We start from the raw sequence: 144179 nt of genomic DNA on the forward strand, positions 1-144179 counted from the left end.
GTTAAGCATCTGACTTTGGCTCAGGTCATGATCTCCGGGTTCATAAATTGGAGTCCCTCCTCAGGCTCTGTGCTGACAGCTCAGAGCCTGGAGTCTGCTTTGGATTCTGTGTTTCCCTCTTTCTGCCCCTCCTCCACTTGCACTCTGTCTCTTTCAAAAAATAAATAATTAAACATTTAAAAAATTTTAAATGGTTTTGGATTGTGTAACCCAAGAGCTTATGGGTTCTTGGCAGAGAACCTACACTATCCGGTGATCTGTGATGGCCTTTGTTTTCTTTAGGTCCAGTAAGGTCACTAAAATCCTAATAATAGGTAATAAATTATATTTATATAAACCTAATAAGAGTAACAAAACAGTAGCTGGCAGGATTATTGAAACCCCAAGAAAATATAAAAAATGAAAGCCCAGGAATGTGAGGGATAAGAATAAAAAGTACTGTTTAATCTATGCTATTTATTACCATTTGGTATAATAGTTTTAATTGGCTTTATAAACTTTGCCACAGTCTGTCTTTTGTGTATTTCTTAAGGAATTTAGAGCATTTCTGAGTCTTTACATTTTAAAAGATCTTTGATTAAGTGTTTTTATTAAGTGTTTAAATGTTTGGATAAATCTAATTGGTTATACTCATTTTTTTAATTACTTGTGTAAATAATATGATTAGTTAGGGAAATGCGGCATTTTTTAAAGAATGTCAATTGATTAATAGGTTGAACTTATTTATTTAAAAAAATTTTTTTTTGTTAATGTTTATTTATTTTTGAGAGAGAGAGAGAGAGAGAGAGAGAGAGAGAGAAAGAGAAAGCATGAGCAGGGGAGGGGTAGAGAAAGGAGACACAGAATCCCAAGCATGCTCCAGGCTCTGAGCCGTCAGCACAGAGCCGGACGCGGGGCTGGAACCCACCAACCTTGAGATCATGACCTGAGCTGAAGTTGGACGCTTCACTGATGGAGCCACTCAGGCGCCCCATGGTTAAACTTACTTATAAGTGGAGAACAAATGGGGTGCCTGGGTGGCTCAGTCGGTTAAGCATTCGACTTCAGCTCAGGTCATTATCTCACAGTTCCTGGGTTCGAGCCCAGCGCCAGGCTCCATACTGTCAGTTCAGAACCTGGAGCCTGCCTCGGATTCTGTGTCGCCTTCTCTCTCTGCCCCTCCCCCGCTCGTGCTGTGTCTCTCTCTTTATCTCTCTCAAAAAATGAATAAACGTTAAAAAAATAATAAATGGAGCACAAACGATGTACTAATATTATTAAGAACATATTTCCTTCATATGCTAAAACCCCTCAAACCCCCTCGAACCCCTCGATCTGCCCACTCCTCTCTGCTCTGGGTTCCATGGCCTCAACAGCACTAGGTCCCTTCTGTTAAGGTGACCTAACTAACCATGGGTTCTTTGATTCAATACAAATATACTGAAAAATATTCTGTGCCCCACATCCAGACTAGGCTGACACAGTCCCACTCACAGCCCTAAACATCTGTTATCTTGCCCTATACCGATACTGTTTAGACCACTTACACTTCCTGGAACTTTCTGGAACTAAATAGTGTGTGGAGTGGTAAATTCTGTTCTGAGTATACTTGAGCAGACAGCTTCAGATTGCCCTAGGAGGACCTGGAATGTAGAACTGCTTGGTAAGAGAAAAGACAAATTGAATCGTCAAATCTTCCTTTCATTACGCTAATTAAACCAAGACGTGTTTGCATCCAAAGCATCGTGTTCCAAAAGCATCCATTTTTTCTTGCTTTGTTCCTGCCCCAAAGTATCTTTCCGGAAGTGTTTACAAATCTGGGTAGGCTACACAGCAGTGGCCAGTAGTAGTAGCTAAGACACGTTTTGCAGGACTGAATGCTACTTTTTGCCCCTTAATGTTGTGCCTCGTAGGTGTAGGTGTAATATGAAAGGTAATACCATTGCTTCTCTAGATAACCAGAGGGTGATAGAACACCAGAATTGTGAGTTGTGTTATTGTTATAAAATATATGATATTATTTCATTGAAATTTCAAGAGTTTTCAATTTAATTTAAATGATTTTGACGTTTAAATTTCTTTAATTATAGATATAATTTTATCAATTATAAAGTGGCCACTAATTATCCTTTTACTCTGCCTTTTTTAAAAGAAGAGATCCTGAATATTTTAATGGAAAATAGCTTTATGGAAATAATACAATAATCATTTTTATATTTTATCTTAACATTTATTTTAATATATATGGATAAAAATATATCCAAGTTCACAATTAACCAACTGAGCCACCTGGGCACCCCTTACTATCTTATACCTCATTTTCAAAAGTACAGGCTTGAACTGCCAAAAAATTTTTTATCTTGAAATTTTAGTCATTGATTTAAGAGATTATCCAAAGTAAACCTGTGATAATGGCATTAGCATTGTTAATAAAAATGGCATATACCTAGAATTTTGGCCCAAAATCCAGAAACATTCTTTGTGCCATGCATGGTACATTTAGAATCTGTTACCGAGAGACAAGGCCAATAGTAATGACATTCTTTGGAACAGTTCCGAGATTACATAAAATATGTTCATCTGCCTAAAGAGGAAACAGTTTGATGAAGCACATACAAAATTTGACCTTATAAACACTCTCAAAGAATGAGCATTCTGAGTAAGTGCTGTTAACTGAGTTGGTTTTTAATTCAGATGAGATACAAGATACCGTGAAAGAGTAGTGTGAAAACAGCTGTTCTCCAAAAAGAAGATCATGTACTTTAGTGGACCATCAAAATAATTTTGAATTTTTGTTCTCTGCAGTTATTTGCTGTGAACCCTTACTGACCATTAATAAAATAAGCAAAACCTCCTAAAAATAAAATAAAGACAACAAAATCAGTCTGAGTTTGGCTGTTTCACTTTTCCAAAGCAGTCTGTGGGCCTTGGTCGAGGAAAATTTCTCCAAGAAAACAGTAAAAATTCTATCAGAACTACAGCGCGTGTAGGTAGGTTGCTCACTTGACATTACGGCCAGCAGAATACAAAATAAGTGAAAATCTTGACTAAAACAACATAATTAGTAATTGTAGAATGAAGTGAATAGAAATGAAGGCATGAATAATAAATATTATGAAGTAAGTAATGATAAAAATAGATAATAATGTATGAATCACATACCTCTTTAGTTTGTTACACATCTGAAAGGCACTGGCCCATGAGCAGAACGCTAAACATATGTAACAATGACTAAATTCAGTCATCGTTGATATTTGGCCAGCTCTGAGTCGCATAAAAACCATAGTTTTCCACAGTTTTCATTTTGTGCTTATGAAGGCACATTTATCAAGACAGATTGATAGCATATATTTTATTTACCAGCTTATTTGCTTTTGACACACTCAGGTTTATGAAATGTGAGCCTCATTGATTTTTGCTTTTCCCTTAGTTCCTACAAATGTTGGGAACAGTTCTGTTCTTCACAAAGAATTGGGCCTCCGGTACACAGGGCCTCCCGGAGACACACCCCCACTTCTCCCCCAACACACACCTAACAGGAAGTGAAAGGGCCTTCTGTCTTCATCTCAGAATTGCTGCTAATGCACAGAGCTGAGACCCACATGAGGTGAGTTCCTCCCGAAGTTAAAGAGTAGAGCCAACTTCTGTCAGACATTTTTCTCCCAAAGTGCAAAGTGGAGGCCAAGCTGGTCCTCCAGTCCTCATTCCTGTTCCCTCTGCCAGTTTATATAAGCAATAATAAAAGTGCACTGAAAAGAGAGGAATTCATAGGAGACATGGTGCTTTCCCCACCCTAACATCTGAGGGGAAGTCCAAGAGGGCAGATCCTGCTTCAAGGGGAGACTAGCGTCTCACCCCTGTCTGGTACTTGCTGACCTGCCACCACTTATAAGCTTCCCCAAATGCTCCAGAGAGAAGGCTGGTGGGAGAGCTCTCGTGGGGAGTGAGGTGGCTGAGAGTTCTTGACTCACAGGAGAAATACATGTGTTCCTAAAATTTCTGAATATACATATTGGTGCCTGCCTTCCTCCTGAAAAATTCTGAAAGGGGGAAGCTGGCTAGTGTAGACTCGGGTGGCCGCGCGAGGTGGGAGGGAAGCAATAGTTTCTCCTATTCAGTACCGCAAGGTGGTGATTTTCCCAAAGACGAGTAGGTAACTGGGTTTGAGCTGTCTTGGGACCCAACACCAGAGGGCTGCTGCAGCAGAGGAGTTCCTCAAGGAGTAACTTGCTCTGTATAGGGTGGCCTGCTGAGGGCAGAAAACGGAGGAGGTCACCAAAGATCAGCAGTTGTAGTGGCCAGATTTCAAAATGGCCCCCAGCAATCCCTGCATCCTGGTATTTACAGCCTTGGGTAGTCCTCTCTCATATCATACCTGACCTGACCATGATGGCAGAAGTGAGGGTGCGTCACTTTTGAGACTGTATAAACGACACTGCTGCTTCCATCTCTTTTTCTCTTTCTCTCTCTCCCTCTCTCCCTCTCTCTTTTTCTCACAGATCACTCGCTTTAGGGGAAGCCAGTGTCATGTCATGAGCAACCCTATGGAGAAATACATAGGGTGGTGAACTGAGTGAGGAGGTCTTCTGTCAACAGCCACCTGAGTGAGCTTGGGGTTTCTCTTTGTATTCTTTAGCCCCAGCTTGGCCTTGATATGACTGTATCCCCAGCTGACAGCTAATCTTCAATCCAGGGTTGGGGGAAGGCGGGGTAAGTGGCAGGAAAAGAGAAGCTTTGAAGTGGATGTGGTGTTAAGGTTTTGGCTTAGCCTAGCCTGGAGGTTTTTTGTTTTTTTTTTTTAAATATATGAAATTTATTGTCAAATTGGTTTCCATACAACACCCAGTGCTCATCCCAAAAGGTGCCCTCCTCAATACCCATCACCCACCCTCCCCTCCCTCCCACCCCCCATCAACCCTCAGTTTGTTCTCAGTTTTTAACAGTCTCTTATGCTTTGGTTCTCTCCCACTCTAACCTCTTTTTTTTTTTTTCCTTCCCCTCCCCCATGGGTTTCTGTTAAGTTTCTCAGGATCCACATAAGAGTGAAACCATATGGTATCTGTCTTTCTCTGTATGGCTTATTTCACTTAGCCTCACACTCTCCAGTTCCATCCACGTTAGCCTGGAGTTTTTAATACCTGGAAAGTTAGTTTGCCTGAGATGCCAAAAGTTGGGGAAGGGACAGGCAATGTAGCATGAATAGAAGCTATGATGAGAGACAATTAAAGCCATTTCCTGTTTATATCCTCTATCAGATAAGCTCATTCAGTATAGGAACAGGCTAGGTAGTAGATGTTTGTGTGTGTGTGTGTGTGTGTGTGTGTGTGTGTTTCCTGTGATATAGAAAAGAGGTAGGCAAACTTTTCTGTAAAGTTCTAAACAGTAAGTATTTTTGGCTTTGCGGGCCACATATGGTCTCTGTTGCATATTCTGAAAAAACAAAAACTCTTCGGAAACGTAAATACCACTCAGCTAATGGGCTGTACAAAAATACAAAATTCAGGCCAAGGGCTGGATTTGGTCCTTGGACAGTACTTTACCAACCTTTGATCTGCGTGATATACATGAACAAAGAGACACTAAGAAGAAAAAGTTATCAGTGATAAAATAAAAGTTGTTTAAACCTAAGTATGGCACGGCCAGACAAACTAAATCTATATTGAACAGAATGAGTAACGTGAATCTTAAAAATCTTGAAGATTTAAAAAATGTTAAAAAATACCCATTTTATAAGATCAAAACATCCTAAATGCTCACATTGTTTTTAATGGTGTCTTAATATAAGGTCATCTATGGCTCTGCACATAAGCCCAAGGCCCTTTTGAAGCTTGACATTGAATAGCTAATTCCCACACAATGAACTTAGGCTATTTGGAACAGAGAGGGACCATGACCAGGCCATTAACTTCCACATTTGATGTGTTCAGAGCCCAAAAATCTTATGGAGAGTATAATTTCTTTTTCTGAATAATGACAATAAAACAACTCCTTTCTTGGAAAAATACACTAATTCCATAGTCCAAAGTGCTGTTTCTCACACAACCCTTATTAAATACTATTTAGCCCCTTAAAATTTTGGCACTCAGAGTGCCATCTAAAAACAAATATTGAGGCACCTGTGTGGCTCAGTTAGTTAAAGTGTCTGACTCTTGATTTCGGCTCAGGTCACGATCTCACGGTTTGTGGGTTCGAGCCCCGCATCAGGCTCTCTGCAAATGGTGTGGAGCCTTCTTGGGATTCTCTCTCTCCTTCTCTCTGTCCCTTTCCCGCTTGCACCATCTCCGTCTCTCTCAAAATCAAATAAATACACTTTAAAGTAAAATAAGATAGAATAAAATAAAATAAAGACAAATATCAGTTCTAAACACCAAGCCCAAGGAGCAGATGCAATGGATATACATTTTTGGTATGTTTTAATTCTATTTTTATAAGTTAGGAAGCAGTTTGGAATTCTAATTCACGACAGCTGAATTATAAGAAGGTTCAGTCCATAGGCACAGCGTGTACTGTTTTCTTTCCTCGTTGAGAGGAAATATTTACGTTTAGGGAGGAAACGTTTATTTGCGTTAGCATCTGCCTAAAATTCAGTGTAGTACTGAAACCTATTGCCTCTAATAAATGGGAAAAGAATGAGAAAATAAATGCCGCTTTTAGTGACTTGTGGAAAACGGAGCACCATCACACAAAGTGTTTAATGAAAACAAAAGCAACAGCAGCAAAAAGTGTTTTCTTGTTTAGAAGCAGAACCTTATTGCACTGTTGGGAGGGGAGTGAGGGTAGGATGAAAATTGAAATACCTTCCAAGGAGGCGCTAATAAAGTCATGGATAGCAGAATCAAATAGAATCCTAAGGGAAAGTTAGGATAGATTAGATTATCTTTCAATGTTCAGAATGACAACAAGGTGAAAGCTTCACGCGTTTGAGGGGTTACTTCATTGTTTAAAAACGGTTTTAGAGTGGCCTTTGGGACATGCATTAGAAACAAAGTACTGGGTTGGCTGAATCATGGGTTGATCCAAAGTGGCACTTGTGATGTATATGTCCATACACTTAACATAATTCCAACCCATAATCTAATCCCTATGCAAATACATGCATATCTATGCATATACATACATGTAACTTTGCATATCAGAATCGCTTCCTAAAGAGAAGAATCGTGCTTTCTTCTTTGACATTCAAGAAATCTTCATTTTTTGCTTCTCTTCCAAATTTAACTACTTAAAATAAAGTTTTACTGCTTTGAAAGAATTCTACAGTGCTCGAATAGCCAGACGTAGACTACTACTGTACTCATTTGGAAATCCCAGTATGTTTCTCTTAAGACTTTGGTTTGTGGATAGTTGGATGTGGAGGGAAAAGGAAATGAAATGCAGAAGAGGTTAAAAGGAGTTTGCTCAGAAACTATACTTTTCTGTATTCTACTAACTTATGTTTCTCAAATTTTGGTGAACTTAAAATTCCATGAGAAGCTTTTCCAAAATACATGGGTATAGCCCCCAACACTGGAGATTCTTTCACTGAGTCTAGGGCAGGGGCTGGCCAATTTTTTCTGTAAAGGGTTGGAAAGTAATTATTTTAGGCTCTAGGCCACATAATATTTGTTGTAAAGGAAACCTGAATATGTCACTCCAAAATATGCCTCGTTGACACAAAAAATTGTGAGCTGAAGGCAATTAAGAAGCAGCAAACACAGGAAAACTCTCTCCCTTGTCTGCCTAAAGGCAAGACACAAATTCTCTTTTTACTGGAGACGGACTTATCAGCCCAGTACGGCACCACGGGAGTCTGCAAACAAACCTTCTTCCATTAGTTTCCTCCCATATATTTCCGTTACCACAGTCCGTCACCCTGGGAAGCCTACAGCTGCTTTCCTGTGTCCTGTCACGTCCCTGCAAAGGTATTGTTCTTCGTCGAAGATGCTAGATAAGCTGGAAAGCTGTTGAGTTACTCTTTGCTTATGTTCCTCCCTCATGATGGGCGCTGCACGCGTTAATGAACAATTTGTTTTTCTCTCGTTAATCTGCTTTTTTGTGGCGTCCCAGCTGAAAACTTCGGACAGGCAGAGGTGAAGATCTTCTCACCAACAGTCGCAACCACTTAGCGGGAAGGACCACACCAGCCCAAGACCAGCCAGAGACAGTCTGTTAGAAAGGGGGCATGCCTGCGTTCCAATAAAATTTCATTTACACGGTGGATTTGGTCCACATGCCTATTATCTGCCCATCCCTGACGTGGAGTATGGCCCAAGTATACTGTATTTAGAAAACCACTATGGTTTGATAAGGTGCTAAAAAAATTTGTAAAAAAAAATAATAATAATAACAAAACCCAACAGAAAACTGACAACAACGTAGAATAGGTAGTTACAAAAAAGAAAAAATAAAATTATTTTATAAAGAAAGGAAAAAAATTCAATATAATTAAAGAAATGAAAAGTGAAACAGAACACCACCTTTTGTCCAATAAATTAGCAAAGACTACAAGATCTGACAAAGTGTACTTCCGTCAGGCTGTGGGAGAGCAGGTACACTCGATGTCCTCAGTAGGAGGATGAATTAGTACATCTTCAGAGGCAGTTGAGACACAGCTATCAAAATTATGTATAAAGAGGGTTTACAATCGCAATAAACTAAGAACCATTTTAAAAATTCACCAACTGGCAGGGGGTGGGGTCGGTGCGCCTGGGTGTCTCAGTCAGTTGAGCGTCCAACTTAGGCTCAGGTCATGATCTCACGGTTCATGGGTTTGAGCCCCGCGCAGGCTCTGTGCTGCCAGCTCAGGGCCTGGATCCCGCTTCAGATTCTGTGTCTCCCTCTCTCTCTGCTCCTCCCCTGCTCACACTCTATCAAAAATAAATAAAGATTTAAAAAAATTTAAAAATCCACCAAGTGGGGCACCTGGGTGGCTTAGTCGGTTGAGTGTCCGAATTTGGTTCAGGTCATGATCTCATGGTTCATGAGTTCGAGCCCCACCTCTGGCTTGCTGTGCTGTCAGCACAAGAGCCCGCTTCAGATCCTCTGTCCTTCTCTCTCTGCCTCTTCCCTGCTGGCGCTGTCACAAAAAACAAACATTAAAAAAAATAATAAAGATAAAAAATCCACCAAGAAGGACACGGTTGAAAAATTCCAGAATGTGTGTTCTGCCTGATAACTATATAAATATTATGAACAATAAGGTAGAGCATACTATGCTGACTATGGCAGACGGCTGATTATCTCCCCAAATCACTCTCCCTTTTTGTTGAACGGGGCTGCCCTGTTGGAGACGTTTGTCCAACTCCTGGCAGCTAGGTGTAGCCAAGTGCCTAAGTCCTCGCCGATGGGAAACGACTACGATGGATGTAACTGTCAGTTCATCTTCTTAAAGATGTTTCCTTTGAATCATTCATCTTTTTTCTATTTCTGTGGCAGCTTAGAAAGCTATGTGTCCGAGATTACCACTCCCCTTCATTCCAATGGGTCCCTGAATGGTTTCCTGGGGCAAAACCCACTTTTCAGCCCTGCACTGTAATGTGAGAAAGAAAGAGATACCTACCAAACTTGCACCAGGATGTTTTGGATTCTCTTTACAGCAGCTTAGTACGTTGCCCAAAAAGAAATGGGAAATGGTGCTGTCATAATTAAAACATAAAATGTGGCATTTGTATAATGACAGAGCGGCAAATGATGGAGGTACAGGTGTCTTGGGCTCAAAGGCTTGTTCTGGTTGACACACACATTTAGAAAAATGATCATCTGCAGTAATGGGGAAAACAGACCACCTCCTCTGCTTCTGCAGAAGAAGCGCTTGGAAAGAGTCAGAATGTTGACCTGTGTTCACTGCTCTTTGTCGTTTGTTACAAGACTTTTTAGAAAGTGGTGAACCTAGGTAAGAATTGGCAAGTTCGTGAACACAGATGGAAGAAAATAGCCTCCAGAAAAAGGGAGTCTCATAAGGTTTGAAAAGCCAACTCATTCTACATCCCAAACCGGAGGAGATAAACCAATGATCAGAGACTTTCTCAAAGGCCTGTCAAGACTCCTCAAACAAAGAGAAGTCTTTGACAAACAGCACAGAGTGCTGCCTTCCTACCCAAGCTGATTTTTTTTTTTTTTCAGGTGACTTCAAGGTACCTGCCCTTCAAAGGAGGAACAGTGTGTCCGCCTCCAAGGCAGGAACTATGTCAGTCTAAAACCCTGTGTCCAGACAAGAACTTTGTTCTGAAGTCTGAAATCAAGGCCCTGGGAGGGCATACTCTCTCTGAAGGTACTTGGGGAGGATCCTTCCTTGTCCATTCCAGCTTCTGGTGATTTCTGGCAACCCTAGGCAATCCCTGTTTCATGCCTTCGTAACTCCAGACTCTGCTTCCATCTTTACACAGCTGCCTTTCCACTGTGTCCTCGTTTTGTTTTTTTTTTTAATTTTTTTTTTAACGTTTATTTTTATTTTTGAGACAGAGAGAGACAGAGCATGAACAGGGGAGGGTCAGAGAGAGGGAGACACAGAATCTGAAACAGGCTCCAGGCTCTGAGCTGTCAGCACAGAGCCCGACGCGGGGCCCGAACTCACGGACCGCGAGATCATGACCTGAGCTGAAGTCAGCCGCTTAACCGACTGAGCCACCCAGGTGCCCCTGTGTCCTCGTTTTTTAAGGCCATCAGTCCTAAAGTTACTTCTGGATGAGTTAGAATGTCTCACAATTATGTCACCTTTTGCGAAGCTGATTTTTAAATGCTGTCTGATCACTCTTACCAATAGGTGGCTGGACTACCTACTATGGTCGTTCTCTGGTCACTGATCACACGCATCTGTGTTACTGAGCTAAATGACCATGCTTCTATGTCAATTCTATTGGATTTGTCTTCCAAAGGTCAGATCTTGGATGCATGCAAAGAATGTTTCAAGATGTTTTACAAATAACCTATGACAAACTGTCGTTCCCTGGAGGTCCTCCAGGCAAAAGATGTATGTATGTATGTATGTATGTTTGTATGTATGTATGAATTTAACTTTATAAAAAGAAGAGGCTAAAAATAATTAGGTTTGGTATGGTCCATATTTTTTTAGTTAGTTCAACACTATTGTAAGAGCTGCATGGGAAAAGCTGTCAAAGGAGAGGCTGAGCCTTTTGTAGATTAATTCTGTCTTGGTACAATATTACTGATAAATGTGTTTCAGAGCATGGATAACTTTACAGGATAGATTAGAAGGTTCTGGAAATTTGTGAATGCCCTGACTGTCCATAGGCCATTTTTACCTTTACCTTCAGGGGAAATACTGATCAAAGGTAGTTATATATTAGTATATATAGTATACTATATATATGTATATATATACATATATATGTATATGTATGTATATGTATGTATATGAATGTATATGTATGTATATATGTATGTATGTATATGTATGTATATGTATGTATATGTATGTATATGTATGTATATATGTATATATATGTATATATGTATATGTATGTATATGTATATATATACACATATACACATATACGTATATATATACACATATACATATATATGTATATATGTATATATATGTATATATGTATGTATATATATGTATATATGTATATATATGTATATATATGTATGTATATATGTACATGTATATATGTATATATATACACGTATATATGTATATACATATATATATATGTTAGTGTATATATAAGGTAGTTATGTATTATACCCTGATAGAAAATTTTAGTTTCCTCCATTCTGTATTGGCAGCAATTATAGCAAATTAACTGCAGCCAGTCTGTCTTCTCATAGCCAAATGGTTTCGATCTTCCTCCCATATTTGCCTGAAGGCTCTACCATAAGCTATAATTCTAGAAACGGACCTTTAATAATAATATAATAATAAAGACAGTTTCAGAGACTTAGTGGAAAGGACTCTACCAGATACTTCTGCATCTATTGTTACTTCAAAGACTAGACTCAGAATAGCGTAGCTTCTGAGTGGATAGTGCTTAGATGGCCGTCAGATTATACTATGGGTCTGAGTTGGGATTTCTAGAACTCTCTTCAGTCCAGAAACAGATGCACTCAGGAACACAAACTACTCACCCCCAATATCTGATGATGCAAGAATTCACCAAATAAACACAATGAACTTGTGAAAAATATATAAGTGATTTTTTTTGGATTAATGTTAGTATCAGTTGCAGTGTTATATTTTGATAGATCTATGATAGAAATTGCTACTGTTTAAAAAAAAAAAAAGGGGGCGCCTGGGTGGCTTGGTCGGTTAAGCGTCCGACTTCGGCTCAGGTCATGATCTCGCGGCCCTTGAGTTCGAGCCCCGCGTCGGGCTCTGTGCTGACCGCTCAGAGCCCGGAGCCTGTTTCAGATTCTGTGTCTCCCTCTGTCTCTGCCCCTCCCCTGTTCATGCTCTGTCTCTCTCTGTCTCAAAAATAAATAAACGTTAAAAAAAAAATTTAATAAAAAAAAATGTTTAAAAAAAAAAAAAAGAAATTGCTACTTAATCTATCTTGAACCTTTCTATGTCTAATACTACCTAAGTGGAACATTCTTGAAAAGTTCTCATTCTCATTGAGTTCTTGGAATTCAGACATAATTAATGCTAGAGAAACTTTCCCCCTTTAGTGCATAGAGTCAACAATAGCCTTTTTTAACCAGAAATAATTTGATGAATTGATCACACAACCTAACTGATTTTATTGAGAGTTTCAATAAGTTTTTAAAAATAGATATGGCAAACTCACCACTTTGGGACAAAAGTTGTACTTCACTCATAGAACCAATGACTACAAATCTCCCTGGTAAAACGGTCTGGTACCTGCTTTGATTTACAGAGATACAGTCTTATGTAGTAAGGAAGGTCAATCCCTGACAGGCTTGGTGTTTGCTTCTTTGTTTGTTTTTAAGTAGAGTCTACACCCAATGTCCAACGTGTAACTTTAACTCATGATCCTGAGATCAAAAGTCGCGTGTTCTACTGACTGAGCAGCCAGGAGCCCCAGGCTTCATGTTTTAGAAGACTTTGGGGACCTTGAAGAGAGAGGAGATCATCCATATTTATCCATGCATTTATAAATATGCATTTACCTGCATATTTAATTGCAGGTAAAAGTTGGTGGAGATGAATTTCTGGGTTTAGTTTTTTGATCTTGGAATAGAAGAACAATTAAAAAACATTTTTGGGGGCACCTGGGTGGCTCAGTCGGTTAAGCGTCCAACTTCGGCTCAGGTCATGATCTCGCAGTTCGTGGGTTTGGGCCCCGCGTCGGGCTCTGTGCTGACAGCTCAGAACCTGGAGCCTGTTTCAGATTCTGTGTCTCCCTCTCTCTCTCTGACCCTCCCCCATTCATGCTCTGTCTCTCTCTGTCTCAAAAATAAATAAACGTTAAAAAAAAAATAAAAAAAAGTTTAAAAAAATTAAAAAAAAAAAACATTTTTGGAGGGACACCTGGGTAACTCAGTTGGTTAAGTATCTGATTCTTGGTTTCAGCTCAGGTCATGATCTCACAACTCGAGTTTAAGTCCTGCATCAGGACTGTGCTGGTAGTGTGGAGCCTGCTTGGGATTCTCTCTCTCCCTCTCTCTCTGCCCCTCCCCAACTCATGTTCTCTCTCTGTCACCCTCTCTCTCAAAAATAAATAAATTAATTAAAATTTATAAATAAATAAATAAATAAATAAATAAATAAAAACATTTCTAGAAAGATGGAGACTATTGAAAATACAATTTCTACAAAATTTTGAGAAAAGTTAATCGTCTGGTCTTAGTAAATGCTTAAATGGGTCCAGCTGGAGATTTGCTGATTATACCACAAGTTGGCTTCTATATATTAAATAATGGTTCTTGTTGCATCTATGTAAGTGCATCAGGCTGAAATACCTGATTATTGATGATAACAACGAAGGAACCACTAATAAAATATATCTATAACTTATAAAGGGAAAGGGATGACAGCAATCCTTTCGTTGTAAAACAGGCTTATCTTTGACCCACTAATTACTATTTATTAGGACATTTTACAACTTCAGATGGATGTTAACTTTTAGAAAATCAAATGGCATGTAAATTATTGTCTCTATAGCAATGCAAATGCTTTTTCTTCCTATAGAGACGTATATGATTTTCAGAAGATAACCCTAAAGGTTATAGTTTCACTGACCTGTAGGACATCAACTAGGTTTGTCTCTAAATTAACATTCTTTCTTCAATGACTGTAAATACTTCTCTCTCTCCTGTAGTCCTTTGAATAAGCCTTACCATTCTTCTGGTACTCTCATTCATGAGTTAAATCTTTATTATACACTCACTTAAAGACACACACACACACATACACACCACTGAAATATAACTAAATACCCACCAATATAGCTAAAATTTAAAATATTAACAATACCAAATATTTACAAGGATATAGAACAACTCAAATTCTCTTGTATTGCTGGTGTGAATATAAATTAAAATAACTACTTTGAAAAAATGGGTTTGTTAGTACTAAAGCTAAACATACTTAAACCTAATGACCTACTCCTGGGTAGATATCCAATAGAAATCCATGAGTATGGATACCAAAAATATATGTAAGAAAATTTGTAAAAACCTGATTTGTGACTGCCCCAAACTGGAAGCAACCCAATGTCCATGAATGGAATAGATAAATTGTGTTTTAAATATACAATGGAGCCTACGCATTGATTTCAAAAGATGCACAGTTGATATAAGCTACAACATAGATGGACTTAACAGACCTAACATTAAATGAAAGCAGACAGATGCAGAATACTACACACTGTATGATTCTATTTACATGAATTTCAAAAACAGTAAAAGCTTGTCTCTGAGATAGAAATCAGGATGTGGTTACCCCTTGGGAATAGTAAATAGGAGGGCTATGCAAAGAAGCCTTCAGCACGTTGGAAATATTCTATATCTTGACCTGAAATACATACAGAATACATATGTAAAAAAGCATCGACCTATATTCTTAATTCTTGCATCCGTTTTGGGATATAAGTTATAGCTTAATTTTAACAGAAAGAAATAAATGCATTTTGGATAACTCACAGGCTCTCTGGGGGGTGGGAGTGGGGCAGGGGAGAGAATCTGATTTGGAACCTGCAGGGCGGGAACAATGTGCCAGTGTGTTGTAGACTGGCCCATTAAAGACTCCTGTGCTGTGGCGGGTGTAGCCAGTGCAACTTACACCTTAAAGTTCAAACACTAGCCATCGGAGGCTGCCACCGAAATCAAAGCCGCAGCTGTCTCTGTGCCATTCTCTCACCACTCTGGCTAGAATGGATTCTGCACAAGACTGCTCATGTGCAACCTGTCTTGGGACAGCCCGGGGCAGGGCTATCAGATTGGCCGAGCCTCCGTACTTGCCCCTTAGTTGAAGGGAAGGATGGAGAGAAAGTACCTGTTACTATTTCATAAATTGGAGGGATTCCTCAAACATAAGATGGTGGTTCCAATATGAAGCATCCTGAAAGAATAACAAATGTCGGCACAGGGGGGGTAATTCAATTAGTCAACAAGTACTTAAAGTGTGTTTATGTTGTACTAGCCATTATGCTAGTGAAGGAAATCCTTAGGCTGCTTTCCTATGAGACTATTTCTCCTCGCTTATTTGCAGGAAAGGAAAGGAATTTGGGTCCATTTAGTGTTAAGGTGATGAGAGATAAGGCTCAGATCTTGGCAGTAGGCCTTTTCCTTCCAGAGCAGTGTGAGTTCACTTTTCTTTTTATAGGTTTTTGAAAAGCAAGAGTAATGATCTCGACTACCTTTTCCTTGAAAGAATGGAACACTACTTTTAATAGTGAACTTGAACCAATGAAACACTATATACATTAATGGCAATGGGTCCCAACCTGTAGACATCTTGGCAAACTGCCAGCATCTTGCCTCCACAGCTCCATTCTTGCCACTGTGGCAAAGACTATTGATGGCCTAGGATCTGTGCCCTGGAGTGAAGTACAACATCCAAATATAAGAACAGAAATACACTTATAGGCTGGTGTTCTGTTAAGGAGTTGACAAACAATGTTTCTGGAAACATTCCTCTTTGCTAAAGTTATTTTAAGAAAACAAGAAATAACAGATTAACTTAAAAATTTTTTTTTGATGTTTATTTATTTTTGAAGAAGAGAGAGACAGAGCGCAAGGGGGGAGGGGCAGAGAGAGAGGGAGACACAGAATCCGAAGCAGGCACCAGGCTCTGAGCTGTCAGCACAGAGCCCGATGTGGGGCTCGAACCCGTAAACCACGAGATCATGACCTGAGCCGAAGTCGGAGGCTTAACCGACTGAGCCACCCAGGCACCCCCCAGATTAACTTTAAGCAATGAAAAATATTGTTCTCTATGCAAATATGGAAGCTAGAGGTGAAGTCAGGTATTGGCTAGAATTTAGACAAAGTTTACAAACTCCTGTTCTCAAATCAGTAGAGATGACACCCTAGGAGCCTATAATGGCAACTTCTGTGTGTGTGTGTGTGTGTGTGTGTGTGTGTGTGTGTGTGTGAGGAAGAGAGAGAACAAGAGAGCTGTAAGCATTTGAAACAAGTACTGAAGACATAGTCGGTGTGGTACATGAAATGGAGTCATTAGCACTGTACTGAGCATATACTAGGACATCAATGAATATTTGTGACCTAAACGTGGAGCATTCTAAAAGGACTTTTTGGCCTGGAAGATTATATTAATAGAGCAAGTGGGAGATACTGGCCCTTTGGTTACAGTATTCACATAGCTATGTGATTTCTAAAGAATATCACATGGGACCTTGATTTGCTGTTATAAAAATGGGTAGAAATGAAATTGCACATGTATTTAGTGCCAAGGTAGCTGAAAAATGAACCAAGTGATATCACTAAGTTGAGAATTTGCTGAACACAAGACAGTGGCTAAAAAAGCCTTGAACAGGACAACACATGCACTTGTAGGGTTTTCCTGAGTTCAAATTGCATTAATTTTATCATCTGTAGAAAGGTACGCTCTCTAGCAATGTTCCTCTCGGTATTTAAAAGTTATAGGGGACATGGACAAAGTTTACTTTTGTTAATATAGCACACAAGTCATGCCATACGCACTTGTTACTTTATTCTATTAGTGCAGGATCTCTGGGTTGAAAGTGACAGAAGTTTAGTGAAAGTTAAAGTAAGGGGGAAAGGCAAATTATTTGCTTGCTCCAAGCCAGAGTTCAGCAGGTTGACTAATACTTAGTGCCGCCAGATTTACTCACATACCATCAGAAATCTCTTTCTCCACCTCTGCTCTGCTTTTTTTACATTCACTGTATTCACGAATGGGCTTTCTCTATCTGGTGGGAAAGTTGGCCTGTGTGGCAGCTCCATATTTAGCTGATCCTTACCGTTCACCATCCCAGAGGAGACAGCAGGCTTCTCTATCCCACTCTCGATATTTGAAAAGAACTCTGATTGACCCATCTAAGATAAATCCCACCAGGGGAAGATACCGTGCACGTGTGCAGGAGACCCCTTTGATAAGGTGACAAACAACGGAAGAAGAACAGAGCTATGGGGGCTGTCTTGCGGCAATCTTGGGGTCAGTGGATGAAATGAGGGGTGACTGCAAAGACGGACCAGCTATGCAGTGTCCACCTTAGCTGCTGTATGCCTCTTCTCACCAACACCCACCTTCCTAGACCTCTCACAGGATCATCAGCCTTGGGTACTGTATGATGTCAAGGGCAGGGAAAATTCTTGATATTAGTCTGCAGAGCAACTTGGAAATGGAATTTACCAACAAGTGAAGTTTGCCAATCGCTGTATAGACCTAAGAGATCTTTCCAGTGATTACATACCTTCCAACTGAAAGTAGAGACAGTATGTTCCAGCTGCACAGTATGTCTGGAATTAGTTTTACTCAAGGCCAAGTATAATGCTCCAGATTAATTTTTTATAGATAAAAAGCCCCAACCCAAGTATCTGGCAGAACTGGCTCGTGGTTGCTTTCTGTCACCAATGGGGGGGGCTCAGAAAGGAGGAAGGCTTAGACAGGGGAATTGGGGCATTCCATGGGAATGCCCGATGGACCAGTCCCTGCCCACATCAGGCCCAGGAGGTAAGAGAGGCTAGCTATCACTGAAGTGGCGAAAGGGACTGAGGTCTTGGCTTTAAAAAATCTGACACTTTGGGGGCATTGGGGTCAAGCTCCCTCCCCCTGGATCACCCTCATTCTGTAGAGATCAATTTTGGTTGTTCAGTCTGGGCAGCACCAAGCACTGAGTTTTGTAGTCAGTTCTGTTACTGTTTAGAGACAGAGGCCCACTTTCCTTTCAGGGGCATGTGGTCCCAACCAGCACGATAAAATAGACAAAAGAAAATCCACTGAAACAATGAAAAAATATTCTCTTCTCTTCTCCAAGTTCACTTATGTCCCTGGGTAAATGGCAGATAAGTAAAGGGAATCACAGAGTCTGGTGTGAGAATTTCCGTGGTTGCAATTCTAAAAGACTTGTCTAGACTTCATTCTAAATCAGCTCTTTAAGTCATAAGGTTGTTTTGTTGCTGTCGTTGTTGTTGATTTTGGTTCTGGGTTTTTGATTTATTTGTTTTTTGCCTTGAAAACATTGGGTCTTCTGTTACAAAATAAATTTCTGAATTTTTTCTTGAAAATCAAGATACCATACAAATTATGGAGACTAGCCTTAGAAGCAACTTGGAGATGGAATTTTCCAACTAGTGACAGTTTGCCAATACCCGTATAGACTTAGATCTTTCCAGTGGATACATACCTTCCAACCATGCATGACAAATAGGTGCTATATTGGTGCTGCTCTGAGAGCAGATGGCTACCCACCAGCTGCCCAGCTGTCCCATTAGATCTTCTGGCCCCCACTGCTCTCTTGTCCTAAAGACCAATACTTGCCCTTCCATATACTGACTGACATTACAGAAAAAAAAAAAAGTCCTGAAGTTCAACAGAGCAAAACTGACATTTTAAAAAAGGTATTTTAACTAGAAAACTAAAAGGATATCTGTATGTACCAAATCCCAGAGGAAGTTCTAGAGGGTCTGATAAAAAGCGCTTAAGCTACGGAGTAGATAGATGTGGTCTCTTGACCTTATCAAATCACAACCTCTCAGAGGTTCGCCTATAAGGTGAGTGACCATCTATTTCATGATAATCATGACTGCCTTGTGGGCAAGTGTGAGGGCTAAAGATACAGTGTGGACTGCAAATGTGGACAGACTGAAGCCTGGACCTGCTGAGGGATGTGCCTGGAGAAATGACCATCCCTTCATCCAGTTTTATGGTTAGTTCTTGGTATTGGGCTGAGATTGTCTCTAGATCTGTGCTCAAACTCATTTTTTTCTGACCATATGGGAGAGCAATGAAACTAATTCCCTAGCTCCTATTCTGTCTCTTATTCTCTCCCTCCATGCAATTCTGGCAATTTTTAATCCACCTATTATTGTGTGCAATTGTACATAACCCGAAGCAATTACTGTATTGTTATCACGTTTAGGAGCAGTTTTCATGAGGAACTGTACAAATATTCTATGATATGTATCTCTTCACAAGAAAGACAGCCTTAAACACACATACAAGACGGAACCCAAAGTGGAGAAGGCAGCTTTTTGTTGCCTAACCTGAGCGTTAGGCCAGACCTTTGCTCAGGGGGCGGTGGAGCTTCTGGGAGGTCACTGGTGGGTTTTCTTTGGCCCTATAATCTCCACTCACACCAGTCCCTCTTCCAAATAAACCTACCACCCACTGTATGCTTTCAGCTTCAAGCCAACTTCTCTACCTGGTCCCCAACCACCCTCCATACCCCCCCACTCAAACTGTCATTCATAACATCCTTGCGCAGAGAGAAGGCGATGGTGCCACCAGCAAGGACCCTTTGCCAGGAGGGTTGAGTGGTAACTGTGGTATAAATTGGAGTCAAAATTTCTTTTCACTTTGTTGCTGAAAGGTATTTACTTGATTTTGAGAATAAGGATGAATAATTTTAGGGTAATATTAAGAAACAAAACAAAACAAACACAGAAAAGAAACCTTTAATGTGAGTATGTATTAAATGAGGGAAATTGTATTGCATAGGATTCCTTTGGTATTTAGATGTTGTTGTCAATATTAATCTAGATACTAATCCAGAGATCATGAGAAGTCTTTTTTTCAAATGTTATTTGTATTTACATAGAATAGAAGTTGAAAGAAAATATTGGCTCATTAAGTGGAAATATTTTATAACAGAAAATGAATGCATGAAAAAGTACATTCATATAAAATAGGAAATGCATGGAAAATATTCATTCATGTAAAAGTTCCATTTATGTAAAAATTGGCATATCTATGTCAAGTGAACTGTCTCAATAGCGAGTGAAAAAGGATTGCTTCAAGATTGCTTTTGTCTGTAGCACTCTCTTAAAAAAATTAATCCAACTCTCTTGTGTTAAATGTCTACTATTACCTTGTCTCTTAAATGTTTATTCAGCTGTCTTAGAACAATGCAGGCTGTGGTTGGGATGTTACATTCAGAGACAAAGTTCCGCATTCCGAGAGGACTTTATTCTTTGCCTCCTCTTTAAATTCTAATGTTTTGAGCCATGTTGCTTAAATTCGTTTACCAGTAAAATGGAAAGGAAGAAAGAATGGGTAAACAAAGAGTTCCCCAAGGTGTAATTAATGGTGAACACCGCCTCAAGAAAATATAAGCACAACTTTCAGTGAGATCCTTCAAACATGAGCCATCCCGCTCTCAGAGAGTTTTGATTTCCATATTGTGAAGCACTCCAGAACCCTTCAAGGAAGTTCCACACATTTCTCTTCACTTCTCCGACTTCTTTTGTCCAGCATGGGCTGGTACGTTTCAGCCACTACACAGTAAGCAGTGTGAGGTGCCAGAACTTCAATTTCAACAACTCTGTGAGCTCCTTCATATACCTTTTGTTCCTGTACATAAGGGGAAAAGTGAGATGACAAATGGCTTTCAGTTAGTCACTGATTTGCTCTATTATTAAGAAGTTGTCCACGGTCTCGGTTGTGGTTGGATTATAGGGTTTCTTCCCAGACACATCCTCTTTCTCTAGAGTCCTAGTTCAGAGCCTGATAAAGGGACAGGTCATGGCTGTGTACATGCGACATAAGGGCTGTTGACTGGCTGACTCAATGGCCAGAATCCCTTTTCCAAGAATTTATGCTGTGCAGTGAGGAAAATGGAGGAGACTTGGAGACCACTGTAGACATGCAACATGGCCAGAGACACGGATCGGAGTCCTTTAAGACTCTCTTCTCTATCCGTCCTTCCCTGTCCCTTTGAAGCCCCGCAGCACTTTATTTCCTGTTCCTTCCTGTCCCTAAGATCACTTGTTTATTGGGAGTTTTATTAAGCTCCTCCCTTCCCCCTCCCCTTTTCTATTTGAACCAGTTTGAGTGAGTTTCTGTTCCTTACAACCATAGGAACCTTGTCTTAGATGGACACCAAAAGGGAACATTCAATTAACTATCAAACAAGATAAAGGCACAGATGGTGGATTAAAATACTATAACAAAATTGGCCTAAATATATAATGCTGTGATCCAAAAGCCACTTAAAGAGTGTGTAAAATCCATAAAAATTAGTATTTGTGGTCATCAAAGGGAATTAAATATTGTTAACACCAATCTTTATATATGCACCAATCTTTAGATAGTCACTTTAATTTCTCCAGATTAACTAGGCAGGATGAAGTGGAGACCAGCTGAGCAAAGGCACAAACACACACACACACACACACACACACACACACACACACACATCTGATGGTGATGCCAGTCACAAATTGCTTATCAATGAGGGTGGAAGTGAGAAGGAATTGAAAAAAAAAAAAGGTAAAGAAAAGTAAAAGGAATTGAGTGGCAAAAGAATGGACATACTTTAGAGCTAAAATGTTACTTAAATGAACAAAAGAAAAATACCAAACTTACCTATTCACCTGAACTTACCTTTCCTATTGAATTGTTAATTATAAAGACTCGATATACTAGCTCATAGTAATTTTCTATTGATACATTTTTTCCTTTTTGGTCTCTATATGGTAAACCTGGAGCATGAAGAATCACCAACAAAGATCCATTGACTTGAGTTATATTCATGACTGGAGGATCAATTTTTGCTGGAGAAAGAATGGGAAAATTTGACAAATCATTAAAATAATGTAATATTTCACATGGACACATTATACATAATAACAAGTCACTACTAAGTTCAGAGATCTGGCAAAAATCATTATGAAGAGATACTCTGACACCTAAAATATGAATGTCTGAGAATTCTCTTTAAAGATAATTTTTTATTTGCAAAGACTGGTACCTCCTGATTCAGCTTTAAGAGGACATTTATCAATCATTTCCCCAACTCATAGTGATTGTTTTGTAAAATGAGGTGTAAAAAGTTATTTGGGTGGAGATTTCAAATATTTTGTAGGTTCTTAAAGATGCGTAATTTCAAAGCAGCGTTAAAACCATTTGAAGACTTGTTGTTACAAAATTAATTCAACAGGGTTATGTTATGTACTATGGAAGAGCATGGGAAGGATCCAGAGAGAGAATTTTCGGTCCTTGCATTTTGATATGATTAACCAGATCATTATGGACTAGGAAAGAAAATTGGATAAATTAACACTTTAATTTTCTTCAGATTAACTAATGGCAATTCTAGGAAGAATTAATTCTATGATGGATTTGTTGTTGTCTTCCTTTTTGGTATTCGTTACATATTTTCAGTTTGTAAATTCATATCTTCTATAATTCTTGAAAATCAACCATTCTTGATAGATAAGAATGATGATAGCTAGACAGCTAGACAGCTAGACAGACAAGTGCATAAAGAGCTATATATGCTTTTCTTCTGGAATTTCAGTTCAACACCTGTTAGAATTTCTTACTTGATTCTCTATATATCTTAACTTTGGTTTTTCCATCTGTTTTCCTCAGCAGAGTATTCTGAATGGCTTTTTCAGACCTGTCTTCCAATCCACCAATTTACTATTTGGCCACATCTGAAGTGTATCAATGATTTTTTTTTTCATTTTGATGAGCTCTGGGTCTTTTTCAATCTATCTGGTCCTAAAAAATAATATTTTGCCTTTGATTATGCTTTTATTTTCTCTGTTATATCTTTAAACTTATTTATTTTGCTATATGCTTCCACGATTATAAGTACTTGAAGTGCTAGTAAGGTAGATGACTGTTTCTTCCAAACTTGCTTATATTGATCTACTCCCTTGTGTTTTTGTTGTTGAGCACATGTTTAAAGTTGATACTTTTTTTTTTCGCTGCTTTGGTTTGAATTTTTTAATCTAATTTAACTTAATTTTTTTTTTAAATCGGGGGACAGTGCGAAATTCCCCACGAACAGAAATTGTGCAGCTGAGTTCCCCTGCTTGAGGAAATTGCAGGTGTCAGAAAGACCTGAGTGCTTTGGATGACCTCTGCCTTGAGAGAACCATGTGATCGTGGTATCTCCTCTGCCATGTAAGTATGAATTTTTAAATTAAAAAAAAATTAATGTCTATTTATTTATTTATTTTGAGAGAGAGAGAGAGAGAGAGAGAGAGAGAGCACAGCAGGGGAGGGGCAGAGAGAGACACACACACACACAGAATCCGAAGCAGGCTCCAGGCTCTGAGCTGTCAGCACAAGAGCCTGATGTGGGGCTCGAGCCCACAAACCATGAGATCATGACCTGAGCCAAAGTTGGACACTCAACCAACTAAGCCACCCAGACATCCCTGAATTTTTATATTTTAAATAAACTTTCATTAGCCTATAAGATAGATACTGACAAATAAGTAAATTATATGGCTCAACAAATCTTTACAAATAAACACTCCTGAATAGCCATCATCCAGATTAAGAAACATTACTAGCACCCTAGAAACCTCCTTCATATTTTCTCCAATTACTTAACCCCAGAAGATAACTACAATTGTACTGATTTCTATGACCGCATATATCAGTTTTTGAAATCATGCAATATACACTTTTTTGTGACTGGTTTCTTTCTGTCTCTATATATATATCTAGATCTAGGTCTATAGAGAGATATAGATATAGATAGATACAGGTATATAGATATATAGTTATATAGATATATAGATATATAGATATATAGATATATAGATATAGTAATAGGTATGCATATAGATATAGGTAGATACAGACACAGATACTTAAATTACGGGCTGAATTGTGTCCCCTGCAAATTCATAGGATGAAGTCCTAAGCCCCCTGTACCTCGGAATATGACCCTGTTTGGAGACAGGGACTTGGAAGTGGTTAATTAAAGTACAATGAAGCCATATTGACTTCATGGGTGGTATTTGTGGGCTTTACTCCAATATGACTGGTGTCCTTACAGGAAGACACGGACATGCGTGAGCACAGAGGGATGACCATGTGAGGACACAGAGAGAAAGCCAAGCCAAGGAAGAGAGGCCTTAGAAGAAACCAAACCTGCTGATACTTTGGTCTTGGACTTCTGGCTGAAGAACTGTGGGAAAACAAATTTTTGTTGTCTCAGCCAGGGAATCTACGGTATTCCGTGACAGCCCTACCAAACTAACGTATATATTATGTAGTATATATATATATATATATATATATATATATATATATATATTAATCAATATTGTTGCATGTATCAAGAGTTCATTCTTTTGATTGCTATGTAGTATTTTTTTTTAAATGTTGATTCATTTCTGAGTGAGAGAGCATGAACAGGGGAGAGGCAGAGAGAGAGGAAGACAGAGGATCCGAAGCAGGCTCTGTGCTGACAGCAGCAAGCTACTGTGGGGCTCAAACTCACGAACCGCGAGATCATGACCTGAGCTGAAGTCGGACAGTCAACTGACTGAGCCACACAGGGGCCCCTATGTAGTATTTAATTATATGTATATCACAATTTATCTATTCACAGGCTTAGGTTGTTTTATGTAGGTTTAGCTTTTATAGATATTTCCATGCTTCAGGAGACCCACCAATTTATATTCCCTTTAGTGGCATATGAAAGTTCCCATTGTTTACATTCTAACATTTGGCATTATTATTTTTAAAAAAATTAATTTGGGCTATTCTGGGAAGTGTGTTTCATTGTGTTCCTTGTGTTTTTAAGTTGCATTTCCCTGACGACTAATGGAGTTTCACGTGTTTATTGGCCATTTGGATGTCCTCTTCTGAGAACAGCTGTTCCAGTCTTTTGCCCATTTTTTTAAATTGGTTTCCTCGTCTTCTTCTAATTAATTCGTAAGAGTTCTTTGTACATTCTGAGCACAGTTCTTTGTCAAATATAGCACTGTGAATATCTTCTCTCTGAGATTTGTGTTTTCATTATTTTAATGGTACGTTTTGATAAACAGAAGTTCTTAATTTTCGTGTAGTTCAATTTATCAGTTATTTCCTTCATCAGTAGCACTTTTTGGGGATCTGGCTATGCCAAAGCCATGAAAATATTCTCCCATGTTATCTTACAGAATAGGAGGCAGCAAATATTCTCTGTAAAGGGCCAGATAATAAATACCTCAGGCTTTCGGGCCGCATGTGTCTGTTGTAACTGCTCAACTTCGCCATGGCTTGCAGTGCAAAAACAGTCACAGGCAAAATGTAAATGAATGGGTGTGACTATGTTACAATAAAACTTTATTTACAAAATTAGAAGCAGGCAATTTGGCTCACAAGCTGTAGTTGCTAAGTTTTATTGTTTTCGTCCAGCCAGACTCGGTTTTGTAAATGGGTGACGTAGGGGAACAAGACTTATTATTTTTCCAACTGATCTAATCTCGTTTAGACCATAGTGATGCCACTGAACTAAACTATGAACATAAATCAAATGATCGTATATGTGGGTTGTGTTGCTTCTCAGCACTGTATTTGGTTTTGTGTCTGCAGGGTATCCCTGTGGCACCATCAACCTGGTACAATCTCAAGATGGTGTTTTCTGAAACTCAAAAGTTCGATATATTCGAATCTCAAGACTTTATGAATTTAGGAAACACCTGACTGCTGACAGAGTGGAGACTAAAACACACACCCTCCTTTGTTTCCTCTCTTTCTCAGAAGGGCTCTCCCTAGTCTGTTCTTTTATCTATAGGAGCTCTTCGAGGGTCTAAGATTTTATGAGGGTACTAGTTGTAACTCCCCACCTTGTGTAGACCTACAGCCTTGTCTCCTGCCCCAGGGGTGGGGGCTGTTACCACTTAGGGCCTAGTTCCCAAGTCTGGGAAAATGCCCTCAAGGACAGCAAGCCTTCCCTTTGTTTACCCTCTGGTTTCCCTTCTGGTTCCAGTTACTTTGCTTTGGAGGCCCAAGAGATTTCCTTTATTTTCTTTTATGTTCTTCTGTAGAGTTAAAAAAAAAAAAGGTTATGTTTTATCCAGACTTTCTAAGCATTTTAGAAGAGGACAGTTTCTACCATCACAAACCCCCACCCTATCCCATTTACTCTGAAACCAAAAGTTGTTAATTCACTTTTCAATTGTCGGAAATTTTGCCTAATTGTTTTGAAGGTGAAGGATTTCCCCCTTTTTTACACTTTAATTTTGTGAAGTGGTTGATATTTAATCCTGTTTGTGATTTCCTTGCTCCAAATTTGAGTGATAAGTTACCGTAGACCCCTTGTCTGTCTCTTGCAAGGTGAGAAGAGTTACTGCTTTTTGTAGGCTAGTTTAATGTATGTTTAATGTTCTCCTGGATAAAAAACATATTTCTAACATTCTTGTCACATATCTAACACCAAGAAAAAAAAAACCAAAAAAAAAAAAAAATCCAGTCCTCTTTTTAAAATGTGACTCAGAGTTTAGACTTACTTCAATTGGTAGACATTAGTTAAAGATGAATACTGGCAAGGTTAAATACTACTGTGTATTTTCTTTCTCACTAATGTATTTATACATAAACTGATAATCCTTGCCCCTTCTGGCCCAAGCTGTTATTATGAAGAATTTTCTTTTAATCATATGCATGCAGAACCTGTCCTTTGAATGTATGCGTTCATTATCTTAAATTTTTATTGTTTAATGTGATATTTAACCTTAAATACAGGTGAAGTATATATTTCCAGTGTTGGCCTAGAATTCCAGTGAGCCCGGCTGCAGATGTCACAGGAGCTCCTACTGTGTGGTCCATGATGCTGAGCTTTGTAACTGAGTGACCATTCTTGACCCATGCACTGAATTGTGATTTTGTTGCAATGGACAATTTAAGATTACTTTATCTCCCAAGACCAATTCATTTGACTGCTCTCTCCTTGAAGCATTAGCTTCCCGGAGCATTCACAAATATAATGGACTCACTGGTTTCCTCCTACCTTGTACTCAGGCATCCTTTAGATACCTGGACTTATTCAACACTCCTCAATACTTTCTGCCTAGACAATCCTATCAAGGCCCATTGTACTACATGCAAATGACTCACAAGTTTGTGTCTAATAGAGTCCTGGATCTGTATAGCTATTTCCCTTAGATATCTGAAAAGCATGTTAAACTCAACATATTCAAAACTGACTTATGGTCTCCATTATTCTCCATCCCATCAAACTGGTCTTTTCCCATCGAGTGGCATCCAAAAATATCTCAGTGATTCATCCGGTTATGCAAGCCAGAAGCTTGGAAGTCATCTTTGACATGTACCTTCTTCCTTACTTCTTTATGCAACCCATCTCCAGGCCCTGCCAATTTTTCCTACCGAATGTCCCTTCAATGATAAATTTTCTATAGTCCTTTCCATTATTCTAATTTAAGCCAAATCCTGTCTCTTACAGGCCAGTACAGGAACTCACTAACTCACTTCCCTGTATCCAGTCTCTTCCTTTTCTGATCTGTACTTCCCAAATACAGCCAAATTGATCTTTCCAATACACAAATCTGATCACATCATCCCCTGATTAAAATCACTTTATATCTTTCTGGAGGATGCTATAACTTCGTAATAGAAAATTCTCATTCCTGGTCTATCTCTCCAGTCCCATCTTATTTCACAGCCCCTCTACCTGCCCCTCATCACCATGCAGCTGTCTTTCAGTCTCTTGTACCTGTCATGCTTCCTCCTGCTAGAGGGCCTTTGCCAATGCTATTCCCTTTGCCTGGACTTGTCCACCTTTTCTTATCTAGTTAACTTCTATTCATCTTTAGATACAAGCTCAAGTGCCATTTCCCCAGACATGCTTTTCCTGACATCCCTGATCATGTCCCTCCTTGACTAGGCTCTCATAGCACCGTGGGTCTGTTTTGTGCCACCTGTCATTGGTATCATTTTATGTTTATTTGTATTATTATCTTATTAAAGTCTGTCTTCCCCGTTGAACAGGAATCTCTATGAAGAAAGAAACTTCTTTGTGTCTTCTGTGCTTGCTATTTTCTCCCCAGGACCTAGTACAATGCCCAGAACGTAGGAAGTGCTTTATAAATACTTGCTGAATGCGTGCATAAAGTCATTCAGCCATTACTGAATGATTTTTAAGTCATTCCATTAGAAACTCAGATCTATTCCAAAACTCCACAACTATTTTCAATTCAAGAAAATATGGCTTTAGATAAGACTAAAATCATATTGAGCCTCAAATGCTGCTTTAACTTAAGTTTTTTTTAATGTTGCGTTGTCCCTAGATAGATACCAGGAGTCAGAACCCCTTAACCTAAAGCAACACCCTGTTGTTCAGAAATGGATCTCACATTAAGTCAGTGCATCCAGTTGATTCATTAGGCCTGTATCATAGACTCTAGGAACATGCTGTTCTATTATCCCTAACAACATGCTTTTAAAAACATTTTTTTCAGAAAGCCTCAGGACCTGTGGCAAGAGAGGCAAACAAAGCTGGAGGTAAGGAAACAGGCAAGTGAGCAGGGCTCTTGCTGTCTCTTCAACAAGAGTAGCTCCAGTTTTGACTATGTGATGCACTGCTTTCTTACTCTTCTTCTTAAGTGGTCTTGGAAGAAGGTTTTTGTTGTTTTTTAGAGGTTTGTTCCTTCCTGGGGCAGTCATACAGAAAGAACACAAAACCTCCTTAATGCAACACTATCTCAATTTAGATAGAATTGAGTCAAAACTTCAGCTCATCTCAGCCAACATCTTTGGCTAATCTTACCAACTAGCCTAACGGATCACACTCAAGAAAGCTTTGTTTGAGAAATAAATTTGAAGTTGACCCCATCTGTAGGTTTGAATATAGTAATAAAACTACTCTGAAAATTCCCCTCAGTGCTGTGTATCAGCCTAGTTGTGCAGTCTCCTTTCCTCCACCAGAGAATTGCTGAAGTGAACTGGGCTTCACTCTCAAGTTATTCCAAGAAATACTGTACTGGAGACCATGGGTAGTTTACTCAATTGCCATTCTATTCTCTTACTGGTTGAAGATTTGCAAAACTAAGGATGTTTTTTTCTAAATCCAATTCCATCTAGCATTCTGGACATGATCTAATTAGTTTGGATTTAATTGGACATTACACTAGTTAGGTCATTAGGGTGAGATTTGGAAGCAAAGATTCTACCAGTTTTATGATAAATCTTTCATCCTTTCCCAGAGGGTAATTGTGAATTGAAGAAAGGTAAGTATGTATAGACTCTGGCCAGTAATGGGACCCTGGTTCTCAGTTGATGATAATTTCTGGGGACTCAGAATACCTCTTATAAGTGCATTCTTATAGAGGTCAGGCAATGAAAGTAAATTTAATAAGATATACACCACAACTGACAGAATTCATTTCCATTCTGGTTCCCTGATCTGTGGCATGGAAGTTATGATGGGATGAAAGGCCAAGTGGAAGCCAATGGAATTTCTCTTTTGAACAAAATTTGTCCATCAAAAACACCTTGAAAAATGCCGGGGCAGTGAAATGTGTCACTTCCCCCACTTAAGTCATTTATTTGAATTGTACCCTCCTCTCCCCAAACCATGGATCTTAAATAATTAAAGGGATAATTGTACATGTACTCAGGTGATGACCACGGTGTAATTGCTATTCAGTTACAGTGTCTCTGTTCTGGAGCCAATCAATAGAGCTGTTGTTTGGGGAATTTTTTCCTCCTTTTGTCCAATAATTAGAAAGCATCAGAACAATTTCTTTTCACTTGGCTTTCATTGTCATCTGGATCTTTATCACATACAGTCTACAGAGTCTTTGATATTTTTACCACGGGATATCATGACACTGATTGAACTTGGTATGCCTAGAGTTCTAGGCACTATAGATGCTTGAGTAAGAAACATGTTATAGAAACATGTTGGAGTAAGAAACATGTTGGAGCTATATTTCCTCTGGGGTTTGTTGAGACATTTCCTCTCAAGTGAAAGACAAGCTATTTCACTTTGCATCCCCTACTGCTAAGAAAGGTTCACTGGGTTTGTTGGGCCTCTATGCATTTTGTAGGAAACACATACCGTATTTAGATGTGCTACCCATTTGCAAAGTAACCCATAAGATTTTCAGCTTTGAGAAGGACCCAGACTAAATGACAGACTTCTCAACTAGTTCATGTTGCAAACAAGCTACTCTACCACTTGTCTTTTATGATCCAGAAAATCCAACAATCTTCAAAGTATCTGTGACAGATCAGGATGCTATTTAGAGACTGTGGCAATTCTAAGTCCCTGGATGTTTTGGAACAAAGTCATACCCACTTTAGGAAACAACTATGTTTCTTTTGAAAAAAGCTCCAGATTTCCTTGTTCCTGAACCCTGATAGAAAATGAATGCTTGAATCAAGGGATATCAAGGAGCCATGTGGTCTGAGTTTCCTATCATAAACTGGATGTCCTCTGATACAGAAACTCATAAAATGCACAAAAACATGCCAACACTAAGTGGAAACAGATTATAGGAGTCTAGCCTCTAGCAGGTCTTAACATCAAATTAATTCACAAAAGTAGGTGGTTTATCCTCTCAGCACAACTATACATACTGTCTTATCACTTCTTCCTCCTTTATAGTTATGGCATCTTGAGGAGTCCCCTATGACTGGTTAAGAAGAAAAAAAAGAAGCCTGTTTCCCAGAAGGTTCTGCATGACATGATGGCACTGGCCAGAAGTGGACTGCTACAACATTATATACACTCAGTTGGTGGCAGGAGGTCTGGGTAAGAGGTATATGGAGGGACCCTGAAGCAAGTATTTCTGTGTCCATGTGAATGCAAAGCAAAATACACCTACCAAAAGGAAGCTTTCAAAACTAGGTGGATATGAAATTGCAAGCGACCCAGAATAGCCAAAACAATCTTGAAAAAAGAAGAACAAAGTAGGAGGGCTCACACTTTTCAATTGCAAAGTTTGTTCCCAAGCAACAGTAATTAAGGCAGTGTGGTACTGGCACAAGGATAGATGTATAGATCATTGGGATCAAAGTGAGAACTTAAAAATAAACCCACAGGTCTATGATTAACTTTTTTTCACCAAGAGCACCAAGATCATTTGGAGGGAAAAGAATAGTCTTTTCAACAAATGACACTAGAACAACTGGATAGCCATTTATAAAAGAAGGAAGGTGGACCTTTACCTCACACCATATATAAAAATGAACTCGATGGAAAAAGATCAAAATGTAAGAGCTAAATCTATAAAACTCTTTTAAAAACTTCAGATAAACCTCCACAGCCTTAGATTTGGCAAGAGATTGGTAGATATTGCACCAAGAGCACAAGCAACAGGGAAAAAATAGATTGACCTCATAAAAATTAAAAAAAATTGTGTTTCAAATCACTCCACCAAGAAAGTGGAAAGACAAACCATAGAATGGGAGAAAATATTTGAAAATCATATATCTGACTAAGGACTAGTATCCATAATATATTAAGAGCTCTTACAACTCAATAATAAAAAGACAAATAATCTAATTTAACAATGAGCAAAGGAGCTAAATAGCTAATTCTCCAAGAGACGTTTGCAAACAGCCAATATGCACATGAAGAGATACTCAACACCATTAATCATCAGGGCAATGCAAATCAAAACCACATGAGATACGACTTCATACCCACTAAGACAGCTATAATCAAAAGGTTAGGTAAGTGTTGCTAAGGACGTGAAGAAATCATAACCCTCATACACCGCTGATGGGAATGTAAAATGGTGCAGCTGCTTTGGAAAACAGTCTGGCAGTTCCTCAAAGGATTAAACCAAAGTCACTATGAGATCTAGGGATTCTACTCCTACGTATATACCTACAAGAAATAAAATCATTTGTTTACACACAAACTTGTATACGAGTGTTCATAGAAACACTATCATAGCCAAAATGGAAAAAACAATTCAGATGTCTATCAGCTGAGCAAACTGTGACATATTCATATACTAGAACATTATTCAGCCACAAAAAGAAGTGAAGTGCTGATACACGCTACAACACGAATGAACCTTAAAAACATTATGCTGGGTGAAAGTGGCCTGCCACGAAAGACCACATATTATATGATTCCACTCACGTGAATTGTCCAGAACTGAGAATTCTATAGATATAGAAAGTAGATTAGTCATTGCCTTGGCCTAAGGGACTGGAGAAATGAGAGAATAGGATGGCGATAGCCGAAGAGTGGGGCATTTCTTTCTGAGGTGATGAAAATGTTCTAAAATGGACTATAGGTGATGGTTGTAATGTCTGTGAATATACTAAAAACCGCTGAATTGTACACATGATATAGGGAACGTAAGGGGTGCCAATTATATCTCAATAAAGTTGTTTTAAAAACTCCAGGTGGAGGCAGTGAAAACTTATTTCCCCAGTGTCTCATACTTGCTCCATAGGCTCATGAGCAAAATGGTTGTGTGAAAGGAACGGAGACTTTATATAGATTCAAAAATATGGACTTCCCTTTTCAAAGCTGGATTGACACCACTGAATAGAAGAGGACCAGTGCTGAACCCCTAGTATAGTTCACTTTATATAGTAGATATATATATATATATATATATATATATATATATATATATATATATATATTTCATCCCTTCCAACAGGGAGGGGAAAAGAGACAGGGGAATAGACACTTTTCTGATTATAGATTTGTCTTCTCTGCATCAACGCTTTTATCAGCAGCCCCCCTGACCACCCACCATGAATGTAATGGATGCCTTATTCATGAGCATAGTACCTGACGAGACGTTGTTTATGACGGAAGAACTAAGTCAATGTGGAAGAGGTGAAGTTACTCTCATACCCACAGGAGTATTTGACCTTCTGATATATCCCATCACTTAGAAACCCCTGGTTTTATGGGAAGGTGAAGTGGCTAATTGAAAACTCAGTTTGAGAGCACCTTGTGAAGTTGAACATGAACTGGTATATGCTCTAATCTTGTGACCAATATATGGTGCTATTTCTTCCGTAGACAGCACTCACCAGTCTAGGATATAAGAAGTGGAAATGGGAGGGGCAATTCTTGCTGTTAAACATAATGAGCAACTCATGAAATGGCTTGTTTCCAAGCCATTCTAATCACACTTGATTAGAACAACAATGGTTTCAAAAAATTGGAAATTGAGACCGCCTCCTGACTCTTTGGAGCTCTTTATGCCATTTAAGCACCACGGAGAAAATGAGATCCTGTGTTGTCTAGGGCAATTGGTTCTGACTCTCCAGGGGAGGCAGAGTTGCTATATACACAACAGGGTCAGGTAGAAGTCTGCTTAGTGTCCCCCTGGGATGCCTCTTAGAACTCCTACTTTCAGTGATAAAAATTAATGTAAAATTATGTTCAACTAATATGGTAAAGATTAAAAAGACTTAAACTCCTCAAGAGTGAAGAGCTGAGGTGCTACCTGGAAAGAAAGCAAATGTTGAGTTAATAATGAGAGAAGTTATAAATATTAACTAGAGCTACATGACTAGTCGCAGTTTTAAGGACTGTTGTAGATATCCATATTTTCTTTCTTGTTTTGTTATGCATGTTTTTGTACATGTAAATTAAGTGCTTTCCTTTTACTCTTTCCCTTTTGTTCACTATTTTATATAAGGTCGGTTGGTCATGGTTTCTTATAACTTATATTTTAGATTATATTATTCTAGGACTATGACTGAGAAAAAGAGTATATGTCATTGAGGAATGGATACAAGAACAAGCTTTTGGTCTTCCCTTTGAGGAGATGACTAAAAGTCTTAATTTCGTCAACAGAGAATCCTTCTGAAGAGTATTTTCAAGAACTTATTCCCCATGCTCAGAAAAGGACTAGACTTCTTTCTTAGTGCCTAAAACTTTTTTGTCCTAGCAGGTAACAATTGGGTAGCAGGCTAGACTGTGAGCTCTGCAGTCAGATGCCATAGAATGTGAATCCTGACTTGGGTTGTACAGGCCATGAGACCTGGCCACCTACTGGAGACTCTGTGCCTTGGTTTTGTGGGCTATAAAATAAAGATAGTAAAAGCCATCTTTGGGGGTTGTTCTGAGAATTAGATCAAATGAGATGATGGTGTAGACCTCAGTAAAAGTCATCTTCTAGGGTTGTTCTGAGAATTAGGTCAAATGAGATGATGGTGTAGACCTCAGCAAAGCACAGGGCCTGCTCTATGGGGCTCCTTGGGGTCAGGAAGAGCAAATGTAAAGGAACTCCACGGAACTCACTTTCCCACCAGGGAGTGAAGCGCTGCGTCATGGTCCAGCCTGAGCGGATCCCAGCTGAGATGGACCTCACCCTTCCATAGTAAGGTTCCTGTATATCTGATGTTTCATTGGTAAGGTCACAAAAGGATTCGAGAATACCCCAACAGTCCTCTTTATTTTTCCATTGTCTCTGTCCATACCTATAGAAGGAAAAGACAAAGATCTGAGGTTGTTTTTTTTTTTTCTTCCCATTGAAGGAGTCATCCATTTTTTTCAGTCTATGAATGTTTTAAATGGGTTGAGATTTGTCCTCCAACATCAGCACCCCTGTGAAAGCTTATGGCTACTCTCATCAAGCATCTTTTACAAATATTTTATTCTTATTAATCCAAGTGTTATCTTGCTGAAAGAAAAACTCCACACAGACACCTTCTGTATCCCTAGCAAAGGGGTTTCGGGGTTTTTAATACTTAGTGAAGTTACTCTTCTAGTATATGAACGAACTTCCACTTTTGAGTACTAGCTTCCCACATCCTTAATGCTTCTGAGGTTTCAACTCTGTGGTTTTCTTCACTTCTCATCAGCCTGCTGTTGAGTAACGTGGCCGATTCTGAGAAATCGCTACCACTTTTTATCTCAGGTGTTGCTTACCCAACACATCTGGTCACTATTTTTGTTGAAAATGGGGCAGGGGTTAATAGTGAGGAAATCCTGTAATTAGGAACTAGGTGTGAAGGAGGGGAGCCCATGATAGAAAGGTCTGAGTCAAAGAAACAGGTTGACTCAGCCCAAGACTATGGGACGATGTAACAGCAACAGGGAAGATTAAAGCTTCCCTTCCTTTTCTGTCACAAATCAGAAAAGACACAGGAAGACGATGGTGGAAACAGAGTGGAAATTAGAAGCTGGGTGAAAGTCTTCCCAAAACGTTTGTTTTGAAGACTTGAAATCTAGCTTTCTGGCCATATAATGAGGAATACTTCTGGCCTCTATACTCTGTAAACTATATAATGGCAACAGTGGCATTTTATCAAAGGACACCATTAGAGCAAAACCAGTGACATAAATTGAATACAGTTTGATGTCTTTTAATTGTTATTTATTGTTGAGACATTGTCTTTGCTAGCTACATTTAGTTGTTGTGGTTGGCTTCTCTTCTAACGTGGTAGCTCACTTTTTGTCCTATCCCAAATGGGACGTATATTAACAGTAGACCCACATGGATGGAATAGTACCATGTGCTTTCACCAAGTGAAAGATCTCAAAAATATAAATCTGCATTGTGCTCTTGAAAATACGATATAGAGAGGAATGGATCCAGGCATTCTGAATCTCATACAAGTTTGGGAGTATTCATTAAGAAAAAAAAAATTACAAATATAAAATTCTCCCATGGGATCTTAAAGTTTAATCTTCATTAGTTTCATGGTAAAACAACTTTTAATCCAATTTTAACACTGGACCATAAACAGGCCCTATTTATACCGCCTAAGGGGGAAGTATACAAAAAATCCCTATATTCTATATGCTGGAGTATCTCCTACTATGCACAAATCTGTTTTTAGCATGGAACAGTTTTTATTGGAAAGATGCATACATTTTACAGCTGCTACACAAAATATGTTGAGAAAAGCAGCAGTATTTAGAGACTGAGAAACTTCTGGAAATAGTTCTTACGAGGTTAGCAAGAGGTTAATTAATGGGAAGATCTGACCTCAAGCCTACCCCCATGCTCGAGAGACATGGAATAAAAATTATGGAATAAAAAGTGCGATGTTGGTCCACAGCTACATCTGATGTTCTGAATTTCTAAGAAAAAACTCATGGGAGTGAAAGTGCAATATCTCCTGTCTCAGTATCTCTCATCCAGCATCTTAAACTGTGAAAGAGAAGGAGGAGGCTCGGAAAACCCCAACAAGTGTATGAGTGGGAAAACCCGCCATTTGCAAATCAGGAGCTTGTGTGTCCAAGGCCTGGATCCAGGGAAGGAATTGATTGTATCTGATGTTTTTTTTTTTGTTTTAATTTTTTTTAAACTTTATTTATTTTTGAGAGAGAGAGAGAGAGAGAGAGAGAGAGAGAGAGAGAGAGAGAGAGAGACAGCATGTGAGCAGGGGAGGAGCAGAGAGAGAGAGGGAGACACAGAATCCGAAGCAGGCTCCAGGCTCCGAGCTGTCAGCACAGAGCCCGACATGGGGCTGGAACTCGCGATCTGCGAGATCATGACCTGAGCCAAAGCCAACCGACCTGAGCCACCCAGGCACCCCTATTGTATCTGAGTTTTGATAACGATCCACCAGAAACATCCTGAAGAGCCCAGAGAGGAGCATGCAGCAGCACGCTCTGGTTTGTGTTCGTGCTTACAGGAGCCATTCGTTTCTGAAAAGAATTTTCTAGATTTTCAAAAATGGCTTTTCAATTACAAAATATATTGTGTACACTCATGTCCATGTGTCCCACAGCTTGTTCACCAATTATCAATAGCATCAAGTTAGTTGAGTGCCTACTATGGGCTAAACAATGTGCGTCCAACATTCACTAGATAAATATGTACCGAGAGGCCACTATGTGCCGGGCTCCGTCGTGAAGCCAAAGGCTCGGCCTGTAAGATCTCGGCGCTGGGTCTCCGAGGGATGAAGCGTCTCCCCAACAGACTCACATCATCATGCATTTTGTGTCCCCAAGGAGACGCGGCCCTCCTGTCCCCACCTCTGCTTCTCAACCTCTCTGAAACTGAGAAAAAGATCCTAACGCTCCACTGCATTCTCGAACATGAAATTCTAGTGACCATCTCCATCAGCTGGAGGAAACGCTGATTACTTACATTTTATACTGTACGAAATAGATACTGCTGTTGCTGGTACAAGCCCTCCCAGGCTGCCAGTGCAAAATGTTGTGGAAATTTCGAGACTGAAAATGTACTCGCTGAGGCATCAGGGATTCATGGGCTGACTGGGTTTCTGGAATAAAAAGAGAAGGAAAAACATTGAACACGGATGCAGGCACGATTGTTATTAGCACTACTTTTCAGTGTAATACCGGCCTCAGGATCTCCTAAAATAGTTGCCCTAAGTGCACATGGTGGAGGTGAAACCTAGAAGCCGACATTTTGGATCTTGAATGTGACGATTTTTATGCACACTAAAGTTTCAGAAAAACTGTGTTCCTGACTACACAAACGTAAGGGATATCCTCCCTCCCACCCCATTCCCAAGCTCCAGAGGAAGTAAATGGCAGCGAAGAAAATATTGTCCTCAGTTCCTTCCATGATGGCAAAGGAATATAATGACCAAGATGAAAAGCGCCACTCCAAGGCCACTCCCCCACCTTCCTTATTATTGTATTGTATTGTATTGTATTGTATTGTATTGTATTGTATTTATTTTTTAAATATCATTTATTGCCAAATTGGCTACCATACAATGTGTAAAGTGTGCTCTTGGTTTTTGGGGTAGATTCCCATGGTTCATCACTTACATACAACACCTAGTGCTCATCCCAACAAGTGCCCTCCTCAATGCCCATCACCCATTTTCCCCTCTCCCCCACACTCCCATCCACCCTCAGTTTGTTCTCTGTATTTAAGAGTCTCTTATGGTTTGCCTCCCTCTCTCTCCATTTGTAACTATTTTTTCCCCTTCCCTTCTCCCATGGGAACCAAACCTTCCCCCTTCTGTTAAGTTTCTCAAGATCCACATATGAGTGAAAACATATGGTACCTGTCTTTGTCTGACTGACTTATTTCACTTAGCAGAATACTCTTCAGTTCCATCCATGCTGCTGCAAATGGCATGATTTCATTCTTTCTCATTGCCAAGTAGTATTCCATTGTATACATAAACCACATCTTCTTTATCCATTCATCAGTTGATGGACATTTGGGCTCTTTCCATAATTTGGCTATTGTTGAAAGTGCTGCTAGAAACATTGGGATACATGTGCCCCTATGAATCAGCACTCCTGCATCCTTGGGATAAATTCCCAGTAGTGCTATTGCTGGGTTGTAAGATAGTTCTATTTTCAATTTTTTGAGGAACCTCCACACTGTTTTCCAGAGCAGGTGCACCAGTTTGCATTCCCACCAGCAGTGCAAGGGGTTCCCGTTTCTCCACATCCTTTCCAGCATCTGTTTTTTCCAGAGTTGTTAATTTTAGCCACTCTGACCCGTGTGAGATAGTATCTCAGTGTGGTTTGATTTGTATTTCCCTGATGAGGAGTGATGTTGAGCATCTTTTCATGTGTCTGTTGGTCATCTGGATGTCTTCTTTGGAAAAGTGTCTAATCGTGTCTTCTGCCCATTTCTTCACTGGATTATTCGTTTTTCAGGTGTTGAGTTTGGTAAGTTCTTTATAGATTTTGGATACTAACACTTTATCCGATACGTCATTTGCAGATACCTTTTCTCATTCTGTCGGTTGCCTTTTAGTTTTGCTGATTATTTCCTTCACCGTGCAGAAACTTTTTATCTTGATGAGATCCCAAAATCTCATTTTTGCCTTTAATTCCCTTGACTTCTGAGATATGTCGAGCAAAAAATTACTGTGGCTGAGGTCAAAGAGGTTGTTGCCTGCTTTCTCCTCTAGGGTTTTGATAGTTTCCTGTTTCACATTTAGGCTTTTCATCCATTTTGAGTTTATTTTTGTGTATGGTGTAAGAAAGTGGCCCAGTTTCATTCTTCTGCATGTTGCTGTCCAGTTCTCCCAGCACCATTTGCTAAAAAGACTGTGTTTTTTTTGCCCACTGAATACTCTTTCCTGCTTTGTCAAAGATTAATTGTCCATACATTTGTGGGTACAATTCTGAGTTCTCTATTCTATTCCATTGGTCTACGTGTCTGTTTTTGTGCCAATACCATACTGTCTTGATGATTACAGCTTTGTAGTAGAGGTTAAAGTCTGGGATTCTGATGCCTCCTGTTTTGGTTTTCTTTTTCAATATTACTTTGGCTATTTGGGGTCTTTTGTGGTTCCATACAAATCTTCTAGCTTTGAGAAGAATGCCGGTGCAATTTTGATTGGGATTGCATTGAATATGTAGATTGCTTTGGGTAGTATTGACATTTTAACAATATTTATTCTCCCAATCCACGAGCATGGAATGTGTTTCCATTTCTTTGTGTCTTCTTCAATTTCCTTCACAAATTTTCTATAGTTTTCAGCATACAGATCTTTTACATCTTTGGTTAGGCTTATTCCTAGGTATTTTATGATTCTTGGTGCAATTGTAAATGGGATCGATTTCTTGATTTCTCTTTCTGTTGCTTCATTATTGGTGTATAGAAATGCAATTGATTTCTGTACATGGATTTTGTACCCTGTGACTTTGCTGAATTCATGTATCAGTTCCAACAACCTTTTGGTGGAGTCTTTCGGGTTTTCCATGTAGAGTATCATGTTGTCTGCGAAAAGTGAAAGTTTGACTTCTTCTTTGTCAACTTTGATGCTTTTTATTTCCTTTTGTTGCCTGATTGCTGATGCTAGAACTTCCAACACTATGTTAAACAACAGTGGTGAGACTGGACATCCCTGTCGTGTTCCTGATCTTAAGGGGAAAGCTCTCAGTTTTTCCCCATTGAGGATGATATCAGCTGTGGGCTTTTCATCTATGGCTTTTACGCTGTTTAAGTGTGTTCCTTTTATCCTGACTTTCTTGAGGGTTTTTTTTAAGGAATCACCCACCTTCCTGGGAGCCATTATGTTATGGCTACACTGAGACAAAATCTGGCCTGGGACCATTTTTGACCCTAGGAACTCAGCCCAGAACTCGGTTTCCCCTTCCTCAGGTTCTTTCTCAGTCTCTGGGTCTTGCCTCATTGGCCTCTAACCTCTACCAGGTGACCTGGCTTTATTTCAGATAGATGAGCCTTTGCCGCCCCAGTCCTAAATGGCTGCACTTATCAGTTTGCATCTTGGCTCCAAGAACCCAAGCATAATTGCTGAGATGAACCTGTCCATGCTATCAAGGGAGACTGCCCAAGACCCTGTTGTGTTCTGAAAAGAGTCTTGGCAATAATTGTGGCAGGAGAGGGGATAATTGTGTATTGGCGTGGCTTGTGCTTTCCTCCACAACTGATTGAATGAGTGACCCAATCTCACCTGCATTCAGTCCTATGGAAGCTAGGGATCTTGACAAAATTTTGTTCTAGAGTCTGCAGGAAACTAGAATATGTCACTAAAATATGCCTCTTTGACATAAAAAATATTGTGAGCTGAAGGCAATTAAGAAGCAGCAAACACAGGGGGCGCCTGGGTGGCGCAGTCAGTTAAGCGTCCGGCTTCAGCCAGGTCACGATCTCACGGTCCGTGAGTTCGAGCCCCGCGTCAGGCTCTGGGCTGATGGCTCAGAGCCTGGAGCCTGTTTCCGATTCTGTGTCTCCCTCTCTCTCTGTCCCTCCCCCGTTCATGCTCTGTCTCTCTCTGTCCCAAAAATAAATAAACGTTGAAAAAAAAAAAAATTTAAAAAAAAAGAAGCAGCAAACACAGGAAAACTCTCTCCCTTGTCTGCCTAAAGGCAAGATACAAATTCTCTTTTTACTGGAGATGGACTTATCAGCCCAGAACGGCACCACGGAAGTCTGCAAACAAACCTTCTTCCATTAATTTCCTCCCATATATTTCCCTTACCACAGTCTGCCACCCTTGGAAGCCTACAACTGCTTTCCTGTGTCCTGTCATGTCCCTGCAAAGGTATTGTTCTTCGTCAAAGATGCTAGATAAGTTGAAATGCTATTGAGTTACTCTTTGCTTATGTTCCTCCCTCATGATGGGCGCTGCACGTGTTAATAAACAATTTGTTTTTCTCTTGTTAATCTGTCTTTTCATTAAGGAGTCCCAGCTCAAAGCCTAAGATGGGCAGACTTGAAGTTTTGCCTCCCAACAAGTGCAAATTTCCTGATCAGGGATAGGAAGTCCAGCAGAAGGAGAGGACGTCGGGAAATATATCCTGCTCTTTTCCCTGGGTCCATCTTCCACCCCTCACCCCTCCAGGGCAGCCTCCTGACTCCTGCTTCCCCCTGCTTTGTGTGGTCCCGCCCGAGGGTCCCTGCACTGGCCTTTGCTCTCCCCGCATGCGTCATTTCTTTACCTCCTTCAAGTGTTTGCTTAAAAATCACTGAGATGTCAGAACATACTTCTGAGCCCTGAGCCCTTGATCTCAGCTCTGAACATTTAAGATTTGTTACAGTCTAATAAAGGAGGCTATTTCCTTACGTATTTGTTTTTACCAACCAAATACTGCTATTTGGTTTGTTTGCTTTTATTTTTCTTTTTTGGAACTCCTCCAGTGCATCAAATGCTGGTGTGTTCATGGTAAGAGTCTACGGCCAGCGTTGATTTTTCTCATGGGCATCACTACCGGATCAATCCTGTATAGCACATAAGCATTCCAGAAGTCTCAGGACACGATGCACACAATTTCCTAGAGGCTGCGCCTAGGGCTGATCTGCCACCCCGAGGAGTGTCGGCTCAATGCCCTTTATGTCCTCCGTCTCTGGATTTCTTTTCTCACTTTTATACCACCACCTCCGCCACCACCAACAATAATAGCAAATCTCAGTGCCGGGCACCGAGCGCTTGTACCTGCATTAACTCACGTAACCTGCCCAGCTCTTCTCTGAGAGAGGTACTCTTGCGGTCTGCCTCTTCCAGACAAAATCGGTGAGGCTGATTTTTGTACCCAAGCATCTGGCTGCAGGGCCTGCCTGTCACCCACCACAGACACCAAAAGCAGAGCCTCCCTCAGGAGAGAGAAGTTAATGGTGGGGGAAGAAAAAAACACTGCACTGAGAGACTGAGGATATTCTTTCTCCTCCTCTTTCCCTCCTCCTCCTTCTGACTGGCATTCACTGATCACTGGACATGTATGAACATCAAACGTTTATCAGGAACCGTGCTGGAAGCTTTATGTCTCATTTCGTATTCACAACCACCTAATAAGGTAGGCATTTTTAATACATGTTACAGATGGGGAAGCTGAGGCTTAAAGACTTTGTGGATCTTGCCCAAAGTTACAGGCCTGGTAACATGTAGAGCCAGAATCATTTTGGTAGTGCTTGAATTCCTGCCATATTTGGCTAAACCAGCCCTTGCTATTGCCGCAGACCAAAGGTACACTGTACTCAAATCCACACCTTTCTGAAAGAAGACGGATTGAATTGTTTTTATGTTACCAGCCACTGAGTATAGTCTTAGAACAGTTACTTGAACCATTTACACTGAGAGGTACCTGTTAATTGGGGGGGGGGGGGGGCGGTTTAATGGCCTTGATCAGAGGCGTCTTGGGGTAAGATGTTCTCTGCTCTTGAAAAGTCCTCTCTGAAAACCAACAGCAAATTCTTACACATAGCTTATGGTCTCTATTCTGTGCCAGGCACTGTTCTAAGCACTCAGTATATATTAACTGATTTATTCCTCCCAGTGACTTACAACCCCCTTTCTACAGATGAGGAAGTTGAGGCACAAGGGGGCCAAGTCAATTGCCCCAGGTTTTCTAGATGGTAAACGACAGAGCTGGGATCCAGACTCCGGCAGTCTGGCTTAAGGGGCTGCTCATAATCACCATGCCATAGTGTCCCTTGAAGGCAAAGGAAGCGCTAAGGAGACAGAGAGGTGGGTGTCCCTATGTCCTGGGTGAAGTTTCTTGAATGCCTCCTCTTTGGTAGCTACTTATTAAGGCCGCATGGCGTTAGTCAGGCTGCAGACAGAAGTTGACCCCCTGTCTGTTCTGATCATTTCACGACAGAAAAAAGTTGACATTTTTACAAAGCCCAGAGAAGCACCAGTGCCGTTTCTAACAGTCCCTTGAGCAGACTCGGAAGACAAAGCCGTGAACAATTAAAAAGAAATGAAGCACTTACCCACTACACCAGTCAGGAGGAAACTGATGAGGAAGCCTAGAAAGCAATGTTTAGGCGTCATGGTTGCAATGTGACCGGTCAGACAACCAGTGCTGCCCTCAATGAGAGCACAGCTCTGGACAGAAGAGGAAACTGTAGAATCCTCATGCCGGACATCCCCTCGTGGGTTTAAGCGGTTCCTTGAAGGAACTACAATTTCATTTTTTAAATACATTATATTATGTATTATTTTAGGGTTCTTATAAAAGAATAAAAAACCACCAAAAGATATGTGCGCTAAGTCACTTCAGTGTGGCAGCTTGTTTTCGTTGGGACTGGGACTTAGTTAGCTTTGAAAAGCCAGAACACTGAGGATTGGCGGAATGGAGGGCAGGGTGGGGCAGAAATTGTGCAAGGCACTCAAAGGTGAGGGAATAAAACAAGTCGTGAGCCTTCAGGGAATCTAGCCTCGGGAGGCAGAGAAGCTGCCTGCCAGTCACCAGGACTTGGCTGACAGTGATTCCCGAGAATTGTACATGGCAGGTGTAGCTATCTGGGCTCCTGGCAGTGGTTCGAGCTGGTAGGGTCTCTGGGAGATTGTTCCTTTTTCTCTCTTCTTGGAAGCTCTCTGACTAGCCTCCCTGGTACCTCATACCCTCCATACCCTCTGGCTCTCCACAGGGCTCCCTGCCCTATTGGTCAGTCTTCCCAGTCCATGATGGCCTTGGGCCCCACTCAACTCATGCTCTTTCTTTTCCATGCCCACCCTCCATTTCCAGCAAGCTGATAAAGATTTCGAGCTGTCAGACTAAATGTACCCTTAAAAGGTTGAGTGTGGAGAACAATCGTTCTGAGCTGCAGTCTTTTTCCATATCTTCTTTGAAATCTGATCGAACTAGGTCATCTGTTCTTTGCCTATGATTCATTACACTCATTTTTCTCGCCTTTTTAACCACATGTTTTTAGAGGCACCGGAATTATACTGAAAGCCCATGAAGAAAATCATCTTTTTTTTTTTTTTTTTTTTAATTAGGATTTTTAGGTCAAAAGAGGAAATATCTTCTTAGTCTCTTTTAAGTTCTTGGAAGAACAGCCTCTTGAGTGACTACTAAGGAGGGTTGCTAAGCAGTTCTCATTCATTCAATAAATTGAACAAAGATTTGCTGCCTTATCACGTGCCAGGAATTATTCTCAGCAGCAAGGGTGTAGCAGCAATTCAGATAGGCATTACCCCTGCCTTCCAAATCCTACTCAAAGGGGAGTAGACGTAGCTGCCAGCAGTGTGGAGGGGTTTGTGAAGATATGCCAGATTTCCCAGCACCTCCGTGCTATGTCCCACTTCTGAAGCAGACCCCTTATCTCCTCCATGTGGAATTTCCATTGCTCGTAAGCAAACCGAGGCTTTCAAAGAAGAAACATGCAACCAACCTCAGGCCCCCTTTGCACCGTCTTGCTGTTCCTTGTCACAACTCCAGGGGTCTCAGCAGTACCTACTTACTCACCCACGTTACCCAGCAAGCTCTAGACTTCGCATTAACCTTGGTTTTTAAGTAGGGGGGCGGGGCGAAAACCTGTGTTTGCACTACTGATGTTCAATACCTTCAACACCAATTAGCTCTTGTTTGGAAACAACCCAATCGTTCCAAATTCTAGCTAAGAAAACAAGAAACTATTTTAATTCAAGGTTTAATGAGTGCAGCAGAGAATAAAATTGGGGTTTGTACTGGTTTACTGACTTTGTAGAACAAATAAGGGGCAATTAGAGGGGAAGGGGGGGAAGCACAGAATATACTAAGAACAGAATTCTCTCAAAGATGTGTGAACGTTTGTGCTATGTTAAATTACAGAAACTAAACCAGTCCTGTCACCATTCAATGAGCTCCCTAGTTGTGTGATTTCATAATCTGCATAGATGGGAAGATAAAATTAAATTGTAAATCCCACCTATTTGGAAGCAGAAGAATTTATACAGAATTCTTTCTTCTTTTAAAAAAAAATTTTTTTAACATTTATTTATTTTTGAGAGACAGAGAGGAACAGAGCGCAAGCCGGGAAGGGGGAAAGAGAGAGGGAGACACAGAATCTGAAGCAGTCTCCAGGCTCTGAGCTGTCAGCACAAGAGCCCGATGTGGGGCTTAACTTTTGAACCGTGAGATCATGACCTGAGGCAAAGTCAGATGCTTTACCAAGTGAACCACCCAGGTGCCCCAGTACAGAATTATTTCAAACGAAATGACATTTGCTTTGGGAAGTAAGAAAATTACAGATAATAGGAGATCCCTGCTCTACTTTGCTTCTAGCATGAAATACTGACTTCCAACGCATCCCCCACCTTCCCGCCTCCAGCCTATCAGAAGAATCTACCTTGACAGTGACAGTGGGTGCCTCCATCATGCTGGGTCTGGAGAGAATTTGCCTAAGCCCCTGCCTTGGACAGACCTGATTCTTTTCTTTTCTCCTTGTGGCTTTCAGCAGACCAACAATTCACCTAACTGGGAAATCATTATTAATTATTTTTAATGTGATACTGGATTTTGGTTATTAGAAATACATATTGAAGTATTACAGATAACATGATACAATGCCTGGAATTCACTTCAAAATAATCAGGGGGTCAGGAAGAGGGTCACCAATCAACCCCCAGCTGAAAATTATTGACACTAGATATTGGGTACACGGAGATTCATTATACTTTCTACTTTTATATATATTTGCAGTTTTTCATAGCAAAAGGAAAAAGATTTTAAAAGTTAATCTATAAGATGCCATCTTTATAAAACTTCGTTTGATAATCTGAATGCCATTTTAGTGTTGATAACAAGAATGAATAACTACGGGGACTGTGTTACATTCTTGCCATGCGTTATTCTAGTTAATCCTTACGACAAGCCCAGAAGGTCAGTATTATTATCCTGACATTACAGATGAAGAAAATGAGACATAAGCACAAAGAACCTGACTAGCTCTATAGCATATAGTGACAAAGCAAGGGGTGAAATCGGGTCTGGCTGACCGAAGGGACCTATTATAAAATCACTATGCGTTGTTCTTCACTTATAATATTTATTCCATAAAGGGATAGAATGCTGTCAGTGAAAATTTGGACATGCAGCCCTTTGTTTATTCACTCAAATGAATGTTTACTGAGCCTATGCTGTATCCCAGGCACTGTGTGAGGTATGCAGTAATGACAAATGGGCTGAGCCAGTCCTGATGGGCCAGCATCATTTTCTTCAGCCAGGTCTTGGTAGTGAAGGGCCACATGTTCCTTATTCTCCTTCAGAAAAGTGTTTAGGGGCCCCTGGGTGGGTCAGTTGTTCAAGCATCTGACTTTGGCTCAGGTCATGATCTTGCAGTTCGTGAGTGTGAGCCCTGTGAGTTCGAGCCCTGCGTAGGGCTCTGTGCTGATGGCTCAGAGCCTGGAGCCTGCTTTGTATTCTGTGTCTCCCTCTCTCTCTGCCCCTCCCCCACTTGTGCTCTGTCTCTCTCTCACTCAGAAATAAACATTAAAAAATTAAAAGAAAAAAAAGAAAAAAAAAAGTGTTGAAAAACTGGTGTCCTGGACTGCCTCAGTGGGGTATATCCAAGGGGTCAGATGGACTGGGTTTCTGCCCCAGGTTCTTTCCCTCTTTCTATGATTTGGTAAGCAGAAAGGCCTCTTTTTAAAGTTAATAAAGAATAGTAACTTGAAATCCACTCTTCTCCTCAGACCCACAGAGAACCATATATTTGTAGTACCAATAACTGGGAGCTATTTGTTCTTTCTCATGCTGGGCCCTCAATAACTCTGAATAATGCCCATGACCTTTAAGCAGTTCTGCATTCTGGAAATAATTGGCATGAATTTCAAAATAGCTTATGGACTTAAATTCAGGGAAAAAAAAAAGGAACTCTATTGTTGAAATACATGCAGTAAACACAATGACCAATCTGATCAAGTTCAACTTTGATTAATTTTTTGGACCATGAACACTAATACATTATTTAAAATTTCCATTCGTAAGACTTAGGGCTTCCTTATGGTAACTTTTCCTACTCTTCACTCCTGTTGCTCTGAATAAAAGACGCTACTGATTTTGTTCTTGACCAAGGTCTTTTACTGACCCTGAAAATCCTACTGGATATAACGTGTCATTATACCCATACACTAGCATGTGCTTGGACTTTGTTTCAACTCTGGAAAGATTTTCATGGTGGACCCAGATTCCAGCCAGTTGGCACCCCTCTGCTGCAGCCACTTGGGTCCCTGCCACCACCGCCTCTTGCCTGGGTTGTGGTCACAGCCTCCTGTCCATTCTCCCCACCTCTGCCCCTGTCCTCTGCAACAGGAGTGTTTCTCTAAAACACGAAACTTTGTTCAAAACCTTCTAATGTCTTCTCATCTCTGTCAGAATACAAGTCAAAAATCTTATAGTCACCTACCAGACTCTAGGTAATCTGGCCCTGTTATCTCTAAATACATCTCCCTTGTCTCACCTCCTAACCCACAGTGCTCCAGCCCTGTGACCTTTTTGCTGACCTTTGTTTTTATATCAGTACAAGTATTTACACTAGGAATTTACTCTGAAATGTATGCCGCAGGCTCCCTCTTTTGCTCTGAAGTGGGATATATTCTTTGTGTTCTTTTTCTTAACAATTCTGCAATATAGATTGTTTTAATTTTAATGATTTCCAGAGAAAAAGAAGATGCTGACTTATGCAATCACGTGCAATTTGGAAATCCCCCCTTTTTTAAAAAGTTTATTTATTTATTTTGAGGGAGGGAGAGAGAGAGAGCGAGAGAGAGAAAGCGCCCAAGCTGGGGGAGGGGCAGAAACAGAGCAGGACAGAGATCCAAAGCAGGCTCTGTGCTGACAGCAAACAGCTTGATGCAGTGCTCGAACTCATGGACCATGAGATCATGACCTGAGCTGAGGTTGGATGCTTAACTGACTGAGCCACCCAGGGACCCCCAGAAATCCCCTCTTATTGCTTTGCTTTCTGGAAGTTGAACGGCAGAAAGCTGGATTAGTATTCATTATTATTCATGAGCAAAGATAAAATATGGCCACACAACTGCTTAGGTGTAATATCCATTCAACAAGATGTACACTGAGCATCTAAACAAAATTTAAAAACCCTAATGAACCTCAGACTAACTAAAATACCTTTTGAATTTCAAAATAATGACTTTGTCTTATTTTACTGTAGTGTTGTGAGTAACCACCATAAGCAACTTATTAGAGTGTATTTCCAGCTTCACCTAAGGCTATTTCTGGAGATGGCCTCTGGGTTATCAAAGTTAAAGCATGACTTATATTCAAAGACAGCTGGAAGGCGTAATGTGTCTTTTTTTTTTTTTTTTTACCAGAAGCTAGAGACATCAGACCACAGTGGGAAAAGCTGCACTTTGAAGTTGAGTAAAGCTTGAGTTCGAATCCCTCCAAATAGATCTATCTCAGCTTCATCCACTTGTGATGAGTTTCCCATCCTGGTACGCAAAGCCCCGGAGGATGTCATTTCTTGTCCCTCCCCAAATGCCCAGACAAATCCTGAGCACAGTCTCAATTCACTTAATTTCTGGGGTCTCTGAATTCTTTTCCTGAACCCATTTAAACATCCTACATTCAAAAGGTACAAACCTTGAGTTTTAAGGTAAATAAGTCCTGGGGACTTAATGTACAGCATAGTGACCAGAGTTAATGATGCTGTATTGTATATGTGAAAGTTGCTAAGAGAGTAGATCTTAAAAGTTTTCACAAGAAAAAATTTGTAACTATGTGTGGTGATGGACGTTCCCTAGACTTACTGTGGTGATTATTACACAATATGTACGAACAGCAAATCATTCTGTTGTATACCTGAAACTGATAGGTCAATTACATTTCAGTTTTTAAAAAACCCGTATTCCCCAAAGGAGGGCTCCACCTTAATATTGCGGAGGGTGCCCTAGCTTCTCCCCACCTCGTTTCCTTCCCTCAGCCACACACGACTCCAGCAGAGGTTCCTGGGCAAGGCTGCAGGGTCCAGGCTCCCGGGCCCCAGCCTCAGAGGGGCACTTTGCCTAGGCTCTGTGGCACCCCTGCACCCCACTGCCCTAGCTCCAAAGGGTCCCAGTCTTGCCATCCCCCCGTGTTTTAGGTGCATTCTGATTTCCTACTATATTGTATTCCCAAGATATACCTCTTTGGTTTCTAGTTCATCCAAAACCAACTTTGCTGTGCCCCGGTTTCCTCACTTGGAAAAAAATTGTGTAATACCTGCCCCACCAGCTAGTGGGGAGGGCTAAGAGAAATTGGCCAAACAGCTGCCTGTAGCAGAGGCAGGGTAAACATTAGTCCTCCCTGCAGGCTTGGTGAGTGGGGGACGGCTGCCACAATGTTCCCTGAGCATTCAAGCAGGAGTCAAGCAGGAATCCTGCTGTGGAGAGCAGGGAGAGGAAGTCAGACTGGCTGCATGTGAGCCCTACCCGAGAACAATGGAGTTGACGGGAACAAACAGCTCTATAGGTGGCATAACACAGGCAGAATCATTACACTTAAATGTCACTTCCTCAAGAGGCTGGATCTCAGCTAGGTCCCCTTGTCATGCTGTGGTTGCACCATGTGCTTTTCCTTCATTTTATTTGTCCGTTTGTTTGCGAGGAAGAATTTGAAGATTTAATTATGGTTTCCTTCCCGCACTTTGGCATCTGATCTTTATTGGGTGCTTGCGTACAGCCCTTGCGAGTACCGCGCGAACGGCTCTCTGAGCTGATTTCGTGACTATATTGTGCACCTGCACCTAGTAAAGCAGGGCAAAGAGAAGCCAAGGGACTTGCTCTAAATCACTTGGTGAGTGGCAAAGTTGGGGTTCTAACTCAAGGGTCTGACTTGGGAGCCTTTGCTCTTCATTAACCACTACCCCAACACATATTTGAGCCTGGGGGCTACCGGTGCGTGCTTGGCTCTCGGTGGGTGAAAACACATCGACCGAAAGAAGACGTTTCTTAGACCACATCCTCATTTGAAATTGATCCTTCTCCGAGATTTGAATTTAGAGCACCCTTCTCCAGCCCTCGTTTCTAACTCAGGGTGGGCATCAGGGCCTCCTGTTGCTCAGGTCCCACACTTCAGCCCTGCCCATTGTGTGTAACATGCCGTGCTTGGCCTCTCGCCAGCAGGTAGGGTTCCCTCTCTTTCCTGGAGCTTCTGGTCTGGTAATCCCGTGCTCATTCCCCTTATTTTGAAAAGATGGCTTTGCTTGGGGTAGCTATGTGACAAGATACAGGTTCTTCTTCCTCTCTGAGCCTGTTTCTTCACTCATGAAACATGGGTAATATGGGATCTTAGTAATGACATAGCGCATGTGAAACACTCAGCATCGTGCCTGGCACGCAGTAAGGACTCAGTAAATGTCAGTTGTTGTTTGCTCCTCGGCTCCAAACGTCATGTGACAAGAGGCAGAGGCTGGTATGATACAGCTAAGATTTAAGGCAAGCTGAGGTTTGCCAGTAATCATGAGAGCTAGGAAGAGGCAAAGCAGGATCTTCCCCTAGAGCTTTCTGAAATAATCTCACCCTGCCTCTGAATAGTGAGAGTATAGACTTCATTTATACTTTGTTTGAGAGAGCACGAGCAGGGGGAAGGACAGAGAGGGAGAGAATCCCAAGCAAATTCCATGCTCAACAGAGCCCGACGTGGGGCTCGATCCCACAACCCTGGGATGATGGCCTGAGCTGAAATCAAGAGTCAGACGCTTAACTGACTAAGCCACCCAGGCACCCCTTCATCTGTACTTTTAAGTGAAGAGAAATAGTTCTACATGGTTTGTTAATTTACTCAGAGAGGTGTATTTAAAAATTTTGGGGGGGGGGGTCAATTAATTCATTTGAATCTTAAAATTACTACCCTCTTAGTAATTCCCAGGAACTCCTTGTGTAATATAGAAATCAACTCTTGGTTTGCCTCTTGCTGGGACTCTCTCTTCATACTACATGCTTTTCAGGGCTCCCACCCACCCCAATGGCTTTGACCACCATCGTTATGCTAGAGACCCCTCAATCTTAATACTCTGCAAAAAAAATCTGCCTTTTTGTTTCTTCCCCAAAGAGCTTGGGACAGTGTTCTGTACATTGGATGCTAAATACTGAAATACAGACGTAGGGGGCGTCTGGGTGGTTCACTTGGTTAAGCGTCCGACTTTGGCTCCAGGTCATGATCTCGCAGTTGGTGAGTTCGAGCCCCGTGTCGGGCTCTGTGCTGACAGCTCAGGGCCTGGAGCCCTGCTTCAGATTCTGTGTCTCCCTCTCTCTGTCCCTCCTCCACTTGCACTTTGTGTCTCAAAAATAAACACTAAAGAAAAAAATTAAAAAAAAAAAAAGAAGTACAGACATAAAAGGACCATTCTTAAAGATTAGATTATTTTAGGACTGCTTTGAAGATTAGATATGAATAATTACGAAACAATTCTATAGCCTTACTATGTGGAAACAAGCAAATGGATAAAAAAAAATCAGGTTAACTGCCTGAGTGCTTGAATAAATGAGTACAAAAATGAATTTTAAACATACTTTATTTACAAATATCTAAATACAACGTTCCATACAAAATATATACATGTGTGTATTTACATATTCTTTATGAAGTCTATTGACTGGAATTAGATTTTGAATTCACGTTTGGAAAACTTTCACGATTTCTTCTCAAAGTGAGCATTTAAAAATACTATGGACATAGACTTGCAAAAACAAATAACATGCTAGGGCACAGAAAAGGAAAACAAAACAAAACGAAACTAGTTTACAACTGGAAGCGATTAGAAAGGACCTGAGGCATCTCACCCACTGTCGTGGGAAGCAGGATTCTTAGCGTGTTCGCTGATAATGCAAGCTGGATGGAAAAGTTCCTATGTGACAACGGCTTGTTTCTTTACAGCTTCTGCGGTTTTCGGGCCAAATCTGACAGTGCCACAGAGGCTCTTTGCCCTTTATGTAAACCAAGATACTACTGTATTTGGTGAATGTCGACAAAGAAACGGCTTCTCAAATCATGATCTCTTCATGAAATCGAGGCAGAAAAACCGTCTGGGGAAAAAGGTAGATCCTTCCGGGATGGCGCATCTTCTCTGATCTCAGGAAAACTCTTTGGAATCTGCTGTAAGTCTGTAACCAATCAAGGATTCCTTACCGCCTTCATCCACCAGCAGATCCACTAATACGTGCGGCTTGTCATAACCAAAGGAGGTGGTCGTGTTTCTCAGCATTACGGGCTCCTGTTCCTCGGTCTTTATTTCAGGCTTACTACTTGGGGGAAATTCTGAGTCCGAGAAGCTCTGCGATTCCACAGTGCCACTCTCGGAACCATTTCTGGAGTGATAGGAGTTTAAAGCGACAACACAGGTTTCAGACTGGTTACTATTTGAACGGACAGAATTCTCTCTCATTACCGGGGTCTGAGGGCTATCAGGAGCCATGTCAGAAATAGTCCCTTCAGGGGTCACCACTTGTAGTTCTTCGTGCTGTCCCATTTTTTCCAGACTGTCTTCAGCGGGCAGATCTGAAATCGTCGCTGGAGACAACTGCTCTTCCCAGACCATCTTCTCATTTTCTGAGACAATCGGTTGGTAGGTGATGGGTGATACACATTTCGATTCAGATTTTGTCTCCGAAGAGGCATTTTTCACCACAGAGAGCTAAGGGAAGAAAAATAAATGATGAAACATAATGAATTATTAAACTTAAGTGCACATCCTTAGAAAGAAATGCTCTAAGAATAATGGTCAATGAAATATACCACCAAATGGTATATTTATGGTAATAATATAATGGCATCTGGTGGTTGCCTTTTCTTGCTTTTTAATAAAATATACTATATTAAGATTAAGAAGAAGTTTTTAGAATTTTTAAAAAGTCATCCGCCATCCAACTAGTCCATGTTGCTTTTTCTATGTGACTTCACACGTATGCACATTACATCTATAGCCGGAGAATACCTACTTATAGAATATTCTCACCATTCGCCTTCATAATTACAATTTTTATTATAATCTTCACTGCCTCCTGATTTCTCTATCCTGATTGATTAACGCAATTTCTCTAATCGTAGATATTGAAGTGTTTCCTATTTTTATGATTTATGGAACGTGCTGAAGTGAATATTTTTACACATCTTTTTATTTATGAAGCGGCTCTATAAGAATAAATTCTTGGGGCGCCTGGGTGGCTCAGTCAGTTCAGTGTCCGACTCTTGATTTTTTGGCTCAAGTCATGATCTTGTGGTTCATGCGAATGAGCCCCACGTTAGGCTCTGCACTGACAGCAAGGAGCCTGCTTGGGATTCTCTCCCTCAGTCTCTCTCTCTCTGCCTTTTAAACATTAAAAAAAATAATAATAATTTCTTAAAGGTAGAATTACTAAGTCAAAGGCTGTGGCACGTTTATGACACTCCTACACCTTCTACCCATTATATGTTTACCTTCCCACCAGCGCTGGATTACTTTTCCCACTTTACACCAGTTTACTACTAGTGGAAGTACTGAATATTCAGGTTTATTTTTCCTTCTCTAGTGCGTGTAAAGTTGTGGACTGCAAGGTTGCGTTCTACTTAACTACTTACTTAGTATGGACAAATACTAGAATTCACACGTGAATTCTCTCCTGTTGAGAGAAAGGTGTTTTCAATACAAATTGAAAAGTCTCCTTTGCGTATCATGGATATTGTTCCTGTTATATTTCATCCAAGTAGCTACGATCCTGTTACCTGTAAATGGGCTTTTCATTGCATAAAGGCTTTTATTTATTTTTGGAATGTTTATTTATTTTTGAGAGAAATAAATCATGTTTATTTTTGAATGTTTGTTTATTTATTTCCCACGAGGAGGGGAGGGGCAGAGAGAGAGAGGGAGACAGAGAATCCCAAGCAGGCTCCACACTGTCTGCACAGAGCCCGACACAGGGCTCAGACCCACGAACCGTGAAATCACGACCTGAACCAAAGTCGGGACGTTCAACCAACTGCACCCAGGGCATCCAGGCGTCCACACAAAGGCTTTTAAATACTAGACATTAAAATGTGAAACTTCCAGTCTCATGTGTGACCGCCTTTTCTTCTACAGTCCAACCATAACAATAGTGTTTCTGTATTTTGAGATTTTCAAACGCCATGCTTTCTTGATGCTGGGCTTTGGCACATACTGTCCCTCAGTACCTGCATAAACTCCTGTCTTTCCATCAAGATTGCTCAAGCCTCACCACCTCTAGAAAGGCCACAACTAACCAGCACCCTCCAAAGGTGGATGAAGTCCTTGCTGGCCTGTGTGGAAAGCTCTGTGTTTGAACACTGTTCACTCACTGATACTTATCTTTTTCTCCCACTATTCTTGAAGCTCCTTAACAGACTTATCCAATCGTGTTCTTGTTTTGTGCATATACGAAAGCACACGATGTGTAGTAAAAATTATGGGGTTTTGGATGGGTGTTAGATTGAGTGATTGATGATAGGTGATACGCTGCTGAACATCATTCTACTTAAAAAATTAAACAACTATCAAAAAGGTCCAAGTTAACGTGTTAGTGTATACAATTAAAGAAAAATATTTAAATATTTTACCAGGGACTTTGGTAACATGATGGTTCTTCTCTTAAAGGGATTAATCTTCTTAGTGTAACAACATACAAATACCACGATGAGAACTACAAAAAGGAAGAGAACGGCAACAACTGGAACCCAAACAGAATCTAAAAAAAAAGGGAAAAATCACAAATTAGAATTAAGATGGAATGCTGCTGTATCTGTGAAATAGTTATAAAGCCTTAGTGCTTTGCCCGTCAGGTGACTAATATGGTCCGGACTGCAAAGAGCACTTGCCGTAGAAGTCAGGTGAGGTGACCAAAGACTCAGGAGCCTGTCCTAGAGACCAAGGTGATTCTTTCCAGCTCTGCGATTCTCCACTTTCTGCAACCATACCTTCATGATGCAAAGTGGCTAGAACAGATTTTTCGTAACAGTTTTCTTGCTTTTTTATTTTTTAATCTCTTTTCACATTTACTTTTTTTGGAGAGAGACGGACAGACAGACAGACACAAAGAGTGAGCAGGGGGAGGGGCAGAGAGACAGGGAGACACAGAATTTGAAACAGACTCCAGGCTCTTGAAACAGACTCCAGGCTCTGAGCTGTCAGCACAGAGCCCGACGTGGGGCTTGAACCCACAAACTGAGAGATCATGACCTGAGCCGAAGTCGGACGCTTAACCAACTGAGCCACCCAGGCGCCCCTCATAACAGTTTTCTTCATGCCCTGAATATAGGGTGTTTCCAGAGTTACAGTTTTCTCTCCATTAACAAGGCAAAAGAAACATAAAATGGGAAAGATTTGTTTCAGAGCACATTTATAATCACTGCTGTGTATTCTGCTCTAATGCTGCTTTTTATTTTCAAAGCACAATCTTCTGCGTTCTAGCTGCACAGTCCTCTCTTTCAAATGAACAGTCCTCTACAGATCACAGTGGTGTTTGACCTCTCTACCGGCATCTTATTACCTTTGATTTCGATTTCAAAGTTACCTTTTTGGAACAGCGACTCTGGAAATTGCTACTAAGGGAATGCTTGTATAACACATTTTATAGGATGTGGAAAAAACAAAGTTATTACGGCAGTAAAGATCAGATAATGACATAACTAACATCAGCGCTGTGTTTAGAAGCACAGTCCAGGCAGGCAGGGAAACTGAGCCACAGTGGTGCCACCATGTGGTCACCGTGCCAGCCAGTTTATAAATCACATTTTTGAAAACTAAATCTAAGGCATCTGCATTACTTCGAATTTTGTGTGTTAGTAAGAACTTTATTTTTCAAAACCACACAATCCAAGAGAGTGTAAAATGCACTGCATTGCTTTAAGTCACATATTTGAAACCCTTGTCCTAATGATCTAAAAGTTGTCAATATTAGGGGTGCCTGGGTGGCTCAGTCGGTTGAGCGTCCGACTTCGGCTCAGGTCATGATCTCGCGGTCTGTGAGTTCGAGCCCCGCGTCAGGCTCTGGGCTGATGGCTCAGAGCCTGGAGCCTGTTTCTGATTCTGTGTCTCCCTCTCTCTCTGCCCCTCCCCCATTCATGCTCTGTCTCTCTCTGTCTCAAAAATAAATAAATGTTAAAAAAAAATAAATAAAAAATAAATAAATAAAAGTTATCAATATTAAATTTTAGGCCTTTGGTCTAGTTCTTCAGCCTAGATTCCCTTTCTTCAGAAAGGTACTTGTAACAGAAAATTTTTGTTCCCAGGAGATATGTTCTAAAAACAGGCTGACAATTGGAAAAAAACATATATACACAAAGACAGTTATCAAAGCATGATCTATCATAGAAAAAATCTGTAAGTAATCTAAAAGTCCAAAATTGGGGAACATTAAATAGAATACATGTTCTACATGATGAAACAGTCTGAAGATATTATAAAATAGAATTAATAAAGTATGTGAAATAAAATGGAAAAATACTTATAATAAATACTTAAAGCAGTACACAAAATTATATACACTATACAATATGATCACAGCTATGTAGAAAAAGAGAATAGGATGAGGAAAAAAAAACACCAAACTGTAACTGAATATTTGGATGATAGAACTATCGATAATTTTGTTTTCTTCTCGCTTTTTAGATTTTATAAATTACCCGTAATGAACATTTAAATTTCATAACTGCAAAGAACGGCCCTAATTTCAGCTAAGGTAGGTGCCCCTTGAGAATGTCAGTCCTAAAGTTCTATTATATGTACCCCCTCACACAAAGAAAGTATGATGAAATAAACTTATTTTTAAATAAACTTACCAATATTTTTGGATATTAATTTCTAGTATTTATCCAGTTCACATCACATAAGCCAATGAATATTTTTGCTATTCAGTTTTTAAACTTGCCACCCCCACAAAGAACACTGTAATGGGTACATAACACCTTGCCATGTAGAAATAGTTAAGCTGACTTCTGTCACTACGTGTAATCCTAAAGTGCACGGAGTTTTAGGTGTTGTATTTCTTTCTTTCCTAGGTCAAAAGGTCATCATGTGGCTTTCTTTAATCGGCCGTTTTATATCTTTTAATGCCTGAGAAATGAGCTTATTTGTACTTTTGAACTTCTCTGAGGAATGGAACCATTGCATATTTTTAAACGAACAGAGATTTATTGAAACTGCCTCTTTTCAACACCTAGCTCGCTCATCACTCCCTGTATTTAGGACAAAACCAGCAGAAACTTGCCTTCCATGTGTTTGCCATCCAAAGTGGTAACACAAAGTTCTTTGGACTGTTCAGTTGTAACAAGCCATGTTTCTGAGAATCCTTTTGTCCAAGCACAGTACTCAGAATCCAACGAGGACACTGGGACAGTTAGATAGCACTGAGTCTCATTGCAATTATCTTCCTCTACATCCGTTTTATATGAGGTCTGCATGGGAACAAACGACAGTGAAAATGTGTGGCTTCTTTTATTCTGCAAAAACAAACAAAATCACCTACATTTACCTGATCAAACCCCTGAAGAGAATATATGGGATGAAAGTTGAACCATGTCTGAAAATAGCGTTGTGGATATCAAATAGTAAGTCAATTTTGTTGTTTCAATACAGCATTATGAAATGTCTCCAGTAAAATGTTCTTTTTAGGGATCATAAATTTTAAAACTCAAATAGCAAGAATGTTCACTGGTCATTGTTAAACCAGCAAATGTTCATTAGTCCCATTCCAGTAGTGCTAGAAACAGGTGGGGAGAGCTATAAACCCATCTGTAGGAAGAATAAGAAAGGTATTTCGCAAAGACTGTAGCAGCTCTTGGCCGTGGTACACAGAAGGGACCGAGGCAGTCTCTGGCAGTTTACCATTCATTCCGCCAAAGTGTGCGCATCACCTGTGCCAGGTAGGGCCTGAAGACACGAAGGTAGGACAGCAGTACCTGACCTCAAACAACTTCCGCCAGAGCCGAAAGAAATGTGAGTGATGAGTAGAGCAAGGGGGACCGTTAATGGAACTGGGAATATCCAAACACAGAGGAGCAAACAGTCTTCCGTGTCAGAAAAGACTTCAAAGGGGAGATGAAATGCCAGCTGAACACTGGAAAATGAGTAGAAATTTGCCAAAGGTGAGTGGGCGGAGAAGGGCATTCCGTAAAGAGCACGGCACCTGCAGGGAACTAAGAACACAACAGCAGTTCGCCAAAGCACAAATACAATTTGGGTGAGAAGGGACGGGGAGACAGAAAGCTGGAAAGGACGCAAGAGGCCAAATCACGAGGGTCTCGCAGGCCACGCCACAAGAGGGAATTCAGGCCTTAACTGTGTAGCTGGTGGGGATTTGCTAAAGGGTTTCAGGCGGTGAAGTACTATGGTTAGATGTGCACGTCAAGAGGACAATTCTGCTAAGCATCTAGAGTCAAGTTTTAAAAATCTAAGTCAGATGTCACTCCTCCCGCTGAAATCTTCCCAGAGGCACAACACCTCAGTCAGAATAAAAGTCAAATCCTTCCAGTGCCCCACCGGATGTGGCCCCCCCAGTGACCTCTGACCTCATCCGCTCCCGGGCTCTGCTGAGTCCTGCTGCTCTTCACGTGCCCAGTGTGCTTTTGCCAGATTCTCTGCCTGAAACATTCTTCCCAGACGTGCCCGTGGAACTCACCTCCTAACCTTCCCCAGCACTGGCCGCAGTAACACCTTCCCTGCTCCAACCACCCTACCGAAGACCACAAGCGCCCCCAACGCTGCTGCCCATCTCCCCCCTCCCTGCTTTGTTTCCCTGCTTCGCGCATCACCAGAGGTTTGTCTAGAACACGCAGAGCATGTGCTTGACAAACACTATTAAATAAAGCAGCGGCAGTGCCGTGGAGAGTGGATGGACTAGCACAATTCCAGTCCAGGCGTGGGCTGCACACCGGTGCCAGAATGCAAGTACATCCCCACCGCAGTACTGCCACTTTTTGTTTCCAAAACAATGATTTCCGATCACAGCTTCATGTTACGTTACATCACTACCAATGCGGAGGAAAAGATTAAAATGATCCTCACTTTGCCAGGGCAGAAATAAACAGGTTTAAGATCCTCAAACAGGACCATGCTGTTAAATGAGGCAAAGACACCAGTGCTAGTGATGAACTCCAAGCCAGTTCCCTCCACCAGCACTCGTTTAGGTCGTGTTTCTTTTCTTTTCTTTTTTTTTTTTTTTAACATTTATTTATTTATTTTTGAGAGAGAGAGAGACAGAGCACAAGAGGGGGATGGGCAGAGGGAGAAGGAAACACAGAATCCGAAGCAGGTTCCAGGCTCTGAGCTGTCAGCACAGAGCCTGATGCGGGGCTTGAACTCACAAACTGTGAGATCATGACCTGAGCCGAAGTCAGATGCTCAACCGACTGAGCCACGCAGGCGCCCCTAGGTCGTGTTTCTTAACAAAACCTATGGTAAGGTCTATGATCTGTAAGTCTTGTCTGAATGTTCATAAGCATTCTACTATTGTTACACCACATGTGGAAACAACTTCGCGTGAGCAACAGAAAATCTGCCATTTTGGAAAAGACGAAATAGAAACACATACCTCATTTCCATTTATTCTCAGATGCACCTCGTACTTGAATGAGTAACAATTTTCTTCACCATATATGGCTACTGGCTCCCTTCCACTTATAGTAGCTAAAGGGTGAAATACGTCAATAATGACGTGTTTTTCCATGTTTCTGATGCCCAGTTCAGGTGGTCCAATTTTCCCTGTGGTTGGGGGAGGGGGGGCAGGGACAAAAAAAAAAAATGCAGAATTAGTATTCCCCTGGAACTTTATAGTACATTGCATAAAACTGCCAAAATCAATCAACCTAGTCTTTCTGTTGTTGTTCTAAAGCAGGATCATGTTTAAACCATTCCACAAAGATCTAGATGATATTCTGTATGTTCTTAATAAAGGGGTGCCTGGGTGGCTCAGTCAGTTAAGCATCTGATCTTGGCTCAGGTCATGGTATCTCACAGTCTGTGGGTTCAAGCCCTATGTCAGGCTCTGTGCTGACAGCTCAGAGCCTGGAGCCTGCTTCGAATTCTGTGTCTCCCTCTCTCTCTGCCCCTCCCCTGCTTGTTCTCTCTCTCTAAAATAAATAAACACTTTTAAAAAATAATTTAAAAAAATGAATGTTCTTAATAAATGTTTAATTAATCTCAAGCAGGAAGTATTCTTATCTAACCTAAACTTCTCTTTAGCAGTTTAAATTCTAGTCCTAAAGGAAAACAAACAGTTGGGTCATGAGCTCTGGTCCTGAGTTCTGGTAAAAAAACAAAACAAAACAAAAAAACCTTACCATAATAGAAGCTCTGTTATTTTTCCTTTTCCTTTGGTTCTGGTAGATTAAAAAGGAAACCTGTTCTCTAAAAAATGTTTCAGAAAAGGCATTTTAGTTACCTTTGAACACTCACTGAAACTCTTTGTACCTCCAACACCTATAGATGTCTGGCATGAGGCTCTTATAAAAGTTTGCTAAATAGATTCAATTTTTATAGTGAAAATCAAAACCAGATATTTATTCACTTGACAAATATTTATTATGTGTCCCTGATGCTCGAGACTTTGCTGGTGAGCCATTTACCTATTCTTCACATATTTATTGCACACTTACCATGTACCAGGCAGGTTTATTTTTATCTTCAGGGCCTGGCATATTTTCTAGCACATAGTGTGCCCTTGATAAATCTGTGTGGGAAAAATCTGATATACAGATGGGTACAGTTCACAGATGACAAAGGCATGGACTCGAGGGAATAAAATTATTTCAAGGGCAAGTGGAGGAAGGGCCAATGGAAGAGACTGGGTAGGCACAGCTGAAGCGTAGGAGCAGAATCAAGGCCATAGTGGAAGGAAAGACACGTGGCAACTGAAGAAGGGAGAGAAGTTGAATGGCAAGGCACAAGGGCCTAGAAGACTAGGGAGGAGTCACATGATTAATCACTTCTTTACCCACAAGTGAGGGTAGGAGAGCTACAGGTAGGATTTCAATCAGAAAAGAGGAATTGGTGTTGAAGATTCTGGAGCTTAAAGTCATAACTCAGATCAGGTATGCCATGGGGATGTGATGCTGGCAGGAGAAAGGGCTGACAATCACTGGGGTTGAGGAGACTGCAGAAATCTAAAATTTCTTAATGTATTAAGTTGGTATATAAAATTCCCAAGGGCCTTGGGGACTGGGCACACGGAGGAAGAACGAGAGCAGGTGCCCCTGGCCTCGGTAAGTGTAACCGAGCAAGGAGCGTTGGAGGAGGGGAGCGGGGGAGGCCGGTGCAGAGCCCAGCAGGGTAGCACCGATCCGTGTTTACAGGGAGTAGAAATGCAATGGTTTAGACGGGGCAAAGTGATGGGCACCTCTCAGCCCTATTTTGTGGAGCTCAGGGAAAGAGGAAGATACAAACTCCCTAAATTCTTCCAAAGGTTTCCTGGGCATTGCGATAATTTTTAACAAGTGCTAATAAAAGCAAATACATACAGAAGATGTGTGTCAGTATTTTCAAATTTCAAAATTCTACTCACCTTGTTTACACAAAATAAATTCTTTGGACTCTGCATAGGCTGATTCTTTTTGTCCAAGTCTAGCTTTAATTCTGGCCCAGAGAGAAAGTGATGGATCGGTAATTGCGGAAAAGATATTACAAGAATGATGAGAGGTATTGCAGGCATCAACCCAGATTGCCTCCCTAAAATGAAGACGAGTAAAGAAACAAGGGTAACGTTTGTTAATCTGTACACTTCAATCATCTCTGTCTGTGCTTTGCTTTTCACTCACAGCATGGAGCTGGTAGCTGGTCGAAAGAGCTAAGTAAGAACAGGACAGAGAAGCCAGACAAAGGAGGAAGCCCTTACTCTGGTTAGAAGTCCTATAAACTCCTTTACAATAAAGAGGCTCAATTCAAAATACAACACCTGAACAAAGTACATTCCATATGTAATTGTAAAAAATCTGGTCTTTAAACAATTCTAGATTCTATTAACATCGATAATCATTACTTGATTGCAGAACCTAACACATTACAAAGACTCTTAACAGGAACTCCTAAAATTGTTCTGAAATTCTCATCTTTCTGCTAAACAACACATTCACTATGGCAAGTAAGATGACCTCACTTTTAATATGAATTCTAAGCTTTATTTGTCATGCCTTAAAAAAATTCTGAAAGTTGCTGAGACTCCTCTACTTGAATCTGACAGGAAGAAGAACTAAAAGGCAGGAAATCTTGTGAAAATAACTAATTTGCGTCCTTAGAGCTTCTGGAAGTCTACAAGCAGTTTAGGAAGTTCTGCCACATGGGAAAGGAAGATGATGGGGCAAAACACAGTCATGGAAAGTACAAAGACCTAGGCAAAGTAGAATAAAAAGGATGAAAAGAGTTAACACTTACCCATAGTTCTTTACCTGTACGATAAAAACAGGGGTCTGTGACATGGTCGGGTAGTCCCAAGATAGGACAGTATTAAAGTTATAGGCCTTAATTTCAATATTCGTTGGTTTTGGCACTGTAAGAGATTCAAAAAGTAAAATGGGCAATTGTAAGAAACTAACATTAACATTAGAAAACCTCACAAAGAGCCATGGTAGCCGAATACGTATTTTGAAGAAAGGTAGAATTTGCCAGAACAGACTGTACAATTATTTAATTGAGATGTATAAAAATTAATTTTATTGGAAAATGTACAGAGTTCTGATTCACTTTAAATTACTGAAACAACCCTGGGATACACGGGAAATACAAGTATCGTAAAGGCCATAAATTCCTCTCATGTTTCGGGAGTTTTTATGAACAGATGTACTACCGGTTGTAATAATAATCCTGAATTCGTTTAATCACTAGCATTTCCTATATTTGATACCACAGATTGCCTTCAACGTCTAGAGAGCTGGCTACCCCAAGCGATGGCCAATTTCAGTCTAAAATACCATCCGGGCTCTCAACTCTCTACTCGGTATCGTTACACACGTTCAGCACCTCGTCTCTAGCCCAGGAATAGCAGCCTAATAACGGCCTGAAGGAGCCATCCACCACTTGCGTTTCACTAACATTTTGCTCTCTGGGGTGTGCAGGGCTTTTCACAAAACACGCCCAATATTTCTTCTCCCTTTTGCTCTTTTAAACCATTTTAGAAAGGGTTTGCTAACATGGGAGTCCCATGAGAGAACAGGCAGAAGTCACTTTAACATCTTGTTACTATTTATGAAAAGCAGCCACGTATTCCCCTGCTCAGTGTAGACGGCTGTTGTCTACCACCCCTTGGAAAACAAACATACACATACATCTCCTCCCTTCCTCCTTTTCTTTCTCCTTTCTTCTCTCCCACCCTTCCCTTCTTTATGAGCGAACATGAAGATACAGAGTTGGTGATACGACCTCAATTTTAAGATTATTCAATCCAACCTATCGGAAAACCATTAAACATAATATAATTACAATTAAAATAAATGAATAGCAATGTGGTCAGTGCAGTGGCTTACAAACATAAGTCATCATCAGCCTCAAAAATTCTAAGAGAGGGGAGCCTGGGTGGCCCAGTCAGTTAAGCGTCCAACTCCTGATAACAGCTCAGGTCTTGATCTCAGGGTCATGAGTTCAAGCCCTACACTGGGCTCTGCGTTGAGCATGGAGCCTACTTAAAAAAAAAAAAAAAAAAAAAAAAATCTGAGATCTAAAGTGTTGTTTTTTTTTTTTTTTTTTAAAGGTACTCCAGCTGATAATGATGATTACTTAGGGTTGTATAACGTGGATGGGCTCCAATAAGAAAAATACTTCCTGGGCTGGACATTAGGAAGTGTGGGTTCTTTCTTCGCTATACTGCTAGTCATTTCAGATTTCCTGATCTGTCACGTGAGGTGTTAATTTCACATATATAAGGTATTTCCTTACTATTAAAGGAAACACCTCCTAGATTTTTTCCCAAAGCAAAAATTCCAATATTCAAATCCAAGCTGGTGCATTGCTTTAATTTTCAATTATTTCACACTTGTATTATCTTTTTTTAAAATCTTTATTTATTTTTCAGAGAGAGACAGAGTGTGAGCAGGGGATGAGCAGAGAGAGAGAGGGAGACACAGAATCCAAAGCAGGCTCCAGGCCCTGAGCTGGCAGCACAGAGCCCGACGCGGGGCTTGAACCCACGAACCGCAAGATCATGACCTGAGCCAAAGTCAGATGCCCAACCGACCAAGCCACCCAGGCGCCCCTCACACTTGTATTACCTTTTTAAAGCAGAACACGGATCAAGAATTATTTAGGTAAATAATACAGACTTATGGACAATTAAATTCTAAGGTCTTTCCTCCCCCCCCTTTTCTGGCTATATTCTTCCTTGATATCAGTGGTTTTCAATGAGATGATTTTTTTTTTGTCCCCGAAGGGACATTTGGCACTGTCTGGAGACATTTTTGGTTCTCACTACTGGATGTAGTGGTAGGGTACTCGTAATTTTTTTTTATTATTTAGGAGGAAAAACTGATTTAAAAACAGAATATTTTTGATACTCCAATATATTTTTCATGGCTTCTCCCGCAATGAATAGCTTTGATTACTGCCAAAATGTCTAATTTCCATATTACTTATTAAACAGTGTGACAATCTGTGCCAAAAGGTCGAGATTATGAAGCTGGGAGGTATCTCACAGATTCAGATACTACATACTTATCCTGCGTATGCGCTTTCTGCAGCCTGTGATCAGACACCTGCAAGTTTTCCATTTGCTCTTCCTGAAATACAGCTGACAGCTGTTGGTACCTATCATCTTTGGTTCTCTAAGCAATTTCCTTGCAGATGAGCCAGAAAGCACTGGCCTTGCCAGATTTAGCCCTGGTTCTTCTCTTTTGTTTTTTGGTAGAGCAACCATGACCCTACTTAGCAGGGGGTACCGAAGCTTTCTTTTTCTAGGTTTTTAGAAATGTTTTTATATGCTTGAACCTTAATTCATGAAACGACCTAGTCTCAAACAGTGTATAATCTGTGGTTGAGAAGGAAATACAAGGCACTCCCCGCCCCAGGTTCAGTTCAACATTAATATCAAATAATATCCACACATATACACCTAATTTTCAACCTAAGATAGGTACTGGATGCTAAGAAAACTCATAATGAATCTGAAATTCTCTCAGAAGCCATTGCTTAATTTCCGCCTCTTTTGCCTCTCCAGAGGCTGAGAATTTTCAAACCACCAGGTTCTGGTTCTTATATAACAGTCATTCTCCTGACTACTCTCTCTAGTCCTGCATTTTACTCTAAGAAGCAAGAAGAAACCACGTGGCACCTTCAGCACTGCTCGGAGACCTCCCCGCCAGGTTGTGCCGGGCACCAGGCACATTTCCTATTCTACAGACTCCCTGTTCCTGAAAGCCCACAGCGTGGCTAAGCTTTCTGCCTCTGGTAACTAGGACCTGACTTCCTCCAGTTTCCAGTAAAAGTGAGTTCTTCACTGCCTTTTGAATCTCTTTAAAAAAAAAAAAAAAAAAAAAAAAAAAAAAAAAAAATATATATATATATATATATATATATATATATATGCCCAATAGGAATGACTTTTAAATTGTATAGACTCCAACTGAGATTCCTGTATTTGAGAAACATGCATATAGAAGCCAACCTATATAAGAGTATTAAGTAAAGTGCATTTATATTTAAGAAGTTACTGAATCATAATTATAAAACCACACAGAACAGTGGATGTGTATATCAGATTAGTTTTTAATGTGAATCAAATGGGGTTTCCCATAATTTAAGCAGAAGCTTGCCCTGGTTAGACTAGAATAAGGGCTTAAGTCACAGCTTTCAAAGCAATCAAGACAGGCAGGTAGTGGAAGGAGGAGGGTCCGATGGATTGTAACAGACAGGCATTACCATTATAGTAAAGGAGAAACTCGGAAGTAACCTGTGGTTTTAATGCTACCAGAAGAGAAACTGTGTGGTTATTACACATCTGCCTTTGTCATTATTTGCCAAACTCGTACAGTAAACAGCCATGAGTAGTTTTCTCGTTTCAGAATTTTGTGACCTAAAGTTTAAACTGTTATACATTCAAATTAAAATAATGAAGGCTTACAGCAAATTTCTATTCATAAGAAATTTACCTTCTATCAATAAAAATGTGTGGAGAAACAGCATGAGGATTATCTATAGAGTTTAGGGAAAGATCCTACTAGAGTATCTAATGAAATTGAACAATGTTACGGATTTCTCCCTCTCTGGAAAATGCCCAACTAGCTTTCTGGGACTCCGGTTGTTTTTGGAAATGGATTCAGTTATTTGATACATTGTGTCTACAAACGACCCAGAATGAACTTCAGCTGTTTTAAAATCTGCTTCCCAGGATGCCTCTTAGGGGATTTAACAAAACTAAACAGAGGAAAGAAGAATCAGTTCTTTATCACGCTGGGGGGGGGGGGGGGGGGGGGAAGGGAGAGTTCTGGTTATAATCAACTGTTTCCTCTTGATAAACTGGGAGAGACAGGATATGGAAAAAGAGCAAGAGGAGGACAGAAAAACTGACGGAGATCAGCAGGTGAGGGAGCAGCACCACAAAACAGGGCAATGGGGATGTCACCAAAGACCAAAAGCCAGAACGGCTCTGTTCTGATTGCTGGGGACAGCAGCAGAGGGGAAGCAGGGAACTACAGACATCTCCAGGTCTCTTCTGCGTGGATGCTAACCGGAGTACAGGCTGCACCTGCCCCCCCCCCCCCCCCATTCCATAACCACCAACAGCATCTGCACCGTGACTGAAAAAGCGACAGCCACAGGAGCTCTTCACCAATGTGAACACAGCAGCAAAGACTATAAAAGACGGGCACATCTAAGGCAGAACAGAGCTCTGCAGTCTGAAGACATCCGTTTGACAATCTGCCTGCCAACCTCCCTACGGGAAGGACACGCTGAGAAGCATAAAGAAAGATACAGGGGTCAGGAATTAAATTGTTTTGGGGGATTCTACGCCATCTGACACTACAGGTCAAACACAAATGCTCCAGATGAAAGCATCCAGACCCTTCTGTGAATGAACAACTGTCAGAGAAAAGTTCTAACACTTTCCCCAAATGAAAGATGCAGGGCCACCTGCATGTTTTTACATGCAGGGGTCTTATACGCATGTAAGATGTTTTTACAAAGGGTTCTTCTTTCATTGCAAACTGAAAAATGACATGAGAAATTCAGGGGAAAAAAGTGAAAAATACCAAATCAAGACTTATGCATTTCTTTTCCAGAATATATTATGATGACCTCCTGAAAGCGTGTATAGAGCTGACAAAATAGCTATTTTCTTTTTCTTTTTAAATTTTTTCCTTTTTTTTGAGAGAGAGAGTACACACAAGCAGGGGAAAGGGGCAGAGGGAGAGACAGAATCTTAAGCAGGCTCCATGCCGAGCATGGAACCCGATGCGGGGCTCAATCCCATGACCCCAGGATCAGAACCTGAGTAGAAATCAAGAATCGGACCCTCAACCAATGAAGCCGCCCAGGCACCCCAAAATGGCTATTTTCTTAATGCCTTCCAAATTTTTCTCTTAGCAAATAACAGCATCCTCTAGATTTTTTTTTTAATTTTCTTTTAATGCTTATTTATTTCCGGGAGAGAGAGAGAGAGAGAGAGAGAGAGGGAGCGAGCATGAGTGGGGGAGGGGCAGCGAGAGAGGGAGACACAGAATCCAAAGCAGGCTTCAGGCTGTGAGCTGTCAGCACAGAGCCCGATGCGGGGCTCGAACCCATGAGCCGTGAGATCAGGACCTGGGCCGAAGTCGGACACCTAACGGACTGAGCCACCCAGCTGCCCAGGCAGCATCCTCTAGATTTAAAAATAAAGACATTTTAAGAATTCTTGCACATGTTTCTTGCACATGTTTCAAGTGTTCATAAAAGTTTTGTACATGAAAATAAATACATTTTTTTAATTCAAACATTTGTCTTTTCGGGCTTTGAATCATCCATCACTTTGTGAAACAAATACAAAAACAGTCTGTTTTCTGCTTCTGTTGCTTTCTTATACCTTCGGAAAAAAAGTGTCAGAGCTAAGAGTTCAAATAATAAAATAATTATTGTCCATAATAAAATTATTACTCTCTACAAAATAGTTCCTCAGCTGGATCAATACGATCAATACTCTTAATATCTCTGCAGTCTGCTCGTCTTCCTGTGTGTCTTCCGGATCTGGTTTTATCATTCACTCTTTCTTAAGCTGTGGAACCCAGAATACGACAGACATGAATGAAATACTATTCTTCCTCTTCTTCTTAAACAGATGGACATATCAACTAGTGGCTTGTGCTGAATTTATAATTACCCCAAATCCCCCCAGATCTTTTACTCAAACCACCACCCAGTTAGTGCTTATCCAATAAACATCTGCTCAGCCACTTTCTGACCTGAAATGCAGGATTTTACACAGGCTCCCATTTATTCAGTTTCATCTAGAACAAGTGAGCGGCTGAGCCTATTTTAAATTTCTCATAGTTGAAATGGATAAGTTTGATTTCTTTATTTTTTAAATTTAATTATATATATATATATATTTTTTTTTAGGTAGGCTTTACACCCAGTCCAGAGCCCAACACAGGGCTTGAACCCATGACCCTGAGATCAAAACCTGAGCTGAGATCAAGAGTCGGATGTGCTCCACTTTATTATGCATTGTCTTAGTTAACCCACACAAACCATTGTACGAGGGAGTTGAGATTATTACACGTATTTTTACCAATGAAAGAACAAAGGCTTAGAGAAGCTACTTAAAGGCAAGACAGTCTGTAAAGTTTTGCTGGTTTTAGTTAAGAAAAGCTACTGAAGCATCATTTTTGTCATAGTTGAATAAAATAAGAAAATGACCTCCATATATGAACTGGAATTGGAGATGATTATTTGCTGATGACTTCACAAGCATCTAATTCAAGTAGTTTTACCTGATTTATCATACTACCGCAATTATATGACGGCCACTGTGAAATCTGAACCATGTATGAAAGGAAATGATTTCTTTGGAATGGACACGACTGAATGGGTATTTACCATTCTGATTACTATGTGTTGGGATAACCCAAAATAAAGGGACTCCCATAGTAAGAAAACTGTAAGGAAACGGATTCCTTCCTGTCGAGAATTCATTTAATTCTGGTTCAATTCTCCTTCTGTTTCTCTGTCCACTTAAAATGGAACCATTGAAGCATTGGTCTAGTTCCTATAATAACAAGGTGCTGCTACATTGTATTAGATAGCTTGAGGTTTTCCTAGATATAGAACCAAACTGTGGACCTTTCAAAGTCCATACGGATCATGTTTCAGAATAAGCTGAAAAAGAAAACTATTAGCCTGTTCAATAAATATAATTAGAATGCACTGTCGTAAGTATTCTGAATTTCTGAAATAAGTAAAAATAGGATCCAAAGAAAATCAGGAAAAATTCAAGCACACCCAGAACATTATCCTCAAGTCAGAAAAGAGGCTTTCTCTACTTTATCAGTGGAGAAGGTAAGTTAAGAGCCCCATATCTGTGCGAAAGTACAGTGTGCTCTTTAGGTAATACCCAGAGTGGAAGAGAAAACTCTAAGAAGGGAGACACTGATTCACTTCAAAATATATATACTACTTTTATAGGTAAAACCGTATGAAAAGCAAAACACCGCTGATCATTAGACAGCACACATGGGTTCATTCTCCCTATCCATTCCCTAAGAAATATTAACAAAAGCCCATAACTGTAACACAATACATTCCCAACCACTTAGATTTTGCAGAGACTGGCTATATTCTCTTGCCTGCCTCCCTGTTCCTGCCAGATTCCCTCATCTGAGATGAACTACTAAATATATCAGTGAAACTCAATGCTATAAGATACACACTGAGTGTGTATTAAGTGTCAGGCACTGGTGAGCCAAGGAAGCTAGCCAGGAGCCAGAAGTAGGTTGTCCTAATGGGTTTTCCTCCTAATCTCTGGAGACTTTACATTTTATTTTATTTTTTTTTATTTTTTATTTTTTTTGAGACTTTACATTTAAACTAACTTTAAAAGCCTAGGGAACACAGCACAAACTAGAGAAATACACCGTAAAAATCTAGGCAAATGTATTGAAAATGCACTGAAAAAAGGAGGGTTGGGGGGGGGGGTCACTAGCTCTTGTGTTTACAAAATGCTGGGGTACAGAAGGTCATAGGAGTAGATGTTCCTATGGGAGCAGACACGCGACACTCCCAGGGCTGGCTTCAAGGATATGCAAATTGTGTAATCACAAGGGGGCCCACATTGTTCTAGGTGTTGGAATACAAAAAATGGGGGTTACTCGGTTTCTGCTTTTGAGGATCATGATTATACAGCTAACAGCAAGTGCTAGGCACGGTTAACTTCTCATCCCATCCCGTTTTCACGACAACCATATGATGTGAGTGCGATTGGCATCTCCATTTATGGAAGAGAAATCAAGGCACAAAGAGGCCTGCCCCACTTGTAGAGAGGTCACTGGTGCTCAGTAGGGAGCTTGGCAGCTGGGCTCCAGAGTCCAAATTCTTAATTAACCACTCTGCAAACTGCCATTACCTAGGGCAGCTTCGTTGTCTGCAAGGACAGTTGCCATATATTGTGGTAAGAGCCTGGACTTTCACACAAGCTACTGGAAAGCAAGATAGCCTGGCTCGGGAGGGGCCATACTCAGACAGGCGTGGCACATAGTTTAATGCTCCACCTACATCAGGAACCCTAGATACCCTCTTCCTCTCTTCCCACACCCAAACACCGACTCCTGCTGACTCTGACTTTTAAATGTTTTTCAAACTGGCATCTCTTCTCCATTGAAACTGCCCTTTTCATCAATTCCTCCCGACTTAAGCAGCGGCATAACTGGCCTCCCTCTTTTGGGTCTACCCCCAAACTACTGTGTAAGATGAACGGTCCTTCTAAATGGCTTCACTGATCCTGCATAAAATCATTTGTCTTCTTAAAATCCAGTGACTGCCCACCAACTTGAGCAAGGTATAGTGAGTGAGCATATTATTCTGTTGGCTCAGCACCAGTACTCCCTTCAGGAACATTATTTCTCTTCTGGGAACTCCCCTACCACCAGCCTCTGTAACATGGTCCTTCCCATGCCAGCTGGTGGCTGACCCAACCAAGTTGGGCAAATCAGAGCCTTCCCCTGGGATTCTGTCAGAACGGTGGAGGCTGCAAGATGTCAAAACCCAAAAGCTGTCAACATCCATGGTTCCTGCCAAGTAGGAAAAGGTATCCACATCCAGAGTCAATAATAAGCAAAAGAGTGTCTTGGCACTTTTGACTGACTGGTTCAGCTCTCTGAGGCCCAGATGGCATCTACGCCTTTCTAACTGTTGCTTGGATTCTCTAAGCCAATAAATTCTTTTTTTTGCCTAGGTTAGCCAATGCTATGTTGCTGTCTCTTACACATGACAATGCACTTCATTAACTGGTTCCTACCTCTCTCCCTATCTTAACTTCCCTTGTATCCTCACACACCTATTCTACAGTGATAACCCTTAGTACTCCACTAATTCAACATGCTGTTTCACACTTCTCCCTCTGCACACACAAGTCTCTCTCTACCTCCAGCTCCAGCTTCAACTCTGGGGTGATGTTTCTCTGGGAAGTCCTCCCTGAATCCCCTCGTCAGAGTCAGGTGCCTCTATCTTGCTTTCCAGTAGCTTGTGTGAAAGTCCAGGCTCTTACCACAATATATGGCAACTGTCCTTGTAGACAAGGAAGCTGCCCTAGGTAATGGCAGTTTGCAGAGTGGTTAAAAACTTGGACTCTGGAGCCCAGCTGCCAAGCTCCCTACTGAGTACCAGTGACCTCTCTACAAGTGGGGCAGGCCTCTTTGTGCCTTGATTTCTCTTCCATAAATGGAGATGCCAATAGCACCTACTTCATATGGTTGTTGTGAAAACGGGATGGGATGAGAAGTTAACAGTGTGTACCCAGCACTTACTGTTAGCTATCTAATCATGATCCTCGAAAATAGAAACCGAGTAACTCCCATTTTTGTATTGACAACGTCTGGAACAATACCTGTCCCAAGGAATGGCTAATTGTTTGTTTGTGTGACTCTTATAGAGCAGTCCAAAGGACAGCTGGATACGAATACAGCACACCTAACAGGAGCTCACAGAGGAAGTCATAATACAGAGGTTCGGACCCAAAGTTGGCCAAGGGTGCAGGAGGGTGGGTCTCCTTGACCCCTTCCAGGCAGCTGCTAACTGTGGGCACTGAACAGACACTCAAGACTGATGGGTTTCTGATATTTTAGGTTTAACCCTGTTGCAGGAAAGATTCGCTGATTTCACTGGAGTTCCTAATCACCATTACACCGAACTTTGGAAAGCGTATTCCCAGCACTTATTTCCGGAGAAATCTCAGCGAGCAGGAGGAAAAAAAAAAAATGCTCGGAGGAACTAAGCTAAGTGAAGAGACGCATAGCCTGACAAATCGGCTCCTGAATTCACGCACTACACGACTTGCAGACTTAGATGTAAGATGGCCAGTCACTGCCACTTAATGATTCTCAGTTGGAGAGAGAACAATTCTCTCTTAAGGATTTTGGGTCCACCCTAAGAATATTTAAGTCATGGGCGCTGGCCACCGTCTACAAAATGCTGATCGGGAAACTCACTTATTTGAAAATGACTTAAAAGAACTGGAGGACCGAGAGGCGAGTTTTGTCATTTCGGCAACAACGGAAGAGGAGAGAAAAAGGGAACTTAAGTCCGCGGACGGCGCAGACCTGCGTGGCCTTCCCGGCGGTCGCGAAGACGTTCCGGGGCGACCGGGAACCCGGTGCGAGGTCTGAGGCTAAGTAGGACGCGGCCGCGCGGGGCGTGCTTCCAGATTCCTTAGTCCGGTCCCCTCCGCCCCCCCCCCCCCCCCCCCCCACCGGCCGCCGCCCTGCCGAGAGCTACATACCCGAAGACAGCTCCAGATCCGCGGCGTTAATCTCAGCCCTACTCCCGACCTGGAAGACGAGGACGAGCAGAAGGAGGAGAGCCATGCTGCCCCGGGGTGCCTCGAGGTGCGGCCCTGAGAATAGGGCGTCCAGCCTGCAAGCCGACCCCCGCGTCACTTCCGGACCAGAGGACCAACACTCCAAGGGGAGGCTAGACCCGCAAGCAGTGGAGGAGACAGAGTGGAGAGGCGGGGCCAGAGCACGAAGGAGGGGCCCCGGGGGGCGGGGAGACCAGGAGTGGGCCAGGCAGCGGGATAGGGCGGGAAGGCGGGACTGGGGCGGGGAAACTGGGCCTTGGGAAGGGAGGCGGAGCCAGGGAGGGGATGCCAGGCGTGGACTGGGCAGCGGGATAGAGCGGGGAAGCCGGGCGTGGGCGGGGCAGTGGGGGCTAGGGAGGGGAGTAGGAGGCAGGGTGGGGAAGCGGGAGGCGGGGAAAAGAGAGGGCGGGGGGCGGGGCCAGGATGCGGCCTGGGGGGCTGAGGACCAGGACCTGAGCGGGAAGGCAGGACCCCTAGTGCCGAACCGGGCGTTGGCTGGTAGGCAAGCCTAGGACCGGAAGGCAGGAAGAGGCCGGTTCCAAGGACGCTTGGCCTTAAGGGCATGGAAGTCTGTGGTCCTGACAACGGCCCACAGGTTTGTGAGGAACTTGAGTCCAAAGGTTACGTTCTTTCGATTCGGCACCACCTTCCGCGATTATTCTTCCTGTTTTTGCAGTGTTCTGGGGTTGCAGAGCTTTTCCTGAGGCCACAACCCAGCCACAATCCTAACCTTACCCTGTTAGACTTCACCATCAAGGCGTCTGGAAGCCTGAGAGTTTAGAACGCGAAGAGCCTTAAAGGCCTTCTCTAATCCCTGCATTTCTATTCGAGGAAGCTAAAGCTTCAGTGGTGAAATGGTTTGTGTAGACAGCCGTTATCGAATTGACTTGGCCGAGAACTACTTTATCTTTGGAGGAAAAACAACTTGTGTTATCTTTTCAGCAATTAAATATCACATAGCGATTTCTTAAGCAACCTCTCATCGTGTGATCCGCCCTCTTTCCTCCCTGACCACATCACCTATTACTGGGCATTTCTCCTATATTGATGTTTATTTTCTCCTCTTAGAATGTAAGCTCCGTCTGCCTGAAGTCTGGCACTTGGTTGGTATTTGTTGAGTGAAAGAATGCCTGATTATGCTAGCATTAAGCAATATTTTAGAGAGAAAAAAAAAGATGCTCTACAAACGAGAGAGGAATTATTAACAGGATCATTTTATTTACATTAATAAATGCCTTAGCTCTGAGACTTCTGAAACTTCAATGAACATATGAACCACTTGTGGATCTTGTTAAAATGCAGGTTGATTTAACTGGTCTGATTCAGCTGGGTCTGGAGATTTCTGCATTTGTAACAGAATACACAGAGAATGCCCGGGACCTCTGACTCTGAGACCATACTTTGAATAGGAATGCTTCAGCTCCATCTAGACCAAGTTTGGGGGAATATTTTGCTTGGTATTTATGATGCCCGCTGTCTTAGTCTGTTTGGGCTGCTTTAACAAAAAACCACAGACTGAATAGCTTATAAGCAACAGAATTTTACTTCTCACATTATGGAGGCTTGACGTCAAAGATCAAAGTGCCAGCATTATCAGGCACTCTTCTGGGTTAGAGACTTCTAGTTGTGCCCTCCCATGTTGGGAGAGGGAGAGAACTCTCTGGAGCCTCATTTATAAGGGTGCTAATCCCATTCATGATGTTTCCATCGTGACTTAGGCACCTCCCAAAGGCCACATCTCCTAATACCATCCCCTTTGGGAGTTAGAATTTCCACATCTGAATTTTGGGGGGGGGGGGGCGCAGACATTCAAACATTAGCACTACTATATGAAAGGCACCTAGTCATTGCAAGCATGCAAGGATGAATAAGAACTGATCTTTGCTGTGTAGGGGTTTATGGAGTAGGACAAAACATAATCCAGTTCAGTAACTATTTTTTAGTAGCCATCACTGGTTGGGCTATCCATGAAATGGACCCAGCAGGGGAGATTGGCATGCAAAACACGCTGTTGTGTGCTCTTGGGATCAACCTCTGTTTTCACGGGAGGGGGAGGAAACAGGATTGAGCAGAGGGAGAGATTGATCTGTGATGTCATCCTAACAAAGGCTTCAGGGGACCTCTGGGAGCTGGGATGGCCTTTGAGAGGGAAGGATCATGAGTTGATATGAGTGGCTAGGCCTTCACTCCCAACATTGATTGGTCGTTGGATACACACCACCCCTGGAAGGAGACGTGATTTGAGCTTGTCCATTTCTTTAACTGAGGCATTATCCAAAGAGGGCTGACAGTTAAAGGGTTTTGCCAGCACTACTCCCAGCAGCAAGGAGGGATGGGGCTAAGTCTTCTGTTCCTAAAGGGGGATATGATCAGAGCTTCAAAGTCAGCATCCACCATAGTACCTATCCTTCTGAGGCACCTTGCTAGCCGCTTGGAGACTAAAGACGTTTATTAATTCACTAAATATTATTGAGTGCCATTATGTCTATGCAACCCTGTTATGCACCAGGGTACAGACCTGAATAAGACCGATATGCCCCCCGCCCATGGTGCTTACAGTCTATGAGCGATTAAACAAGCATTGATCAAACTATCACATAACTAAGTACTAAAATTGTGGTCATCCTTATCAAGGAGACCAGTGGATTTACAGGTGAGTAAACAGAAACTTAGTTTAGACTAAGTTTGAAGGAAATTCTCTCTTAAGGAAGTTATAATCATGACCTGCAAGATAAGAGGGAATTCATTTGGACAAAACTGGGGCATGGGGACTCACAGGCTAGTATGAGAGGTAAGAGGATGATCAGTAAAATATATTTTAAAACCCAGTATATAAATCTTACATAGCCACACAGAAAGCAAATGAGCAGTGCCAGTTTCCTTGGTAAAAATCTTGTGCCTATCCAAGTATATCCTTGAACATCCAAGTATATGTTGGTCCCCACTATGTCCTCTGGTGAGTTTTTAAAGCCAAAAAACAAAACAAAAGAAAACAAACCCAATGTAGGGTAAGGGGTGAATAAGTCCAAAGCCAAGTGTGAACTGAAGTGGCACTCAGAAGCTAAGGCTGCATTTTATAGGTCAAAACAGGAAATTAATAGCCCAAATAAAATAATTTAAGATGCTAGAACTATGATGTAATGAGAACAGAGAGTGAGTGTGCAGCACAAGCTATGCACTTTGGGCTCCTGGCAGGCATTGTGTATTTCCTTCCTTTTTCCTCTAGAGCAGAAAGGTCTGCCAGTTTCCCTTTAAAGGCCACAAACTTTCCAATTATTCTATGAACTATTCTATTTCCAATTCTAATTATTCTAGGAACTATGGCTAACACTTCCCCACCCTCTCGTACTTTACCATCGCCTCTATCCTGCCCCTTACCTACGTTTTCACCACGGCACTTATTACCATCCGTATGTGTGTAAATATATATATCTCCAGATATATAAGTACTGAAATGGTGGTAATCATTACCAAATAGAGCAACGAGGTTATTAGAGCATAGATTCTCTCTCTCTTCCACTAGAAAGTAAGCTCCTTATTTTCTTCACTGCTATACCTTGAGAAGCACCTATCACTATACAAATATTTATCGAATAAATATATGAATGACAAAGCAAGCTTGTGAATAGATGTGGGATTAGAACAGATACAGTTAAATGTATGGTTGATTAAGCTATAATTGGGTCACTGATGAGAATTTAGACCATTTGTTCTTGCCCAGAACACAGCCCCCTTCCAAGGAAGGCTGTCATGCTACATCTAATCCTATCATATCAACCCCTGACTCAAAGGCAATTGTCCATAGACTGCAAAGTCTTTTAGTAGATAGCTTGTCCTGAAGCATTGCCTAAGAGACGCCATATGTAAGATGGTGACTGTGGCAGAAATTGTTCACTAGCTGAGTGCTAATAACGTTTCTCAGGATCCTTCTACCTTTCTGTCTTCTCACAGAGGCTATAAAACTCAATACTCACCTTCCCAACCTTCATGGCAGCTACGTGTAGTCACATGACACGGTTCTGGTCAATAAGACGTAAGCAGAAGCCTGTGTGTGTGCATGTGAGCATGTGGTAGATGCGAAAGGAGAACTTGCTAGCCTTGACCCTTCTCCAGTCTTCCTGCCTGAACTGTAGACTCATGATACAGTAGTCCTCCTGCAACCGCGAAGCAACATGATTGAGGATAAAAAAGCCAACAGCTAAAAATGGAAGAATAAAAAGAAAGCCTGAGGAGTCAATGTTAGCATCAAGCGGCTGGACCAATGTCTGCAACTACCAACCTCTGGACTCTTGTTTTAGGAAAAAAAATAACAAAACCCTATTGATTTAAGGTACTGCCAGTTTGGTTTTCTGTTAGTTGACCTGAAATTTTTTTCGCACTCCTTGTTAGGACACCCTAAATAAATTCTCATTCAGAGAGCTGGAATGTAAATCACAAGAATGGATGGGGTTAAGTGGGAAAGAAAAAAAAAAAAAGAGAGAGCGAGAGAGAAGCAACTGGGACACCTGGGTGGCTCAGCGGGTTAAGCGTCTGACTCTTGGTCTCGGCTCAGGTCATGATCTCATGGTTGGTGAGGTCAAGCCCTGAGTCAGGCTCTTTGCCAACAGCGTGGAGACTGCTTAGGATTCTCTCTCTCTCCCAGTCTCCCTGTCCCTCCCTGTTCCCCGCATGCTCCCTCTCTCTCTCTCTCAAAATAAATAAATAAATTTTTTTTAAAAAAAAGGAAAGAAAGAAAGAAAAGGAAAAAAAAAGAAAAAGAAAGCAGCCAACTCAAGGACAGAAAGTAGAACTTTAAACAATTTTTTAAAAATGCTTATTTTTGAGAGACAGAGTGCAAGCAGGGAGGGACAGAGAGAGAGAGCGAGACACGGAATCCGAAGCAGGCTCCAGGCTCTGAACTGTCAGCACAGAGCCCGACGCGGGGCTCAAACTCACGAACTGTGAGATCATGACCTGAGCTGAAGTCAGCCACTTGACTGAGCCACCCAGGCGCCGCAGGAAGTAGAACTTCAGCATACGAAGCAAAGGTGATCTGTCATTGAGGGGGAACAGGAGGCCCCAGTGTTGGGGCTGTAACAGTCTCCAGAAGCTTGCTGGCCCTGCTGTGTACCCTGACCAGTGCTCCTTCCCTGTGGCCCCTGAGGACCGGCGCACTGGTGACTGTTTCCTCTTCTGACTTTCTGGCACATCTTCATCCAAATCCCTGGTCACTAAAGGTAACCTGAGTGTCTCTGTCCGTGGCAACTAAAAAAAGCTCACTTAACCTAATTTCTAGCCATTGTGGTCAGTCTCTTAAAGAACAGCTACCATATTCTTTCAGAAACCGTTTCTCAATGTCAGACAAAACACCGAGCTGCTGGATGACTACTGCTGAAAAAAACCCAAGCGACGTAAAGAAGCTGCAGTTTGTCCCCAGGGCCTCTGACTTCCTCTTTCAGTGCTTCTGCCTCTCTGAGTGCTTCCTCTCACCACACGAATGTCCAGTGCCCTCTTGCTGCTTTTTACTCTTTTATTTTTTTTATTTTTTGAGACAGAGAGGGCTCAAGTGAACGAGGGGCAGAGACAGAGAGAGAGAAAGAGAGAGAAGTGGGGCTCATCCGAAGCGGGGCGCGTGTTTCACCCAAAGCAGGGCTCAAGGTCACCTGCTGTGGGACTTGAACTCCCGAACTATGAGATCATGACCTGAGCCAAAGTCAGATGCTTAACGACTCCCCATCTTGCTGCTTTTTAGATACCAAGAGTTCTCCTACATTGAGAGTACCTAGAACTGCCCTGGCTCACAAGGCTTCAGCTTAAGGCTTCTCTGTACCTTGATCTTTAACCAACATTTAGGTAAACTGTTTTATAATATGCAGTCACATGCTCTTAGCTGGCTTTGAGTAAAGATGGATAAACAGCTTATAGACATCAGCACTTGGAAACTATTCTAGCGTTGGTACCCTTAGGTATTTTAGCATTATAACATTCCCTAACTAGCAAAACAATGGATTTGCAAGACTGTTGTCTTTTTCTTGAGTCAACATATCATCAGATGTTTTTTAAGAGAGACTGCACAGTGCAATGTGCCCAGTGTGAAGTGTCTTGACACGGGGCTACCTGGCTTCAATGCATCCGTCACCGTTAATTAGCCATGTGACCACGGGCAAGTTACTTCACCTCTGTGCCTCAGTGTTGTTACCTGTAAAGTGGAGATAGAATAGAGTGTACCACACAGGATTATTGTGAAGGTTAAACGAGATCATTATGAACAGTGCTTAGCCCCATGCCTGACAGGTAAGTAGATAAACATTAGCTGTGTATTATTATATGCCAGATACCCTCTGCCATAGGGATGTAAAGAAGAATAAGGTATAATTACTTCTCGGAAGGGACTTACTCTATGAGACAGAGGATTGTAAACAAAAATCGTGTTACAGATTTGTCTTGTCATAGAAGTTCCTGTTAGCGGTGTGGGAACACAGCAGGGATGTTCTGTTCAAAGAGCAATCCGGAAATTCCTTCCGAGAGGAGGGGACCTTTGAACTAAACCTTGAATCCAGTTTCTAGTCTCACCTGGGGGTCCTAGCCACCACCGACTAGTGGTGAAGAAAATAAAATAGAAAACTTTATCAACGTGTGGGGGCCAAAATGGGCCGCTTTGGCATGAAAATTATTTTTGAGTTAAAAAGCAATGAAACGCCTCGGGCGCCCGGGTGGCTCAGTTGGTTACGTGTCTCGATATGAGCTCAGGTCACGATCTCACTGTTCGTGAGATGGACCCCCACGTCGGACTCTGTGCTGACAGCGTGGAGCCTGAGCCTGCGGGAGATTCTCTCCTCTCTCTGACCCAACCCCACCCTGCTCTCTCTCAAAAGAAATATTAACCAAAAAAATATGAAAAGCCAGGAGATTCGGGAACCGCTCTTTGCTTCCCCACAAGTGCCTACGCGAAGTGAGATGGACCTGCTCCAGGAAGACAGTTCTCCCCGTAGATAATGATGTCATGACATGAGCTAGATTGGCAGACAGGAAGGAACCTCGCAAGGCCTGTTTGATCAAACTCCTCTGTGGCCCAGTTGCTTCTGAGAAGCTGAGCAAACATCTGTTTCCCAACATTTGCTCTTTATCATCTTCCCGTGAATTGAATTCTTTCCCTTTGAAGACCCCTACCCACTTCTCCTTAGTTCAGAATGACATCCATACCTCATCCTGCCTGACTGTCTTTGGAATGTCTATGTCTGTGTGGATTCCTCATATGCCTTAAATTAAAATTAATTTTCTCCTGTTAATCTTCTCATGTCAGCTTGATTCTTAGTCTGGCTGGAAGGACCTTGAAGGGGACAAGAAATTCTTTCTTCCCAACAGGTATGTACTTTTCCTATCAACTAAAATAAAATGACTGTGTCTTTCATTGATTGCAGTGAACAGTTCAACGTACATTTCAATGGTTGCAAATAATAAATCTGTTAGCATCATCAGCTTGCATTTCCCCTGTTTTTGCCTTTATAGCTCCTGTACCTACAGACCCCCAAATTCTGCACCTCCCCTATGCCCCATTCCTTACTCATTCACATCAGGTGTAAGTACATCAACAGGTTGGTAGAAGATCATAACAAGAATTTGCTTTTTTCTAAATTGAGATAGAGTTGATATATGCTGTCTATCAATTATATCAGTTACAGGTTAATCAACTTTATGTTACAGGTATACAGCATAATGATTCCATATTTGTATATATTGTGAAATAATCACCACAATAAATCTAGCTAGTATCTGTCATCATACCGAGTTACAGGTTTTTTTCCTTGTAAGAACCTTGAAGATTTACCCTCTCAGCAACTTTTGAATACAGTATTATTAACTATAGTCACTGTGCTGTATATTACATCCCCATGACATTTATTTTATAGCTGGAAGTTTGTACTTTGACTCCCTCCACTCATTTCACTCCTTCTGCCCACCCACCCCCTGCGACTACCAATCTGTTGTCTGCATCTACAAAGAAGCTTGTTTATTAAAATTAAAATATAATGAAGCCAACACTAACCCTTAGGCTAAAAGTGGGAGGAACAGTTTAATCATGACCTAACTGGAGACAATAGAATAGTTTTAAAAAATTGCATCAATCTGAGAGGAACAGTAATGATGGAAACAGAAAAAACTGCAGAGTCCTGAGAGGCAAAATGGTTCAGTGTGTCCCCAGCAGAGCCCCAGAGAGAATGTCCATTCCTGGTTATGCTCACATTCAGCCCCTTTGCCAGAGAATACGGGGGTGGGAAAGCAGACTGCCTGGGTTCAAATCCCAGTCCCGTGTAGTAGCCCCGTGATCCTGGGGAAGTTATTATACCTCTGTGTGCCTCACTTTCCTCCTCAGGGAAATGTGGATAATAGTGATACTCACCTCAACAAGGGCAGATGTGAGAGTTGAGCGAATACATGAGAGGGTAGCACAGGGCCTGGTCCTGAGAGGGCACATGAGAAATTACGGTCCACCTTTCTTTTCCCGGCATCAACTAGTTACCGTTTCCTCCTCTTTTCTCTGGCCCGCAGTCCCAGGGCACCCAGGCGTTGGCATGTGATGCAGGCAGAACTAGGCCTTCCTGTGGCCATTTTGGGGGTACTTGGCACTGAGCAGGCTGAGAAAGGAGGTAAGGACTGGCCCAAAACGGAATTCCCAGAAGCAGGCCTGGGAGAGTAAGAGATCTGACGACCTAGCCACGCCTCTGGGAAGCAAAAAGGCAAATTAGGAAAATCCGCTTCAGGAAGAGGACAGTTGGTGTCCAGCACAGTTTTTGTACACGTTCTAGGCACAGCGCCTCAGGAAAACTGGAAATCAGAGGAGACATTCAGGAGGTGAATGGGCCCCATGTCTGACTGAGCGAGGATGAAGACAAAGCCCTTGTTGGCAGGGCTCAACCTCACGGGAAACAAGATTTCGAACTTCTCTCTTATTAGTGCCTCAAAATTTTCGGCAACTCCCTAGTTTCATTACAAAATGGCGACCGTAATGATGACTGTATTAAATTTATTTTTATATTTCTTTTAGGGAAAGGGATGAAAATTCAGAAAGAATAATCTGTTGATGGTAAAAATTGTTCTCATCTTCTCTGTGGAAGAATTGCGGGGGTTTTAAATCAGAGCCCAGAAGTTTAAACAGCTACTAGCAATGAATTTCCTTTTTAGAAAGTGTTACATTGTAATCATTACGTCATTATCACTTCAAAAGGTTTGTTCTTTCAACTTTGTGGTTTAAAATGTGTGTGTTAATTTGTCAGCAGTGAAAAGGAGCTGGGGAGTTCGCTGAACTGTAATTGTGGTTTTTAGCGAGAATCCTCGCATTGCTTGAGTCCGAATGAACGTCAGCAGACTCTTCTCTTTTCAATGTACGAGCCTGAAACACAAAAGAGACTGGGCATATGATCCATTTTTAAGTGATGAAGATTTGGATTTAAAAAATCTGTAAACCCAGTCCCTTTTTCAGGTTAGGGAACAAGAAGGAGAAAAAGGCCAGAAGACGTTTTAAGAGTCTAGACTTGCCAATAGCTACCTGTGGCTACCGAGCACTTTTAATGTGCTCGGATTCAGGCACGAATTCTGGATACGGACGACTCAGTACAAAAGGAAAAAGTAAAACATATCATTAATATTTTAAACGTACGGATCACACGCTGAATGATCATGCCTGGAATATAGCGAGTTAAAAAAGGGTTCTCAAAATTAACTATACCTGTTTCTTGGGGCACCTGGGTGGCTCGGTCGGTTAAATGTCCGACTCTTATTTAGGTTCAGGTCATGATGTCACTAGTGAGTTCCTGAATTCGAGCCCTTTGTTGGACTCCACACTGACAATGCAGAGCCCGCTTGGGATTCTCTCTTTCTCCCTCTCTCTCTGCCCCTCCCCCATTCTCTCTCTCTCTCTCAAAATAAATAAATAAACTTAAAAAAATTTACACCTGTTTACTTACACCTTTTCATACTTATTTAAGTATGAAAATTTAAAATCACACACACACACACACACACACACACACACACACACACACACGGCTCACACTAAAATCTACCTGACTAGCAGCACCTGGGTGATTCAGTTGGTTAAGCGTCTGACTCTTGGTTTGGGCTCAGGTCATGATCTAAGGGTCGGTCCCTGAGATTGAGCCCTGCATCCAGCTCTGTGCTGACATTGCAGATCCTGCTTGGGGTTCTCTCTCTCTCTCCCATTCCCTCTGCCCCTCCTCTCTCTCTCTCTCTCTCTCTCTCTCTCTCTCTCTCTCTCTCTCTCTTTCTCTCTCTCTCAAAATAAATAAAAATAAAACTTAAAAAAAAGAAAAAGAAAAAATCTACCAGACTAAACACGAAAATCCTTTATTTCTGTCATTTTCTTTGCATATGTGTGGACACCACGCTGGTCTCAGGCTCTTCTGCTTGGATCCTGCTATCTGCAACTCTTTCCTCACTTCCTCACTTTCTGCTTGCTGCTGAGATCTTCCTCAGTCAGCATTTCCCTGCTAGAGACTGACAATGACTCCATCCTGCTAAGTGTAAGGTTTCAGGTGTTCTGCCTGGTCGTCCTTTGCATTACCAATAAGCTTTGAAATTAACTCTTGTTTTAGTCCAAACAATAGAATTTGTTGGAAGGGATACCAGGGCATTTCAGGAGGTCCAAAGACTGGGCCTTGGGAAAGGAGGCAGGGATAAGGAGAGCACCATGGGCTAATTCAGGAGAGTTATTTCATTGCTGTCCTGTTCCCACGCTCGTGGTTAAAAAGGCTACCGGTCGGCCTCTGATTTTTACCTATGAGGCTGTTTCAGCTACTGGTAGAATGACACTTGTCACATTCTGATTCTAAAGTGGAGATGTCCAGCTCGGGGGCCCTGGTCTAATACTGTATCTAATATTCCTTTAATTTTTCACATTGCAGTTGGCCTGAGCATACAGGCTGTCTCAATACTCACTGACTGATATCACAGTAGTAACAGGAAATTGTTGTTTGCTTTACCTTTTAGAAAACACTTGTAAATAGCCGTTATATTCCTGAATTCTCACAACTGCAAGCTGTTTATTATCATTCTGTAGACATACCAACAGAAGTGCAGATCAACGAACTGACTTTCCCGAGGTCCCAAGCCAGGTGATTTGGTTGGCTCATCCTGAAGGCTGGGCTCTTGGCCACATGTCTGGGACCCTTTCCACCCTTGCATGCTTCTTGCTACTCTCTTTCCTCAGGAAAACCCCCTTGGCTCTGACCTTGCAGAAAGCGTGTCAGAAGTTGTCAGACATCATCTGCTTTTTATCAAAGGTACTTTGGATGTGGGAGGAGGAAAGTGGTGAGCTGTACTAAATAGATGAGTCATTGTCTCAAGATTGAGGAAGCCAAGATTTGTATCTTGGGGACTTTTCAGGAGGATGGTGAGTTTCTTGACATTAAAAACAAACAAGTGAAGGAAAAGAGGAAAACAGACTTCAGGTTTTTATTTTCCCTTTTTCCTTTTGATGCACATTCTTCTTATTACATTTCTCACCTGCACATTTCTTACTGATCTTAACAATTTCTGTTAAAAATGCCCGGTGTTGTTGTAATTTACTTACTTTCTATAGCATTATAGAAATTGACATTAATTGACAACCTCTGGAGAGGTGTTTGTACATATGCTTTACAAGGCAGTCTTTCTTTCTTTTTCTTTCTTTCTTTCTTTCTTTCTTTCTTTCTTTCTTTCTTTCTTTCTTTTAATTTGAGAGAGAGAGAGAGAGAAAGAGAGGAAGCATGCACCTGCTGGGGAGAGAAGCAGTGGGAGAGAGAGAGAGAGAGAGAGAGAGAGAGAGAGAGAATGTTAAGCAGCCTCCACGTTCAGCCTGATTTCACGACCCTGGGATTATGACCTGAGCCGCAATCAAGAGTCAGACGCTCAACCGACTGAGCCACTCAGGTGCCCCACAAGGCAGTCTTTCAACTCTTTTCCTACTAACATTCAGGTCTGCGCTTAATTGAACAAGCCTCGCTGAGGTTTATCACATTTTTCTTCCTTTTCTGCTTGGCTGTTCTGATTCTTCTCAAATACTCCACCCATTTGCAAGAAAGCATTCTGGTCGGTGTCCTTATCCTGGCCAGGAAGGAAAGAACAATGAATCTTCTCAGCAGGAGACACTTGTGGATGAGTCACAGTCATAGCGTAACTTTTTTCTGCGCATGTATTCTCCTTAAACATTCTCTTGCCAGCCTTTAAAAGTTTTGGGGGATATTTAGTATTATCTGTGAGAATCTGGAGAACTAGTTAGTATTAAGGTCTTGTTGGATAGAAGCTCGATAGGAGCAGTAGATAGAGGCAGCGTCTCAAGTCCTTGAAGGGAACAACAGAGATAAGCTGGAAGCAAGGAGAGTGATAAATAGATTACACATTACAAGCCAGAGGACACAACATCCTGACCCTGTGGCTTCTAAGACCTTCAGCCTGACAGACCTAGAGTCACTCTCTAGAGACCTAGAGAGTGCATATACACTCTCCTCTTCCACCTCTGCCCCAGGGTTACACCTAGACTCATTATATACATTGGCATTGCAGGCACAGTCACCCCTCCCCCCACATTGAGGAAGGCTGCCGTGATGGTTCTGGTACAAACGTTCTAGAGTCAAAAACTCCCCCTCCCAACCTGTGGCAGGAGTCTCCCAAATGGTTGGAAGCAGCCTCTGTTAGAGACCACCCCACTGTCCCATCTCCTTCCAGCCCAGAGAGACCCAATAATATCCAATCCCAAAACACCTGTTCCACCTGGAACCTACTTGTTCTCCCACCATGAGAGTGCACTTTCGTTTTAATAAACTGCTTTGTGCTACTTTCCTTCTGCCTGGGTTTATTCAAGTGCAGATCCCCACGTAAGTCTCGTGGGAAATACAAGGGCCAAGACCTCCATTCACACAGTGCAGACCTCACCCCTGACATTCTGAACCGTTATTTTACTTGGTTGCTTGCTGTAGTGGGATGAATTAAGTTCCGTATTGGGAAACCAGAGTAATTGGACGATGAATGTTATGTTCGAGTATAGTTTTATGAAGGTTTCTAGGCTCTTTAAAATATCCAATTTTGCCTCCTTCTGGAAGAGAACTATAATATTTTTACTTCAAAAAACTTTTAGGGGCATCTGGGTGGTTCAGTGGGTTGAGCATCTGACTCTGGATTTCAGCCCAGGTCATGACCCCATGGTTCATGAGATTGAGCCCCGAATCGGGCTCTGTGCTGACAACAATGGAGCATGCTTGGGATTCTCTCTTGTCCTCTCTCTCTGCCCTCCCCTGCTCACTCTCTATCTCTCTCTCAAAATAAATAAAAATAAACTTAAAATATTTTAATGAATTGTACACAAAGAAAAGCATACATAAGAAAATATTATTCATTTTCAAAACCTGAGTATACTAAGTAACCACCACCCAGAAGAAACAGAACATTATAGCACCCTAGAATTCTTCCTATTGCTCCCTGCCTGAAAGAGAAAGGAAAAAAAAAAAAGGTTTAGAAATGAGCTTAGAAACGGTAGCTTCCAAGATATGCAAGGCTGTATCATTATAGAGTAAGTCTTTGGTTAAAAATGGTGTTCACTTCCCCTGATTCACTTATCTTTCAGATGTTTTAGGTATCTTGGAATTTCTAAATGCTCAATCTTGGAATCACTTGTTATTATCAGCCTTAATCTTAAAATGTCAGCTACAGATTGTCACTGTAAAGTCTAGCCACCTCTGTTCCTTGGCAGTTAGTAAGTCTCCTATGCCAAACCCCTTCATGAAGTCTCTGGGTCTCAATTTTCCCTCTCTTTAGCCAAGACGAACCACTGTCCCGACTTGGGACGCCAGAGATGAGTTGCCTGTGTTTGTACTTCACATGAATGGAATTGGATTGTATGTACTTTTTTGTGTCTAGGTTCTTTCACTAACCATCAATCATTTTATAAGCCCACTTCGGATCCTCTGTCCCTCTCTGTCTCCCTGCCCCTCACCGTGCATGCTCACTCTCTCTCTCAAAAATGAATAAGCATTTAAGAAAAAAAAGTTTTTTGATTTTTTTTCAGTACATTCTCATGTAGAAAGCCTAAAATGTACAAAGATGCATAAAGAACCAAAAAAATAATATGCATAATCTCACCATCTATAGAGAACTACTATTAATTAAGACTTTCGGGTATTTTTTCCAATCCTCTTTGTATGAATTTTTTTTTAAAGATTATTTATTTTGAGACAGAGAAAGTGTGCAAGTGGGGGAGGGGCAGAGAGAAAAGGGGACAGAGGGTCTGAAGTGGGTTCTGCACTGACAGCAGAGAGCCTGATGTGAGGCTCAAATCCCTGAAGTCAGATGCCTAACCTGAGCCACCCAGGCACCTGTATGAAATGTTTTACAAATTTACATAGCGAGGATGAGCTGAGTAGTCAACTTTGAATTTTTCCTTCTTTGGGCTTAATATTGTATTTTAACATTTTCTTTTTCATTAAATATTCTTCATAAATATCATTTTTTTTGGAGCAGCAGGCAAAAGTCTATTGGAGTATAAGATTAGAAAGGAAGAATAGTAGGAAAGCTCTCATTGCAGAGAGGGGACATTCGGAAGTGAATGCCCCATGAATATCATATTTAAAAACTGGATATTCTCATTTCATAAATGAACCATCACGTACTTACTCATTCTTCTGAGGGAATCTTTACATTTTTAATTGCCAAACAGTTAGTTTTTTAATACATAAATCTTTTCCTGCACTTCTGATTACAGGGAGGTATCTAGATGTAATGTTACCTGCCAAACCATCTGAATGCCTTAGGTGTGCTCGATAATTATTTCCCAAAATATTTCAGGAGTATTATACCAGTTTATACTCCTAGTAGCAACATATGAAAGCGTCTCTGCTGTGTATCCTTATTAGCATTGCTTCTTGTGTCACCAAGAAAGGTTTCTGGGGGCACATGGGGGGCTTGCTCAGCTAAGCGTCCAACTCTGGGTTTTGGCTCAGGTCGTGATCTCACGGTTTGTGAGTTTGAGCCCTGCGTTGGGTTCTGTGCTGATAGCGCAGAGTCTGCTTGGGATTCTCTCTCCCTCTCTCTGTGTCCCTCCCCTACTCACGCTCTCTCTCTCTCTCTCTCTCTCTCACACGCTCTTTCTCTCAGAGTAAATATATAAACTTTAAATTAATAAACTTTAAATATATAAACTTTAAAAAAAATAAAAAAGAGGGGCACCTGGGTGTGTCAGTCGATTGAGCAACCAACTCTTGATTTTGGCTCCGGTCATGATCTCAGTTTGTGAGTTCTAGCCCCATGTCAGGCTGTGTGCTGACAGTGTGGCACCTGCTTGGGATTCTCTCTCTCTCTGCTTCTCTCTGTCCCTCCCCTACTCACGCTCTCTCTCCCTCTCTCAAAATAAATAAAGTTAAAAAGTTTAAGAAAAAACATTAAAAAAAGAAAAAAAGGAAAGGTTTCTGGTTTAATGGGAAAAAAAGTTGAATCCGATCAACCTTCAAGTGAGGTTGAATATTGTCTCACATGTGTTCTTGCCATCTGTATTTTTTCCATTGCAAAATCAATTCATTTCCTTTGTCCCGTTGCATGATTTGTTAACCGTGATTTATCTGTTTGTATTATTTCTCACTACTTCATCTCAGAAAGGAGGGGGTTTCTGTCTCCACTTAGAGACTGGGGGGAAGGGTTTGGCCTAGGAGACAATGAGTAACTCCCCAGGGACAGAGGTGGCTAAACTTCAAAGTGACAATCTTTGAAGTGGTTGTCAGTGGTTGACATTGAAAGACTAAGACTGGTAATAACAAGTGATTCTAAGATTGGGCATTGAAAAATTCCAAGATATCCGAGAGAAGTGATATCCTTCCTTCCCTCCTCCCTCTCTCCCTCCCTCCCTCCTTCTTTCCCTCTCTCCCTCTCTCTTCCTTCCTTTTTCCCTTCCTTCCTATATATACTTATTATGTGCAAATTACTGTTCTGGCTGCTAGGGATAAAGCAAATAAAACAAAGTACATGCCCCCATGGAACGTTCTTTCTAAAATGAGGTTGATTGAAGTATCACTTACATGCTGTAAAATCTGCCATTTTCAGGAGTACAGTTCTATGATTTTGACGAACCTATAAAATTATGTAACTGCCACGACAATCCAGGTATAGTATATTTTCCATCACCAAAATCAAAAGCCCCTTTATACTCATACCCTCTATCCACCCCTAGCCCTTCATAAGCACTGATCTGGTTTTTGTCTCTATAATTTAGCCTCTTCCTGAATGCCATATAAATGCAATCATTTACTATGTAGCATTTTGTGTCTGGCTTTTTTTCACGTAGCATAATGCTTTTGAGATTCATCCATGTTGTTGCATCCATCAGGCATTTGTTCTTTTTATTCCTGAGTAGGATTCCATTTCATGGATGCACGAGACATTTATCTGTTCACCGTTTGATGGTCATTTATGTTGTTTCTAGTTTGGGTTTATTATGGCTAAAGCTGCTGGAAACATTCACTGACAGGTTATTTTGTGTGCACGCAGGTTTTAGTTTCTTTTGGGTAAGTACCTAAGAATGGGAGCATGAGGACATACAGCATTTGTTTAACTTTATAAGAAACTGCCAAACTAGTTTTCAAGTTGGCCAAACTCTTTTGCATTCCCACTAGTGGTAAATGAGAGTTCCTTTCTTTGTTTGTTTAATTTTACTGTAACCATTCTAATAGGTGTGTGAGCTTATATTTTATTGGAAAGCACCAATCTTTTGCCCAGTTCATCAGTGTGGTATTTCTCAATCTCCCATATTTCTTCTTAGATTGGAAGAGATGGAATCAGTCCATCGGGTTATGACAAATAGAGGACCCCAATCATTCTGATTGATGGTTCTCATTGTGGATTCTCTTCTGTGAAATTTAGGCAGAACTTTGCTGTTCACAAACACTTAGGGTTGGGTATGCTATGTTTTAGGAGGGCATACTCATGCACTGAGCTGGGGAAGTAGGTGAGAAAAGCCTCTTAGTATGTTTCTGCTGATAACCAAAGGGCCTAGGGAATCCCTGAGAAAAGCTTTGTTCTAGGGTGACTAATCAGGATGCATTGCTGGTGAGGAGACTAGAAACCAGGAGACAGTTTAGGAGGGTGCGTGGGAATCCAGTCCTGAGCGAACAGAGATCAGAACTAGGTTGTAGTATTGGTAAAGGCTGAATATGACTAAAGCCAAACCAAACCACAACAACAAAAAACGCACAAAAAAATGATTAGGGATGGATATGATAAAAGGATAATCTAAATTAGTAGCTGAATATTGGTGTGAGGGCAAATAAATGAGTTGGAGTGCTTGGAGTTTTACATTTAAGTGATAAGGGGAAGGATCCCAATAGCAAAGTGGAATAGCATTTCACAAAGTCTCCGTCTTGCTAAATCCAATGGTCAGGCAGTTCTCCAGATGCATTTTACTGACTTCTCAGCAAAATAGACATGCGCCAATGGACACATCAGATGCTTTTTTTGTTCTTTTCTTAACTTTAGGATACTCCTCCCTCTTAAATCTTCTGTAACATTGCCTGCTCCTTTGCTTCTCCTTTGTTGCTTCCTCCTCATCCCCTCCACCTCTCAAGTTTTGTATCCTTAGCCTGAACCTTTTCCTTGGCCTTGACTTGCATATTTACCTACTGAATACCTCTGCTCTGGTGTTTAGTAGGTACCTCAAACTTAGCATATCCACTGCCAGTCTCCTGGTCTTCATAATCCCATACCCATGTCTCCTACACTTGTCCTCTTTTATTCCAAATGCTCAGGCCCCAAATCATGAGATCAGTCTTGACTTCTCTTCCTCTCAGATCTACGTCATACTCATTAGCATATGTTTTTGGCTTTCCCTTCAAAATATGCTCATACCCTGACCATTTCTATCTGCTTCTATTGCTACCATCATGGGCTGAGTCACCAACTCTAGAAGCTTTATTTTTCTCACCTGTAGAAAGGGTATAATAATTACTAATGATGATGATGATAATAATAATAATAATATCTTTTTCATAGAATTGTATGAAGAATAAATGAGATAACCCCTGTAGTATAGTATAGCATCTTGTACCTAGTAAATTAAAGTTATTTATTATTTCTATCACTGATAGAAAGAGGTATTCCTTATCAAAAAAAGCTATTAAAGTTACATTTCAAAAAGATTTTCCCTATTCCATAGTCCCAAAGTTGGATCTATTATTTTTTAGTTGCTCCTTTTAAGGATGTGACTGTTTATTCTGTAATTGTGGTTTGTTTAAGGGGAAGTTGCACAACGTACTTTATTTGTGCTGACCATTTAAGAAATTTCTAAGTTGTTATGAGGAGTCAAACATTATATCTGAATAACCTAAAGTATGGCTTAAAAACAGGAATTTCTGGGCGTTGAGAAGAGTTAGCATGTTTCTGAATTGTTGAGCTGTTCTTTTTGTTTAGAATAGAATAAGAAATTCTTTGGGTTGGCACCCCATTCCTCTGATTTCAGACACTAGAACACGCAATATTTCTTGTCTCCCTTGCCTCTAAATTGAGGCCTCTAATCCTTGCACTGCATGATCCTTTATTAAAAATTAGAGAATTATTTTGTTATCTTTTATTTGATAGAAAGACCTATATAGGGAGAACTTTTTTTTTTAATTAGATATTGTTATCAAGAAAGAGAGACTATAAATGCTCTTATTCAAACTTCCTTAACCATTTCATTTCAGAAGATATGAGGTGTAGAGTTTGGAAAGATGTCCAACATAAATTTTCTGTTAGCTACTAAAAAAGTCTTTATTGACTTATTCTAGGATATGGAGTATGTTTCTCGTCATGATTTAAAAAAAAAAAAAGATGGGACACCTGGGTGGCTCTGTCGGTTGAGCATCCAACTTCGGCTCAGGTCATGATCTCACCATTCTGAGTTCGAGCCCCACACCAGGCTCTGTGCTGACAGCTCAGGGCCTGGAGCCTGCTTCAGATTCTGTGTCTCCTTCTCTGTCTCTACCCCTCCCCCACTCATGCTCTGTCTCTCACAAAAATAAATAAACATTAGGAAAGAAAAATTTTTTTAAATGTTCACTACCCCAACCTTTTTCTTGGTAATCCTTGTGAAAATTGACTGCCTTTAGAAGAGGCTGATCAGAATGTGGGACACAAACTAGATACTAACAGTGATGCTAAGTGGCAATGAAAAGAGCTCCACATGTCCCTGGAGATGAGAGAGTGGGACTGTCTTAAAGTCTTAAAGTCTTAAAAAAGCCTGGTATGCACGGTCAAATATTTGAGGGAACACATCACAGAACTATGTTGATTTCTTGGAAGTTCTTTTGACATGTGGACTTTCTTGAGTGGCTGTGATAATTGCTATCACTATGTGTTGGCTAAAATTTACCAGCTCGGTGTTGGGAATGTATATTGAGAGGAAGCTATGCCAGAACCCACTGTGGTTTGGTTTAAGGTCCAAACAGTCACCATATTCGAGCTATGATTCAGATAAGAGCTCTGCCTTTTTCTTGTTATACGTGTCTAAGGAAATCATAAAGCTTTAAGCATGAGCACAGCTATTTAATTTCTATGATCGAAAAACATAATTAGAAGAAAAATCAAAGAAATATGAATAATTAAATAAAATTAACATTTTCTTCCCTGTTTCATAAATACTGGTTTTTCATTCATTCTTCATGGAAAAAAAAAAAAAAAACTTTTGAAATTTCTTTCTAAATCCCAAGACTTTATGCCCCCAACTCTCACATGTTATGCAATTTCGGGCTTTGAGAATTCTACCCAATCCTTGAGGCAAAATCCCTAACATTTTTCTTACAACGTTCTGACTGCTGAAGATTAAAATTTTTACCTGTTTTTTCAGCCCTCCCTCAAAGCTGACTTCTAAGGTAATTCTCAGAGGTTCTCATTCCCTATTATGGAAACTTCTGTTTCTCTTTGTTCCATAGGGAAGTAAAAGAGAGATTGTATCTGCCTATGAAAAGCTTTAAAGTTGCCTGGATAAAATCTTATTGATAATGTCTAATCAGGAAATACTTTCTCTTTTCTCTTAACCTCAGCCTCTGCTTTATTATTTTCCTAATGTACATTGAATAGTCTCTCCAGCCACATCTCTCAGAGGTTAAATTTGAAAACATAGTTAAATTTAAGCACGACTTTTTATAAACAGCAATATTTGAAAACATATATAAGGGATATCACCATATTGGCCCATTTTATCACATAAAGGCAGATGCAGTATTCCACATTTTGCTTGAGTATTTATTATCTTACTCCCTTCCAGTTTTGTCTGTTTTTGTTAACTTCCATATTCTCACCACCTAGAGTAGTACCTGATACCTAAAACACAATACAAAATAATTGAGTGAGTGAATTAATATCTTTTCCTTCCTTTGTACCTTCTAAAGATATTAATGGCCATACCATATTGTATTACATTTAAAAGATGGGTTTTAACGAGAGGTAAGACGTTCCAAATAAGAGACCTGTATACTTTAACTATTGCTAACAAAAAGACACAATTATGTGATAGATGCATCTTATGTTCTGAGAATTCCACACAGGAAAACTTAAGAAGGTATATTTATTTTATATGTCATACAAATATAACGTTTAGTCACAAAAAAATAAATTTGTACAAGAGTTAGAAATTCTGGGCTCTAGGACCAGCTCTCTCCTTAATTATGTCTCATACCGTGAGCAAATTTACTTTTACTTTTCTGGACTTAGACCCATTAACAGTGTCCGCCAGACTATTAAATATCTCCATTATCTTCACTTTGTCATGTTCTTATTGAACCCTGGTGAATGCATCTATGTGTCTCCCCATGCACCACATTATATTGAAGAGATCTACTTATGCATGTTCTTCCCATGAGATTTAAGAAACTTGGACTCTACCCTATAAAAATAATAGCTACTACTTTTTAGTACTTTTAAGTGTCCTATCCTACTAATTGAATATTTTTTAAATGTTTATTTTTGAGAGAGAGCGTGAGTGGGGCAGAGGCAGAGAGAGGGGGGACAGAGGATCTGAAGAAGGTTCCTTGCTGACAGCAGTGAGCCCGATGGGGGGTTCAAATCCATGAACCGTTTGATCATGACCTGAGCTGAAGTTGGATGCTCAACCCATTGAGCCACCCCGGCGCCCCTGCCTAATTGAATATTTTTAAGAGAGCCATTAAATAGGTATATCTAACTCCATTTTATAGAAGAAAAATGTTTAAAACTTTGAGAACTTAATCAACATGCCCCAGATCTGTAAACATCTGGGATTCCAACCTCTACTTTGACACCAAGGTCTCTGTTCTTCCTTACCTTACACTAGACCCTACTGCCTCTGTAAAAGACGCTGAATACCTACCAAGTGCCAAATACTAATATATTGACTGTAATCCTGAAAACAACCTTGCACAGTAGATAATGATTATCCTCAGCCTACATCATATAGATCAGATAACTGATGCTTAGAGTTGAGAAGTAGTCTCCTCAACCATGCAACTAGTAAATTCTGAGAAGTCTAATACTTCTTTCTGCAAATTATCATATTTGATATTTATATTTTTCTTCATCCTCTACCCACTCATGTTCCGTTTGCTTTTAGCCAGCACTTTAGCTGGTTGGAATTCTTTGTATGGTTGAATGATTTTATTTGGTTGAGTTTTTTGTTTTTTGTTTTTTTTTTTTTTACCATTGTTCCTAAAGGGTCTGAGCCCTTAGTGGTTCTACCTCTATTGAGCTATTCTGGTCTTTCACAAAATTTGTCACTGAATAGGAAAATTCTGACAGTTGTTCCGTGCCCCCAAATAATTTGCTGGGGTTGAGTTGAGTTGATGTGCTCCAGGAAGGAGACCACATTTGTAAAAATACCTTAACTTAGAGTCATCCCATATGTGATCACATTTATGGTAATTAACTGTCATTCTCTAGGACCCATGTATCTCTGTTACAAGCCAGGCAAGTGAATCAAGTGGGAATATCACAGTAGTCACATTCCAACCCCAACATTTTCCAAGTGTTTCATGGTGGGTGATCTCTGTAATTTCCTTAAGGGCATGTTATTGTTTTCAGTTGCTATTTTGGAAGGAAGAGGCAGAGGGGTTCCCACTTAGTTTAGTCTTTTCTACCATAATATACCTTATTCCATGGTCATTGAGTTGATTACAAAGTTTGGTCAAAAGTTGGTCAAAGAGTTGATTACAACTCTTTCAACTATGTACTCATGAACTGGAGAAGCAGTCACAGTTTCACAGACAAATTCAGGCTAAGACTTCATTTTCATCTCCCTCTTTGACCTCTTCCATAGACAGTCCAGAGAAGGATTCTGGTTCCACGGTGATTGGGATCTGCTCAGATCCAATCTAATAATGGACTCCATTTTTGCACTGAAGGAACTCTGTCCCTATAACTGGCTCAGATCTGGGACCCGGATGTGAGACCATGATTCTTAATTGTAGCAGCTCAAGTTAGGCTCACTAGTCCCAAAGTTTGTTTTTGTTTTTTTTTTTTTAAACACATAAATATAAATGTAGTTACATATATCCTGCAGATGATATCTTGCTGATTGCGTATAGGTCGGTTTCTGAAATTTATTTAAATAGTATTGTGCTAGTGATCTTTATTCCTTACATTTAAAACTCAATATTCCATTTCCCTTCTCACTGTAGCATGACATTCATAACAGAAGCATCCCAGATTTTACCCATCTGTTCCCTCAGTATTGGGCATCTGTGATGCTTTTAATTTTCTGCTCTGCAGAGCTGCTTCTGTGTGCAGGCCCCGTGTCTGTGGATCTGTGTGGGGGCTCCTCTAGGGCTACGGCCAGGAGTAGGATTGCCTGTCCAGGGGTCTGCTGAGTACTGCCGTGTGCTCTCCTGGATGGCTATAACACTGCATTTCCACCTGTGAGGCATAATCATTCCCGTTTTCCTCTGTTTTTACTAAAACTTAACATTTTCTGATTACCTGAAAGCTTGATCTTCTTTAGTTTACATGTCTGCAAGGAATAGTAGGGTTGGGCATCTATATACTTGTTAGCCTCGTTTGTCCCCTTCTGTAAATTACATCATATCCCTTGTTCTTATTTTGTTTCTTGTCTTTTGCTGATCTGCACAGATTTCTTCTCTGTCCTAGACATAACTCCCTTTTAGACTTTAGACATCACAAATGTTTTCTCCTTTTCTATCACCAATGACTTTATCTTGCCTGTGGTACTCTTTGATGGAAAAAAAAATCCTTAATTTTGACATAAGTTTATCAATTTTTTATTTTACCTTATGACTTATAGTATGTGGGTCTCATTTGAAATGTTTCTTCTGAATTTATTGTTATTTTAGGGCGCCTGGGTGGCTCAGTTGGTTAAACATCTGGCTCTTGACTTTGGCTCAGGTCTTGATCTCATGGTATGTGGGTTTGAGTCTCATATTGGGCTTTAGTGCTGGCAGTGCAGATCCTGCTTGGGATTCTCTCCCTCTCCCTCTCTCTCTGCCCTTCCCCTGCTTGTGTGTTCTCTCTCTCTCTCTCAAAATAAATAAATAAATTTTAAAAAATAAAATATTTCTTCTGACTTTGAGTCTGCAAAAATATTCTCATATATATATATATATTTAGGTTTTATTTATTTTGAGAGAGGGAGAAAGAGAGTGAACAGGGTAGGGACAGAGAGGGAAGAAGAGAGAGAATCCCAAGCAGTCTCCGCACCATCAGCAGGGAGCCCAACACGGAGCTCGCTCGATCCCACAAAATGTGAGCTCATGACCTGAGCCGAAATTAAAAGTTGGACACTCAACTGACTGAGCGACCTTGGAGTCCCTTTCCTATATTTTTTCTGTTCCCTTTATAGTTTCCCTTCATATTCAATTCTTTAAAACATCTAGAGCTAACCTTAGGTATGATGTACAATAGGAATCTATTTTTCTTCTTATAAAAAGCCAATTTTACCAAAATTATCTACTAAACAATCCGTGATTTCCCTTATGATTATATTTAAATATATACGAAGGTCTGTTCCTGAACTTTGTTCTGTTGCTGTACTATTTTTAAAATGTTATTATCATGGCTTTGTAATATGCTCATTATCTCTCAGGGAGAAGCCCCTTACTTTGCTCTACTTTTTCAAAACTATTTCAAGATATGCACCATCTTTTATTCTTTTATATATGTCTTGAAACCATTTTGTTTGTGTTCTTCAAAAATATCCAGCTGGACCTTTGCTTGGAGTTGCATTAGATCAATTTGAGGAGAAATGACATCTCGATAATGTTAAATTGTCTTATCTGTGATCTCCTTTATAGAATTCTATTTTTTTTCCAAATAAAACTTCCTTTGCTATTTTTATTGCTCTGTTATTTTCAATTATATTTCTCTTGGGTAATGGCTCATGCTGAGGGATGCAAATTGACCTCATTGCTGGCAAGCTCACTAAACCTTGTTCTTCCCTAGAATCCATTTGCTGATTATCTTTTAAAATTTTTTTGAGAGAGAAAGAGTGTGCACGTATGAGCACAAGTGGGGCAGGGGCAAAGGTAGAGGGAGAGAGAGAATCTTAAGCAGGCTCCTTGCCCAGCTCGATCTCACAAACCATGATCATGACCTGAGCCAAAATCGAGAGTCAGACAGTTAACCACCTGAGCCACCCAGGCGCCCCCATTTATTGACTCTGTAGGTTTTTGAATATTTTTATGATATCACTTGCAAGTAATGACAGTTTCACCATCCTCCTTCTAGTCCTTAAACTTGTGTTCCTTATCTTGGGATGTTTGCCAAGGCCTTTGATACTAGGTCCAATAGAAGCTGTGATAGAGGGTGTTGCTCCTGACCTCAAACATGAAAGCACCCCAAATTTCTCCACTAAGTAGGATATATGTTAAAGGTTTTTGCTAGATAATCTTTTTTTTTCACTTAAGGAAATTCTCTATCTTCTCAGTTTTCTGAGATTTCTTAAAAAATAGTAGGTAGGTACGGAATGTTTAAAATTCATCTGTTTCACCTCTGCCGCGTAACCTTCCCTCACACTCATCCAGCGTATCTTACCCATCCATTCCACCAGTAACGGATACCTGTGCTCCCTCTAGCTCCGTGACTCCAGAAACGGTTCTCCGTGGTTCAGCCTTGTGCAGCCTTAGCTATTCCCTCTGGGGGAAGATAGAGATAAGATATGGCAAGAGCAAACTGGAAGATGTAGATTGTTTACATAATCTACATGTTCTAATTTGTGGATGATGGGTTCATGGGCATTCATTATATTTTTAAAAATGTATATATGAAGACATATACATGTTTTTAAAAATTGAAGGGGGTCGTGTATAAAGTGATGACCAATATATCGTGATTAATCCACTTAAATATAGCTGAGGTCTTAAAAGAAAACAACAAAGACTGCCCCTTCCCTGGACAAATAAATCTCTAACAATCCTTGACTAAAATGTTAGGTAAAACCAATGTGGTGAGACATAGTAGGATGTAAGGAGTAGAACCTGAAGAAGGTTAAGAATGCCTTGTTCAAGGGAAACAAATAGATCTTGACAAAATAGTTGAATGCGGAAAAATAAACAGAAACACAAATATGCACCTTAGAATATAAGGGGTGCTCCCTGGATAGACAAAAAATGTACACATTTCAGAACAAGGAAGTTTGAATTACCAAGGAAAAAGCATAAAAGGGGGAAAAAAGGAAATAAAAAGTATGGCCAATAGGAAGTGTGAAATACAACACAGAAATACAATAATACAATAATTACAATACACTTAAAAGAGTCAAACTGATGGATCAAAACTGACACATTTTCTGGTAAGAAGGATACAGAAAGGTTGAAAGGAGTAAATGGAAAGAAATACACCAGGAAAACATGAACTTAAAGGAAGCTGAGGTAACCATCTTGGGTTAAGGCAGAATTTAAGACAACAAACATCCTGAGGGCCGGAGACATTACTATGGGAAAAAGAAACCTTAGATCAAGAAGATGTGACAGTCATACATGCACCAATCAATTTAATGTCAAGATATATAAGGGAACAATAGATCAATTTGGGAGAAGAGCTTAGAGCTTACCGTCTTATTATTTGCCCAGGAAGCTAACATACTGCCCTTAGCTGGTTGGCATACCTGGGGGAAGGGACAAAGGCTCAGCCCTTAGCTTTTGCCCTTCTAAGTGCATTATTTTTATTTTTATTTTTTTAAATGTTTATTTATTTTTGAGAGAGTGCAAGTGGGGGAGGGGCAGAGAGAGAGGGAGACACAGAATCCAAAGCAGGCTCCAGGTTCTGAGCTGTCTGCACAGAGCCAGACATGGGGCTTGAGCCAATGGTCTGCCAGATCATGACCTGAGCTGAAGTTGAACCTCAAACTGACCGAGCCCCCCAGGAACCCCTCCCCTTCCAAGCACATTTAAAGAGAGAGAGCCCACACACGCACTTTCCTCAGCCTGGGGAGTTCTTGTGTGAGGTCTCATTTATTGTGTCCCCAGCTCCCATTACCCCATATTTCGGGGGACTTCCCTGAGCCTCAGACCAGCACTGCCCTTTTCCCAGAGCTGCCTCCTCTGGGCTGTCATCTCCTTTCCTCCAAGAATGTTGGGGCAGGGCTGAAAGATAAATGATCTGGAGGCAGCTGGTCTGCTGGTGCCTGCTGCCATTTATCTCACACCGGCTGCCCTGATGTGACACCACAGCTCCTGACAATTGCTGTGGACGCTGACTAGTAATGATCCAGCCAAGGGTCGAGGGGCAGAGAACAGGGGCCCCAGGGAAGGTCTCAGCAGCCTGTCCCCTGCTCTGTGGCCCTTGGTCTCTTCTGCTCCAAAGCTAGGATCCTTCCTCTTCTGTATTGCCTGAGATTTTCCCAAGTCTTTTCTGTTCTCATCTCATCTCTCTTTTCACTAGGGCCCTTCCGGGCTCGGTCTGGAGTGGAGTGATGGCATTCAACATTAGTTCATCATCTTCTGAGGAACTAGAATTCCTGAGACATCTTTAATTCCCTACAGATAGTACGCAACTGCTTAAGATATGTTTGCAGCAATATTGACCTGCACTGTTTCACCTAACTCCCAAGTTCATTATGAGGACCAAGTATGTTTCAAAAATATTTAAAAAATGGGGGCGCCTGGGTGGCTCAGTGGGTTAAGTGTCCAACTTTGGCTCAGGTCATGATCTCACGGTTCATGGGTTCCAGCCTCCATCAAGTTCTGTGCTGACCGCTTACTCAGAGCCTAGAGCCTGCTTCAAATTCTGTGTCTCCTTCTCTCTCTGCCCCTCCTCCGCTCATGCTCTGTCTCATTCTGTCTCTCAAAAATAAATGTATGTAAATATATATATATATTTACATACATATAATGTATGTATTATATATTATATATACACATTATACATTATATATATTGTATATAATACACTGTACTTAAATTAGTATGATTTAGCACATAACTACTTTGTAAATAACCCCTAAATATTAATTTAGATGAGTAATATGAGTAAGTTGCATGCCACTATTACAGAACTATTTCCTAACACCATAGCTGTTGTGCTTTGTTTAGAGAAAAGAAACCTCATATCAAATTCAGGTGAATTTTGACCAAATCCTTTAGCACACTTGGTTGTAGTTTGGGATTTGTTATTTTAAAAACATTTTAACTTCTGGGGCTCCTGGGTGGCTCAGTCGGTTGATCATCTGACTTCAGCTCAGGTCATGATCTCACAGTTTGTGGGTTCGAGCCCCGCGTCGGGCTCTGTGCTGACAGCTGGGAGCCTGGAACCTGCTTTGAATTCTCTATCTCCCTCTCTCTCTGCCCCTCCCCCCGCTTGTGCTCTGTCTCTCTCTGTGTCTCAAAAATAAATAAAAATGTTTTAAAAAAAAGACATTTTAACTTCTCAGTTTGGACCAAAATACACGGATTGTTTTTGAGTGAGCTTTGTAATATTGAATGCAGAAGTTTTGATCATGAGGCAAAAACTCGCTCACCCTGTTTTAAAGAAAATTCACATGACCTTCTTGGTTATATTCTAGGAAGAAAAAGGAGAAGTGCTCTCTGGGGGTGAATTTTCTTTACCCTTGTTTTCCACCTCCTTGAGAGAGTGGACCAAGTCTTCATTTATTTGGTACACAAACCATACTCCATAACTTCCAAATAAGGAGTAAGATTTGCCCTGTACACATCTGCTACCTTAAATCTGTGGATCTATTCTCAGTTAACAACAGAGAATGTCTGTATCCTATGATTTCACCAGAAAGCTCAGTTTTGAGTTGAGCTAGTTAACTCATGCAAAAAAATGTCATTCAGGTACCTGATACGTGAAAACATACCAGTTTAAGGAAAATATTGACCATTTATCCTTTGTAAGGTTTCAGTTCTAGCCTTTTATCCAGTTAGATCACTAGAAATTAAATATCCGGTCTGAATTAATGTAATTCTGTGTAAAGTTGCCTTTACTAATATAACTTAATATTGCTGTCTTTGGCATTCTTGACTGTTGATATGAGAAATGGTCCTAGGGAGTTCAGATTTCTGCACCCTTTTAGAAGTCTCTGTTGAAAGAGATTAATAATCTAGCAAGAGCTACCATTCAAAGAGCACGCTGCATGTTCTAGGTGCGTGCTTTACTGGATTTAATTCTCACTATAAACTTGCTGAGTGGATATTATAATTCTCCCTGTGTAGTTGAGGAAACAAGGCCAATTTAAGCAATTTGCCCACAGCTATTAAGTGCTTGACACAAGATTCAAACCCAGGCCTGTTTGATCTTGAAGTCTATGTCCTTAATCTTTGTTTTGCAATGTTATTATGCTTCTTAGTCTCCCTAAGGCAAAGGTTCCAGGAATCAGGTATTCTTGTAAATTGGCTAGAGGTGATCTGCAGAAGGGACGAACAACACTCTAGAGCCAGGAGTTTACATGAGGTGACAAGGTACAACTGGGATGCTCTGTGACACATGTAAGCTTGCCTGGTAATTCCAAGAATCCTTTTGCCAGGAAGCCAGAAAAAGACTGGCTGGGGACTCAACTATTCCTGACTTGGAAGTTCAAGGGAAACTTGATTTCATGTCCCATGTTTGGGACATTTAGGTGACGTGCATGTGCAACAGTTAACCTTTGATTTCAGAGCTCTCAATGAACCACAGGTCAAGAACTCCCAGTGTAAGCCTTGTTATTTCCCAGTTTTTATGACTTTAAGGAAATCTCGAATCAAATGAAACACTCAAAGGGGTGCCTGGGTGGCACAGTCGGTTAAGCGTCCCACTTCGTCTCAGGTCATGATCTCACCGTTCATGGGTTTGAGGCCTGAGTCAGGCTCTGTGCTGACAGCTCAGAGTCTGGAGCCTGCTTCAGATTCTGTGTCTCCCTCTCTCTCTGCCCCTCCCTTGCTTGTCTCTGACTCTCTCTAAAAACTAAATAAGCATTAAAAAAGAAAGGAAGAAAGAAAGAAAGAAAGAAAGAAAGAAAGAAAGAAAGAAAGACTAAATTCTGACATGCCCTCAAATAATCTTATGTGCTTCCCACTCTTTAAGTTGGTAGGTAAGTTTCAGACTGTCTCCTGTAGTACTTGGAGTTCTCCACACCCTTGCAAAGGGTGCCCTGATGCTAGGAGAGAAAATGGAAGGAATGAAACTGTGGCTGCACATCCTCACAACTCAACTGGGGCAGCTCTGGAGACACAGACACAAGGTACGTGAGCTCAACTCCACTGTCCAGTGATTTGATTTTTCTAACAAAATAAAGTTTTTATCAGTATCCTCATCGGTGAAAAAGGTACTAATAATCCTACCTTGTGGGTTGCCAGTAATGATTGAATGACTTAATATGTGCACAGCACTTATAACACTCCCTGACAAAGAATAAGCATTCAGTAATGGTTGGCTATAACTATTGCTTAATCATGCTTTTGTACATAATTTTGTAATAATCAGAGAGCTAAAACAAAAAAAAAAAAAAAAAATCACCATCTCTGTGATGGCTGAAATTTTTCATGTTTAAACTTTTTCTGTGTATTTAATTTTTATTTATATATTATATGTCATTTTCACAGTAAATGGCATCTAATTTTTTCCCTATCTGCTACTTTTGAGCCAATACATTGCCTTCCCTGAAAATGACAAGAGTTATTCCTGACTCTTCCCAGTAAGAAACTTGGAAATTGCCTTTATTTCTTGGGTAGATGATCTGATAACTGAGATAGTGACAACTTAAAATATTTTACTGTCTTCTCTGCAAATGAGGAAAAATAGCAGTCAAGGAGCTAGCTAACAGCAAAGGGAAAATAATGCCTATTACTAGTCATTTCAACGTTTCTTACTTTCCTTGCTCTTCATTTCTACTTTTAAGACATCTTTAAAATAATCCTTGGTTGGGAAACAACAACAACAACATTATTTTTGTTGTATTTTCCCCCTACTTTTAAGTTCTAAAATATATCATGTACACAACTTGGTATAAATATTGATTTAAAAGGAGGATGAAATAAGCTTTATTGAATGGGTATCTTCAATTTGCCCTTCACCTTGACCTTGCTTCACTCTGTCCCACATGCTCTGTGCTTTAGCTGACTTGCATGACCTCCACCTATAGTCTCTATTGCCTTCCAAGTTCCAGTTGGTTTTGGCCAATGGACACTGCATTAACTTATTTTTCTACACACTGCTTCTACCTTCTAAGTAGTCCCATTAGTAACTTCCCCTCAAATTAACTTGAGTGTGTCGTCTATTTCCTTTAAGGCCAACCAGCTCTTGTGTTCACCATTTCCTTGCCTTTTAAAGATGCAGTTTTGCCATGTATATAGGCTAAAATATATTGTTTAGGGGTGCCTAGATGGCTCAGTGGTTAAGCTTCCAACTCTTGGTTTTGGCTCAGGTCATGATCTCATGCTTTGTGGGTTTGTGGGTCTGAGCCCCACATCCACTGATGGTGCAAAGCCTGCTTGGGATTCTCTCTCCCTCTTTCTCTGCCCCTCCTCCACTTGTGCTGTCTCCATCTCTCTCAAAATAAATAAATAAACTTAAATATATATATATATATATATATATATATATATATATATATATAGTTTAGTTTTGCCTTTTTAACTTATGTAAATGTATTGATTTAAGGTCTCCCTCTACCATGTTCCATTTTTGCTCTTTGCTAATTTGGAAATCATAAATTTGTTAAAGAACAAAATTCAACAGAGTAAATTTAAAGGTCTAATTGGCTTTATTCAAAAATTTATGGATCAGGCAGCGTACTTGTCTAGGAACTAGAAAGGAATTCCAAGGAGCGGTGCAAATTGGAAGGACTTTATAGGCAAAAGTGGGGTGAAACAAGAAAGTTATTAGCGAAAAAGAAAAGCAAAGATTATTTCAGGCAAGGTCACTTTCCTGGGGGAAAAGCAGGGGATCTTATCATGCAGGTTATCTTATTAGTGCTCATAGGAAATTCAAGGTTCATTGGTTTAATATTCCACATTTGAAAGAGGCTGAAAGTACAATTAGGTTAGGCGTTATGTCTTGGTGGGACTTAACATAAGTGACTCCAGTTAAGGCCATTTTCTTTTTTATACATCCTATTTTTATGTGTTTGGTAGCTATTCTATAAATTTTAACATTCATATTTAATTTCACAAAGTTAGTTAACTAGTCAATTAGTTGACTAGTCAACTTAGACCTTTACCTTCCTTTTAAACACCAGTATCTTAGAATGCTTGGCCCCTGATTACTGTTTTCCCAATTTCAATGCTATTTTTATCCAGTATTTTGGTTCTGTCTTATTTTTATACTTGGAGAAAGTATACATTGTTGATTTTATTATTTTATGTAATAAATAAGTCTCTAGATTTAGCCATATGTTATTTTCCTCACTCACCATTCCATCATGCATCTGAGATCTTTCCTCTGGAATTGTTAGAGTAAGCAGCTAGTTAGTTTCTAACAGAATACCTGGAGGCCAAGGACAAGGAAGTCATGGCCAGCTATTGGGAAAGTCAGAAACCCGTCCTGGCAGCATTCCACGTGAAGCCACGTTGAATCAGACAAGCCCAAGATGGTAGGTGCCATGACAGGAAATCCCTGATCAAATGAAAAAGAAAAGGCACAAAACCCTGCTTCCAAGAAATCCCTACCCCAAGTACTGAACATTCCACCCCCTAGTTACCTTCTGTCAATAAAACATAGCAACCCATGCCCCAGAATGCACAGCTTTCTCTCTTGAACTCACCAGCTCTTACATCTCAAGAGTATACTTTCACTTTCACTTTAATCTCTCACTTGTTTTTCTTTTTTTAAAGTTTATTTATTATTTATTTTGAGAGAGTGAGAGAACGAGCAGGGGAGGGGCAGAGAGACAGGGAGAGAGAATCCCAGGCAGGTTCCTCACTATCAGTGCAGAGCCCCATGCAGACCTTGAACTCATGAAACATGAGATCATGACCTGAGCTGAAGTTGGACACTTAACTGACTGAGCCACCCAGGCACCCCTGAAATCTCTCACTTGTATACTGTGTCATGTTTTTCTCAAGTAAAGACCAATAACCTTTGGCAATGTGTTTGGAACCAGCTAGGTTGAGGCCTCAGGTCCTAAGGTCTTTCCATTTCACCTAGAAACAGGGTCATTTTCCTTCTGAAAGAACATACTTCAGAAATTCTTTTTTTTTTTTTTAATATTAATTTATTTTTGAGACAGAGAGGGCATGAGCAGTGAGGGGGAGAGAGAGAGGGAGACTCCAAGTAGGCTCCACACTGCCAGCACTGAGCCCATTGTGGGGCTTAAACTCATGAACCGTGAGATCATGACCTGAGCTGAAATCAAGAGTCAGACACTCAACTGACTGAACCATCCAGGTGCCCCCATACTTCAGAAATTCTTTAGTGAAGTTCTATTATTAGTAAAGTCGATCTGTGCTTGTCTATGTAATTTTTTAACCCTTGTTCTTGAAAGATAGTTTAATTGGGTATAAAATTTTTTAGTATTATTAAGATATAGGTAAATACCTTTTTGTTCACTACTTTTGGATATTTTTGGTGTTCTTTTGTTTCAATATTTTTTTTAGTTTTTTTTTTTAAGTTTTTATTTATCTATTTGGGAAAGAGAGATGGAGAGAGAGAGAAAGAGAGTGGAGAAGTTGCAGAGAGAGAGGGAGAGAGAGAGAATCTAAAGCAGGCTCTGCACCGTCAGTGTAGAGCTGGACACTGGACCAGAACCCATGAACTGTGAGATCATGAACTGAGCTGAAGTTGGAAGCTTAACTGACTAAACCACCCAGGCACCCCTCAGTACATTTTCTACAGATATAGATTTCTTTTTATTTATCCTGCTGAAAGTTCCTTAAACTCACTCAATCCAAGAATTGTTCTTCTCTATCAGTTCCAAAGATTTCTTAGCCAATATCTCTTCTTTTTTTTCTCAACTATTGACTCATTCTGCAAAACTGATTCAATATACTTTATATTTTCTCATCTATGACCTGAAACTTTCAACCTCTCTCTCGTAATTTCCATTCCATCATTTTCTGGCTGTGTTCAGGTAATCTTTTTTAGCTGTGTCTAATCCACTGTTCAGTCCATCCATTGAGTTTCTAACTTCAAATATTACCTTTAAAATTTTACATTTTCTATTTGGTTATTTTCAAATTTGCTTGCTCATTTTTCATAACTTTGTATTTCTTCATCTTATTTTTAATTCTTTCTATTATTTCCTTATAACATAGTGAACATACTTATTTGCTCTCCTGTATTCAATAATGCCATTATTAACAGACATTTTGTGTCCTATTCCTGCTGACTCTTGCATACAGTAGCTTGGTTTCTTGATGGCCTGGGGTCATTGATGTGGGAGACAAAGGCAAACAAAAAAATTAAATTTCCTTACTGCCTACAGCACATTGACAAGTTTTTGAAACAGGCAGAGTGACGTTACTGTAGGAACTCAGCTGCCTCAATGTTGACATTGTGCTAAGGGCAAAAGTCAATCTTAGCCCTACATTCCAGGATCCTTTAAGTCTACTGTAATGTGCAAAAATTCCTTTTGAAACTTCCTTTATCTCTATCCCCCAAATAGGTTAGCAATCATCCTCCAAGCATATGGCCCACTGATATACATCTGAAGCTGTCTCATGACTAAGGTTTTATTAGACAATAATAAATGACGTTTTCCTAATAGCAGCGAGCTCCTTCAAAGTCCTGGAAAGCTTGTTTCCAAAATTCCTTAGAGACTTACACTATCCCGTCCCCCTTCCCAACTTTAAGGTATATAATCAGTCACCCACCACAACCCCAGTGCAACTCTTTCTTCTCACTGGTCCTGTCTTTGTGCTTAAATAAAACCACCTTTTTGCACCCAAGGTGGCTCAAGAACCCTTTCTTGGCTGTTGGCTCTGAACCCCAACATTTCCGCATCAGTCAGGACTGTTGAATCATGCCCACTGGAAAGTTTTTTGTGGAAATTCCTTGATGTCTTGATTTAAAGTGCAGTCTCTGAGAGCATATTTATCCTTAGCTCTGCCAAGAACCTTAGTATTCTACCAACCTAGAGATTTTTAACTAAATTTTCTGCTTGGGTTACTGGAAATATTTGAATTTTAATTCTCAAACTCATGTAAGTATCAGGGTAGGAATTTTCCAAAGAGACTTTTCCCTCTTTATTTTCCCTTCCCTTCTCTTCCTCTTTCCTTTCTCATTTCTTCTTTTCTCCTTACATCCTCTTTCTTTTCCTATATCTTTGAGCTTTCTATCCCTCCCTCCCTCCCTTCCTTCCATCTTTCCTTCCTTCCTTCCTTCCTTCCTTCCTTCCTTCCTTCCTTCCTTCTTCCTTCCTCCTTCCTTCCTTCTCCTTCCTGCTCCACAGCTACAAGTGGCAATTAGCCCTAGCATCTAGCTCTGCCGAATGGTTTTTCCCCCCAGTTAGCCTCCCTTTATGCTTTATGCTGGGGGCTTCAATCTGATTAATTTGAACCCAGACTATATGCCCTGGGCCACCAGGATTAGCAATATACTCTCAGCATAAATACCACCTTAACTCCATTGTTTGGGGGCTGTAAGGACTGTGTTACTGTCCCACAAGTCCAACTGATGTGGGAAACAAAGGTGGAAGGAAATGGCAGATAAAATTAAATTTCCTTGTAACCTTCAGCCCATTGATAAATACTGGAGGCAGGTAGAGTATAACATTTCTCCAGGAACCCCTACTATTTTGATGTTAATGTTTTGCTAGAGGGAACAACAACCTTAGTTTGACAATAGCAAGGCCTCTAGGACCCTGTGAGTCTTCTTCAGCATGTGAAAATACCTTTGGAAATTTCCTCTAGCCTTTACCCGCCACCCTCCCCACCCCAAATCCTAAGTATATAATCAGTCTCTCCTCAAGGTCCGAGGTAGCTCTTTCTGCCCAAGTCTCCTGTCCCTGTGTTTTAATAAAATCACCTTTTTGCACCAAAGATGTCTTAAGAATTCTTTCTTGGCCACCAGCTCTGGACCTCCACCACTCCAAAACCCCATCACAACCATTCATTTAAAAAAAATGTTTTTAGGGGCGACTGGGTGGCTCAGTTGTTTAAGCATCTGACTCTTGGTTTTGGCTCAGGTTGTGATCTCATGGTTCATGGGTTCAAGCCCTGAGTCAGGCTCTGAGCTGGCGGTGTGGAGCCTGCTTGGGAATCTCTCTTTCCTTCTCTCTGCCCCTCCCCCACTAGCCCTGTCTCTGTCTCTCTCAAATAAGTAAAATAAAACTTAGAAAAATATACAGTTAAAATAAATGAATAAATGTTTTTAGTGTAATTTTAATATAACTGTTTTGCACTGGGAATTTTTTTCTCTTCTATATAGGGAAGGGGAGCAGAATATACTACCCCCAAATATGCCTCTTTGGCATAAGGATTATCCTAGTATCTTAAGATAATTTCTAAGAAAAAGCAGAGACAGGAAAAAAAAAAAAGAAACAGGAAAAACTCTAAAAACACAAGTTTCCTTTTTGTAAGAGAAATTTGCGTTTATAAGGGAAATCTCCATTTGTAAGTGTGTCTTCCTCTATGCACTAGGAAGAGGATAGATGATTACTGCTCTACAAAATCACCAATGAGAAAACAGGGACTTAAATCTGCATAAAAACCTGTATCTTTGTTTATTGAACTTTTCTTGATAACCTCCCATTACCTGTTTCCAGCTCACCTCCCTCCAATCTTCTTTTGTCTCTATCTGGAGATGGTATTTAAGGTGATGATGGCTTGTGACATTGGGGGAAGTTACTTAGTTTTTTTCCTGTATACATGTTATTAAACTTCTGTTTGTTTTTCTCCTATTAATCTGTCTTTTATTACTGGAGTGTTTTAGTCAAGAACCTAGGAAGGTAGAGGGAAAATTATTTTTCCTCTTTTATAAAAGGTAATATGCTATTTGGCCAAAAATGGAGGTGGAATAAATATTATGATATTTCAAAAACTTCAGTAAAAGCAATGAACTAAAGAAATGAAAAATTTTGGTTTAAATATTTTGATTTAAAAATTTAAAATAACTTTAACCCTTGTTTTGTAATGAACAAAGACTATGTCTTCAAAAACCCAATTTACCTATCTTAGAAGACATAGCCTTGTAATGTCAATTATTCAGAAAAGAGGGAGGGTTTATACTTTCATGGAATTTCAGGGCCAGGTCCTGTGGATAAAACATTGGGGAAAATTATTTCCCTTATGCAATTTTTCTAAAACTGCACTGAATTAATAGCAAAACTCTCCAAAGTGAGCATTCTCACAGCCTGTCATGTTGATGGGTTTACTTCCCACATTTTTGTTTCCTTAATCTTAATGACAATGCCTCTTAGGATGGAAGCTGGAACAAACAAAAAATATTAAATTGCAGATGTAAATTCCCTATTGGTAGTAATTCTTTTCTCTTTTTGCCCCTTATTTGATGAAAAAAAAGGCCTCCCAAGTCTTCAAGTTCAATGGTCTTTTCGGCTAAAGGCCAAATGCGTACTTAATAGAATTTCCTACCTAACTGGGTGTGTCTAAGTTAGTGACACTAATGAATAATACCACCCTACATCTTTGGATGAAACATTATTACTGTCTTTGGAAAAACTCTGAAACAAAGTTTCATTTTTCTTGAGACTCTTGTGTATTATTTTATAATTTCCTTTAAAAAGAGGACATAGGACCTATCACAGTATTAAAATAGTGGATCTTAGTTGTACTAGCAACTTTTGTGAGCCAGTTGCTATATATACATGTGTGTGTATGTGTGTGTGTGTGTGTGTGTGTGTGTGTGTATTTTATAACTCTGCAGGGTAGATATTATTATATTCATAAAATGTGGATTAGAAAGGTTAAGTCATTTGCCCAATGTAACACAGCTATTCAGTAGTACACTTGGGGTGTGAACAATGTCATAATGTGTTCTATTTCTGATTATAATGTGCCAGTGCCCCTTTGAGCCTTAAATACCTAAACCCACATAAATGTATAAGACTTAGAGCAGGAAGCAGCAGTCTATTGTCTAATCTTAGCATACACAGCGTGCAGTCTTAAGAAATCAAGACCCAATGGGGTGCCTGGGTGGCTCAGTCGGTTAAGTGTCTGACTTCAGCTCAGGTCATGATCTCACAGTTGGTGAGTTTGAGCCTAGCATCGGGCTCTGTGCTGACAGCTCAGAGCCTGGACCCTGCTTTGGATTCTGTCTGTCTGTCTGTCTGTCTCTCTCTCTCTGCCCCTCCCCCACTCTGATTCTCTCTGTCTCAAAAATAAATAAACATTAAAAAAAAAAAAGAAAAAAAAAAAAAAAAAAAGAAATCAAGTCCCAGAGAAGTGAAGTGAGTAACCAAGGTCACACAGCAGTTAGAACCTAGATCTTTTGATTTGTTAAAAAAAAAAAAAAAAACCTCACAAAATTCAACTGAGTAAAATTTAAAAATCTAATTGGCTTCATTGAATGATTCATGAATTAGGCAGCAACCTATCCAGCAAGTAAAAAGGAGCTCTAGGGTGCCACAGAAAGAGAAAGGTTTTTAAAGGCAGGACAAAGAACTCCTAAACAAACAAGCAAAAAGGATTATTTTCTGGCAAGTCCCTTTAGGGGACAACAGAGTCTTATTAGGTAGATTACCTCACTGGTGCTGACCAGGAAATTCTAGACTGACCAGTTAAGATTGCATTCCATTCTTGAAATAGCAATTTAAGTTAGGTATTTAGCCCTGGTTTGGTGATGTGGGTTTGGCACAGATGACTCCATTTTGGAACTGTTTCTTTTTAGCAGATTCTTGGGGCATTGATTGTTTCTTGATTTCTATCTGCAATATAAATTCATGAATTGTGGATGAGAAATTTTGAAATAAATGTTTTAAAGAATCCAAAATTTCTATGCTATTTTAACGTAGGGATATTTGCCATCTAATAGGTGATACCAAGGTTGCGAAAGAGTGGGGAAGTGGTGATGGAAAGTACAGAGGAACAAGGCCTGACCTTCTATGGGCCAACCTGCTCTAGGAGAGGAAGTCAGTCATGTTTCCTTCCTGTTCCATCTCGCTCAGGGCTTTGCATGCTGTTCCTTTTGTCTGGTATGCTTCCTTACGGCCCTCACTTCGTTAACCCCCGTTCTTCCTTCAGACCTCAGCTTAAAGAGTAACTCGCTCAGGGACATCTTCCCAAATCTCTCTGGCTGGGAAATGCCCCTTTTAGGCACTCATAGCACCACACCTTGACTTTTCATTACAAATCACACTCTAATTGTATTTGCATCTGTGATGTTTTGATTAATGTCTGTGCTGCCAGTGACCTGGAAGTTCCATGAAGGTGCGGTTCATGCATATTTGGCCTGCAGTTGTATTCCTGCTGTCTATGCAATGCCCCACATAGAGGAGGCACTTTAACATCTATTTGTTGAGTGAATGAATAAATGAACTCAACAAATACTTATTGAGCAACTACTAGGTGCTTTGTGAAAGGCACTATGGAAAGCTAAAAAAATCTATGAGAAAGATCCTCTGCCTTAAATAGTTTATTGTATAGTAAGAAAAAACAGAAATGTGATACCCAGCTGGAAGTTACACATACAGTTTTGGGAGTTCAGACCCTGTTTAGGGGAGAAATCGCTTCCAGGTGGCAGGAGTAGAAAAAATTTAGGGATGAAGCTTTTGAGTTAAGGATGAAAGATGTATTTCAGAAACTACCTTTGGAAACTCAACTGTCAGTTATCTAAGACAGCATTTGCATTAGATGCAAGGTCAGGTTTTTTTCTTTCAATTGAGATATAATTGACATAGAACATTATATTAGTTTCAAGTGTACACTATGGTGATTTGATATTTGTATATATTGCAAGAGGATCACCACAATAAGTCTAGGTAACATTCATCATCACACATAGTTAACTTTTTTTCCTGTGATGAGAACTTTTAAGATCTACTCTCTTGGGGCACCTGCATGGTCAGTCAGTTAAGTGCCCAACTTCGGCTCAGGTCATGATCTCACGGTTTGTGAGTTAGAGCCCCGCATCAGGCTCTGTGCTGACAGCTCAGAGCCCGGAGCCTGCTTCAGATTCGGCGTCTCCTCTCTCTGACCCTCCCCTGTTCACGCTCTGTCTCTCTCTCTCAAAAATAAATAAACATTAAAAAGAATCCAGCAAAATGTGTAAAAAAAATCTACTCTTGTAACAACATTCAAATATACAATAAAATATTAACTATAGTAACCATTTTGTACATTATATCCCCAGGACTTGTTTTCTTTTGTTTTTATCTTGTCATTTTTCCGTATTTGTCTTTTCATTGTGATTTAACTGCACAGTGAATGAGCAATCTCTAGGAAAGAACAATTTCAAGTGAGCAGGTGGAATTCTTACTCTAGATAGTCTAATATAATTTTAATTTTGGATTTTTTAATTGAATAATTTTAGGAGGGTATCAGACTTGGAGGGATGTCTCTGTTCTTCTCTTGCATCTCTAACTGTTCATTCTTAGAATCTTTTGTAAGCTCGTCTTCTTCCTCTTCATTATTTTATTCTTTTAAAAATTTTTTTAAATGTTTATTTATTTTTGAGACAGAGAAAGACAGACCGTGAATGGGGGAGGGTCAGAGAGAGGAAGACACAGAATCTGAAGCAGGCTTCAGGCTCTGAGCTGTCAGCACAGAGCCTGACGGGGGGCTCAAACTCACAGAGTGTGAGATCATGACCTGAGCCGAAGTCAGATGCTTAACTGACTGAGCCACCCAGGCGCCCCATTATTTTATTCTTTACTTACTGTTATGGCCCATTACAATTTTCATTTTCCATGCTCTTTCGAGGTCTTATTTACTTCCAATGTTTAATTACTTGATTTGAAATCTGCATTTTGGATGAATTTTTTTTTTTTTTTAGAGAGAGAGCATGAGTGTGGGAGAGGGGCACAGGGTGAGAGAGAATCTTAAGCAGACTCCACGCTCGGTGCAGAGCCCAACGTGGGGCTCGATTCCATGACCCTGGGATCCTGACCTGAGCCCAAATCAAGAGTCAGACCCTTAACCAACTGAGCCACCCAGGCACCCCTTGGATGAATTTTAAAAACAAAGAATATATATCTTTAAAATAGAATAATAATGATGACGACGACGATGATGATGACAATTATAATAGACAATGTTGTCTAACATTGAAGTGAATACACTTCTAGACTTGAATTCCAGCTCTATCATTTGCAAGCATTGTGACTTGGGTAGGTTAGGTGATTTAAACTCTCTAAACATTAGATTTCTTAGCTGTGAAATGTGATAGCAGCATGCACATTGCATGACTGTTATGAAGATGACACTCAACAGTGGACATAAAGGCTTCCTCATAGTTTCTGGTACTTAGGAAGTAATAACTGGTAGAAGTTATTATACAGCACAGAGCGTGAGTGACGCCTTTTTGTTGGTACCTCCCCAGTCAACAGCTCTAATTCAGGGCTCTCTGCTGAACTTCCAGCACAGATATCTGACTGCCAGTGCTATGCTCTGCTAGGATGCCCAGACATGAATCTATCTGTGGCCCAACCTGTCTACAATCAAGCTCTTCCTATCTCAGTGGCATCCCCCATGCTCCTGTCATTCAGACGGAAAACCTTTCCATTACTCTCCCTAAGCACACTGATAACCAAGTTCTGGAGCTTTTACCCATCTAGCCATGCCTCGCTAACGTCTTGGGCATATGACTTCTTCCCTCCATCTCTTATAAATTCTGACATCATTCACATAGTTTCCTCATAATACGACCCAGCATTCTGTCGGGTGCATGGCCGTCAGCTTGTCTTTTCTAGGGTACAGATCTAATTGCGTTGCTTCCTTGCTTAAAACGATCTGGGGGGGCTGGGGGAAGACAGGACCCCTCACCTTCCTTCTAAAAACATTCTTCTCACTTCCTTCTCTCCCTGCATTCACACTGTGATCCTGCAGAGTAGAATGGCTGCAGTTTCCTGAATCAGCCACGCCTGCAATCATGGCTCAGGCTAATATCTGGCCCCAATGCCACCCTCCTCCCTTATGTTCCCAGAGCCACCCCACCCTGCCTTCTTTGCCTGGCAGATACTTCCTTATCCTTCAAGATATGGTTTAATCACCACCTCCTTTCGTAAACCTCTCCCCGGGGGTACGTATGACATGGTGATCAGCATGCCCTCAACACTTCAAGACTTCGGCCAATACTTTACGGCCTTGTGCTCACTGCTAGCCTCTGACCAGGTTTTTCATTCCTGTGTCCAAGGGAATGCTTCCTGGAATAAGCATATTTGTTGGATAAGTGCTTTTTCAAAAACAAAATACAAACACTGAAAACTATTCAATTCATACCGAAACTAATTGCGAAATAGATAGTAAATATTTATAGTTTCTCTGAATAGAAGGTTCTCCATTGCTTGTGTAGATATAATGCAACTTCTTCTGTTTACTTGGTATAAAATAAAATTTCCACTGTGCGTGTGCAGTGTCTTTTATATGTCATTGTGTAAATATTTGTTGTATTGATGTAATGGCCTAGACACTTGTGGGCTTTTAAAAAGTATATTTGGTGAAGTATCGGTGAAAAAGATTAAGAGATACAAACTTCCAGTTATAAAATAGATAAGCCACAGGGATTAAAGAAATATTTTGTCCTTTTCTACACTCTCAAAGAGGATAAAGTCTGGACTAAATGGTATCACCACTGGGCCTGGCTACAGAATCTATCTTCCTGCCTGTGCTAAATTACTAACTCCGAGTTCCCATTAAAACCCTCCCACACCTGACTATACTCCTCAGATAAAAGCCAGAATCTGGGACACATCCTCTCTGCTGCCTTGGGGTCAGTGATGATGTCCTTACTCTGGTGCGGTGGGCCCTTCTCTTTCCATTGGGCTCCAGGGCCCTGGGGCTGGGAAGTCACCCCAGGTAAACATATTTTCTTTCTGTACTAACCCCCTTCCCTGTCCAACTCCACTGTATTCATTTTCTTTTGGTGTTCTAACAAATTACTACAAACACCGTGGCTTAAAACAGCACAGATTTTGTAGTTCTGGAGGTCAGAAGTCTAAAGTGGGTTTCAATGGGTTAAAAGCAAGGGGTAGAGGCAGGCTCTGCTCCTTTTGGAAGGCTCCAGGGCAGAATTAGTTCCCTTGCCTTTCCAGCGGCTGACAGCCACACACAGTCCTTAGTGTATGGCCTTCTTCTGCCTTTTCAAAGGCACCAACCACAGGTTGGTGGATAAATTCATGATTTCTGATTGAATTACTCTGATCTCCCTCCCTCTTCTACTTTTAAGGAATACATCACAATTACATTGACCCACCTGAATAATCCATTTTAACCTCCTTATCTGGAGGTTCTTAACTTTATCAGCATCTGCAAAGCCCCTCTTGCGTGTAACATATTCACCGATTCTGACATCAGGATGTGGACAACTTTTCTCGGGGAGGGGCACTATGCTTGCCTACCACAACTACCATTTTTCACCCAGATGTATACAGCAATCTGATTATTCTCCATCTTTTATCAACTCATTCATTATATTGATTGCTTTGGTTGCAAAGACGAGTTAAAATATTGCTGCTTACAGCCTAATATAAAATATATACAGCCAAGCAAATAATTACGAAACCACGTGAAAGTGTCGTGTTAAAAGAATTTCTGGGTCCAAAGAGATCAATGAGGAAACAGTGTCAAACTGTCCCTGAATGAGACAGGAAATTGTACAGGTAGGGGAAGGTTCCATAGGGGAGGCTTCCCCAGACAGAATCTTAAAGAAAATGCGTGGAATTGACCAAATAGACAAGAAAGAAGAGAAAATGTTAGGTAGAGAGGGCAGCATGTACAGAAGTTCTAGACTGTGAGAAAACGTGCAGAGTTTGGGGAACTGAAATTTGTTCGCTATCCAAAGAGTAGCAGTGTCCAATCCAACTTTCTGCAATGGTGGAGATGTTCCATATCTGCAATGTCCATCATGGCTGCCACTGGCCACGTGTGGTTCTTGAGTACTCCAGATGTGGCTAATTGACAACGGGACTAAATTTTTAATGTGATTTAATTTTACTTAACCTGAATTCAAAGAGTTCCATGTGACCAGTGATTACCAACATCATCAGCACAGCTACAGAGCGTGGGGTTATTTCTGAGGGAATCATGGGAGGAGATGGAGCTAGGAGTGGGGGTAAGATTCCTAGAGGCGTTTTTTTTGCCATGCAAGAAATTATAAATTTATCCTTTAGAGGTGAATTTTTCAAATTGTGCTCTGTGGAGGCCAGTGGTTCCATGAAGATAACTCAGAGCTACGCCAGTGCTGGTTGTAGAGGTGGGGTAGATCCAGGGAGGCAGAGTGGGTACATGGAAGCCTGCTCCCATCAACCCATCGTAGGAGTCTCCTTCAGCTGAGCAGCTTCGGTTTTAACAGTTAAATATATTGGGATCTTGGATGCAGTTTGGGGGGATGAATGCTTTAGGGGATGGTGAGAAATGGGGTGACAGATTTACATTTCTTCACAGGCTCAGCTGGATTGTGGACAGCACCCTGTTGCAAGAGGGAAGAGGCAGAAACGACTTCGAAGACATGTTGTGGACATTTCAGAGGGACTGCCATTATTCAAATCAGCAATACACAGAGGCATGTTTTCCAAGTGGCCTGTGGACCTTCCACACAGAAATTCAACTGAGACCGAGCGTGGGGTTAGGAGTTTGCATTTTCAACACTTCATCAGCTGATTTCTTACGCACCTTGGGGGTGGAAACGCACATATCTAGAGATGCTTTGCCCGGACTTTCTGCCCTTAGAACTCAGATAGGGTAGTGATTCCAGATAGAAACTCAGATCCGGGTAGAGATTTTGAGACTCAAGTACGAGAATAATTTCAGGTACCTGGCAACCCTCACCCTGTTAGGCAATCCTGTATTCACTGGTGAAGCATCAGCAGGGCCCGTTCTGGACCCAGGGGAGCAGAAGAACAGGTTGGCACCCATAGTACAATGTGGAGAAGGGACAGTGCTCTTGAGGGTGTGAGTGGAACTGTTTCTCAAGTAAGCACATGTGAAATACATGAGGAAGATGAACTTTACAGGGAACCAGAAATCCTGCGTGAGCTGGAGGGGACGATCGCCAAGGAAGTATGTATCATTACTGTTGATGTGAACTCATCTGCATGTCTAACTGGGGAGGCCTGGATGAAATCAGGTTACAAGCATAGATGAGGAAGCTGAGGGTCACAGACTATAGGTCTGTTTTTTCTTTTTTTTGTTGTTTTTTTGTTTTTGGTTTTTTTCGGGGTTTTTTTTGTGTTTTTTTGTTTGTTTGTTTGTTTTTTTTTTTTTTTTTTTTTTTTTGGTATTGTCCAAGGTAACAGAGCTGCTTGGTGGAATTCTAAGCCAGATCTGTTTAACTTCAAATCCTGAAGTTTTGCTATTATACTTCCATGTGATGATGAGATTCAGAGTTCTTCTGATAGCTTTGAGAATAATTGGAAAGTAGGACATTCCCTAATTTGGAGCTCATTGTTTTGTTTGTTCTTGGCAAAGCTTCCACTGATGCAAGTCAGAAGCTTCTACAGCCAAGTTCCAAGCAGTGTTTTCAAACGAGATGAGTAAGAGGCTTATTCATTACTGATGTAGAATTGAGTACAGATACACTTTGCTTACATTACTTTTATTCGTTTTTCTCACAATACACTTGGGAATCATTTGTTAATGGAATTCTTACGTAAAAGAGAGACAAAAAAGAATACAGACCGAGGTCAAATTGTTTTATTTCCCAAACTCTTCAGAAATGTAGATGTTCAAATACAGAGCCACAATTATAGGTTTGCAATGTAGCCTGGGCAATCTTAAGATACAGGAGAACCTTGTGTTTCAAATGCTGAGAAGCACAGACTTTTCAGTTCTATGAAAATAATTGACCACTTCCCTGAAAAAGTTTTAAGATTTCTCTAGAGACAAGGTGAATCATAATGAGTTGCCTGAACGCACTTTAGTTTTGAATAAGCATATAACTCAAGACAGAGTGGTGGTTTTACTAATGTGAAAAAAGAAGAAGTTGTCAAGAATTAGATTTGTCAAAAAATCATCAGGAAAAAAAAGACCTAATGAGTACAAGCTGTCTCTTGGTGGTTATGGAAGTGCTCTGAAATCAGACCTTCTGGAATTTGATGGTTACATAACACTGAATCTACGAAAACCATGGAGTTTTACATTTTAATGGGATGAATTTTATGTCATGTGAGTTGTATTTCAGTAAAGCTATTGTTAAATAAAATAATAATAAGAGGACATAAGATTCAGTCACAGCACACACATGGACACACACATAGACACACACACACACACACACCTCCTGGACCTAAAAGTTTTTTTTAAATTTTATATATATATATATATATATATATATATATATATATATATTTTTTTTTTTTTTTTTTTTTTTTTTTTTTTTTTTGAGAGAGAGAGGGAGGGAGAGCACACACGAGCGGAGGAGGGGCAGACAGAAAGGGAGAGAGAGAATCTTAAGCAGGGTCTTCATGGGGCTCCATCTCATGACCTTGAGATCATGACCTTAGCCGAAATCAAGAGACTGATGCAATTCTTTTAATTTCTGAATCCTTTTAATTGAGATTCCTGTAACTTGTTACTTCTCCAGATCCTTAGGCCGGATGATAATGAACTTGGGCTGAGCTAGGAATTCTCTGGACACACTCCAGATGCAATTCCTAAGCTGGGCAGGGAGCCCTAGAAACTCTGTATTGTCTTTTGATCGACGAATTGGCCCAAGGAATTATTACTACTTCAGAAATACAGGCTTTCTGCTAGACCGAATCTTTCAAAACATAATTTTAATAGGGGAAATTAATCACAGGTGCTGGAAGCATTGTAAAAGTTACCAAGGCCTGCAGGAGATAATACCATAGCACACATATATTTGGCAGGCAGTATCTGAGCACCTGTTATTTGCCAGAAGGTATTAGGCACTGGAAAAAAAGGCTGGGGCAGGCTGGGGTCCTGCCCTAAAGAAGCCTACAGGCTAGGGAAAGAAACAAACCCATTTAAGATTATATTTTGGTGCTGTAGCGACAGAATGCAAACAAACTAAAGACAGGGAGGAGGGCAGGAAAGGCTCTTTTGAGGAGCTTCTAAGGAGTCAGGATTGGGGGGTGTTAAAAAGAAACAGGCCCAAAATGGAGTCACTTTCGCTAAACCCACTTTACCAAACTGAGGCTTAATACCTAACCTAAGTGCAATTTCAACCTTCCTCAGAAATATAGTCTTTTAAGTGGTTAGTCTGGAATTTTCTGGTCAGTACCAGTGAGGTAGTCCACCACATAGACCCTTTTGCCTGAAATAATCCTTTTTGGGGGTTTGTTTATGACTTTTTTGTTGTGCCTTTAAAAGGGTTCTCCTCCTTCCTCCTCTTCCTTCCTCTTCCTCTTTCCTCCTCCTCCTCCCCCTCCTCCTCCTCTTCCTCCTCCTCCTCCTCCTCCTTCTTATAGCCTTTTGGAGCTCCTTCCTACTTGCTGGATGGGATGCTGCCTGGTAGATGAATTGTTCCATAAAGCCAACCAGATCTTCACAATTTACTTGGTTGGAATTTTGTTATGCAGCAGAAGAGAGTGTAGCTGACACACATGGGCATCTGGGATGAGCATTCGGGGAGAAAAAAGGTCCTGTGGGCAGGGAGAGCGAATGTCTGAGAAACTGCACAAAAGATTGTTCTTTTCTCTAATGCTGTGTTTAAGTTTCTTTGAGGAAGGAACTGCTTTAAGAGACAAAGTATCTGAGCTGAAGGAAGTTGTCTGACTCAGTGTGATTTCCTCCTCAAGAAGTAGCATCTCCGAGGACTGCTACAATATGTATAGAGGGGGACCCGCAGTGGTCTTCATTTTCACTTCTTCTCTCGTCCCTTTTCACATTCGAATAAATTTAAAAAAACTAAAGTTCTTCACCATAGGAGCAGCAATGTTTTTTTTTTTTTTTAACTCCACACAATTTTTTTTAATTTCCTCTAAAAAAAACTCTTTTATTTCAAACATACACAGAAAGCAGTGCAATGGAACAACATGTTCCTGCCAAAATGGAATATGTATAGTCTATATATTCTGTATTAGTATTTGTTTGCTGCTTCTTCAATTGAATTAAACAAATACTGCTATATTTATTTTCATGTCTCTTCACAGTTCCTGGAATATTTATGACAAGTTTACTTTCTCTTTGCCTCAGTTTTCATCCCTGAAAAATTACACGGTTAGACTAAAGACGATCTTTACATTGTTTTTCAGCTTTAACATTGTCCTAAGGAAAAATTGAGAGCCATCTTCTACCTTGTAATAACGGCTTTAATCCACCAGGTGTCGACGCAACACAGCAACGTACTTTGGGTCACTTCAGCCTCTGAGATCCTGGACCTCAAATCAGGAGAATAATAGTAAGAGTAATTGTTATTTATGTTATTTATTTTGTTAAAAGTTCGATGCAAAATATTCTTGTTTTAAAAAGCACGATAAATACACCTGTTCTCCTTCAAAGACTCTAACTGTAATAGAGTTAATGTTTTTCAGCTGTGTCATCTTCCCATTGTTCAAGTTAAAAAGTTTAGTTCCACTTCTGAAATCAACAGTTGCAGACTATGTCCTATTCCATAAGCAAGAGGCATAAACAACTGAAAGTAAATCATTCGGTCACAAAATAACATTTAAAATTGGGTCTGTCTAGGAGGCAATAATGTTCAATATAACCTGAGACAATGGTCTTACCAAATAGTATAAGGTTTAGAGTTAAATTATATATTAAGAGTGAAATTACTTATTCAATTAGTAATTTAGTAATCTGATCCATGGCAGATTGTTAAATCCCTTATGATAAGTTAATATTTATTCAGCGGATGAAAATAAACATCTTATTTCCCACCCCTCGAACAAAGGGAGGATAATAAAAAAGTTTTTTTAAATATAGAATGATGCCATGTTTAATTCAAAATGTTGGAAAGTGTGGTTTATCGTTTTCTTTTTCTTTTTTTTTGATTACAACTTTAAGGGCAGCAGGGTGAGAAAGTCACTGGTGTTATAGTTGTTTCGTTTTTAAAAATTCTGCCTTTTGCTCGTGTGCCATTATAAGTAATACGCTCAACATGTTTGAATTCCAGGCAAATGCGTGCACATGCTCTTGTATGCCCAAGACATGTAGTTTTTCCTAAGCAGAAACTGTGAAAACTACAAAAACCACAGCTTTAGAAAGAATAATACTAGTCATTCCTCATTTCCCTAAACCAGCAATGATCAGGGTTGCAACAGAAGGTCAGGCAAATAAATGGAGGCAACTGTGGATAAATAAAAGGTTCATTTTGCATTAATTATCTGAACTAGTTGAGTTTATGTTACAATCTCAACTGTAAATTGCTGATAAGAAAGTCTTTAATTTAGAATGACTTATTTCCAGATTATGTTCAGAATAGCAATCTATATTCACTGAGAGTGATTTCTATCTGCTTCAGCAATGCTAAATCTGTGTTTTACATTCTTTTCTTGGTAAAATCATTATTAAAATGGTCACCAGTTTAACAAAATGTCATATTCTACTGTACAACTACTGAGATATTGATGATCTCCAGCCCTAATGCAGGAAGGGGAGATACACATGGTTTAGTGATTTCCTTCCCTAGGAAATTCCTCCTTCCTGGAATGGTTTACAAAGGCTTCTCTGTAGTTTTGAATGGTTGTCTTTTCAGGAGAAAGTAATCCCAGAGGCCAGCCTGGAGAGAGTGGTGGGAAAGCAAAGTCCTATGATGGCAGGGCAGAGTCGCCTTCCAGGTCCACTGTTGGCATCGCCTCGCAGAAGCTATTCTTGAAGGGAGAAAGAGGGCCTAAAAAGAAGCTAGTTTAAAATGAAAATTACCGTGAAGCCCAGGGCAAAGTCTGTGTGAAAATGACAATGGTGTTTGTATTTATTTATATGGTACTTGTTTGCAAAGAGTTTGAACTACCAAAAGATGAAGAAAAAGAAACAGAGAGTACAAATGGTGGCTTCCAGAGGTTGTGGGGTGGGATAACTGGGGAGATGGTGGTCAAAGGGTACAAACTTGCTGTTAGAAGATGAATAAATCTGCAGATCTAATGCAGAGCATTGTGATTATAGCCAATATGTATGTACTTCAAAGTTGCTAACAGGTTGCATCTCAGATGTTCTCTCCCAAAAAGGAAATTGGTAACTGTCATATCATTGAGGTGTTAGCTAAGCTAGGGTGATGATCACATTGCAATAAATAAGTGTATCAAATCAAGCACCTACAGTGTTATACATCTATTACATCCCATTTTTCAAAGATGAGCTAAACAATGAACAGTGGTAAGTCGGTAGAGAATTAAACCAGTGTTAAGTTTTATGAAAACTCATTTAATACAAGGGGGAAAAGCAATGGCCATCCTCAGCTACCACATTACCTTGCAACAGAAAAGTAATGTAAACACTGGAGTGAATGCTATTTAATGTAACTTTTTATTGTGATATTGTGATATATATGAATATGTATCTATAATAACAACATATCTCTGTCTACATCTGTTTATCTTCTAGTCTAGCTATATCACCGTAATTGTTACCTGAATAATGTCAATGTATAAGGTTGTCTGTCATATCTTTAAAAATTTTTAAGAACGTGGGGCGCCTGGGTGGCTCAGTCGGTTAGCATCCAACTTCAGCTCAGGTCATGATCTCACAGTCTGTGAGTTCAAGCCCCACGTCGGGCTCTGTGCTGACAGCTCAGAGCCTGGAGCCTGCTTTCAGATTCTGTCTCTCCCTCTCTCTCTGCCCCTCCCCTGCTCATGCTCTGTCTCTCTCTGTCTCAAAAATAAATAAAAACATTAAAAAAAACTTTTTAAAGAACTTTTATAACTGTTAAAGGAGTATAGTTCACTGTAAGATGTTTGGAAAATATAAAGAAGAAAATAAAAATTATACTTAAGCTTACCAATGTTTTGGTTTATTCCCATTTGTAATGTTTATTTTTCTTAGTAATTATACAAATATAAATATGAGCCCTAAATTTTCATTTAACATTGTGTCATGAAAAGTTTTCAAGTTAATAAATATGCCTTGAATGCATCACTATAATGGATGTGTAATATTCTATGAAATTCATGAATTATAAATCTAATTTATTTTACTATTTACCTACAGTTGGACATTTTGACTATTGTAATTTTCACTATTATTAATAACACTGCAAATAACATCTTTGCAAATACATCTGTGAACCTATCTCTGTTTATTTCCCTAGAAGGAGAATTATTAATTTAAGGACTATAAATGTTTTTGAGATAATTGTCAGTTTGCTTTCTTAAAATTGATATTAATTTATACCTTCACAAATAATGCATGAATACCTTTTTAGTGAGGATAAAGAATTAACATATAAAGTACATTTTGCCAATTGTACAGATTATACATAGTGTCTTATGACTCTATTGCATGTTTGTCTAGCAATGAGTTTGGTAATTTTAAAATATATTTGTTGTAATTAATGTCTTCTCAATCAAGAATTATCTATTCATTTTCTTTTTTATTAGAGTAACAGTGATTTTTAGAGCCTTTTATTATGTATTAAGGATAGCTACCTCTTGTCAAAATTATTTTTACCAAACTAAGTATTTACTTTTATAATTTGTTTATAGTTTTGGGCTTGTTTTTTTTTTTTGTAATGTACAGAAGTTTTAATTTTATTCCATCATTTTTCCTTTGTGATCTCTTTCATTGCTTTTATCTCAGAAAAATCCTTTTTTACCCTCAGACCAGTTAAAAATACACACCTGTTGCCACATAGTACTTTAGAGTTTCATTGTTTACACTAAGATCTTTAATAAATCTGCTGGTATGGTGTAAGCTAAATGCTTATTCTTTAATATGTAATTTTCCAAAAGTCTCTTCTAAATAAATAATCTATCTCTTTTGCATTAGTTTATGATGCCTCTTCACATTACACGTATTTATTATATATTAGGATTTTTCCAAACCGTTTTGCTCTATTAATCTGTCTTAATTCTTACATAATACCACACCACTTACATGGAAATATTATAAAACTCCTAAACATATTGCTCTATTTTTGTTTTGGTTCAAGTATTATTAGGCCATTCTTGCTTATTAATTTTTCAAGAATCATTTTGAAAACTGTCATCCCTTTCAGATAAAATCTCATTGCCATGTTATTTTCATTTGGTTCATTAATATATAAGAATTAATTTAGGAGGAATTACAGTCATGCATTATTCTATCCATAAATATGAAGTGTTTCTAACATTTTCAGCTTACCTTTTATTATCGCTCTATAAAAGTTTATAGTTTTCTGTAAATAGGTCCTGCTTATATCTTGTAGGGTTATTTCTAGGCATTGTATGTCATTCCATGGCTATTGATATTTGTATGTTTATTTTATATCCATTCACGTCACTGAACTCAAAGGGTTGCCGTTTGATTTTTTTAGATGATCTGAATATGTAATCATATTATATGCAAAGAATGATAATCTACGTAGATTACTAAAGCCTGTTAAGGTGCACTTTGACAATATAAACAAAGCATGATTTAAATTTCTTCAGTAAAAAATTAGTATTCACAGGTTTTTCAATTTATATTTTAGAGTAAAATAAGAGTTAACAAAACAATTGTATTCTTATATAATACTTTTTCCTTGAATATCATTAAAGTGGATTAAGAAACCTGGAATTTTTAAAGAGCAAAATGCAGTTAATATATATTTTTGATATCATAATACCCAAAGCACTATAAATGTTATTTTAAATGTTTTATTCAACACGATAAGACTAAAATTACAAATGAAATAAATTGTGATTTTATTCAGCATTATCATGATCTTCTACAAATAAAATATAAATCAATTCTGCATGTACTTAGGAATATCTTTGTTAACTAGCTAATTTTTTAAAGTAAGAAACAATTATTCTTCGTATAAAATCTTTGACAACATAATCTATGTATCTTACTTGGGGAGAAAGGTTTTTAACCCTAAACCTTCAACCTTGTCCATGGCATAGATACTGCTGATATGTTTTGAGCTAAAATAAGAAAAAAAAGCACACTGTGAAATAAAATAAATAATCGTTGTTTTCTCTAGTGAAGTTATGTTTATTTTAGAAGTATGTGGGAAAAATCTATGTTGATAAATTTATAATCAAAATAAAACATACTTCAAGGTGACATTTGTAATAAATTTCCCTTTTAAAAAATAGTAATTTGACATATTTAATCACAGATCATTTACTAGATTGACTTTAATTTTCTTTTTAATGTATAGTCATACTTAACAAGACATTTGTATTATTGTGCAAAATTGATATTTTCTATCAAAAATGATAAAATACTGTCACATTTAATTAATGTTATCCTAAGGGCAGGAAGCAAAAATAGTACAAAAACAGGGAGGGGGACAAAACGTAAGAGACTCTTAAATATGAAGAACAAACAGAGGGTTACTGGAGGGGTTGTGGGAGGGGGGATGGGCTAAATGGGTAAGGGTCATTAAGGAACCTATTCCTGAAATCACTGTTGCACTACATGCTAACTAACTTAGATGTAAATTTAAAAAAGTAAATTAACAAAATATATTATCCTAAGGGCAGATTTACTAGAATACATTTACTGAAAATAAAGTTACCAGGCACTCAAAGAAAACTCTGAATGAACAACATTCAGAAAGATTCTTAAATAAATCCCGGTAAAAGGGTATATATCAGTAAATCGTTTTACATTATTTCTTGATGAACGATGTAAGATTAAGATCTCTAATAAAATGGTAAAATAAAAAAAAATCTAGATATATTTATATGAGAAAACATTTTATTTGATCCATGAATATAATTTCAGAATTAAGATTTCTACATACTTCAATCATTCAAAAATGATAGAGTCTGATTCTTATCCTTCTGATTATTTAAAGTGTCAGAAAAATGTATTGTTGTTTACTTAGAATAGAATTTGTAAGCATTTATATATTTATGCATTCTGTGGCACAAAATACGTTTTACATTTCTGATACGGTTTCTACTTTCCATTTTTTTTTTTTTTTTTTTTGTCATTGGGATTTTGGACACTGAGATCACCATTACTTTACTAGGATTAAAAATAAAATAATAAAAAACACAACACTGCATTTGTCATCTACTCAGTGAAACAAAGCTATGTGCTTTAAGACACAGGACCAATTAATTTGAGTTCAGTTTAAGGATACTTCATAAAACTGTAAATCTCATAGATAAAATGATAGCTGTGCTACATTTCACACTAAATCATTGTGGTGATTATTGTTAACATAAAATGGGTAATTTTCAGTGACTTTCATTTTCGATAGTACCTGTAGATTAACACATAGATTTTACATATAACTTGTTACATAGAATAATAGTGACACATGTTGAGATATAGTGAGATAAAATTTACCTTAAAATATAAATACCTAGTACAAAGAAATACTCTAATTATATTATATAAGTAAATAGCCAGAGTTCTTGTGTTAATTAAAATACATTTGAGAGGTAAAACCAAACATAAAACTCCTTTGATTACATTAAATTCATACCATGGATTTCAAACTCATGCCATAGAATTTAAAGTCGTACTACATACCACTCAAATGCATGCCAACTATATTTAAAATTTATTTTAAAAATAAATAATCAAAATAAAATGTATTTTTAAAAGGTTTAAATTACTCCCAAAAAAGGTTATAGCTAATTATATTCATAATGGGCTGTAAATAGAATAACATAAGTAAGTTATTTTTAAGTCAACATGCTCTTAATTTAATCTATGACTCGAGAGCTTTAAAAAAAATTCTTTAAAATTTTATTTTTTGTATCCCACTTTAACTCATTTTATAAGGTTTTGTTCGCCTATTTTTGTTTGTGTTTTTGTTCGTCTCTTTGTAAGCAGTTTTTATTCAAGTGGTTATTAGAAGTGTAGTGAGCGCCACTTAACAGCTTCATTTATGACAATATATGAAATTTAATAAATTAAATAAAAACCATCAGATGCAGAGTAGTGCTATAGAAAGAGCTCTACCCTTCCAAACAGATCTGCGTTCTAGAACTGGCTGAGAGACCTTAGGTAAGTCACTTAATCTGAATCTAAGTATATTTTCAAATATATTCATATATTTTTTCATACATGTATGATGACAGGCAACTATTAAGATAGCATCTATCTACAGTTTTACAAATTTTAGATTTATTGACTTTTTGCCCTCGAAGGAAATCATAGCATTTAGCTAATAGCGTCATTTCTTCTTTTACTGGGAATTTTGAAATAAATGGCCAATTCAGGAGCATGTCTTTCAGCTGCAGGTGTGTATTTGCTCTTAGAAGAAATTTGAAGGATTTTATAGTTGGCAGGCATGACACCAGCTCAGTTTATCAAACCATTCTCGAACAGATTCTGGAGTCCTGGGCTTCTCCACGGTTGGGGAGATTTTCTGGGTGTTTGTGAGTTACTGTGAAAGACAGGTTGGGAGAGGAGGGTCCATAGTGCTGGGTTGACCTGGGGACTAATTTGCTTGGTCAGTGTCCATAGGAACAAGGATTTTGATTAACAAGATGTTATGCAATCTTTGTGGGAAAAACAAAACTAATTTCATCTGGAATGCTGATCTGAGCCTGTTGGTGGTGTTAAGTGGGTAGCAACCTAAAAAAGCAGGTATACAAGGCTTGAATATCTGTTTGGCTTGAAAGACGTGTTTGTATTGCAACTTTGTATCATTTGATACCTTTCTGACTGGGCTTGTCTCAGAAAGAGCCAAGAGTTGGATCCATTAAATTGATTTTTCTATCTGTAGTCTTCCAAAAGTAACAGCCTGTCAGTAGAATAGATAATGTTTCCCCATAAAAATCAGCCACGAATTTTAAACAAATCAACCCTAAGCTTCCCTACACCCCTAAAAGTCCATTGTGAATATTGTCTTTCACTGCTTCTGTGATGCACACTGTTCCCTTGGGGAAAACTCTGCATTGGCACTCTTACAGAACTTTTATACCATTTTTGTTTCAATGAGGAGGCATCAACTTTTGGAAATTATTATACTATATAACATCTTTCTTTCTTGAAAAAAAAAAAAAAAAAACAAACCATTGTATTGTTAATTTAGAGAACGCCTGAATAGATTTTAGCTATTTTCCCTGCTGTGACTTTCGTCCCAAGTACAAATCGTATCTTATGTAGTGTTTATTTCACAAGGATCGTGGGCTCCAGCCTTCCAGAACGTGTTTTAGAAAGCAGCTAAATAGAGTTCTTGTATCGACTTAAAATGTGTGTTCAGGACATGCAAATGAATTGTAGTCCAATTAACCACTGAAAAACACAGCCCTAAATATCCTGTTAATGAACTGCAGTCAAGCACTAAAAAGACATTCCATCATGATGGGATTATAAAGATCCTGCCCTTAATTATGAGTTGTAAAAGCCACTTTCAGGTAGAAATAAAGAGGGTAACAGTTGTTCAATTAGAGGTGAACATTCATCTAGGAGGGGGAAAAAAGCCTTTCTGTGATAAGACCCAGAAATCTTGTTTTTCTGCTAATGCGATTTCATACATTTTTGTTGCACGGTGAGCTGAGCAGCATTCCTGGTCTGTTGCCTCGGATGGGAATTGTTCAGTGCCATGTTACACATAGCTGTGCCCCGAGTCCTCATGCTGAGCGGGGAACTGATCCCATGGTTGTAGTGACAGTTGCTGCAGAAAGCAGGGGCGTGCTGATTCATTCCCAGCCTCCTTCCCATCTCTGCCTCCAGCCTAGCATCCTTTTCAGGTTTATTCATGAGCTCATCACTGGGGTAGAAAAAACTTTATTTGCATTATAACATTACATTTAAAAGCTATAAATTACTCAGAGCTATAAATACTGCCCCCTGGTCACCACTACCTCTCATAAAATCTGTGTGTTTGTGCATGCGCATGCTTGAGTGTGTTCTTTGGATTTTCTCCCTACGTACTTACAACTCTATTGGATCCTTAACGTTCTGAAACCTGGCAGTTACAGGAGTGAGAATTTTGCTCGGCTTTCTTTAAATGGAGAGTAAAGAATGCGGGCATTTTTGAAACCAGCTGTGATTCCGCGTGAAGCCTGGTACCCGGCTCACCGGTTGGAGTCATTCCACAGTGAAAGTGTCATTGCAGTATAATGTATCTGGAAAGTTAAAAAACGGAAGGTCGTTTCTGTTCTGTGCTGTCCGACAGAGACGTAGGCGACTGAACCGATGAATAATTTTTCACCAGCCTTGCTTCCCTGGAATATTTGTTAAGAAGTGCTCACCACCCAGCCCAGACTTTGAATCATCGAAATAGTAATTTCCATTGGTCAAATATTTTCAGAAACTGAAGAGTTGATAATCTGAGAAGGGCCAAAACTTTTTCTCGGGTCTAATACAAGAATAATTGTGACTGCGTAGCTTCCTCTCGCCGTAAAGGAGAAAATCCTTTCGTTTCTCACTCACACGTATACAAACTCCAACTTGCAGAGAATCCTTGTGTCTTCTGCATGCCGTGGCTCGTGGCTCGGGCACTGGGGCTGTTGTGATGCATGAACCAGGGGTTGGCTGTTAGGTTATTGGATCTTTGGAGCAGCCTGAGCAAGGCATGGAATGGGGGTGACCCAGGATCAGGTTGGCTCAAATCGCTTTCTCTAAGGTAAAGCACACATTGTGCACATTAGTAATTATAAAGCGGGTATGAGCTACACCTTCAGGAAGACTGTAGGCCAATCTTCTCTTTTAAAAACAACATAATCACATTCTTTGTCTCGTGTTGTCCATTTGTTCTGGAAAAATCTCTCTCAAACCCAGTTGGAACCCTTCTTGCCTCATTTTTTTTTTTCTTTAGTTAAAAAAATGGTTTTTTTTTTTGTTTGAGAGAGAGAAAGTATAAGTGTGAGCCCAAGCGTGGGAGGGGCAGAGAGAGAGAGAGAGGGAGGGAATCTTAAGCGGGCTCCATTTTCAGTGTCAAGCTCCATCCGGGGCTCAATCTTATGACCCTGGGATCATGACCTGAGCTGAAATCAAGAGTTGGAGGCTTAACCCACTGAGCCACCCAGATGTCCCTTGCTTCACTTTATTTATTTTTTATTATTTTTTCTTTTTTTCTCTCTCTCTTTTTTTAAGGTTATTTATTTATTTTGAGAGAGAGAGATAGAGAGAGAAAGCACAAGTGGGGGAGGGGCAGAGAGAGAGGAGAGAGAATTCCAAGCAGGTTCCTCAGTATCAGTGCAGAGTCCAACTAGGGACTCAAACTCAGATCCGTGAGATGGTGACCCGAGTCGAAGCCCGACACTCAACTGACTGAGCCACCCGGGCGCCTCCTTACCCCCCGCATGCCTTGCCTCATTTTAAACCCATTTCTTCCTGCCCGGTCCCAAGGGAAAATCCATCAGATCGCTCATATTATGTCCCTCCAAAACCCAAAAGTTTGTGATACAGTGCTTCTCAGTTTATGTTTGTAGGTATCAATCTCAGTCTTCATGAAGCATGTAGGAACCTTATCTATAACTGAAACAGATTTCATTGAAAATGCTTCATTCCTTTGGGTAGCAGAAAGTAAATTCAGCCAATTTAGGGTGTCCCTAGCTTCCTTTAGTGTTGTGCCACATCTTGATTTTCTTCAGGGCACAAAGAAACCGCCCCCCCCCACCCCCTGCCGATTCCCTCAGCATTCTGGAAGCAGGAAGCCCTCTCCTGGCTTTCCACGCCCACACTTACGCCATGCTGGGCCTGGGTGACATGCAGTGGCTTTAGGACAGCTCTCTAGACTCACTGCATAGGTCTTCCTTCTCCTGCACTTTTCTGGTTACAGGAATCCTAGGGCCTGATGCTCTCCCCCCCCCCCCCCCCCCCCCCCCGGCTGCCACTGACGGAAGGCACAATCCTCCTGGTCTAAGAATTTCCAAACCTAACTGAGCGTGGAGCACTGGGGGTTCATCGGTCAGACTCCCTGGTGTCACTTCCTTGCCTCAACTCAGGAATCCTCCTAGAGTCTCTTCAGGACCTGACTTTGTGAGGCTCAAAAGCCAAACATAGGCTGTGTCATCCGTTCCAGAAAGCCGTAAGAAAGGTGGGCATCTTTAAACTAATTGAAAGGAGAAGAACTGGGAATAAAACAAAGTGCAAGGAAACCATTATTACCCTGTGACTTTTTGACAGACAAAATAAAACCAGTGCCCTTTGGAAGGCTGCTTGTCGAAAAACGTCATCGTTTGATTGCTTTTAGTGCCCTCTCTTCGGCGTTCAGAAGAAAGCAGGGGAGGTGAGGTGGGGAGGCAGGTGGTGGGGAGGGGATACACGCGGAGAAGAGAAATGGGTTGTAAAAAGTACAGAGAGGGCACCTCCTGGGAACAGCTATATTCCTCAGGTGGGGTGTGCTGAAGGTGAGGTCCACACTGGAACTGAGCCTCTGATGAGCCTTCTGTGCTGCACCGAGGACTTGCCCCAAGTTGTCCTGAAGCCCGATGAGGCCACTGATGGATTTAATCAGAAGGAGACGTGATGAGATTTGGGGTTGGAAATTCCAGTTTGGTCAATATGCACGATAGGAAGTGGGGGGCAAAATGGGAAAGGGTTAGGAATCCTCCTTGACAAATCAGCTGATCTAAGACTGTAACTGTTGCAATGAAGGTGAGGGGGCAATTTGAGAGAAGGGGGAAGTGTACTGAGCGATAGAGGAGGAGTGAAGGATACCTTTCCTGGAGCTTCCTGGTCAAGTGGAGCATGAGATCACAGGCCTGGTCCTTGGGCAAAGAGTTGGGAGTTCCTAGAGACACATAACCCAGCACCCAGCAATGGAATCTCGCACCAGGAAATGTTAGAGGGGGTTTTATTCCCTGCTTTCCTCCCTCTTTGTACACATTGCCCTTCCTCCAGGGTGTGTGATGTCCATTGTCTCGGGGGAAGAATGATACAGCTGAAATAAGGCTTTTGAGCTCTGAAAGCTCTTGACTTTCAAAAGTTTAAGCCTAGAGTGTCCCAGGACATCATGTTTATTCACAAACATTAGATTTAGATTCATGAGAGATGGCCAAAATAGCCTTCTGGCATGGAGGCAGTTAAGAACATTTGGGCTGGGGGGAGAAAGAGTGTAGGAAGGGGACTAATGGACTTTGGGTGTGTCCAGAAAAAGCTGGGCTCTCTGACTTCTCAGATACCACCATCTCTGCCCTGTCTTGCCCCAGACTGAGTCTTCCAGGTGGGATGGGTACAGGACTGTGGCCCTGGAGAGACAGGAGCAGTTCCAAAGAGCACAGCACACTTGTGGCTTGCTTTCAGGGCAGAGCCCAGATTGGGGGCAGGGCGGGGGAGCCATGTAGATTTTCCCTGTATTCAACATGTGTGGAGTGGGAAAATGCATGAGTAGACAGGTAGGATAGCATTTAGAATTTCTCCACATCTTGTCTGGTATAGGGAGAGACCGCATGTTCCCAGTGCTCCCCAGACTGGTCACTCCCTTCTGCACATTTTTCTTTTCTTTTCTTCATTTTTCAAACGTTTATTCATTTTTGAGAGACAGACACAGACAGGGTGTGAGTGGGGGAGGGGCAGAGAGACAGGGAGGCACAGAATCCGAAGCAGGCTCCAGGTTCCGAACTGTCAGCACAGAGCCCAACGCGGGGCTCGAACTCACGAGCCGTGAGATCATGACCTGAGCCGAAGCTGGACACTTAACCGACTGAGCCACCCAGGTGCTCCTGCACATCTTTGTTTTCTTATAGAAAGTTGGGACGGGGGAGGCAGAGACTCGGAGGCTGAAATAACCAAGGCTGCCTAGAACTGACACCAACTGAAATTAAGTTGAGTCGTAGGGGATGAAGAAAATTACATTTCTTGAACGCTTGATTTTGTTACACAGCGACAAAAACCAGGCATAGAATTCCTTAGAGATGGTAAGAAACCAAGTAACTGGAGACAGCGGACTAGAACAACCAGATTAACAGGAAGGAAGGTGGTGGAGGCCAGTTAGATTCTCTGCTGTAGCACAAGAACTCCAGCCATGTATTGAGCAATGAGGCAGTTCAAACGACTTCTACGTCCAGGTTGGGTGACCAGGGAGGATGATGGCAGCCCTCCCTACTGTGGAAAAGTACAAGAGGCAGGTGTACTGGGGAGTGTGAGTCAACTTTGAACATGTTGAACTGGGAGAGTTCAAGGGAGGCTGGCTGACAGTATATGGAGGTCAGGATAGGTGGTATAGTAGGGGTACAGTGTTGAGTCTTCGAGATGGGAGCCATGATGAGCAGAAGAAAATCTTGGGAAAGTGCAGAGACTGATAGGAGGATTAAGATCGGGACCTGGAGGCCACCAGAGGATTTGCTGAAAGAAGAGGAGCCTGCCAAAAAGATTGAAAACCAGCATCACAGTTTGACTGTAATGGGAAAGAGGGAGCCATATTGATCGCTGAAGAAGGATGGCCTGAAATATGGGAAGAGACTCAAAGACACAGTCTTTGCAGGTTGAGGAACAAGAGGGCATGCTGGGTTGGTGGGGGGGCGGGCAGGTAGGGGTGTTGAAGGAGATACAGGGAGGGAGGTCTCCAAGGGGCTGGGGTTTATGGTCCTGGGAGAAGATTGGCCTCATCTGGCACAGGAGCACCTCCTCTCCTGAAGCTGGAATGGGGGGATGGTAGAAATGGAGACCTGCAGAAAAGCTTCAGGGGGAAATGCTGACACATTCTGACTGGATATTCTCTTATCGTCTCTGCAAAGTACTTGTAAGTGGGACAGGAAGCTGAAAGTCCCTTGAGAATCGTCGGAAGCCACAACCGAATCTCCAAGTACCTCAATTTTGATATTTCCTGTAGCTACAGATGCTGTCTGGGTGTGAGCACTGAGAAGCCAGATCCCAAATTTGATCAGGCTTGAAGATTTGCTGGCCGTATAGGTCTAGTGGAAAGAATGGCATTGGGGGAGGAAAACTGAGGCTCTTGGCAAGCTTGTGATTTTCTAGCTCAGCTAAAAATTGCCTTAGATTTTTTTTTTTTACTGTTTCCAAAGGGTATGTAGAGCCTGTGGATGTCTTACCACACAATCCTGACTCAAAGAAACCAGCGATGATCGTGGCATCCATTTTTCCTGTTTTGGGGAGGAACATCCTTACTGTCTTGAACTCAAAAATGGAAGGCCTAAAACAAGGTCTATATGTAAACATTAAAAAAAAAATTATTTTAGGGAGAGAGAGAGAGACTAAGTGGAAGAGAGAGGGAAGAGAGAGAGGGGGAGAGAGAGAGAATCTTAAGCAGGTTCCACAATCATCTCAGAGCCCAACGTGTGGCTCAATCCCAAGACCCTGAGATCATGACCTTAGCCAAAATCAAGAGACGGACGCTTAACTGACTAAGCCACCCAGGAGTCCCTATATATAAACATTTTTATTAGGAAAGAGAAAACACTAATTCAACCTTAATACTGGTCTGTTGGAACTGTGTTCTGACTTCTTTTCACCTTTCAATAGGGGTATCTACTGCAAGTAGTTTTGTGGAGAACTAGCATAGAACAACATGAAGCCACAAGAGCGTGCACTGGCCATCACAAAGGGATGGAAGGAAAGAGACTGTGCCACCAATGTCACTGTGGGGCAGGAGTGTCAGCCAGGAGGAATGTTCACCTGTAAATAGCTCTGGTTTGTAGCAGATAATCCTGAACAGAAAAAACAAGTCAAGGGGAGCCAGAGTGGCTCAGTGAGTTAAGCGTCTGACTCGATTTTGGCTCAGGTCATGATCTCATGGTTGGTAACATCAAGCCCTTGGTGGACCCTGTTGACAGCATGAAGCCTGCTTGGGAGTCTCTCTCTTCCTCTCTTGCTGCCCCTCCCCGTCTCATGCTGTTTTCTCTCTCTCTCTCTCTCTCTCTCTCTCTCTCTCTTTCTCTCTCTCTCTCTCTCTCTCTCTCTCTCTCTCTCTCAAAAAGAAATAAATAAACATTTAAAAACCCACGGGTTAAAGAGGCGTTAGATTGAAAGAAGGAAGAGATTATTCTTTTAATTTTTAAAATTTGTCAAAGGTCTCGGCTGCATCATAATATACTTTTCCATTTGCATGGACACCTTATAATCTAAATTAGTGGAAAACTTACTGTGATCTTTCTATGTAGGTTCAGACTATGTTTGGGTACTTCTCTTTCCATTTATTTGTCAGTCATCTACCTATCTATCTATCTATCTATCTCTCATCTATCTATCTCATTTAGTCAGGATTCAGGCCACAATTTCAAAAACAATTATCAAAAAAAAAAAAAAAAAGCAAAAGAGAGGACACAATCGATGAAAAGAAATAAATACATAGATGGCACCTAGCATCAGAAATTTGGTATTTGCTGCTGCCAGAAACTTAACATAGCTCTGAGTTTTCTAGAAGTCACATACATACGTTTCTTATTGTCTAATCGGAAGCATTTACAATATTCTGCAGGGTAACATGTCCCTAATCCTAATTTCAGAAAGGAGTGCATTAGTCTGTGTCTTTATCAATGGTTATTAAGATAATATATTTTCCCTCTCTAAGACAGAAGCTTTGTGTAAACTCTCAGTCTCAAGCCATTAAGTGTATTTCTCAGAATGCCAACGTAAAATGATATTTTGTACATTGGTTTCCAAAAAGCTAGTTTTAGAAGTAAGAATAGAGCACGCTACCGTCATGGGGGATCTAGAATAGTGTTCACTGGTAGCACTTAACGCTCACGTTGCCCTTACGTATTTTACATATTTGTCTTATGTGTTTTACATATTTTATCTCATGTAATAATCACATCAACCTTATAGTGAAAGTAGTGTTAATATCAGCTTCATTTCCTGTTGAGGAAAACAAGATTCTTGATTCCTCCAAACGATCAGGCAAGTCTGTTTCCATTCCCCACCCCTTCTCCCCCAGCCTCCCATACACAAGAGGAAAACTCTCTCGGGAAGATTAATGAGGGCGTGGATTCTATCTGACTCTGTCAACACTCCAAAGAGAGTCTGGTGTGAACAGGTACTTGATGAAAGTGGGCTGAATGAACAGGTGGGTAGTTGGACGAACAGGTTTGATTTCATTCCACAGCGATGCCCACAGTGATTTTGATCCCTATACACACGTGAATGTACAGAGAGATTAGATTTATTTACACTTCACCTTCTCAGTACATCCGGCAGCTCTGTCCTCGGAATTATGCTTTTGAACACTATGATGGTTTGTGAGAAGTCTCAGTGCCCACACGGTTAATTGGTGGAGACTCTTGGGAGTGAAATAAGGGATGATGAAAGTGAAATAACATTCCATTTCTGGTTCATAAGGGATGTCTAGGAAGAAAACTTACAAGAAGTATAGGATGTCTTGAAATAATGGTGTATGAGAATCTGCCATAGAATACTAAGATGAGGCAACTCTATTTTTTGTGCAGATGAACTTGTGCAGGAGAATTCCTATCAGAGTAGGTTAGTGTTAGAAGCAGATGTCATCTACAAGTTTTTTAAGAGTTATACTTAAAAAATACTTGTATGAAATTTAAATTATAATAATCTTACCATATAGTTTATACCTTTACGGTATTTTTAAAATTATACTTTGTGCTATTTCGCTACTGCCTCAGTAACTTTTCTCTCATGAGCTTTGGATCTGACCCACTGTGTTTTGCTTTCTACGGTCTGTTTTTGTAATATAACCCTTGAGGTAAGCAAGACTCACTAAAGGTATTGTCTCCTCTCTGGAAAAGTGAAAACAAACAAACAAAGGAAAAAAGTTGATATTACCAGAATTATTAGAAAAAAAGAAATCTGCATCTCCAAATGGAGTTCTAAGAACATTTCTGGATGAATCTGGATTACGTCTACCTGCCCCCTGATGACTGCTAATCCTGATGTGGGTGGTGGCAGTCAGCCCGGTTTAACTCTCATATGCCCGGAGACTAAATGAAGTGACCAAAAAGAAAATAGAGTATAAACAGCTATACCCATAAATGAAAATGTCTAATTGAATGCCAGAAAGAAAACAACATTGTCATTCTTTAAGAAAAAATTGATGACCTACTGTGTACCAAGCATTGCTCAGAAATGTGCTAAATAGATAAAATCCTGCCCTGATGGCGTTTTCAGGTTGATGGGCTCTTTTTGGCTACCCAATTATTACTAGAACTCCAAAGGAGGAATAAGAGTGAGGGAGAAATCCAGCGCGTCTGACTCTGCCATTGTGGACAACAGCCACAGGCTGATCCCAGATCGGCTGGCTACCCAGGCAAAGTCAGCTCCCTTATTACGCACAAGAGCCCATTTTTGAGGCCAGAGGATGAGATTAATTTCTTGCCATTACCTCTCCCCTCCCATTCCCGACAAAAATAAACGGGGAGCAGTGCCTCTCTCCTGAGAACCTTCTCAGGGGCTGAGTTGCTGGGTAGTTGTAGCAGGAGGCACTTGAGAGGAGGTGTCAGAAGATTTGGGCTCTAGTAGATTGTATTGTTAACTAACCATTTACTGATGTGTGAAGTGAGGGGTTTAACTTACATAATCACTAAGGTCTGTCAGTCTCAGCTATTTATAGTTGTGCAGCTCACTGGAAGCAGGAAGAAAGGGGATCCCTGATTTGTGTGCACATATTTTTGATCCAAACTCAAATCTTTGTGTAATGGTTACCGACAGAATAATAGGGCCTGGGAAGTCCTATTTATAATAGAATGCCCGATATTCATATATATATATAAGAATATATATATAAGCATAAGCTGAAATACCTCAGCTAAAGTTTTATTATTAGAACTGAAACCTTATGGTATAACAAGTCAAAGTAATCTTTTAGTCTAAAACCAATCCAATGGCCAATTTGTCTTCCATGTAACAACTACATCTTTTTTGCCTGCTGAAACTCTATTTGTCTTCGACTGTATCTGAAATATTAACCTTCCTATGAAGTTCCTAGCATCCTCAGTCAGAAAGAATTTTTACTTTTCTCTTCTCTCACTACTTATCCCTCTCTTCAATTACTTGGCAGTCTCTGACTGGTATTAGTTGTGCGTGTGTGCATGTGTGTGTGTGTGTGTGTGTGTGTGTGTGTTTGCACACGAGTGTCTCCAGCAAACAGGTTGTGAGTTTTTTGAGAGTAGGACTTGGACCTTCCTCATCTTCGTGTTCAAACAACTGATGCAACACCTTGCATGAAATAATTGCCCAAAAAAGCGTTTGTTGGATTGCATTTCTTCACCCTCTGGCACATTATGCCAACTGTTCTGGCTCATGCAAACTCTCTACTTCCTCAATTCTAGGAAACTAACAGAGCTTCAAAACCACAGTGTGTAGAAAGAAGATAAGATAAAAACACACAGATTGCCCGAGTGTTGAAAAAGACATATTACAGATGGAATTGCCGTTGGCAAAACACCAACAAATATAAAAGTGTAGTAGAATTGATTAATTCTTTCCAGTAATAAACAACATTAATTAACCTTCCCAGTTAGCCATGGACCCATTACTCCCGTCCCAGCCAGGGTAGAGCCTTGAGGACTCCTCTGCTCACAGGGTAGGAGTATTCAACCTGGATGGCCCAGATAGGGCTTTCCAAAAGGTATTTGATACACCCTGAAACTACCCAGCTTACAGGAGAGAAAAGTCGGGCTCTACTTGTGAGAGTTCCAGTTTTCCTATCTTCCTTATTTGTGTTTATTTATATTTGGGGGGGGGGGGGAATGGTAGGAAATTGATTTTATCACCAAAGGTCTCGCATAGTCTCCTTTGCTTAGTAAAGAGAGGAGGACCCCAAGGAAAGGCTCCAGGCAGCCAAGCCAGAATATGCTCTTGGTGTTGAATTCACCATTTATCTTTCCAGCACGAGGACTCATTTCTTAGTAAATGGCTCTTTGGTATAAATTCTCAGGTTGTTATGATCCACTTTGGCAGGTTTTTTTTTTTTTTTTTCAGTAGGATGGTGGGGAAAGGGTGGTTGGTGCAAAATGAAGAGAAGAGAAGTAAAAACATAATATTTATCTTCAAAGTTGGTTGCAGTTCCAGAAAAAGATTGACATGTCCACACTGGTAAGGGAAGTGGGTTTTGTGGGCAGAGTGTGGAATTTAAGCAATTTTTTACTTTGACATTTACAACATTCTAAATCCTTTTCCCTTCAGGTATTTGCTCAATCAGTCTTTGCTAATGGACTCCCCCAAAGCAGGTTAACAACCACACATATGACAAAGGTACAGCCTTTCAAGAATTTATAAGCATCTTGTGGAGAAAAAAATTGACTCCACGAAACAGAAATCATTTAAAATGGTCTTTGTGTAAAAAGTTTATTTATTTATTTTGAGAGACAGGAAGAGCACAGGCAGGGGAGGGGCAGAGATAGAGGGAAAGAGAGAATCCCGAGTAGGTTCTGCACTGTCAGCACAGAGCTTGATGCGGGGCTTGATCGCCCGAACCATGAAATCATGACCTGAGCTGAAGTCAAGAGTCAGATGCTTAACCGACTGAGCCACCCCCATGCCCCTAAAAGAGTTAAGTGCTATCTTATAGGATAGTATTACTAAGTGTAATAGAATTTCACGTGTAAAGAATAATTTGATGTTGACCTGAGTAATTAAAACGTCACAGAGGAGCTAGACCTGGAGGTAGACTTTGAAGAAAGTTAAGGTTTACAGAGGGGAGAGATTTACAAGAGATAATTCACCTACTAGCATCGCGATTATATGGCACAAAGTCTTTTCTGCTGTAATGTGATCACTGGTTCTTAAGAAACCTTGTGTATTCCTAAATGTTTTATAAAATATTGGTTTCAGCGGGGGTGGTGGGTGAGGGGTGGTTAGAAACTACAGAGTTTCCGAAGCTCATGAAAAAGTTATTTTTTGGGGTGCCCGGGTGGTTCAGTTGGTTAAGTGTCTGACTCTTGATTGTGGCTCAGGTCATGATGTCACAGTTCGTGAATTTGAGCCCCGAGTCAGGCTCTGCACTGACAGTGTGGAGCCTGCTTGGGATTCTCTCTCTCTCCCCGCTAATCGCTCTCTCTCGAGGTAAATAAATACAATTTTTTTAAAAAGTAATTTTTCCTGCAGAAAATTCAACCATAAGTTTTATATATGTATGTTTTGCTATAAAGCTAAAACAATAAAGTGGTTAATCAAAACTCAGAAAACAATAATCAAATGTTATAAGGAAGAATAACAATAGCACTTTAAGACCAGAACAAAATCAATAAATTAAAAACTGTTCATTTATAATCTGCTTTTTGGTAAAATAATAAATCAAAAACATTTTTTTTTTTTTTTTTTACAGCACAGGGGTGCCTGGGTGGCTCAGTAGGTTAAGCATCCAACTTCTGATTTTGACTCAGGTCATGATCTTGCAATTTAAAAAAAAAAAAAAACTTTTTTTAACGTTTATTTATTTTTGAGACAGAGAGAGACAGAGCATGAATGGGGGAGGGTCAGAGAGAGGGAGACACAGAATCTGAAACAGGTTCCAGGCTCTGAGCTGTCAGCACAGAGCCCGACTCGGGGGCTCGAACTCACGGACCGCGAAATCATGACCTGAGTGGAAGTCGGATGCTCAACCGCTCAACCCACTGAGCCACCCAGGTGTCCCAAAGATCTTGTTTTAAATAGGAGTACATACTGACTAAGCACGTGGGCTCTGAAGTCAGTCTTCCTGGGTTGAATTCTCTCTGCCACATTCTAGTTTTGAGCTTTGTCACTTGAAAACTAAATAAAATAATGGCACTTATTCATAGAGGAGTGTAATGAGGATTAAATGCACTCAACTTCGTTAGGTGTTGTTAAAGAAACAAAGTTTAAATGATCTTAACTACCTTCATTCAATGATTCATGAATCAGGCAACATCCCATCCAGCAGATACAAAGGAGCTTCTGAAGAGCTATACAAAACGGAAGAATTTCACAGGCAGACAGGCTGGAATAGGAAGTTATAGGAGGCAATAAAGCAGATTGGGTATCACAAGGTTATTTTTCTTTCACGGATGGCCCGGCTAATCAGACAGATTTCCTAACAAATGCTGATCAGATGATTCCTGATCCACTAGTTTAAGACTCCATTTCTGGGAAGGCTAAAACTCTGATTAAGTCTCAGTTTGGTGACGTGGAGCTTAGCGTAAGTGACTCCATTTTGGGCCTGTTGATTTCTTTTTAACAGTGTTCAGTATAGGATCTTCAGCACGAGAGGAGGCACCTGGCTGGCTCAGTCGGTGGAGTGTGCGGCGTTTGATCACGGGGTTGGGAGTTCACGTCCCATGGTGGATGTGGAGATTACTTAAAAGTAAAATCTTTAAAAAAAAAAAAAAAAAAAAAGAGAACCACTTTATGATATGATTGTTGGCTTTACCGAAAACTTTGGAGGAACAGAATAAACAGGTAACTTCGGATCTTATCTAAGGTAGAAGCCCCCAAAAGCACACTTGTGAAGAGAAGTTTTGTTTTCTAAGTTGTGCTCAGGGCACACACTTTACCGATCCGCATGGAGGGAAATTAAATTTGTCTAGGCAGGCTTTCGTGGGTCTTGCTCAAAGCTTCAGAAGATGTGATGGGACGACTTAGACATTAAGCCTTTGATTAACTCATACCTTATTTTGAATAGATTTAGGAAAATTGAATGTATTCAACACCCTTGCCCGTGAACTTGTAACCCTTATATAACCAACCAAACTCTCCAAAAAGAAGTACATTTTTAAATTCTAATTTGTCAAAGGTAGCTCTTTTTCAATTTTCCTTGCTTTCTAAGAGACAAGGATAGAAGCTCTGATCGGAGTATCTCTTTTATCAGGAGAACGAAGTGTTGAGTTACTCCCGTTGATTCCACTAAGGAGACTGTGAAAAGTTAAGCCTGTCGCTCAGCCTCCTTTGTCAGCAGCCAGGCTCCGGCCTTGGGAACTGACTGGAGGCAGTTTGCAAATGTATGTGCTTGGCGGTAGCCTGCCGCGACCTTTGTTCATGAGCCGCAGGTGGCCTGATAGAGAAGCCGGCGTGTGTCATCCCTGACTACTCTAGTTTCCAAGCGAGAACATGATGGGTAACTTTTCAGACAATATCCGATGTGAACATTCAGAGTTTCACCTATTTTTACTCCAGGTACAAATAACTCGCTGTGCTTGCTTTCCTACCAACCTACTGCTTAAACAGCCAAGCGGAAACCCAGATTCCTTTTTTTTGGTTGAGGTATAGTTGGCATACAATATGATATTAGTTTCAGGTGTAAAACATAATGATACATTTATATACACTAGGGAGTGATCATCTAGCTAACATCTGTCACCATAGAAAGTTGTTACCATATTACTGACTATTCTCTATGCTATATATTACATCCTTGTGACTTTTATAACTGAAAGTTTGTACCCTTGAATCCCCTTTCCCTATTTGGCCTGTACCCCCATCGCCTTCCCCTCTGGCAATCTCCTGAATGTTCTCTGTATCTATGAGTCTGTTCCTGTTTTGTTTTTTAGATTCCACATGTAAGTGAAATCATAACAGTATATGACTTTCTCCATCTTATTTATTCGACTTAGCGTAATACCTTCTAGGTGCATCCATGTTGTTGCCAATGGCAAGATTTCATTCTTTTTTATGGCTGAGCAATATTCCAGTGTGTGTGTGTGTGTGTGTGTGTGTGTGTGTGTGTGTACCCCACATCTTCTTTATCCATTTATCTATTAATAGACACTTAGGTTGCTTCCATATCTTGGCTATTGTAAATAATGCTGTAATGAACGTACGGGTGCGTATATCTTTTTGAATTAGTGTTTTCCTTTTTTTCAGGTAAATCCTCAGAAGTGGAATTGCTGGGTCATATGGTAATATTGTTTTTAATTTTTTGAGGACCCTCCAAACTGTGTTCCATTGTGGCTGCACCAGTTTGCCTTCCCACCAACAGTGCATGAGGGCTCCCTTTTCACCACATCCTCACCAATGCTTGTTATTTCCTGTCTTTTTGAGTCTAGCCATTCTGACAGGTGTGGGGTATTATGTCATTGTGGTTTTGATTTGATGGATAGTGATGCTGAGCACGTTTTCGTGTGTCGATTGGCCTTACGTATGTCTTTGGAGAAGTATCTGTCGGGGTCCACTGCCCAATTTTTAATCGGTTTTTTTTTTTGATATGGAGTCGTGTGAATTCTCTATATACTTTGGAGATTAACCCTTTAACAGTTATATCACTTGCAACTATCCTCTCCCATTCGATAGGTTGGTTGCCTTTTCATTTTTTATGGTTTCCTTTGCTGAAAACAGATGTCTGAACGGTTTTGAAGTCCGAGTTTCTGCAGAGTGTGGACAAGAGTTTCTAATCCTCTTTTGTGTCGTCTTCCACTTCCTGACCCTTTACGATCTAACTTTCATTTCTCTTTGCTAGCTTTTTCCAAACCCTTTGGAGAGTGATCAGATCAACGCTATTACTTTTACTCTTATCCTAATGACTAGAAGTTATAGACTTTTTCTGCCAAATTGTTTTCTATGTGTGTTTTCCCTTTGTCTGAGAGCTTAGAAAGTATACTCGCGGAAAAAGTGATAAACCTACCACCTGTCAGTGGATT

The 144179-nt window shown here is 40.4% G+C and overlaps 2 protein-coding genes, 1 long non-coding RNA gene and 1 pseudogene across 4 annotated transcripts; 1 reads left to right on the forward strand and 3 right to left on the reverse strand.

Moving 5' to 3' along the window:
• Nucleotides 1-20684: 20684 nt before the first annotated feature.
• IL22RA2 (interleukin 22 receptor subunit alpha 2) lies at nt 20685-43619 on the reverse strand. Its single transcript, XM_042940420.1, has 5 exons — nt 43345-43619; nt 37315-37450; nt 34512-34690; nt 21914-22083; nt 20685-20881 (listed from the first exon to the last, which is right to left on the reverse strand). Exons 1-5 carry the CDS (start codon nt 43556-43558, stop codon nt 20732-20734), a joined length of 849 nt encoding a protein of 282 aa, XP_042796354.1. The 5' UTR covers nt 43559-43619; the 3' UTR covers nt 20685-20731.
• LOC122220881 lies at nt 23298-23451 on the reverse strand (annotated as a pseudogene).
• An 8235-nt stretch (nt 43620-51854) lies between the features above and the next one.
• On the reverse strand, nt 51855-73440 carry IFNGR1 (interferon gamma receptor 1). Its single transcript, XM_042939930.1, has 7 exons — nt 73211-73440; nt 62695-62809; nt 61829-61992; nt 59861-60030; nt 57539-57725; nt 54891-55018; nt 51855-52974 (listed from the first exon to the last, which is right to left on the reverse strand). Exons 1-7 carry the CDS (start codon nt 73293-73295, stop codon nt 52414-52416), a joined length of 1410 nt encoding a protein of 469 aa, XP_042795864.1. The 5' UTR covers nt 73296-73440; the 3' UTR covers nt 51855-52413.
• Nucleotides 73441-78221: 4781 nt separating this feature from the next.
• Nucleotides 78222-83043, forward strand: LOC122220422. Of its 2 annotated transcripts, XR_006202840.1 has the most exons (4): nt 78222-78504; nt 80571-80632; nt 80777-80862; nt 81818-83043. It is a non-coding gene; the product is annotated as an uncharacterized LOC122220422 (long non-coding RNA). The 2 variants fall into 2 exon arrangements; XR_006202839.1 differs by having other exon boundaries at nt 80777-83043.
• The last annotated feature ends 61136 nt before the right edge of the window (nt 83044-144179 follow it).

This window comes from Panthera leo, chromosome B2 (genome assembly GCF_018350215.1).
Source record: "Panthera leo isolate Ple1 chromosome B2, P.leo_Ple1_pat1.1, whole genome shotgun sequence".
NCBI lineage: Eukaryota > Metazoa > Chordata > Mammalia > Carnivora > Felidae > Panthera > Panthera leo.

Excerpts from the sequence above, each read along its gene's own strand:
- IL22RA2 (XM_042940420.1), bottom strand. The coding sequence starts at position 43,558 with ATGTATTTAAAAAATGAAATTGTAGTTCCTTCAAGGAACCGCTTAAAC. Across the intron at positions 34,691-37,314 it reads TATTTCGTACAGTATAAAAT|GTATGGACAGAGACAATGGA; the intron begins GTAAGTAATCAG and ends TTCCTTCTATAG. Across the intron at positions 22,084-34,511 it reads CTTCACTCCCTGGTGGGAAA|CAAAAATTGATCCTCCAGTC; the intron begins GTGAGTTCCGTG and ends TTCTTTCTCCAG.
- IFNGR1 (XM_042939930.1), bottom strand. The coding sequence starts at position 73,295 with ATGGCTCTCCTCCTTCTGCTCGTCCTCGTCTTCCAGGTCGGGAGTAGG. Across the intron at positions 62,810-73,210 it reads GGATCTGGAGCTGTCTTCGG|TGCCAAAACCAACGAATATT; the intron begins GTATGTAGCTCT and ends AATCTCTTACAG. Across the intron at positions 61,993-62,694 it reads GTACAGGTAAAGAACTATGG|GGAGGCAATCTGGGTTGATG; the intron begins GTAAGTGTTAAC and ends TCTTCATTTTAG.